This window comes from Staurois parvus, unplaced genomic scaffold (genome assembly GCF_062004578.1).
Source record: "Staurois parvus isolate SC_StPar_1 unplaced genomic scaffold, SC_StPar_1.0 ptg000081l, whole genome shotgun sequence".
NCBI lineage: Eukaryota > Metazoa > Chordata > Amphibia > Anura > Ranidae > Staurois > Staurois parvus.
The window spans coordinates 16,070,614-16,214,792 of NW_028317877.1; the positions used below are offsets into that span (position 1 = coordinate 16,070,614).

The 144,179-nt window shown below is 42.8% G+C and overlaps 3 protein-coding genes, 1 long non-coding RNA gene and 1 other non-coding gene across 6 annotated transcripts in view; 1 reads left to right on the plus strand and 4 right to left on the minus strand.

The window, feature by feature from the left end:
• Nucleotides 1–725: 725 nt before the first annotated feature.
• Nucleotides 726–44,967, minus strand: LOC149468719 (uncharacterized). Its single transcript, XR_016311650.1, has 2 exons — nt 44,773–44,967; nt 726–963 (listed from the first exon to the last, which is right to left on the minus strand). It is a non-coding gene; the product is annotated as an uncharacterized LOC149468719 (long non-coding RNA).
• Nucleotides 10,013–10,118, minus strand: LOC149468720 (U6 spliceosomal RNA). The gene has a single exon (XR_016311660.1). It is a non-coding gene; the product is annotated as a U6 spliceosomal RNA (small nuclear RNA).
• Nucleotides 16,474–18,046, minus strand: LOC149468721 (lamina-associated polypeptide 2-like). Its single transcript, XM_089669819.1, has 3 exons — nt 18,005–18,046; nt 17,505–17,816; nt 16,474–17,406 (listed from the first exon to the last, which is right to left on the minus strand). Exons 1-3 carry the CDS (start codon nt 18,044–18,046, stop codon nt 16,474–16,476), a joined length of 1,287 nt encoding a protein of 428 aa, XP_089525945.1.
• Nucleotides 44,968–45,157: 190 nt separating the features above from the next.
• GINS1 (GINS complex subunit 1) lies at nt 45,158–64,456 on the plus strand. Its single transcript, XM_089669814.1, has 7 exons — nt 45,158–45,322; nt 51,474–51,538; nt 52,748–52,846; nt 56,746–56,836; nt 59,290–59,406; nt 60,778–60,852; nt 64,302–64,456. Exons 1-7 carry the CDS (start codon nt 45,248–45,250, stop codon nt 64,368–64,370), a joined length of 591 nt encoding a protein of 196 aa, XP_089525940.1. The 5' UTR covers nt 45,158–45,247; the 3' UTR covers nt 64,371–64,456.
• A 13,352-nt stretch (nt 64,457–77,808) lies between these two features.
• The window catches only part of NINL (ninein like), a 253,682-nt gene continuing 187,311 nt past the window's right edge, over nt 77,809–144,179 (minus strand). The window contains exons 19-29 of one of the 2 annotated variants that reach the window (XM_089669816.1): nt 141,079–141,183; nt 136,380–136,449; nt 130,653–130,886; nt 109,494–109,778; nt 106,675–106,926; nt 106,090–106,164; nt 91,168–91,281; nt 90,815–90,928; nt 90,299–90,511; nt 87,141–87,254; nt 77,809–79,388 (exon numbers count right to left, since the gene is read on the minus strand). In XM_089669816.1, the coding sequence (XP_089525942.1) occupies nt 79,197–79,388; nt 87,141–87,254; nt 90,299–90,511; nt 90,815–90,928; nt 91,168–91,281; nt 106,090–106,164; nt 106,675–106,926; nt 109,494–109,778; nt 130,653–130,886; nt 136,380–136,449; nt 141,079–141,183 (1,768 nt within the window). In that variant the 3' untranslated portion in view covers nt 77,809–79,196. Of the gene's footprint in view, nt 79,389–87,140; nt 87,255–90,298; nt 90,512–90,814; nt 90,929–91,111; nt 91,282–106,089; nt 106,165–106,674; nt 106,927–109,493; nt 109,779–130,652; nt 130,887–136,379; nt 136,450–141,078; nt 141,184–144,179 lie in introns of those variants that run through there. The other variant, XM_089669815.1, reaches the window with a different exon arrangement.

A 144,179-nucleotide genomic window follows, 5' to 3' on the forward strand; every position in this document is an offset into this window, starting at 1 on the left:
GATAAAATGTGGAAAATTTCAAGGGGTATGAACAGAGGCATCCCTAGGGTTGGTGTCACCTAGTGTGGTAACACTTAGTGACACCCCCACCGACGATCCCCGCAGAATGGATTGGATCTGTGGATTAATTATAATGGATCGGACTCCGATCCATTATGCTCAATCCGCAGATCCGATCCATCCTGTGGGGATCGTCGTCTTTCTTTACAACGTACCTTTTCGTGGAGCTGGTCCGGTGTCACCAGAGGCAGACTGACAACTCATGGGGCCCCTGGGCAATAGGGGATCATGGGACCCCTGTGTCCTTGCCCAAACTCAAAAAAGCCTATGAAAAAGGTACCAGGGGCATCTCATGGGGCCCCCTACTGACCCCGGCCCTCGGGCAGTGCCCGAGTTTCCAAATGGTCAGTCCGCCCCTGGGTGTCACCCTGTGCAGGCCGCACTCCCCACACCTGCCTTGGGACGCCACTGGATATGAATACTTTTTCAAGGCACTGTAATATGCCAGGATAGTGGAGTTCTGGCAAAGATAGAAAGTTATTTTTCTGTACTTGAAGCCTGAAAAAAAAACCCAAAAAATAATGCAGTCAGCAGATGTGCATTTTGTTTCTTAAATTGATTTTCGTACAAAAATGTGACTCAGAGATATGGATGTATATGAATCTCCAAATGGACATAGTAATGAATGTCAACAAATCCAGCAAAAAAAGAAAGGTAAAAAGAAATGACCAAATGCATTGGTTTTATGCGTATGACATCACATGACAGCAATCGTAAGTCGGGCCCATGGGGAAATGAATAAAATTTTCAAATTCGTTCAATAATTCAGAATCAAGCAAAGTTGTGATTTAAATTGAATTTGTAATTGTCACAGTCAGTTCAGTTTCGTTCCACGGTCTAATGCAATTCTTAGATTTGAAAAATCCGGGGTCGCCGCATTTGCCATCATTTATTCCATTGCATCTGAAAATATCAAAATGATATATGAATAACAAATCCACCCAAAATAATGAATATACAGTTAGGTCCATATATATTTGGACACAGGCGCAATTTTAGTTTTTTTTTCCAGGTATTTACAAAAAATATATTCAGGCTATAGTTCTATAATGGATATGGGCAGGAAGTGCACACTCTCAGGTTTAATTTGAGGGAATGTACATCCAAATTGGTAGAAGGGTTTGGGAATTACAGCTCTTAAGAGTAGCCATCTCCCCTTTTTCAAGGGACTAAAAGTAATTGGACAATTGAATCAAAAGCTGTTTTTTGGCCAGGTGTGGGCTACTCCTTCATAATTTCTTCATCAATTAAGCAGGTAAAAGGGCTGGAGTTCTAAGTGTGGTATTTGCGTTTGGAATCTATTGCTGTGAACCTACATCATGCATTCAAAGGAGTTGTCCAAGTGAAACAGGCCATTGTAAGGCTACAAAAATGAAACAAATCCATCAGAAAGAAAGCATCAACATTAGGAGTGGCCAAATCAACAGTCTGGTACATTCTGAGGAAAGAAGAATGCACTGGTGAGCTCAACAACATAAAAAGGCATGGACATCCACAGAAGACAACAGTGGTGGATGAGCGCAGGATCCTCTCTATGGTAAAGAAAAACCCATTCACAACATCCAGACAAGTGAAGGACACTCTCCAGGAGGTGGGTGTATCATTGTCAAAGTCTACAATCAAGAGAAGACTTCACAAGAGCAAATACAGAGGGTTCACCACAAGGTGCAAACCATTCATAAGCCTGAAGAATAGAAAAAACAGATTAGACTTTGCCAAAAAACAACTAAAAAAAGCCAGACCAGTTCTAAAAAAGCATTCTTTGGACGAATGAAATGAAGATTATTCTGTACCAGAATGACGGGGAAAAAAAAAGTGTGTAGAAGGCTTGGAACAGCTCATGATCCAAAGCACACAATATGGACCATGTGAACTCACTCCAAAAGTGCACCACTACCTAAGACTAAGAGGACTCTTAGCCAAACAATTGGATAAAAAGAGTCACAAGCGCATGTAGGTGAATACTGTGGGGGATCTGGTATCACCTCCAAATGTCCGTACAACATCACCATGGTATCCCATCCAGTAACCCAATATGGCCCACCATACCATAACAGAATCGGGGAAACTCACATAGTGTAAAACTGTGTATATCCTTTTGATGTAAAAGAGTATCTAACCATTCACAATTTTAACATATAAAGGCACTTATAGACAAAAATATTCAATCTGTCCATTTCCTAATTCCAGCATGTGTGGTGACGTAACGAGCAAAGGCTCCTCCCTACGCATTTCATCACATCTGACATCATCAGGGGCTGTAGAAGCTATCCATACTCCATTCAAGATGGAAAGCCCTGCATGTAAATGAATCAATACAAGCCTCGTTTTGGTATGTACCATACAGGGCAAAAGTTCTAAATTCATGAATCCAGCAAGTTTTTTAATTGAGAAACCACTCTCTTGGTAGACCCCCTCCCCCTCCAAGGTGCCATGTATTTGTCTATGGTCAAGAAGAGGGTCCCTCTGGGGTCCCTATTATGATGGTGGCCCTTGTGGTAAACAATATGTGGGCATAAGAAGCACAGTGTCCCTAAACATTATGCCCACCATCATAATAACAGGGACCCCGATGGGACCCTTTTCTTGGCCATAGACAAATACGTGGCACCTTGGACAGGGTTGTCTACCAAGAGGGGGGGGGGGGTTCTCAATTAGAAACTCACTGGATTCATTAACTTTTGCCTCATACAGGATTAATATAGAATGGGATATTAATGAGTTAATCAGTAACGCATAATTCCATGCTTGTAGATGATACATCTTTTAGGTTCTTGGTGGGGAGTTAATGATAATTATTTTAAAGTAACAAGATTTGATCTGAATAAGTACTCTAAATATGTATCAATTTTTATTGTATTTTTAGTATTTTTTATTAGGGTATATATTTTTGAAATGACTAATACTTTTCCACATTTTTACATAACAATAATATGGATTTTGACAAGTAGTTATATGTCATATAGTGCATCCAGAAAGTATGCACAGCGCTTAACTTTTGCCACATTTTCTTATGTGACAGCCTTGTTCCAAAATGGATTAAATTCATTTTTTTCCCTCAACATTCTACAAACAATACCCCATAATGACAACATGAAAGTTCGTTTTGAAATTTTTGCAATTTATTAAAAATAATGAAAAAAACCCACATGTAGATAAGTATTCACAGCCTTTGCCATGACACTCAAAATTGAGCTCTGGTGCATCTTGTTCCCACTGATCATCCTTGAGATGTTTCCACAACTTGATTGGAGTCCACCTATGGGAAATTCAGTTGATTGGATTTGGGTGTCCGTTTGTGAACCAGCGGTAATAGATCGCTGCTCAGTTCTCCGGCATTCTCGGAGAACACAGTTCTCCTGTGAATGCAGTTTATGAAGCAGTTCTCCGAACGAAGGGAGAACGGTCTCCAAACGCTGGAGAACGGTCTACAAACTCTGAAAAACGGCTCATTTTACTATAATCTCTCAAGATTATAGTAAAAGATCAGTTTACTAAACAGAGGTAAACTATCTCTGCTTAGTTTTTGGTCCCTCTGATTCTCCAGCTCTGGGCTGGAGAATCTGGAGGGAGAACACAGATCTCCAGAGAAGGGCTGACATGATCTCCTGAGTGTCATAAACTGTGAATGACCAGAGAATAGCTGAGATCCGTTGAATCGCAGCTATTCTCTGTGTCATAAAAGGACACCTAAGTTAGGAAAGGTATAAACCTGTCTATATAAGATCCCACAGTAAACAGTGCATGTCAGAGCACAAACCAAGCCATGAAGCCCAAGAAATTGTTCATAGACCTCCGAGACAGAATTGTATCAAGGCACAGATCTGGGGAAGGGTACAGAAAACTTTCTTCAGCACTGAAGGTCCCCTCTGAGCACAGTGGCCTTCATCATCCATAAATGGAAGAAGTTTGGAACCACCAGGAATCTTCCTAGAGCGGGCCACCCAGCCAAAATGAGCGATTGAGGGAGAAGGGCCTTAGCCAGGGAGGTAACCAAGCACCTGATGATCACTCTGAAAGAGCTCCAGCGTTTCTCTGTGGAGAGAGGAGAACCTTCCAGAAGAACAACCATCTCTGCAGCACTCCACCAATCAGGCCTGTATGGTAGAGTGGCCAGACGGAAGCTACGTCATGTCTTGAGCAAACCAGGCACCGCTCACCTCCTGGCCACCCAGCCAAAATGAGCGATTGAGGGAGAAGGGCCTTAGCCAGGGAGGTAACCAAGCACCTGATGATCACTCTGAAAGAGCTCCAGCGTTTCTCTGTGGAGAGAGGAGAACCTTCCAGAAGAACAACCATCTCTGCAGCACTCCACCAATCAGGCCTGTATGGTAGAGTGGCCAGACGGAAGCTACGTCATGTCTTGAGCAAACCAGGCACCGCTCACCTCCTGGCCAATACCATCCCTACAGTGAAGCATGGTGGTGGCAGCATCATGCTGTAGGGATGTTTTTCAGCGGCAGGAACTGGAAGACTAGTCAGGATCAAAGAAAAGATAAATGCACCAATGTACAGAGACATCCCTGATGAAAACCTGTTCCAGAGCGCTCTGGACCTTAGACTAGGGCAACAGTTCATCTTTCAACAGGACAACGACCCTAAGCACACAGCCCACATAACAAAGGAGTTCAACTCTGTGAATGTCCTGGAGAGTCCGATCCATTATGCTCCCCAATTCACATATCCAATCCATCTTGCGGGGATCGTCGGCTTGCTTTAAAACGTAACTTTTCGTGGAGCTCGTGGAGAGATCAGTTAACCCCGTATAGGTTGCAAGTCCACGATCCCCGCAGGATGGATCAGATCTGCGGATTGGGGAGGATAATGGATCGGATTCCGATCCATTATGCTCAATCTGCAGATCCGATCCATCCTGCGGGGATTGTTGGAGGGGGTGTCACCAAGTGTTCGACCTTCGGGTGACACTAACCCTAGGGACGCCCCTGTGTACGTTTTTTTTTCTTTCCTTTTTTTATGTTTAATAAATTACAAAGACTTCAAAATAAACTTCTTTCACGTTGTCAATTGGGGTATTGTTTGTAGAATGTTGAGGAAAAACATGAATTTAATCCATTTTGGAATAAAGCTGTAACACAACAAAATGTGGCAAAAGTTAGGCGCTGTGAATACTTTCTTGGACGCACTGTATATTTATGTATAAATAATGTTGCAGACTTTGATTATCAGAGATGACGTTTGGAGCAATAATTGTTTTTGAATATTGTAATTTTGTACTTCTTTATGTGATCCATTCAATAGGGGATACCCAAAGCATTTTAATGCATATATTTGTTTTTTCTTTATGCCCAAAGGTCTTTCATTTTTTCCCCAGATATGAGAAGGTATCTACATTTCCACAATGTTTGGGTAAGAGTCCTCTTAATCTTAGGTGGTGGTCAGGGGCGGACTGACCATTTGGAAACTCGGGCACTGCCCGAGGGCCCGGGGTCAGTAGGTGGCCCCATGAGATGCCCCTGGTACCTTTTTCATAGGCTTTTTTGATTTTGGGCAAGGAAACAGGGGCCCCATGATCCCCTATTGCCCGGGGGCCCCATGAGTTGTCAGTCCGCCCCTGGTGGTGGTGAACTTTGGTGTTGCAAGCATCTGGATACACAAGACTTATTACATTAGTGGATTTGGATTCAAGCATATTAGGACTGTTATTTTTCCTTGTCACTTTTCATTCACTATGACACAATATTTGCCAGGACAGTACAAAATACCCCCAATGACCACTTTTTAGAAAGTAGACAGTCTGAGGTATTTAGTAAGAGGCATGGCAAGTTTTTTGAAGTTGTATTTTTGTGTCACAATGTTTTGGAAAATGAAAAACTAAATAAAATTTTTTTTTTCTTTTCACAATTTTTTTTTTTTACATACTGTCACCAATGTAGTACAGTGTCATCATATGACTGGTGTGATGGTAATCAGGGATACTCACTGGCGACAGTATATAAAAAAAAAATAATTTTTTAATTCAATTTTTAAAACGTTTTTCTTTTTTGACAGTTTTTTTTTTAAACAATTTTTTTAAATATACTTTCATCAGAGCAATAGCATGGGGAGGGGGGTCTGATCAGGTTTTTTTTTTTCCACTGTTATTTCTTAAAACAGTGAACTTCACTGTTGTAAGCAATAGTTTTACCTGTCATGAATGGATTTCCATTCATGACAGCTTAGTTATTGTTGAAATTCTGCTACAGCTAATCACATGGTATAGCTAGCCAGGTAACGTGCTGGGCCAGTCACAGCACAACAGTAATAAAGCTGTCATGAATGGAAACCCATTGGTCATAGCAATCACACGATACCCTGGCCACTCAGTTGGCGGGTACCGAGCATCATGATCAGTCACAGGATTGGATTGTGCTATTAAGCATGTGCCTGGCGATGTACCTGTATAACACCCAAACAGGCTGTGCTTCCCATCCGCACTAAATGAACTGTGGGCAAGAGGCAAGTGGCTAAATGTAAGTGAAATCACACACAAAAGCCATGAAACCTGCACCATTACAGTGTGTTTATTAAGGGCCATTCACACATTTGCACTTAAAAATGTATATTTTAGGTGTGTATTGTTATTGTTATTTTTTTTTTAGTATAGTGTTTTTTTCCCCTGATCTCCTTGCTTGTTTTGGTTAGGTCAGAATAACATCCAGGCAACCCACATTTTCAGAATCTTTCATGACAATTTTACTCTAAAATAGAAAAGGAAACACAGGAAAAAATCACTGTATTAAAATGAGATTTTAGTTATATTTATACATCACATAAAATTGTACAGCAGGCACATCATTCATGCAAATGACAAGAATATGAGCATTGTTTCTTATTTGAAGTTTAAAGGAATTGGGAACTTAATTACATCTAAGTGATCCTGTGGAGTGTATCATCCAGACGAAACAAAATATCAAAGCTGTCTGCAGTGTGTGCTCATCCGCTAGTTTTGTGTTACAACTTGTAACAAAATGCAAAGCTACAGCACATCCTTACTTTACACAGAAGAATTTGGTTTGCTGGTAGGTAAAACAGTCATTGGTTATGTACAGTTCCTTGTTAATTGAGAACAGATTATTCTAGGAAAAACAGAACCTGTTCACATGCTCATATTGACATGTCTCTGGAGGAGGTCTTGCAGAGTATGATACAGTACTTTTAAAAATAAATTAGATATCATGTTGTGCTGTTCTAAGACATCCAATACTGAATACCTTTTCGACCTGCAGTGTGGGGCTTTAGATCAATTTCCACCACATTTTACATGATCTAGTTGCCCAAAACCAGGAGACTTAAAGTGTTACTAACCCGGGACCCTGCATTCACTATATCTGATCTCCCACAGTACACAGAGCATGGAAATGCAATTATTTTAGTAAATATAAACTGCCAAATACCTTTTGTTATTAGAAGTTAGCGCAATCTTGTGACTTCTATCAGTATCCAGCAGAGCACAGGTTAAAACTTGTAGGAGTTTTCATTCTGCTCTAGGAAGATGCAGGACCCCTGACCTATCTTTGGACAATGCCGATTGGCCCTGTGCTGATCACATGCACTCTCCCAAAAACAAACAAAAAAAAAACCTCTCTAGCAATACACACTAAACTGAGCATGTGCCTCCAGATGATATGTCTTATCAGAAGAGGGGACACTGGAAGAAGGGGAGGATCAGAAAAGTCAGGATCAAACAACGTTTTAACACAATGCAGAGGATTAACCCCTCGTGAGTCTAACAATCAAGCTCTACTGTATATATGGACTGATTTTACTGCTGTGGGTTTAGTAACACTTTAAAATGCATAGAAGATTGCCAGTTGTGGAGTAGACATAAGCTTTTTTTTTTTTTTTACAGTTGGAAGCTGTTAGAAAGTGTCATAAATGGCAAGTGTATGCCCAGAAACTGTAATCACATATACTAAATGAACTCATAAAATATTTATCTCTGCTTTGGGCTCCTACAAATCCTGGCCACATGACTAGTCCGTCTAAATTTGGATTGTCTCTTTTAGTAGGCGTAAACATGACCAGCCACTGTGAGATCTCAAACCAGGTGGTGCAGACAGGGCCTCTCACAGCTTGAATTGTTGCCGATCCAATGAGAATTGGTCAAAATTCAAGCTTTGTATGACCAGCTTTAGGCTTCATGCACTTTGCCATACAGGAGCTGTACAGCCTGCATAATCCCTACCAGGACCCACACCTGGGGTTGCACAAAGCATCCAGACAGACGTATGCTCTGAACCCAGATAGTGTGCATTCTGATCATACATCCTTGCTTGTGCTTTACACAACTGCATCTTCTCATGTATCTCAATGGGTGAGAAAAAGGAGAGAAGCGCCTCTAAGTGCAATAAGTCTTTTTATTCAAGTCTAAATGTAGAAACACTCACATGTGTGAAGTAATCATAAGCTTAAAAACCGTGGTTAACAATAGTTAACGGTGGGGTGGTAACCCGGGTGAAGAGCCGTCATCTCTCTGCGATGTGGGGAGGTCAGCGCTCGGCTGGAACAGCGTGGTGGCTGGAGGGAAACAAGCAGCTGCTTGAAAAAGGAGTGCACTTCCGCCTTACACGGCCAGTGCATGCTCCGAAACGCGTCGCAGGGCACCCTGGGATCTGACGTCATCACGGCCACGCCACCGCTACGTTCCAGCGTGTGTTCCATCCGGCTCTGAGGGAGGACGTGCATGCTGGCCGGCCTCACCGCTGTTTCCCTCCAGCCACCATGCTGGTCCAGCCGAGAGCTGACCTCACCACATCGCAGAGAGATGACGGTTCTTCACCCGGGTTACCACCCCACCGTTAACTATTGTTAACCACGGTTTTTAAGCTTATGATTACTTCACACATGTGAGTGTTTCTACATTTAGACTTGAATAAAAAGACTTATTGCACTTAGAGGCGCTTCTCTCCTTTTTCTCATCTACAGAAGTTGCTACAGCTTATTTGGAAGCCTTGCCCTCAGTGCCACACGGAATCCTACGCTCTTCATACAGTAGCCACTAATACCACCATCACCCCAAGCTACCATTTCCCAGGACTTTGCAGTGTTTGCGCTGCTACAACCCTTCCTCATTTTTTCTGTATCTCAATGGGTGGCTGGAGATGGCCGCAGAGGGTCTCAAGAGAGTGATTACATAGGCTTTTCATATTGTGCAGCCATGTGTATGAAGCCTTACACTCCTATTTCTCATGCTTAAATGTGTACAAATAGACCAACAAACACAAGTGAGCTACTAACAATGGCAATAAAAGGCTGTTCTAGTATACTAAATCACCATAAATATTAATTCATGGGCAAATCAAGCCTTAATGTGAATAGTGATATTGAAAGCATACATAAATGTGACACATCCTAAAGTGACAAAATCATCTTGGTGCCCTACACACGTGCCAGCAAATAACTCAACAATATTAATTCAAATGTAAAAATGCAAACATATATCTTGTGATAGTGCCACTTCAAATCTCATAAATAAATAAAAAATATAAGTCCAATATTTGAATAATTAGGTGATGCAACATACACATGCAATGTGCAATTAGTGCTCAATCGTGTGAGTGCCAACACACTTTTCCACTCCAGCTTCAGTGCCTCTTCACCTCCTTTCTGCGACCCCTAAGGGCCAGAAAGCCTTCAGGATCACCCTGGATCCTCAACAATCCCGTCTGGTAAGTCTTCCCAAGCTGTTTTCCTATTAAGCCGCCTCCAAACTTTCTCCTCTGTGACCTTTAAGGTCCTCTAAGCAGGTATTCTGTGAAATCTCACTCACGTTAGTGAGCAAAAGAGAGATCCTCCATAGTGTAGTAAATCAAGCTTACAGTTCATTTATTTGTACTAAGAAGTAACTCACATTTTAATACAGCCTCTTTCCTCTCCCCTGTGTGGTACACTTCCTAGGAGTTTTCAAGATGGCGTCCCGTACCGGAACTGCGTCACTTCAAAACCGGAAGCTGCATATCGGCGTACCTTATGTGTTTAGCATGTCAACCTTACGCAGGGGCCAGCTAATCTTCTCTGTATCGTTCCACGTTGTAATCCGCAACCCGATATGCCGATACGCAGCTTCCGGTTTTGAAGTGACACACTTCCGGTACAGGACACAATCTTGAAAACTCCAGGAAGCTGATCACCGCCACGACCATTATAAATAAAAACAAACAAAAAAAATAATTCCAGTATACAGTATATATACAGCATAGTTTGTAGATGCTATAACTTTCACACAAACCAATCAATATACACTTTTTTTTTATTACCAAAGACATGTAGCAGAATATATTTTGGCCCTAAATTTATGAAGAAATTTTTTTTTTGTAAATGTTTATTGGATTGGATGTTTCATGGCAAAATGTACAAAGTTTTTTTTTTTCAAAATGTTCAGTCTTTTTTCTTCTATAGAATGAAAAAACGAGTGGTGATCAAGTATCACCAAAAGAAAGCTCTGTTTGTGTGCAAAAAAATGATATGAATTTCATTCTGGTACAATGTTGCATGACCACGCAATTACCAATTAAAGTAATGTAGTAGTCATGAAGGGGGGGGTAAAACCTTTCTGGAGCTAAAGTGCTTAAAGCGGAGCTCCACCGAAAAGGGGAAGTTCCGCTTTAATGCCTTGTTCCCCGCTCCCCATTAAGGATTGGCACCTTTGGGGAGCGGGGACCCGAATTTGACAGGTACAAGCTCCCACTTCCGCTGCTGATTGCCTAGGTCAGGGGTGGGCAACTGTGGCCCTCCAGTTGTTGTAGAACTACAAGTCCCATGAGGCATTGCAAAACTGACAGTTACAAGTATGACTCCCAAAGGCAGAGGCATGATGGGACTTGTAGTTCACCAACAGCTGGAGGGCCACAGTTGCCCAACCCTGGCCTAGGTGATTGGCAGCGGAAGTTGTCCTCCCTCCCTCCCCCTAGTCTTGTGGGACATGTGAAAGCTCCCAGAAGGCTACGGGGCCATTCACAAAGTGCAGCGCTTCTCGCGCATGCGCAGAGGGAACCCGGTCGTGAAGCCGCAAGCTGTCACAACCGGGTGCCCACACAGAAGATACCAGCGTCAGGGATAGAAGACAGCCGGTGAAACCAGCGGTGGTGATGACATCGTTGGACCGAGGGACAGGTAAGTGGCTGTATTTTAAAAGTCAGCAGCTACAGTTTTTGTAGCTGCTGACATTTTTTTTTTTTTAGATGGAACTCTGCTTTTATTTCACTTGGTGATTTGGCCAATAAGTCTGTTATTTTTCAATTTCCTTTAACAGGCCAAACTATCCAGCAAACTTTGCAGTTAGAGAGTTGAGGCAAACCATTTACCACTGTAAAGAGTGATTACAATGGTCAACTTGTATTCATTTATGTAAATTCTTTATTTTAACAGGAAAAAAAAAAAAACGCCTAAAATGTGTTATCTGGAGTTCAGCTTCAACTGAATAATAAAGAAATCCATATAAATCTGCTAGTGTGTCTAAGATAACCCCCTCCCCAGATGATTGACAATTCTGTTTCAGCCAGATTGTTCTGCTGCTTTACTATTTAATCTTTATTATCTATGCATTTTAGAAAGGAAATTACATCGATTTGGAAAAATATCCGAAATACTAAAAATTGGATAGCATACAACAGTCCAGATTTTCTAAAAGATTGCTGGATGTCAGATGCTTATAACCATAGCAGGAAATGAATGAGTAGAAAATAATGCATTATGGATATAATGTGCAAACCAGAGAGCAGATATCATAACAATGGATTTAAAGATATTGATAATGGTAATCTAAATTTTTATATTTGTAGGTTGTGTTATTCTAAAATTCTGTGGAACAAGGAATGGCTATCCTCAAGATGTATATGCAAGCACAGATAGACTGGATGAGAAGTACCGAATGCTAGCCATACACAGATCAATTTCACTTATTCAGCCCACGGTTAGAAAAAGGAATCTCCGCTTCTGGCTATTGTTTTCAGAAAGCCACAGCTCCAGGACAGTGACTACATCTTGATAGCATGGTACAGACAGGGCCATCCACGGCTTGAAATTTGGCAGATTTGGGAAGAATAAGGCAAAATTTGAACAATGTAAGGCAGGCTAAAGGTGAAGGCATAGCCATACTCAAGTGTTTTTATCGGATTTTCATAGTGAGTTGTTGGAACACGTATAAGGTAGCATCTTTTACCCATAACATGAAGGCAAGTATCTAAGCCCTTCATATAAGTTTTATTTATATAAGCTTTTCACACATGAAAAAAACTATTTAGGTTTTACAAAACCACGTCTTAAGAAACGAAAAACACACACACACAATGTTCAAACGCTTACAAAATAAAAGTTATTCTAAGACTGTCTTTAACAACTGTACATTTTGATATGCAAGGATAATAAATGTTTAAAAGATCTCAGGAAAATAAAAATTCTCCTTAACATCTAATAAAATACAAAAACCCTGAGCTTTTTGGATACGTGTAGTTGATATGTTGCAGTACATATTGTTCTCAATACAGTAGAACATACGGTAATATAAGAATTTCAGATATAAACATGTGCTTGGTGAATTTGTTTAAGGCCCCTTCCACACATGGCAAAATCTGCTTTGCTCAGCAGGGGATCTGGCTGTTGATCCTCTGCTGAGCAGAGAAGGGAGGGCGGATGACAGGTTCATGTCAGCTCAGTTTATGTAGAGCGGACACAGCCCATTCTGCTCTATGGGTGGTCGGGTGTAAACAGACTAGCTGTCCATTTACACCCAACTGCCCTCTGATCTGACCCCCCTAGACAAAGAGGAACAGATCTGTTTTTCTTTAGCGGATTGGAAGTAGGTGGGTGTAAATGGACACAAGTCTGTTTACACCTACCGATCCATAGGAATACATGGACCATTTGACAAGGTCTGTCTGAAAAATTGACAGCACAATCTTTTTTTTCCATTTTGCATCTTCCCTTCTAAAACCATAAACAACATCCCATATGTAGATTTACATTTTCCAGTTTTCTTAGAGATCTGTTCGCACCAGCATGCGGTGTTCAATGCAGAGCAGCTGGTACGTGCTAATCCCAACACACTGCATGATTTTCTTTTTTATTACAGAACTTTAAAGGATAAGTTCACTTTTTGCTAAAAAATAATAACCGCACTTTTTTGCAGTTAAAAAAAAACGCAGTTATTTACCTGTTAACTGTATTTCCAGGAATCGTCTAGGACAGCTCACTTGAGAGATAGGGCTCCTCCCAGGAAACACCCGCTCCACCTTTTTTTCCCTTTATAGGCGTCCTCTCTCCCATTGGCCCCCAGTATAAGAATATGACCGAAGGCCTAGGAGAAAACAAAGAAGAAAACCGGTAATAAAGATATCCCCTCATAGGTTCGCAACATACCTGCACATAATTGTGTGATCAAACAGTAATCGGGGGGGAGTTACGCTGTCCTAGAAGATTCCTGGAAATACAGTTAACAGGTAAATAACTGCGTTTTCCCTAGTCATCTTCTAGGACAGCTCACTTGAGAGGAGTAGAATAGAAATACGTACATTAGGGCGGGCACCCTGCTTGTAGGACCTTCCTGCCAAATGCCTGGTCCTTGCTGCTGATCAGATCCAGCCTGTAATGCTTAGTAAAGGTGGCGAAACTGGACCACGTTGCGGCTCTGCAGATCTGTCCGGGGGAGGCCCCCCCTTTTTCCGCCCAGGAGGCCGCGGTGGCCCTCGTGGAGTGGGCTTTTAGGCCGGGCGGTGGTGACAGGCCTGCCGTCTTGTAACCTTCCGAAACTGCCTCCCTGATCCATCTGGCGATGGTGCCCTTGGAGGCACCGTCCCCCTTCCTTGGCCCCTGGAATAGGACGAAAAGCCGGGACGAGTGTCTCCATGTCTTTGTGCGTTCGATGTATGTAATCAAACATCTTCTAACGTCTAACCTGCTATAGTCCTCCGTGCTGCCCGGATCGGCCTCCAGGGAAGGTATTACTATTTCCTGAGATCTATGGAAGTGTGACGCGACCTTAGGTAGAAAGGCCGCGTCCGTGCGGAGGATGATTCTATCCAATAAGATGGTGCAGTACGGCTCAATCACTGAAAGGGCATGCAACTCGCTGACTCTGCGGGCAGAAACTAGTGCTGTGAGGAGGATGGTTTTAAGAGTCAAAGATCTGAGCGAACACTCATCCAGCGGTTCGAAAGGCCCTTGCAGAAAGCTCTTCAGGACTGTGCCCAGGTCCCATGTGGGGTATTTTGGCACGGACGGGGCACGGCGCCTGGAGATAGCCTTCAGGAATCTGACTACTAATGGGTCTGCCGCCAACCTCAGCTCGAGAAAGTTCGACAGAGCCGCTACCTGTACTTTGAGGGTATTGGCGGCCAGATTCTTATCCGCCCCGGCTTGAAGGAATTCAAGAACTGTATGCAAAATGGGCGCGCCCGGTGCCTCGTTTCTGACCTTCCAGGCGGAAAACTTCTTCCAGACCTTGTCGTACAAGGCGTTCGTCGACCTCTTCCGGCCATCCAAGAGGGTGGCAACCACTCTTGCCGACAGCGCCTTTTCTGCTAGCCTGTCCCGCTCAGAAGCCACGCTGCCAAGGACAGCCTTTCTGGATGAGGATGCAACACTCTCCCTTGGGTGAGTAAATCGCGTGTGGGTGGTATCATCCATGGGTCTGCTAAACTTAGCTCCTTCAACCGGGAGAACCAAGATCTCTTGGGCCAGAATGGCGCGATCAGAATAACTTTGGCTTGAGACAACTGGATCTTCTGTATCACCTTCGGCAGTAGTCTGAATGGAGGGAAAGCATAAAGGAGGTCTCCTTCCCACTGCTGGGCTAGCGCATCTATCCCCGCGCTTTTGGGGTCCTTCTGCAGGCAGAAGTACCTCTCCCGCTTTGTGTTCTGGTCGTTGGCAAAGAGATCCATAGAGGGGGAGCCCCACCTGGCGCATAGCTGATCGAACGCTGACTGGCTGAGGCACCATTCTGTCTGGATGACCTCTCTTCGGCTCAGCTGATCCGCCAACTGGTTCAGGTCCCCTTTCAGATGTACTGCCGTGATGAACTCTAGGTTTTCCTCCGCCCAGCTCAGGAGGGATCCGGCCAACTCCATCAGCCTTGGGGACCTTGTGCCTCCCTGCCTGTTCAAATATGCCACTGCTGTGGTATTGTCGGAGAGAATCTGGACACCTCTCCCCCTTATCTTTTCCTGAAAGGTCGTAAGTGCCTTGAAAACTGCCAACAGCTCCCTGTAATTTGACGACCTGCTGGATTCTACTGCACCCCACGTGCCCTGGGCCAGGCCGTCTTCCATATGGGCGCCCCAACCAGTCATGCTTGCATCCGTGGTGATCCGCACTGGGCTGGCCAGCCTCCAACTTCTTCCTTGTTCCAAGGTGAGGATGCTTCCCCACCACCTTAGCGATTCCCTCACTTCGTGCGTGATGCGGATCCTGGAACTCAGACCTGCTCGGCTGCCGTCCCAGTGGGAAAGGGTGTGATTTTGCAGAACCCTGGAGTGAAGTTGCGCCCATTGCACCCCTGGTATTGCCGCTGTCATCCTCCCGATTATCCTCATCGCGGTCCTGACCGTGCAGGTCGACATCCTCCGGAGGGCCCTTGTGTCCTGCCGCAGGTTGAGGGCTTTTTCTGATGTCAGGTACGAGCGGGCATGTGCGGAGTCCAGGACGTACCCCAAGTACCTAATCCTCCTGGAGGGGGTTAGCTGTGACTTCTCTTTGTTGATAAGCCACCCCAAACTTTCCAGAAAAGATATCGTACGTTCGATGTGAGATCTCAGGCCTCCTTCTGTGTCCGCAAATAAAAGCAGGTCGTCCAAATAGGGGATGATGTTTATCCCTTCCAGTCTCAAGACTCTTAAAGGCTCCGCTAGAATCTTGGTGAATATCCTCGGGGCCGACGACAGGCCGAAGGGGAGTGTGTTGAACTGAAATAGCACCGGACCCTTTTTGCCTTCCAGCGCAAACCTCAGGAATCTCCTGGATTCTTCTCTTATCGGGACATGCAGGTATGCGTCTTGCAGATCTATCGAGGCCATAAACACCCCAGGTGATAGGAGTTCCTTCACCGTGTATATGGATTCCATACGGAACTTGCTGGGCCTCACGAACTCGTTCACCTTCCGCAGATTCAATATCATCCTGTAAGTACCTGACGGTTTTTTCCTTAGAAAGAAATGGGAGAAGAATCCACTTCCCCTTTCCTCTTCTCTCAACTGGCAGATTACGTTCTGACTGAGCATATCTTGTAGGAGGTCCACCAATGCATCCGCCATGGCCCTGTCCTTTGGCAGGGGTGTTGCAAAGAATCTCTGAGGGGGGGCCCTTGTGAACTCTATTCTGTACCCCCTGTGAATGGCCTCCAGAATGTAGGTGTTCTGGGTTATCCTTAGCCATTGTGCGTGGAAGCGCCCCAGCCTCGCTCCCACCTGGCCTCTCCAGTCACTTCGGCTGGGTTTTGGGTCTGTTCTGGCTTGGGTTGAAAAGGAACCCTCCCCTGCCTCTCGGCTCGTTCCCGCCTCTTCTCGCGCCCCAGCCTGGGCGCTGGGTTTGGAACCTAGCTTCCCTCGATGTGTATCGCCTGGATGGGCGAAACCCCTTCCGTCCAACCTGCCTGCTGGGGACCGGGAAGCTCTTTTTCCTGTCGGCCGACCTTTCCAGGACTGAATTCAGCTCCGGGCCAAAAAGGAGTTTTCCTTCAAACGGCAGGCCACAGAGTTTAGACTTGGAGGCCAGGTCCCCCTGCCAAGATTTTAGCCAGATAGCCCTCCTCGCCGTGTTTATGAGCGCTGTAGATCTAGCAGAGAGTCTGATGGTCTCTGCTGATGCGTCCGCGATGAAGGCTACCGCTTTCTCCAGCACCGGAAGCGATTTCAGAATCTCTTCCCCCGGGGTGCCTTGTTCCAGATGCGAACGGAGCTGCCCCAACCACACATCCAGGGTTCTGGACACGCAGGTCGTCGCCACTGCAGGTTTGAAATTCACTGCGGATGCTTCCCATGCCCTCTTCAGGAAGGCATCCGCTTTCCGATCCATCGGGTCCTTTAGGGACCCACCGTCTTCAAAGGACAGGTCCGTTTCCTTCGAGATCCTCGAGAGAGGGGCGTCTGGCTTCGGGCAAGTCTCCCAAACCGAGGCATCTTCCTCCTTAAAGGGGAAACGTCTCTTGAGGTTCTTGGGAAGGAAAGCCTTCTTCTCCGGCTCTTCCCATTCTCTCCTGATCGTGGACCATAGGGCAGGGTGCACTGGGAATGTACGCCTGCTTTTTGCCTGTAGCCCTGCGTACAGTTGGTCGTGGAGAGAGAGGTCCTGCTGTTCCTCCTCCAGATCCAGGGTCTCGTAGATCACCTTTAACAGGTCCTCCGTGTCTTCCACCTGAAAAAAGAACCTGTCTGCCTTTGGCCCTGCGCCTCAATCTCACCCTCCTCCGAGTCTGAGGTGTCCGACTGTTCGGCCTCTTCCCAGTCCCTTACAGTCGCTACCTTGTCCAGCTTCCTCTTTTTCCCCCCTTGGGTGCTGCCTGAAGTGCCCGGTTGGGGCTCATCCTGGGCCGGCCCCGGCTTCTGTTCCCTGAAGCTTTGAAATGTCTTGGACATCTCCTGCGTCATATTCTGTAGGAAGTCTTTAAAAAGAGATCCAGACTCCTTCTTGATGAGCTTGTCTATACACCCCTGGCAGAGCTGCTTTCTCCAGGAGCTCGCCAGTTTCTTCCTACAAGTGGCACACTTCTTTTTCTGCTCACAAGGAGCTTCTTTCTCCCCTCTATCCTCCTCCTGTGGGCCCATCTGGGGACAAGGAGATACACGCGTTCATGCGTTTGTGAAAGTAACGCCTCCCCCCTGTGCCACTGTGAAAGCTCCAGCCGTGGGCCTGGGGGGGGAGAGGGGGGCTGTGTGTGCGTGGGGGGTACCCAATTATCCCGGGAGGGGGGGGGTGGGAAAACAAAGAAGAGTGGCCAAACAAAGGCCCTTACCTTGCTGCAGGCCTCCCCCGCTCCTGACAGATCTGCCTCCATGCTGCCGCAGACTCTGCCTCGGTGCGGCGGTTTTTCAGGGGCTGGTGGGCTCCGCCCCCCCCTGCGATCCCCCCTCGTCGACCCCCCTCTCACGGCCGCCGGTGGAGAAGCGGCCGTGGCACGGGTTCCTTCCACGGTCCGCCGCCCATTTCCAAGATGGCGGCGGCCGTTCCATGCTCCTGTGCCGGAAGTGACGACACCCGGCGCCCGGAAATGACGCGATCGCAGCGTCCAGACCTTCCGCAGCCGCGCCTCCTGGCCATGCTGCCGGGATCCAGGAGCAGGTAAGACTTACCTGAAACCCCCGCAGGGAAAGGCACCAATGCCTCGGTCGGCGGAGCGGGCTCTACCCCCCTGGAGAGCCCCGCTGGGACCATCTGGGGCCGACGCCCCCACCCTACAACGGGCACTCCAGTATGAATCTGGCTGAAAGGTCCCCCCCTCACAAGGCCCCTGCCTCGCTTGGAGGAAGGGGGGGGGGCCTCAGCCAGGGACCCTCTGTACTCCGCCAGAGAGCCCAGACAAAAAATAAAAAATGGGCGTAGCTCCTTCCTGGCCGGAGGAAACACTAAAAACTGGGGGCCAATGGGAGAGAGGACGCCTATAAAGGGAAAAAAAGGTGGAGCGGGTGTTTCCTGGGAGGAGCCCTATCTCTCAAGTGAGCTGTCCTAGAAGATGACTAGGGAAAATGTGCATTTATTATTTTTGGTTGCAGGAGCCTGTAAACCATTGCACCAGTGACCAGCACATTGCTGCTGCCATTTGGGTCTCCTGCAGACCTGTCAGTATATCTGCTTGCCGTACAGGATGTATGGGCAAGCAGGTATACTGATAGGAAGAATCAACTACCACGGTGCTCCACTTGTAGTTTCTCATTCACAGAGGACTGTGAATGAGTGATGTGGCCGGGCGAAACCCCACACGGCCGCGTTTTTTTATTTTATTTTGACAGCCAGCGGGAGGAGAAGATCCATCACTAGCTGCCAAAGGGGGTGAGCAAGGACCAGTCTGTTCATAATGTGTAACATGAAACATGTTATGAAAGGTGAGCTTATCCTTTAAACATTACAAGTGACATTTCAAGATACTTCACCACAGGGATGTTGAGATGCCCTGGTTGACGTCTGAATAAAAGTACTGAATACAACATTTTAGCACACATCAGAGCAACACTTTGTTGTGAATGACACCATTGGAAACAAGGCATTTTGCATTGTTTATATATTGAGGCTCTGCTGGAAATAGCTGACAGCTTAGCCCCAACCATGGTGTGAAGAAGCCCTAATGATGACACCAATGCAAACAATAAGTTCAAGCTGGCTAGGCAATAAGAAGAAATTTCTTGAGCTGTGGCTGATTGACCTCCTATCTGATGATGCCTGCATAGTTCCTGGTCCAACACAACTTGGCAGAGGTAGCGACATGACACCAAAGACCTTTTGACTGCATGTAAAGGGGTCATTCTTACAACTGACAACCAATGTAAAGGGCAGTTTTACCACTGATCTTCCATGGAATTGGTTTTAGCTGGGGTTCCCTAAAACCTGGAAATAAATTTGAAGGGTTCCTCTGCTGTAAATACATGAGAAAAGGTGGTGTATTACAAGGTACTGTACATTGTAAAAAAAAGAAAGTTAAAACATTTTGATCAAAAAGGGTGTTAAAAGAGTAACATACACTGAATAAAAAACAAAATTATATACTAGGGTGATCTCTTGGACCTACATCATTGTAACAACTAACATCTCATTGTTCAAATAAGGCATTCTGATTTTTTTTAATCCTCATTCTAAGGGTATATTATACAATGCTGATTAGTGCCTGTTCATAGTTTAATATATAAAATACTTTAACATTTCTTTTGTTCAAAATATTATTGTCAATAGGTCTGTTTGGATATGCTTGCTTATGCAGGTTTTCCCCCATTGCGCTTTTACAACAGTACGATATTTGGGGATAAAAAAAAAACCCTGAATATGAATTTCTTCTAGTAATCATTCTATTTGCTGTGCTTTTTTGACAAGAAGTATCATTAGAAACAAAATCTGAGGTAATCTGAAATTAAATGCACATAAAATAAATTTATTTTCATACATATAGGGCTGGAGGGGACCTGAAGTCCTTCTAATTGGTTTTAAAATGATCACGCATACACAAAGGAATATTAAATAAGGTAAACTGCATACTCCTTTTCAAATAGTAATCACATCCTAAAATTATTACTGTGTTAATATCATGGTTGAAATGTCACATAGATAAGAAGGAAGCCATAGTTCTAAGACTGTTGAACAAGCTCAGTGTGATGGCCATAAAGATAATTTAAGTCTATGGGTAGGTCAAACCAATTGTCACATTTAAAGTAATCCCATCACAAAAGGCACCTGAAACTGAATGACCAAAAAATGCATGAACTGAGGATATTTTCGATGAAAACTGATAAAGTCAAACTGTAAAAGTGATCATTAGATAAACAGATTTGTGCAGCTGAAGTCATTTGCAAATGTCAGTCTTTCTTGTAAAAGCCAAGTTTGGTCCTACCTAATGCCAAGGCTCTGTATTCATGCTTTAATGTGTTGAGCAGACTTACTTAAGGGATAAGTTCACCTTTTAACAAAAAATAATAAATGCACATTTTTTGCAGGTAAAAAAAATGTGCATTTACTATTTTTTGTTTTGGGAGCCTGTAAATCAGCAGATTGCTGGTGCCCTGCAGGACTCCTGCAGACCTGTGAATATAGCTGTGTGCTCATACCTCGTACGGGCAGGCCGATACACACTTACAGCAAGACTCAATGAGCTACCACGGTGATGAACATCGTTGTGGTAGTTCATTGAGAACTACAAGCTGACAGCTGCAAAGGATGTTGGGACTTCTTGTTTTCCCATTTACAGAATACCGTGAATGAGTAACGTGGCCGGGCTGGCAGAGCCACGCACGGCTATGTTTTTAAAAAAATTATGACAGCTAGCATGGGGGAGAAGATCCCCCGCTAACCGTCAAAACGGGGGGGGGGGGACTGGTTCTTTTGTAACATGTTACACCCCGAATATGGGTGTAACATGTTATGAAAGGTGAACTTATCCTTTACAAAACTGGAAGCTTTGGATGTAAAGACAAACTAAACTCTTAAAATGGAACTACGCTGCACTTAAGCACTACAAACCAAAAACACCATTTAATTTTCAATCTTCAAAGCAAACTTTCCCATCCATCCCTGTTGCCATGCTTTGTTTTCCTTAGAAATCACTTTGCAAAACACCTCCTAACATTTCTGGCAGTGGCCATCTTGAGTAAGGGCAGATGATTCAGGTAGTATTTACTTCCTGGAATCCAACTGCCCTTACAACAGGCATACAGGCAGAAGGGTGTGCATAGTTGAGAAAACCCCTCCCTCCCGAAGACCCTGAGATGTATGACATTTGCCTAGGCCTCGAAACCCGGAAGTAACTGAAGAAATATAAAAAAGGTTGAAAACAAATAAATATGATATACTTTCCTATCTATTTGTCAATGCCAATAGAATAAGGATTAAAAATAGTTAATGTTGATTGAGAGAATGAAGTTCCACTTTAAGTTGACCTACACATTAGGATTTCTCCCATTCAGCCCCAAGAGAAAACACCTGATTCTCCCATCTACACTAAACAGTGTAGATGGATGAATCTGGAGAGGCAGTTATTGTATCCTACAGCTGCCAGAACAGTAACTGCATCTGAGTGGATGCAGGCACTTTTCAGATGAGACTTTTCCATTCTGTTCCTTTAACAGCATTTGATTGCAAAACCAATTATTATTTGGTTGGGTGTCAACAGAGCCACCGACCACCCATGGAACAAATATTGGCCAATTCAGCAGGAATCAATTAAAATTTAAATTAATGTATGGCCAGTTTTACAGAAAACACCAGGATTTTGAAGCATATTTGGCTGCTAATATATCTGGATCTATTGACCAATCTGACATGCAGTTATCACTGGAGGAAACCTCTGCTTATGCATGTTGTCTTCACATGGTAAATTTACTTAGTACAGGGATATGACTGATTTACAGCTACTCTGAAAAGGTACAAACAAACATGAGGTTCATTCAGGTTCTAGCAGACAATATTAGAAACCCTGAGGGTATTAGCATGCGGCTGCATTGGATAATTCCCTCCAGAGTCTACTAAACCCCTTTTCTACAAGATATTCCAACTCTAGAGGTGCCTGTCCATACTTCTCCCTACAAACCTCCAGGTCTTCAGAAAACCTCTCTCATATGCCTGTGGCCAATTAGTAGAGAGCTTGTTCAGGTTCTAATGCAGGCCACAGATGGGTCGTTTATCAGCCGAATTTTTGCCCGAACGAATAATCGGCCGATATTCGCACCGTTAGTGGGGCAATGTTGTTGGCCGATTTTCACGGTTCTTCTCATTTCTTTTTATCGGTCATGCTGGAAAATCTATGAAAAACGACTGTTTTTCGTAAGCATTGGTGGCAGCAGAACGACCGATTTTTCATTTTTTGCCTGACACTTCGGCCGATAAACGATCCGTCTATGGTCAGCATTAGTAACTGTTTAACCACTTGCCCAGCGGGCACTTTTATCCCCTTCGTGCCCAGGCCAATTTTCAGCTTTCAGCGCTGTCACACTTTGAAAGACAATTGCGTGGTTATGCAACATTTTACCCATATGAAATTTTTAGCATTGTTTTCACACACATAGTGCTTTCTTTTGGTGGTATTTAATTGCCACTGGGTGTTTTATTTTATGCGCTATAAACAAAAAAAGAGCAAAAAATGTAAAAAAATCTTTTCTTTGTTTCTACTATAAAATTTTGCAAACAGGTAATTTTTCTCCTTCACTGATGTGCGTTGATGAGGCTGCACTGATAGGCAGCACTGATGGGCATTGATGAGGTGACATGGATAGGCTGCACTGATGAGGTGGCACTGTTGGGCATTGATATGCAGCAATGATGGGCGGCGCTGACTGACAGCAATGCCTGGCGGCACTGCTCATCAGTGCCTTGATGATGGGTGTAGATGTCCTCTGTGTCATTTGCTGGGTATTGGCAGTACTTTCCTCACGCTGTGACAGAGTGATGAAAGTGCTGCCGTTAACCGGCAACTGTATTTACATTGTGATCTGCTTTGCCGCTGTGGTTGGCCTTTTACCTCATCATGTGATCAGCTGTGTCCGTGGGATATAACAATCACGAAGAGCGCGCCACTGGGGGTATCATATGATGCCCTCCCAGAACTGGACAACCGCACTGTAGCCGTCATTCAGCTATAGCATGGTTGGCAAGTGGTTAAAGTGCTCCACCCAGTCCTCAATTCCCACCATTTATCGGGCCCTGAAAGGGGCTTTTAAATTGCAGCTTACCATTTCTTAGGTGTAATGATTGCATTCAGTTTCTTTTTTAGTCTTTCTTTCTTAGCTTCATCTGGTGATCCAGTCAGCAAGTCTATTGTTTTTCAAAAGCTCAAGCTCCCCAGCAGAATGTATCAGCTTATATGGATGAAACAAACCATCTAACATTGACAGGGACCTTTAAAATGATCAGCTTTTATTTATTCATGTAAAACCTTTATCCCAAAAGGAAAAAAATCTGCTGTAACTGATTATAGTCTCAGCTGGAGCTTGGCTTCAACTAGTTAGTATTTTTAAATCTGCTAATACATTTAACACCCCCCTCCCTCCAGACTGATAATGCTGCTGTATGCTGTGCCTCCGGTGCTCATTTGTCCAGAGTGGTGTCTCACTAATACTGGAGGTGTGTTACTGACCAGATCACAGGTGAAAACAGAAGGAACAAAAACCCAAATAAAAGAAAACTGATGCAGCCACCACATCTAATGATTGGCAAGCTGCAATATAATACATTTCTGGTTTGGGGTTTAATACTGCTGTAAAGTCCCAGCTGAATATACTGTATGTCTATATATGAGCAGTCTGCTTCATGTTGGTTCCAGATCTTTGAAACTGAATACATCAATTGTCAAGCAGTCACTTCTCCCACAACACAGGGCAGACTCTCAATGACAACAACGTCACTGTCGTGCATTATAGCCCCCTCACAGGCAAAGAAAGCGTGAAAATTGATAGGGATCTACCTTAATTCTATATAGTACTCTAAGCACTATGTATTCTAGAAGTCAATGAAAACCTGTCAGAGTCTTTCACAGAAAACAATGTTAGAGGTATGCAGCTATGCAGTGGAATGCATAATGTACAAATGCAGAAAAGAGGTTAAGCCGGTCTAGCAAGGACACATTTTCAGCTTTGATGATAAACAAGATAGGATATTAAAGTTTGAAACATTGTTAAATAATTTCCACTAAGTAAGGGTTGAACAGAATATAAATTCTAATGAGAATAAGCTTTCTCTTTAAACTATGATTAAGGATTTAAATTTTAAAACAATGTAAAAGTTTTCTTTGCAACAGACAGGAGGCCGAGAAAATAAAAGTGAATAATATTACAGAATCAGTCTACCTTTAAAGGAAAATAAATACAATTGGCTACCTTTGTGTAATATATATCTGAGGCTGTTGCCCTGGGTTGCTGCATAGTTTACCATCTCTGGTCCTCAGTACCTCACAACAGAATTGGCCAATTGTAGAGGCATGGTCTATACAGACTTTAAGCCTCCATTCACATATATGCAAATTCTGATGCGATTTGAACCACAAAGATTTGCATGACAGGTGAGATAAAATACTTTTCTGCAGAGCCCGTTCACATACATGCAGGCCAGCTGCAGTGCGATTTTGAAAAGTGTCTTGTGTGATTTTCAGTGCGTTGTGGGTACGATTTCCAGCCTGATACACTTTAAAAAGTCGCATCGGAGCTGCATCTGCACCGCACTCAAAAATCACAAAGCATCCTGGGCCACCTATAGGTGAACCCAGGCTCAAGGGTATAATGGCCAGTTTGCCAGACTCTGGTCTCAGGCATCTAGTTTTAATAAAGTGGTCCTGAACTCAATGTTCCTACAGAGCAATGTGAAAAGGCTACCTTTTTTCCATACCTCCTGAAAGATAGCACTTCTGGACATATGACTGTGCCTGGGTACTTATGTCCTTCTATGTACTCTTATATCTATATCTGCTGCCTCTGGCTTCTAGTTTTTTGAGATTTGCAGTGAGATGTGGTAAAGCATTTCTCCCTGTTTTCCTACCCAATTCTAAACCCTGAATCTCTTTACTTCTTGATCATAAACCCCCCAGCCATCAGGATGCTATGCCTGACATCTGGACAGCAAAAATAGGTTAGTATACAGCCGAGTGGGGCAGTAGTATAAATGAGCTTAGAGGAAAGCAAAGAGAGAGGCCAAAATGTGAAAGTGTGAACAACAATTTCTGAAAGTTTTCTTACCCTTTAAAGTGGCAGTAAAAGCTAATTTTTTACCATAATGCATTCTTTTTTTTGTGTAGCACTCCTCCCGCCTCCTAAATACATATCCGAGATTGATGTCGATCCAGTGCTGCTTTCTCATTCTCTCCCTCCTTACTGGACTCAATGAGAACAGCAGAAGCTATTGGCTTCACCTGCTATCAATGAAATCCAATGACGAGAGAGTGGGGGGCAGAGCTAAGCCACATTGAGTGTGTGTCGATGGACGCACACAATGTGGTTCGTAATCGAGCATGCAAAAGTACCCCCGCTAGCAAGTGGCTTGCTGGGGGGGGGGGGGTACTCAGAAGGCAGGAGGAGCTATTCACCCCCTAAAGTGAAGTAAAATCCTTGGCTGGCCAATATGACTATGGGGAAATTTTGTGACTCCCTCTCCTTCCTCCCATGATACTTTGCTGGGTTTCAAAAAGCAGCAAAGCCATAAAAGTCATATGCATGCAGGCAACTATAATTTTGCTTCCTTTACTGATAGTTATTGATGTGAATGGTTCCTTGTACCCTGTAAAGTGATATCGTATCTGCTATATAAAAATATGTGTGTGTGTGTATATATATATATATATATATATATATATATATATATATATATAAAAATTTATATTTAACATTTTATTATTTTATTGCAAATTGCCTCATACACACGTTTGAACACTGTTTATTATCACTGAAAAATCCTCCTAGTTGTTAACGTGATGTAAACAAGGGATATGTAAAAAAAATGGAGCCAAGCTACAGTATCTAAGGAACACCCATTCACACAAGTTACAAGCTGCTCCCAAAGCACACACCTCATATACACATATCTAAGGCCACCTGAGTATTTGAAAGGCCAAAGTTCTCTGCTGCGAACAACAGACATTTAAAAACGAAAACACCTTTCTAAAAATAAGTGGAAATTTCATATAATTAGGTATATATATGTTCAAGTTAAAGGCATTTGTAAAGCAAAAAAAAGGTGCCCGGTAATATTAAGAATTATATTTTAAAGCAGTCTTTCATTTAGAATGTAAACAATGTTTGGTGATGCAACTCTTGAAAAATGGTTTTCCTGCCTGAAAGGTGCACACATGTACAACTACAACCTCCAGGTTTGCCATTTTTGTTACAAAGTGTATCTATTTGCTACCCTACTAATTGAAAACCAGGACAAGATCTGGAAGAATGACTAAGATACACAATCACCTACATTTCATTGTACCCATATCAGATATATTAGAAATGAAATTGTCCAACCATCACCCATGAAGCCAGCTTTTACAGCTAGCATGTTTACATAGAAACAGCTATGGTTCTCAGCAGCATTTAGAAAACAATCTGAAGACCCTCTGCATTGCCACCCACTACCTGCCTCCACCATGAAATCGTACTGAGGAAGCTAGTAGTGCTATTTTTGCAGATCAGCCAAAGTCCTTGCTGAACCCACTAAGCTAGGACTACCCAACCTCAACTCGATATCCATTAGGTCCCGCTCCAGCCGCTCCTCTTGGCTGGCCCCACTCTCTCACCCATATATGCTGCACTGGTGTCAATGGAAACCCCATCCTGGGCACTAATAAATCCCACTCCATCTTTGGTGACAGTAGTAATTCCACTATATTGGTCTGCATCTGTACTGTCTACAGACAAATCCAGCACACGGTCTTGTACAGCCTTGGAGCCTGTCCTACTCACTCCACCACTAACTGGACCCAGCTTTTCCAAACAGTAATATAGCCACTCTTTGGCATCAGCATAATCAGTCCTTGCTAGGAGACAGAGCCGCTGACTCACATTTCAGATCACAGAAGCGCAGGAATCACAAATAAGGTTCAGGTGTGAATGATGAAAACTGGACATCAGAAATTTAATGTTGCAATAAATAAACTCTTGGACACCACTCCTGCTTTACTTATAAAGTGAAATAAGTGCAGCGCTAAAACATGAAATGTGAATAGTCCTCAATAAACACAAAGCACATGTATATGATAAACGTTCATAATGGGTATATAGAGCTCAGCGTGACCTCAGATATCTCAATTCATCACTTCTTCAAGGAATAGGTGAGCGGCAAGGTACGAATAAATTGCACACTCACAGGACGCGCAAAGGTTTTGCGCAATGTATAGTAAAATGAAGGTCTGCCAATGGGTCCCTCTCAGGATAGGAATGGAATTAACCCGGGATAGATGGATGTCATCGGGAATATTCAACCGGAGGTCCCCTTTAAGGACACGGGTGGAGCCTCTTCAATATGGTAAGATGGTCACCAGGGAGAGCTCTGGGGGATTAAGTGCTCAGTACAGAGCAGAAGATGGAAATGCCCATAGTGTAGTATATTCATAAATGTTTAGTGAAAGATATGAACAAATGTACAAAAGGATATCTCCATACATGTGAAATGCCAAGCATGTATCAAAATGCTATATGATCAACAGCAGCAGCAAAATATGACGACAGCTATCCAGCTGCTATGAGCACTAACCAGCTGGTTAAGAATGATGGCCGCCGGACCTCCGTGATCCGGCGGCATGACGCCAAGGCTCGCAGGCTCCTCCAAAACTCCTGCTTTACTGATCTTTCTGATAACTAATTAGGAGGACATTATCTGCATAGATGAGCCCAGCTTAGGTTTCACAATGTTTATAAACCTAAAACTAGCACCTAAAGCTATCACCATGCCCAAACCTTGAGAAAAAGCCAAACCCCTTATATCACAAAAGGTTCCATGCTCCATCCCATACAGTCCTACTTCATTGCGTAAAGAGAAATTCAGCAAGAAATAAAACCATGAACACTTAATTGCCATGACAGGTTTTGAACTTTAGAACAAAAGTCTCTAACTTTGGGGGAATGGAGGCAATTTCAGTTTATGCAGTTACACTTACCCCCATCCCAAGCTAGATACCCTCATCTAGATACCTCTAATGCCTGATAATAATCACAGTTAGATGAATAAAATGATCTGATTACTGAAGTACATTTTTCAGCTCTCAACACCCATATCAGCTGTCATTCAGTCTGTGGAGCATGTGGCTCATGTAGTTTAACGAAGAAAAAAAAAGGTCAGTTTTTAACTAGAAATTATATGCATTTCTGACTTCTGTTCTGTTCACCTCAGATGTAGGCTCCATGTACACGGGACACTTCTGAACGATGGAAACTGACTGCTGGAAAACGTAGGTTAAAAAACGTCTGTTTAGAAATGAGAGTTTGCATTTAGAAGCCTTTTTTAAAGATAACCTCAGGAGACCTTCCAAAATGCCCAGAATGCACTGAAAAACAGTACAAAATTAACTATTTCAGACATTTTGAGAGAAATAGAGAGAGCAGAAGCAGAGAGAGCAGTATTTGTTGAGATTAGCTGTCATTTTATTCATTTTTTTGGGTGTTTGGATGTGTTACAGCTTATTTTTGTGCAGAAATGATTGCAGCAGTGTCTAACATATTTTATTTCATGCGAAACCTCAAAGTATGGTATACCAGGTCCATTTGAGTACCGGGAAAACGCTTTTGCATGCATTTTTCATGATGAAAAAAGGCTCTGGACAGCATCTGGAAATCGAAGAGTTAAAATTTTTTTCCAAACGCAAATGCTTATTAACGCGGTTAGCCGCGTTTAACGTTTGAAACGCTGATAAAATCTACTCCTGAATGCAAGTTTGGTGCATTAAAAAAAATGAATGTAAACGACAATGTGTACATGGACACATAGGAAAACATTAGGGAGAGTTCAGGGGCTGCTGAAAAAATGCAGAAAAGCTCCTAAATGTGAGCTTATCAGCTGCAGTGTACATGGAGCCTTAAAGTAAACCTTTTGTGAGAAAAGTATATAAACTGTTGCTTTCTGAAAATGTTGACTGTAGAGCCAAATCCAATGGCTTTAACGAGGTATGAATCATTTACCAGATTAGATGCTCTGACTTATTGGTTCCTGTTCAGCAAAATAGAAAATACTGATGCCATAGGACGGGCATAACAGAAGGCAAACTTTCAGAGGAACATTTTTAGAGTTTTATTAGCAGAACTGAGATTGTAGGATTGCTTGTAGATGTCACTAAGCTTGAGAGAACCATACCGGCGAGCATGCAAAAGCACTTTAAATCAGAACCCGACAAGTCAGACTGTTGAATATTTAGCAGAGATGGAACACGACAATGCATACAAACATCAGCTCTTAATGCACAGTGTAATGTATTTTAAAGCCAACCATGGCCCCACTCTGCAGCCTGTGCCATAACCAAACTGAAGGCCAAGTAGTTTTGTATATGCACCTATTTTCCTTTGCAAATAGAAACCTTATGGATAGAGTCAGTCATCTTTAGCCTTCCCTGAACATTACAAGGTGATTTACAGCTTAATACATTTTGGCTGATTTAAAGTCTCAATAAATCCTTATCATTAAAAACTATCAATAAGTACTGTGTTACATGCTGTTTATACTCATTCACTATGGGATTACTTTCTGTATTCTGCAAAAAACCTGGCTTATCCTGCTGTTCTCTATCTCCCTCGCCTGTCCATGTTCCCAATGCAGTTGGGGATTTTGCAAAGCAGATTTGGCAGCTACTGCACATGCTCAATTTTCAGTGAGTTTCTATGCTGAGCATTTCCTCCCTATCACATCTGAGTAGCCCATGTGACTATAGAGCCACACATGTGGGATTATATACAGGTAAATAACAGCCCTCCCTCCTCCTCCATGCCCACTAACCAGCTAAACACAATGGGGGTGAGATATTACTTCTTGACTGATGGAGGCTTTACCTCCCTGATATCCTAAGACACAGGCGAGAGGGACGTGAAACGGTCTGTGACTGGCAGAAATCTACCCACACCATGTTTTTAAAAAAATATTTAAAAATATTTAAGATTTGATTTCAAATATATAGTATGTTTGTATGACGATTTAAAACAGTTTATTGGTATTAATTATTTACTTTTACTCTGTATCCCAAAGGCTGTTTCCCAGCCTGCAGACAGGCTGTGAAAGAGCTGGGTCATGTGACAGTTGTAAGTTAATTAGGAAAAATATATATTTTTTTATTAAAATAATTACAGTGCCATCATCCACACACAGCAAGAGAAGGGATAATGTAAATGGAACAGTGTGTGTTTAGTATCACTTTAAGGATTTGGAGAATGTTCACACAACAAAAGTATGAATATTCACTTTAATTATACAATACTTTGTAAAGCAAAATCCTTTTTCCTGATTTTGTCTGCACATAAATGAGAAGATTCTCGGGTCTTCTATAAAATCAGCTCTTCTAGTAAATCAGCCCAAACGTACCAGCCAGAAACAAGACATTATTTATTTCAGGTACTTCTATAGAGCCATCAATGTACAGAATGCTTTTACATATATATTTTACATTCACATCAGTCCCTAACCCTCAAGGGGCGTACAATCTAAGGTCCCTAACCTACATTCATACATACACATACTAGGGACAATTTAGACAGGATCCAATTAATCTACCAGCATGTCTTTGGACTGTGGGAGGATACCAGAGTACCCTGAGGAAACCCACACAGGCACACGGAGAACATGCAAACTCCAGGCAGGTGGTGCTGTGGTTGGGATTCGAAGCAGTGACCCTAGAACTGCCAGGTGGAAGTGCTAACCATTAAAGTGATATTAAAGACAGTTAAAAAAAAAAACCAAAAAACATGTCATACTTATTTGCTCTGTGCAGTGGTTTTGCACAAAACAGCCCTGATCCTCCTTTTCTCAGGTCCCACGCTGGCGCTCTTGGCCCCTTCCTCCTGCTAGTGCCTCCAGAGCAAGCAGAATGCTATGGGGGCTCCCAAGTAGGCTCACTCCCACGCTGCTGCTCTGCGTTTCCAGTCACACACATAGAGCCACAGCTCAGCCCCGCCCCTCTCTATTCTCATTGGCTCACTGGCTCTGATCGACAGCAGTGGGAACCAATAGCTCTCGCTGCTATCTCAGCCAATGAGGGGGGATGGTCCCGAAAGAGCTGAGGCTCTTCTGCATATCGCTGTGTCACAATGGGTCTCTGGTAAGTATTAGGGGAGGCTGAGGGGGCTGCTGCACACAGAAGGTTTTTTTACCTGCATGCATAGTCTACTATGGAACTACCTGAGCCTAAACCAGGCAAGCTTTTACGGCAGGTTCAACAACATTACTGACACAAGCAACAAATTCAGGTAATTCTTACTACCACCACTTTGGCAGCAACAGATTCTTAAAGAACTATCAAAACAAGTGTCCTAGTGTCAAATCCTGTAAATATTGAAAAGATAAAAGGACCATACTGCTAAGTACGGTAAAGCATTGGATTCTTTGGGCACAGTAAGAGACCACACAATAAAATACATATAGCCATTTATTGACATAAAAGAATCATATGTCCATAATAGGACCCATATTACAAAAGATACTCTTCAAAAGAGACCATAAGAACAAAGCACATCAAGTTGAGCACAAAGCCCCCTTCATGTATAATAAAGGATAACCACTCAGCACAGTGTCAACATACATATATTTCAAAATACGGTCAACGCGTTTCGCCTGTGCATTTGGCTTCTTCAGGACCGTAGCTTGAATATGAGGGAGAGTAGCGCTACTGCATAAAGAAAATACTATATAATATACAAACATATAAATGTATATAAAGTAGACACGATATACATACAAGAAATGAGGCTGAGCTTATGTGAAGACCGTAAGTCGGTGGCATAGATGTCTAGAAGGCAGACATAGGGAACCAGGGCTGGAGGCGAGCCATACCTGAGCACAAAGGCCAACCTTAATATAAGGAATTCCTATAATAGGAAATATATAAAAATGTACCACCAGGAACAAATGTAAATAGAACTAAATGGTTTAAATTGGCCAGTACTCACAGAAAATATATAGATTATTGGTTTTCAGTACAGACAGAACAGGCTGATCTCCACAAGGACATAAGAAGGAAAGCGAATGGCTTGGACACTGGTGGGCCTGCAACAAAACCATATGTTAATAAGATAAGATAACCCAGATACTGTAAATGTACTTGCCATATAAGACAGGATACAAGTTACAACCCACCTGCATATCTGACTGGCAAGGGTAAAGTAGTGACCTGGTCACATAGGGAGGTAATCCCCCAACAAACTGCTATAAAGGTAGAACCTGTCAGAAGGAAACAGAACACGCCGCACCGGACACCCCCACCACACAACACATGGAGGGCCGCAGGGAAGCACTAGCTAAATCCAAGATGGCGCAGCATACATCCGCCCTAAATGGGCCCGTGCGGATGATGTCAGACGCACACATGGCCACAAGAAGCGGCGCGCATGCACTGAAGACCACTGCCACAAGCGCATTGACATAGAGCGGACGGAAGGTCTCCAGGAGAGGGGACAAAAAACGATTGCTCCGCAGTCACCATCCCAATAAGGGGGATGGCGGGCGGGCGTATATGCCCACCCCCAGACAAGAGGCCACCAACATCACTCCACAAGAGGACCGAAAGCCAGCAGATCAAGCAAAAAATACCTAAAATTACAATAACAAGGCATAACAAATAGCACTGCAATCTGGTATAGATATATATATATATATATATATATAATATTTTATAATAATATAATATATTATATACATTTATATATTTATTTTGTATTTTCTTTATGCAGTAGCACTACTCTCCCTCATATTCAAGCTACGGTCCTGAAAAAGCCAAAATGCAAGGTGAAACGCGTGGACCGTATTTTGAAATATATGTATGTTGTCACTATGTGCTGAGTGGTTATCCTTTATTATACATGAGGGGGGCTTTGTGCTCAACTTGATGTGCTTTGTTCTTATCGTCTCTTTTGAAGAGTATCTTTTGTAATATGGGTCCTATTATGGACATATGATTCTTTTATGTCAATAAATGGCTATATGTATTTTATTGTGTGGTCTCTTACTGTGCCCAAAGAATCCAATGCTTTACTGTACTTAGCAATTCGGTCCTTTTTCTTTTCAAGAACCTTGAAGTACCACCAGCTTGAAAAGGAACTCTGTACAAAATAAAGCCAACTTGTAGGTTAATCAGAATGCATTTAGCTGTGAAGGTGAAGAAAAGCTTTGGTACATCCAGGTGCCTACTTACAGACTCAGATCATCTTCATCTCACCCCAAAATTGCTAAAACCCAATGTCCAAACACCAAAAAGCAAAAAAGCCACAAAAAAAACCAAACATTTGCTGTATTACACATATTAAAATAGCAGGACTGTCTTGAAAAATATGGGACACCTCACAACTATGCAAAGAAGAGGGACAGTGTGGATACTAGTAAATGCGATGAACAAAAGGAGATTAGTACATCATTCAGGGTGTCAGGGTGAGAGGGGTAAAAAAAACAGGATGACTCCCTGGTTTAAAGAATGCGTTAATATGGTTGCTGCCACTTTTGACCTAAATGGTAGTTACCTGATGGCCTTGCTAATTCATGCTGAAAAAAAAACAAATTATACAGTGGATATTTGTGTACACTCAATCCACAGTCACCATTTTCCAGGTCTTTAATAAAATCAAGATTCCAAAATTCTATTAGTGCCATTTTTTCTTTCTTGCATACACAGAATATAACTGCTTACTAACATATATAGGCAAAGTTGATCCAGAGAATACTGCCTCTCGGGGGATCAGGAAGGAATTTGTTTTCCCCTGCAGGAGCAAATTGGATCATGCTTTGCTGGGTTTGTTTTGCCTTCCTCTGGATCAACTGTGGGTATAGGATCATAACTTTTTTTTTTTTTTTAATAGTTGAACTGGATGGACTTTTGTCTTTTTTCAGCCAGACTAACTATATAATTTTATTTATTAAGCAATATTTTTTTTAAATCATTCGGAGATATAAAATAAATAAAGTACAATATAGTCAGATAAAAATAATGAAAACATCCATATAATTAAGTGACAATCCCTAGACAGATATATTTTTGACAGCATCTGTCTATATAAAATATGAATTAGTCAATCGCATGCTGGTCTATCATATTTGATCATGAATTCATTTGTAACCTCTGTCTAGTGGTGAACAAAACTTTATAGATTGTAAACTCCCAAGAGCAGCACCCTCCAAGCCCTCTTGTCTTGAATTGTATTGCAACTCTACTGTCTTCCTCTATTTAGTAAAGTGCTGTGCAAAATGTTGGTATGAATCCTGTATAATAATAATAGATTTTTACAATCCTAGATTGTAAGCTCCAAGGATCAGGCCCTCCTATCCCTCTTGTATTGAACTGTATTGTTGCTGTATTGTCTCCCTTTATATTGTAAAGCGCTGAGCAAACTGTTGGCGCTATATAAATCCTGTATAATAATAGAATGAACTGTCATTTTGACTGAACAACCATAAATCTCTATTGCCATCTAGTGGTTATATCCAATATCACAAATATCCTGAAGATTAGTAAAATTGAATTGAACACTGGAAATGATCTTATTTGTTTATTTATTTCAGGTACTTATATAGCGCCGTCAATTTACGCAGCGCTTTACATACATATATTGTACATTCACATCAGTCCCTAACTCTCAAGGGGTGTACAATCTAAGGTCCCTAACTTACATTCATACATACGCATATTATGGCCAATTTAGACAGGATCCAATTAACCTACCAGCATGTCTTTGGAGTGTGGGAGGAAACTGGAGTACCCGGAGGAAACCCACACAGGCACACGGGGAACATGCAAACTCCAGGCAGGTGGTGCCATGGCTGGGATTCGAACCAACGACCCTAGTACTGCCATTCTAAGTGCTAACCATTTAGCCACTGTGCTGCTTTTAAATGATGGTTAGAGTGATAAATCATTATTACAAATGCCAGTTAGACGCAAATTAAATATTGGTTACTTCTGTGTATAGTAGAACAACTCCTTTTCTATCATGTGACAATGCTGGTGCATCAGTAGGAGTCCACAGTCCTGTGTACAGTTCTGACACAAATTTGTAGCTCACATAAGGCTTTCTTACCTAATTCTCAGAGGATTGCTGGTCCAGCATATGAGGAGGAAATAGTGAACACATTGTATGCTATTTAGAAGGGGAGGACGAAAGGGAAGGAGTTAGAGAGAGGGAAGGGGGTGTTAAAACTGCGGTCAATGGTTTTTATTTTTCTACAGTCTGTGTCTTTTTCTTCAACATCCTGTGCTGTAGACAAGATATGAGAGAATATTTTTCCAATGTGAGGGAATTCCCCTCCTAGACGGTTGAAATTGTAACAAATGTCCTCATTGAAAGATTTCCCCTCTATCCTGTTCTGATGAAAATGTAAAAGTTTAGGACTTACCCTCACTTTCAGACCATGATTAGACAAGGTCAATCTTCCTAACAGGGGCACATACAGCATTAAAGTGATTAAAAAGGTATTTTTTTTAAAATAACAAACATATCATACTTACCTGCTCTCTGCAATAGGTTTGAACAAAGCAGGTGAGTGATTGACCTGGTCTTCTTAAGTCCCCTGCTAGTGCTCCTCCCCTCTGCCGAGTGCCCCCACAGCAAGCTGCTTGCTATGGGGGCACCCATGTGTGCTCATTCCAGAGCAGCTTCTGTGTGTCCATTGACAAACACACAACGTGGTTTGGCCCCACCCCCACTTTCTCCTAATGGTCTGTGATCGACAGCCGCAGGAGCCAATGATTCCTGCTGCTGCCTCTCTGTCCAATGAGGAGGGAGAGGGCCGGGAGAGCAGCAGTTCTTGTGCACATTGTTGGATCAAAATCGGGCTCAAGTAAGTATTTAGGGGCTGCTTGCAGAACGTTTTTTACCTTAATGCATAGAATGCATTAAGGTAAAAAAAAACCTTGCACCTTTAGACCTACTTTAAAAACTTGACAGTGGTTTTAACAACTCCCTACTAAAAAAAAACAAAAAACATTTTTTCTTTAGTTCTACATAAGCTATCCCCTTACTTTGCCTTGCAATATCCCACATTTTATTATTTTTTTAAAAGTCATGTAAAGCTGCACACACCACCTAAATCCTTATTGTAATCTATCAATTTAAAAAGATGTATTCGACGTACCAGTGCTCCTGAAAGCCAGGGAAAATAAGCTTTACAATCAGCTACCTCAACAGGCAGTAGGAACTGATCACTAATTCTAATATATGAAAGAAAATCCTGTGAGCTGCTACACTGAGTGCAAATACCAAATTGTATATATACTAATGAAATTGTGAAACGCTCACACCATACACATACCCATACAAATGTGTTATATACAATAAAATTACAATCTGGTGCCGTGCTCCACTCACAATGAAATTAATGAAATGGTAGAATGGTTGCGCTGTCCAATGGATTTGGGTCTCCTTCACTGTCCTAGTGATCCTCCTCCATCAGATCAATGCCAAAAAAATGACCAAAACATTTATTTATTTATAAGACATATATTAGCACTTTGTACAAAGTGTCTCCCAAAGAATGCCGCTATTGGTGTGTATATAACATTTGTTCATCCGCAGCCAGCTGAAAACTCTACTATCTTCCGAGTGTCGTGATGTCAAAGCCCCTCCCCTACGCGTTACTCCACAAAGTCACGTGGCTTCATCAGGGGGAAAGATTGGGCGGTACGGCGCTCATCTCTTATATATATATATATATATATATATATATATATATATATATATATATATATGAGATCAACCTTGGTGCCATTTTGTTGTAGCCTATATGGAAGTGGCCATTTCTCCTTAGCCCGGTACTTATTTAATGGACTCCGATATAAATCTTATACAACAAAGACATTTTAACACAAATTGCAATCCTTTATCAGTGGCGCTTTCTAGTGCAATGTATCCTATATTATATGAATCCTATTATTTAGACTATGTATACAATCAATGTGTGATACCTCTGCCTGTACACTAAGCCTAGCATCTACAATACCATAACTTTACTCCATACTATGGAAACATCACACATAAAGTACATGTATTCAATGGGTTATGTGCAATACACCAGAATATCCCATGTAAATGTGCATACAATGTTTGATACAGATGTAATATACAAAAATTGTAAAATCACAATTGCAAAATAAAATAAAATAAAAATATTTTTTAAAAATAAAATAAAAATAACTACACTTATACAGGGGGGAGTTGGTGTTAATACCCCACCTTCAATATCCTTCTTATTTATATGTAAACAAGATGCAAGCATTAGGACTTAAAAGTCACCTGCAATGTAAGAATAGTAGTCTATATTAAATATTCTATATTATTTTATTAAAATCATGTATTATTAATTAAACAGGTCAAGTCAAATTCTTTATTTAAACCTAGAGGTGCTAAACTCTTCATTTTATGAATCCACCTCGATTTGTTTTTGCTGAGTTCCACAATGTTGTTATCTCCCTTCCAGTGGCTAGTATGTTTCTCTATACCCCCAAATTGTAGTTGCCTGGCATCTTTGTTGTGCATTGTCTGAAAATATAGTGATAGATAATCTATCACTACATTTTCGCACAATGCACAACAAAGAAGACCTGTTTCATTAGTAATACATGATTTTATTAAAATAATACTTAATATAGACTACTATTCTTACTAGTCCCCCTCCCCCATAGTGACTTCTATTAGATCAGAAAGAGCCCCCCCTTATATTAATGCCCCTACCCATAGACTGAATTGCTGGTGGGACTCAGGAGCAGCTGCAAGCGGGTAAGTGTCTGAAGCTGGGAGCCGCAGTTGGGGAGCAGAGCTGGGAGGTGGAGCGGCTGTGGCTCTAGGCCTACTTTCCTCCCCTCCAGTGTGTGCAGGGTGCAAAGGAGATCACTGAGGTGGGAAGGGGAGGGTGCCCGGCAGGGGAGAAGGCAGAGACCACAGGAAGGCAGGTACCTGGGGTGTCTCCTCGCACCTGGTGAGCAGAATTCAGCCCACTCCTGGGCTCACTGTCAGCTCCTCCATATACCATCCTCACCATCTTCCTGGCCAGCCAATCAAAGAAACCGCCATTCCAAGGTCCGCTCCTGTTTGAGGAAGGGTCAAAAGGGGGCAGGAAGCTCCGGTAAATGGAGAGGGGGGGAGGCTGACAGGCTGCCCAATCATCGCTTCCCCCATGCAAGGTAGGCATATGATATGCGGCCCATGGAGGAGAGAAGGTGATGGAGCTCAGTGGGCGCATGCCCGAGGAGTTGCATAGTGTCAGCAGTGGACTGGTGGGAGCCCAGGCACCAGGACGTGCTTTCTAGCTCCCAGGATTTGTTGTACCCTGATCTAGGGGGTATGCGATCACTTATAAAACAGGGGAAAAGGGTATTTATAATGTTTTCTATATCTATACACAGATGTTTTACCTTTCATTTCTATTTCTAACTGAATGGGTTGTTTTACAAGGTGAGGGAATACATATACTTTAATAATGGCCGTTGCTGGTCCTCTTAAAGCGGAGCTCCACCCAAAAGGGGAAGTTCCGCTTTAAGCCTTTGTCCCCCGCTCCCCATTAAGGATTGGAATCTTTGGGGACAGGTGCCCAAATTTGACAGGTACCCGCTCCCACTTCCGCTGCAATCGCCTAGGCGATGGAAAGCAGAAGTCGTCCTCCCCCCTGTAGTCTTCTGGGACACGTGACAGGTCCCAGAAGACTACAGGGCCATTCACAAAGTGCAGCACTTTTCATGCATGCGCAGTGGGCACCGGGCTGTGAGGCCACAAGCTGTAGTTGGATAATGTGATCAGGTTTCATGTTGCACTTGAAATATGGATGTAACATGAAACATGGTCACAAGAGTGGGCTTAGGCTTTAATTCATGCGGTTTCTTGGAGACATTTAAAAGTTTATTCTAAAGAAAATTGCTGTGTGAATTGCCATAGCATTCACACAGCCATCACAAGTAATCCCTGTAGTGTGTGTAATATGTTTTGTTTACTGTGATTGTCAGCTCTATCTAGAGGTCATAATGCAGTATTTTCCTGATGGAGGTGTTTCAGGAAAATACTGCGTTATAGCCACCAGAGGGAGCAGATGATCATAGAAAAAACCAGAGACTTATTATGAGGGTTACTTGTGATGCTGTACAAATGCAGAGGTATACATACACCATTTTTATTAATAAACAGATCACTCCGATTTGATATACTTACTGAAAAAAAAGCTAAAAGAATGCTTTTGACTACAGATATATGAAAAGGCCGTCAGCTGTCTTCTTAAGGCTTTTTAACATGAGCTGCATCTCCCTGCATTTTACAACACAAAAAAATGTAGGATAATGCACAGAGCAACACTTTCTTATAGGGCATGCTCTTCATGTTCCTATTTATCTGCTGCACTGAGGAAAAAAAACAACGTGATGCACTGCACGCAGGTCCTATTACAGTCAATTAAATGAAATTATTTTAAAATGTTGCTTTTGAAACCACATGACCACACAATACTGCATGCATCATCACGTGAACACCCTTGATTTACAGCAATAAAGGCTAAAACCTAGGTGCGACCCACAGGAATTATTATCATCATACAGGTGAGACATGACATGGCTGTGATCACTCCTAAGGCAACAGTAAACAATGAGGGAGTTACCAGCATGACAAATATACAGTATATTCTCCTTAGGTGCTCCATGTTTTATGTCAAAGAGTAAATAAGAAAGTTCTCTTGTTGTTCTGCTATACCTTCCCTTTCCAAATCATTGCAAAGCACTTTCATTTTTTATAGCAAGCAGCAGAAACAGTTTAAATAAGAAATCCAGGAAGAATAAAAAGTAAACACCAATTAAAACTGACCACTGGGAAAAACTAAACGTCTTCCCTTGCAGTGAGGCTGTGCCTGCACTGCAAGGGTTAAGAGCCCATTTACCCTTCTGTGACTTGGACATCAAAGTCGCATGACAAGTCATACAACATGTTTTCCACTGATAACCATTCAAATATGTGCAACTTAAAGTTGCAGCAACCTCAAAGTAGTTCATGCACTACTTTGGTCCGACTTTCATGCAACGTGAGGGCCATAGACTTCAATGTTATCCCTCAAAAGTTACATGAAAGTCATACTTGAATGTTTTATATGCAACAGTGGGTCCAACTTTGCAGAGGGACAAGCAACATCCAAGTCGCACCCATCAAGTTGTGTCAAAGTTGCAATTCAAAGTCACATGACTTTGGCATCATACAAGTGTGAATGGAGCCTTAAACAAAAAACAGCCGTTAAGAGAGGGATCAGGTACAGCAGTTTTATTTACCCAAAATTCTGCTCCATCAGGCTCCTCCAAGCTTCAACCTGCTCCTCGCACACTCTTTTCCCCTGCACACTGGCAGCCTTAAGTCCTCTGCCATCAAGACTGATGCAGGGTCCATAGCCCTTGATAGGGCATCAAGGGACAATCCACTACTAGAGCATGGAGGAGCGCCATCTGCCAGGAGAGTGGAGGATCAGGTCATGATGCTTTTCTCCTCCCCTTGAACGGAAACAAGCAACTAACCCTTGTAGTGTAGGCACAGCCCCACTGCAAGGAAAGGCTTTTAGGCTAGGTTCACAAATGTGTGGGTGGTACCGCTGTGGATCCGCACGTAAAACCGTGCAACCGCACCACCCGCACAGAGAAATGCAGACCCGTGCGCGGGTACCATTAGTTCCAATGACACGCCGCCCGCACTGGAAAACGCAAACGTACTGGGAACCGAGGTTCCCGTGCAGACTGTGTTTTGAGAAGAAGTGCAGGGACTTCTTCCCTGCGTGTCACAGGGCAAGGGAGTCCATTCAAATGAATGGGCTCTCGTGCCCACACAAAACGTGGCCCGCACAGCCGCATATTTGAACCGGGGCTGAGTGTTTGAGGAGTTGGGCTTTAATATGCAAGTTATCCTTTTCAGAAAAAATTAAAAGGTGAACTAATACTGCATACCCTCCCCACCCCACAGTCCCTGCTGTACTTACTTCTGTGGGTGATAAGCGGTCAGTGCCTACACAAACGATGTAGAGGTCTGGTGGGGTGTGAAATCCAAGCTCTTCTCCCCCTTCTTCATGTAATGCTTTTGGGACAACATGCAGACAGACGGTACGGGTACAATACAATTCAATACAAGAGGAATCAGAGGGCCCTGCATGGATCAGAGTGATTCTGTTAGATCAGTGCCAGCACATGGGCTACACCGGTTGTGTGGGCACTGACAACTTATCACCATTGCAGGTAAGTAGTACATTGAGGAGCTGGGTGGGGGTGGGCAGGTTGTACAGTATTAGTTCACCTTTTCATTGTTTTATGAACTAACCCTTAAGGCAGTCATTAAAGTGGTAATAAAGTCCCTATCTTAATTTGTACCTACAGGTGAGCTGACAATCAGGCTCGCCTGTAGTACAATGAATATCTCCTAAGGCTTGGTTCCATCTGTGTGGGTGGTGCCGCTGCAAATCCGCGCAAAAATCCATGCAACCACACCACCCGCACAGAGGAATGCGGACCAGCGGGCAGGTGCCATTAGTTCTAATGGCACGCTGCCCACACTGGAAATCGCAACTGAGCTGAACTGAGGTTCCTGTGCGGGCTGCGTTTTTAGAAGCAGTGCAGGGACTTCTTCCCTGCATGTCACGGGGCACAGGAGTCCATTCAAATGAATGGGCTCTCGTGCCCACGCAAAACGCTGCCCGCACGGCAGCATATATGTGAACCGGGGCTAAACGCGTGCCGCTTACGAGATATTCACATCGGGAACAGCTGATGCCATCACCCACGCATGCGAGGTGACGCTCTTCATTCAGGGAACATAGTATGCGTTTGCATGCAGAGCGCCATGCTGCTGCCAGGGCTCCCATGTGCATGCGTGGAGTGGCATTAACGGCCTGTGAACCTGGAAAGAAGGCAGGATGAAGATAAAAGCTCTGAGGGAGCCGCGACAGCGCTGCGCTGGATGGCTCTGTGCGCAGGTAAGTCTGCCATAATGTGCTAGCATGCGGTACATTATGGGGTGAACCGGTGGGGACCCCTTTGTTTTTTTTGGGAGGTTTACGATCGCTTTTAAATGCAACTTGTGTAAAGCACTTGAATCCAGCTTGGTATAGGCCTCTTGCCCTGAAAAGTAGAACTAAGACTTGGAAAGGGAGAGGCAGAGCTAGGAACCAGTCATATCTGATCCCCTGCACATGTGCCTAATGCAGGCCATACAAGGATGGTGCCACCATTGATTTAGAAATTTGACCAACAAATCCTTTAATTTCATCTCATGTTGCTACAGAAAAGAATTTTCGTGGCCAAGAATTTTCTTTTTTTTTCCAGGTTGCACCTCATGCTCATTTCTTTTTCAATTACATTTCTCGCACACCTCTCCCATCATTGATTAGAATATCGTTTGTTTTTCAAAAAACTTCCAACATGCCCGATCACTCAACTTTGATAGTCGCTCGAAAATCATCCGTTGCTGTGGCCCACTAATGGTGCGAAATTCGAATAAATATGCTTAGAAACGATTTTCAAAAGAAAATTCTTTCTGGTATAGCCTGCTTAAGGCCTCATTCACATGGGTGCTGGCACAGCACCCATGTGACTGAGTCCTAAAATGAACATACTGCCAGGAGGAGAGAGCAGAATGATGACCCTATCAGTCTTCTGCTGTCCACAGACTGAGGGTGGGGAGGTGATCTAGATTTAGGGTTGCCACCTCATCCCTTTAAAACCGAAAATATATTAATTACACAGGTTTTGGGGCTGCTTGAGGTCCCCACCTTTCTATAGCAGAACTACTGCTACAGGGCTGCACAAAATCATGTATATACAGTATAACTGATTTTGCATTTCCAGGTGGGGGGCCATGCCGCACCGCCATTGGTGGCTACAGATGTCGATCACCGGGTCCCAGACATAGTTTCCCCACCGGCACCCGGTGATCTCCGAGGAACAGTGACAGGGGAGAGACCTGTGTGTAAACAACACAGGTCTCTCTCCTGCCAGCAGTAACATGCTGCTGTGTACTCCTCTGCAGAGCAGAGAAATACACAGTAGCATGTTTCCCTAGTAAAACACACACAGCACATACAATAAAACACAGCACAGCACACAGTTAACCCTTTGATTGCCCAGAAGTTAACCCCTTCATGCCCAGTCAGTGCTTTTTATTAGCACTGATCACTGTATTAGTGTCATTGGGATGCCAGTGGCAGTTAGTCAGTTCCCCCCCAGTGTCAGAATGTCTGCCACAGTTCCATTATAAGTCGCTGATCGCCGCCATTATTAGTCTAAAAAAAAAAATTCCAACATATTTACCACCTTTTGTAGATGCTATCATTTCACGTACACCAATTAAATTACACATATTGGGATTTTTTTTTTTAGCAAAGACATGTCGCAGAATACATTTTGGCCTACATTTATGAAGACATTTTACTTTTTTACATTTTCTTACTGGATATGTTTGATAGCAAAAAGTCAAAAATATTGTTTTTCTTTTTCAAAGTTGTCGGTCTTCTTTTGTTTACAGCACAAAAAATAAAAAAACGCAGAGGTGATCAAATATCTCCAAAAGAAAGCTCTATTGGTGGTAAAAAAAAAAGGACATAAATTTCATTAGGGTGCAGAGTTGCATGACTGCGCAATTGTCAGTTAAAGTAACGCATCGTATTGCAAAAAATGGCCTGGTCAGGAAGGGGAGGGGAAATCCTCTGAAGGGCAAGAAGATAATATGTGTTCAGGTTTAAAGGGATGAGGTGACAACCCTAGATGCATTGCTCTTGATGTCAGCGTCACATAGATATGCAGTGCCACAGGGGTGGCCTTTAACACTGGGCTGATGCCTAAATGGATCCATTGATCTGTGTTGGGATCACTCAGTGCTTTCAGCGCAGTGACCGAGCTGTCATCATTTACACTGTGATCACTGCGATGGCCAATCACAGGACTAGAAAGCCCACCCATGGCTCTTGAAGGGCTGGCAGCAAGGGGTTAAAGTAGAGAAGACCTGCCTGCTGCAGCCACTGTACAGGGATGACCCCTGCTACAATCCAAGGACTTCCATTACAAAATACACCTCATGATGTATGAATGACCACACAGTTGCAATGCTCTTCCCAGAGTCCAGCTTCAGGCTGGCACATTGTATTACAGCTGACTCCATGTTCTCCTGAACCACCTCCATTGCCTCACAACAAGGGCTGTCCATTGAAGGAAGCACACTTTCCATTGCTCTTGTCTTGAAGGGGTTAATGGGTGACATCACTGTCCATGCATACAGAACTGGGCACTAGCTGCCCCCATTCACTGACTGAGCCTGTACATGACCCCTCCCCCAATCCTGAGCCCACCACCCCCTGATGGATGACCCCTCCCCCAGTCCTCAGCCCACCACCACCACCACCCTCCCATGAATGACCCCTCCCCCCAGTCCTCAGCCCACCACCCACCTCCGACTCCGCGGACAGCAGGCACGCATCAGTTCCTCCAGGGCGATCATAAGGCTTCTGTGAAGCGTGTCCTCCTCGGCTGCCGTAGCAGCTAGTCCGTGGGCGAAAGCCCGCCTCCCATTGGTCACGAGAAAATTGGCGCCAAGTTTTCCATCCCCTCACATAGTTTTTGGCTGTGCTCAGAGGCTTGGTGAACTCTGGTCGGCCATGTTACTTGTGGGTAAGATATACCGGCGTAGAGTACTAAGAAAGCGTTTACAAAGAAAAAAAATAATGATCTCTATTACTAAGTATAGGCGTTGCGTGCTATGTAGTAAAAATATGACTTGTGTTTTCTACACGTTTGAAACTATCAAGAGTAGTGCTCAACTGGTCCAGGAGTAAAGATGGCGGCAAGGGCCTCCTGAGTAGGATCACTTCCTGGAGCGGCTGCGCGCGGGATTCGAAGGACGGCTGGAGCTATACACTGATCGGCATGTTCTGTGAGAAAGCTATTGAGCTGATCCGGGAGCTGCAGAGAGCTTCAGAGGGACAACTGCCGGCCTTCAACGTGAGTGTGCCTCACCACGTGCTAATGATGGGCCCCTGTACTCGGGGTATACCCGTCACTTCTACAAAACTACCATGACAACCACCCGCAGGGAGCTTCCTTCATCACAGAAGTGAGACCCTTCACTGTATAGGAGATCTGTAGCCACATGTTACACTCATGTTTCCCTCTAAAGAATAATCTGCCTTGGGTTGCTCTTCAGAGGGCACTTGATAGACAGTGAGGAGGTTTATATTGCCGCCTCATCATCTGTTTTACAGCACGACGTATCTTAAAGCGGAGCTCCACCCAAAAGGGGAAGTTTCGCTTTAAGGACTTCTACCCGTTCCCCATTAAGGATTGGCACCTTTGGGGATCAGGTACCCGCTCTCACTTCCGGTCCGATCGCCTAGGCGACTGGAAGTGGAGGTCGTCCTCCCCCCTTCCTCCCTGTAGTCTTTTGGGACACGTGACAGGTCCCAGAAGACTACAGGAGCATTCATGAACTGCAGTGCTACTTGCACATGCGCAGTAGGTACCCGGCTGTGAAGCTGCAAGCTCTCCTGGCGCCCGCTGTCACTAGCTGAAAATAATGCAGCTGTGCAAGGCTCCGCCCACACGGCCGCATCATTTATTCACATGACTTGAACTTCGTGTATCATCAGCCTTTGCGGTTGACGGCTTGTAGTACTGAATGGACCGCAGGGGGCGCTGATGAGCGGCCTCGTAGTTCATTCACAAGCCCTGCAGCTTGTATACAGGCAGCCTGAATTGGAGGTTGGGGTTGCAGGGCTTGTCTGCCAGACCCTGGCATTGCACCCCTCATCCACTAATCATGGGTACAAAGCTTTCCAGCCTCCTTAGGGAAAAAAAATAATAAATGCACATTTTTGCAGAAAAAAAATTGCATTTATTTTTTACCAAAAGGTGAACTTATCATTTAACCAGTTGCCCGCCGCCCTATAGCAGAAATACTGCTACAGGGCTGCGCAAACTCACGTGTATATATACGTAATTTGCATTCCCGGGAAGGGCACGCGTGTGTGCCGCCATTGGCATCTATGGATGTCAATCACTGGGCCCTAGCCAGAGATTCTCCACTGGCATCCAGTGATCGCTGAGTAACACGGACAGGGAAGAAACCTGAGTGTAAACAACGCAGGTCTCTCTCCTGCCAGCAGTAACATGCTGCTGTGTATTTCTTTGCACAGCTGAGAAATACACAGCAGCATGTTTCTCAAGTACAGCACACAGAGACAGCACATGGTGTAAAAACAGCACACGGTTAACCCTTTGATTGCCCTAGATGTTAACCCCTTTCTGCTCAGTGTCATTAGTACAGTGTCAGTGCTTTTTATTAGCACTGATCACTGTATTCGTGTCATTGGGATGTCAGTGGCAGTTAGTTCCCCCCCCCCAGTGTCAGAATGCTCTCTGCAGTCCCGCTGTAAGTCACTGATCGCCGCCATTACTAGTATAAAAAAAACAAAAATCCCAGTATATATACAGCCATTTGTAGGTGCTATAACTTTCACATAAACCATTTACACGTATTGGGTTTTTTTTTTTTAGCAGACGTAGCAGAATATATGTTTGGCCTAAATTTACGAAGAAATTAGAATTTTTAAAAAAAAATTTTTAACGGATATGTTTTAAAGCAAAAAGTCAAAAATATTGTTTTGGTTTTTTTTTCGAAAGTGTTAGCCTTTTTTGTTTATAGCTCAAAAAATAAAAAACACACAGGTGATCAAATACCACCGAAAAAAGCTCTATTTGTGGGAGGAAAAAAAGACAAATTTAATTTGGGTGCAGCGTTGCATGATCATACAATTGTCAGTTAAAAAAACGCAGAACCGTATCGCAAAAAATGGCCTGGTCAAGAAGGGGGGGGGGGTAAATCCGCAGGAGGGCAAGTGGTTAAAAAAAGTTCCACTGATCCTCCTCCCCGTCCTCTACCTCTATTTTTTTAGGCAGCAGGTGCCTATTTCTGACAGGTACTAACTAGGTGAAAACAGCAGAGCTTTACACCAGGCGTTCACAACCTCCAGGAGACTGTGGGACTATTCAGAAAGCACAACACATCTAATACATGCACGGTGCGGAGTCAGCTGTGAAAGCTACAGCGGGATTCCCACTATCAAGATGGTGGTGCCAGAAACAGGCAAAGAATCAGCCCGAGTGATGACAGTGCTTTATCCCAGGGCTGGGGAGTATCTGTTTTATTAAAAGTCAAAAGCTACAGTTTGCTGCTGACTTTTATTTTTTTTTTAGAAAGGCTATTTCCTCTTTAATCCTTTAAACCCTGCACCAGCACACTGCAACTTCATGCATTGCGATTGGTTGCAGGACACCCATTCAGTGTAATGAGTCACGTTCAGCAGGCGGTACTACCCACGAAATTCAACAATAGATAATTGTTTCCACGGCATATGTACACCCCCTTTGTAGCTTAAAGTGGTTGTAATATGAACAAATCCTTTCCATCAGTGCCCTGATGATCGGTGCCGATCCCTCCTCTGACAACTGCCAGTTCTCAGCAGTACTTTCCTCACGCTGTCAAAGTGCAGCCGATAACCGGCAATTGCATTTCCCTTTGATCAGCGTGTCATTGGACATGGCTGATCATGTGGTAAAAGGCCGCTGTGTTTGGCTTTTTATCACATCATGTGATCAGCTGTGTCCGTAGGATACAGCGATCACGGAGATCGCCAGGGGCGTGCAGGAGAGCGAGTTCTGGAAGCCGTCATTTGGCTATCTGTGGTTGGCAAGTGGTTAATTACGTTTGTTAGTCCCTATTTTAAAATAGTAATAACAATGTTTTTACTGATACAATTTGGGTAGTCCCTGGTACCAGTAATGTCCGTCAGTTTATTTGTTTTTTATACTGTATAATAACCCCTCACCTACCTTATCCTGCAAATCTGTACATTAAGCCCCTCACTCCAACCTTTTCATTGTATGTGACCTATACATGTATGTAACTATGTCACCATCTCTGTGTGATCTGTACATTTAAGATGTCTAATGCACCATTACCAAAGCATCATGTTTTAACCCCTTCAAAGCCAGCAAAAAATGAGATCACCGTGGGGTGTCTGCCTTCTAAAAATTGGTTATTTGGATATTTTCATGCTGTCCTGACCTTTATTTGCTATACTTTAAAACAAAGTAATGGAAGCTTTTTTTTTTTGCAAATTTTCTGATCTTTTCCCTCAAAAATTATATAAAATTATTTGAGATAAAGTAATTGTCATTCAAACTGTCAGAGCACTGAAAAATGGCCTTGTAATGAAGGTGGGTGAAACATGTCGGCACTGAAGTTGTTCTAGTCACAGTGGTGCTTAACTCTCTCAATCAACATTGACCATTTTTAATCTTTATGCTGCTAGCATTCATAAATAGGAAGGTATATTATATTTACTTGTTTGGATTTCCATGCCTAGGCTAATGATGTCATACACTAGGGGAGGAGGGGCTTTCTCAGCTAAGCTGCCCGCATGCCTGAGCTTACGGTAGATGGATTCCAGGAAGTAAATGCTACATAAATCATGTTCCCTTACTCAAGATGGCCTCAGCCAGAAATGTCAGTGGGTGTTGTTCAAAGTAGTTTCTCAGCAAAATAAAGCATGGAGACATGGATGGATGGGGAAATTTTGCTTTAAACAGTAACAATAAATGAAATCGCGTTTTTGGTTTGTGGTGCCAATGCAGTGTAGTTCTGCTTTAAATTACATGCCAAGGACATTATCTACGGTGTAGAATTTGTTGCTGCTTGTGTCATAAGGGGTTCTGTTTGACAGTGTTATTTAGCGGTGGGAAAATGTAAATGATAAATAGTTACCTTTTGAAATATTAGTGTGTAGCCAGCAAGCTGATATATTCTTACTACACTAATAAGTACCTACACTGCCTTGAAAAAGTATTCTCACCCCTTGCATTTTTCCACATTTTGTCATGTTACAGCCAAAAGCATAAATGTATTTTATTGGGATTTTGTGTGATAGACCAACACCATGGCATGTAATTGTGAAGTGGATGGAAAATGATAAATCGTTTTCAGAATGTTTACAAATATCTGAAAAGTGTGGCATGCATTTGTGTTCAGCTCCCTCTACTCTTATACCCCTAACTAAAATCTAGTGGAACCAATTGCCTTCAGAAGTCGCCTAATTAGTAAATGGAGCCCTTCTGTGTGTGATTTAACCACTTGCCCTCCAGAGGATTTACCCCCCTTCCTGACCAGGTCATTTTTTGCGTTACGGCACTGCGTTACTTTAACTGACAATTGCGCGCTCATGTAACGCTGCACCCATTTGGAATTTACGTCTCCCCCCCCCCCCCCCCCCCTACAAATAGAGCTTCTTTTGGTGGTATTTGATTGCCTGTGTGGTTTTTATTTTTTGCGCTGTAAAAAAAAAAAAGACAATTTTGAGGAAATAAACCCAATATTTTTTTACTTTTTGCTATTAAACATGTCCAGAAAAAAAAAAAAAATTTCGTCATAAATTTAGGCCAAAATGCATTCTGCTGCATGCCTTTGTTGAAAAAAATCCCAATACATAATTGGTTTACGTGAAAGTTATAGCGTTTTACAAATGGTATATGTACTGAGGATATATATATATATATATATATATATATAATTTTTTTTTTTTTTATACTAGATCAGCGACTTATAGCGAGACCTCAGGCATTCTGACACTGGGGGGAACTGACTCGGTGTCACTGACATCCCCATTGACACCAATACAGTGATCACTGCTAAAAAGAAGCACTTGCACACTACTAATGGCACTGGGCAGGAAGGGGTTAACATGAGGAACGATCAAAGGGTTAACTGTGTACTGTTTTACTTGTCTGTGTCCATGTGCTTCACTGTAAGCACACTGCTTTGCATGGCTGTGCTGTGCACAGCCATCCAAGGCGGTGTGCACAAGCTGACAGGGAAGAGACTGTTTTGGAATGGTTTAGATCAAAGCACATTCATGTGTTCGAATGACTCAGCCAAAGTCCAGACCTAAATCCAATTGAGAATCTGTGTCAAGACTTGAAAATTGCTGTTCACAGACGCTCTCCATCCAGTCTGACAGAGCTTGAGCTATTTTGCAAAGACGAATGGGAAAAAAGTTCACTCTCCCAGATGTGCAAAGCTGGTAAAGACATCCCCAAAAAGACTTGCAGCTGTAATTGCAGCAAAAAAAAAAAAAAATGTTGAAAACCATTTATCATTTTCCTTCCACTTCACAATTATGTGCTACTTTGGGGTCAATTCACTAAGAGTTAAAGAACGACTGAAAAAAGGTGGTAAAATAATGCGTGCAGTAAAATGTTTTTGCAACTGCGCAATTCACTCAGAATTTTGCTGTAAATGACTTGCTGATTAAGGAAGCCAGACACGGTGTCCTTAACAGTGGATAACTCTACAGCTGGTGTCCCACTGACAGCTGAATGAAAACATGCCAGCAATTACAAATTATGAAAAAAAAAATTGTGGGGCTCCTCCCCCCCCCCCCCCATTCATACTAGGCCCTTTAGGTCTATGGATTTTAAGGAAAACCCCACACCAGAATTAAAAAAAAAAAAAAAAAAAAAAAAAATCCAGTGCTGGTACCCTCACAATCCTAAGTGATTTAGGGTCTGGGGGGGACCACATGCCATTTAAAAAAAAAATGGCATAGGGTTCCCCTTAATATCCATACCAGACCCCTAGGGGTTGGGGGTGATAAATGTGACACCACCAGCAAAACCCTGGGGATAAATATCGCATTTTTTAAAATTTGTTTTGTTTGTGAATTGGACTGTACAGCTTACCGCATGTTTTTTTTTCTTTTTTGTGGTATTTGCCGACACATATTTAAGTTTGCGTCAAGCACTGCAGAATCTTTTTTTTTTCTGTTTCTGTGAATTGGACATTTTGTTACCGCAGGTGATAATTTATGCAAATGAGTCATGTGACAGTGTTATCACATGCGGTATCCTTTAGTGAATTGACCCATTTGCATTGGTCTATCACATAAAATCCCAACAAAATACATTTAAGTTTTTGGTTGTAACATGACAAAATGTGGAAAATTTTCAAGGGGTATGAATACTTCAAGGCACTGTATGGTGGTAATCAGGTGTGTGTTCAGTATTTGTATGGTTCGCGACATACTGTTTTTGTATCTTGCAGGAAGATGGAATCAGGCAGGTACTTGAAGAGATGAAAGCTTTGTATGAACAGAATCAATCAGATGTGTAAGTACATAAACATAAATGATTGAAAATCCTAGATACATGAAAAGCAGTCATGTAATGCAGGGCTTGACAAATCCCAGGTGCCAGGACACCATAGCGACCAAAAATTGCATCCTGACACCAGGGTTCGCACACTGCCTCCCATTGACTTCAATGGGAACTTGCGCCCCAGTAGACTCCGCCGGGGAACTTGCACCCCAGTAGACTCCCAATGGGGCAGAGCAGTAATACAAAGCAGAGCAACATAGTAAAACACACACAGCACACTGTTAATCTTTTAACCCCTTCCTGCCCAGTGCCATTAGTACAGTGTCGGTGGTTTTTATCACTGTATTAGTGTCATTTGAATGTGAGTGACAGTCCCCCCCCCCAGTGTCAGGCAGTCCCTTCTATAAGTCGCTGATTGCCGCCATTACTAGTAAAAAAATACAAATTCAAGTATATATACCGCGGTTTGTAGACACTATAACTTCCATCTAAACCAATTAATTTGCACATATTGGGATTTTTTTTCTTTTCAGTGAAGACGTAACAGAATACATTTTGGTCTAAATTTATGACAAACTTTTATTTTTATTTTCTACTGGCGATGTTTTATAGCAAAAAGTCAAATATTGTAAATTCACGTACAACGTTGCATGACTGCGCAGTTACATTGCCGTTAAATTAACGCAGCACCGTATCGCAAAAAATGGCCTGGTCAGTAAATCCTCTGGAGGGCAAGTGGTTAAGCAAGGCGGTTAAGACTAGCCTGGCATGTGAAAAGGAGACTTCAAGGGTTAGTTCATCTTTACAATACAATTGCCTGTACATTCAAGCATCCCCCAGTACACTAAAATACACTGTCCAGGTTTTTAATAGGAAGCTGCTTTTCAGTGTCATTCCTGTAGACAGTGTGATTGGTGTTCCCCGACCTGTGTGGTTTTTTTTTTCTTCGTTTTTTTCATTGCCCCTGCACAAGTCTGAAACGGAAAGCCGAAGCTAAATTGCAGACTTGTCTTGGGGCCGTAGTTCATAAGGTAGAAAGCCTAAGAATCTGAGTATGAGAACCAGGGGACTAGTAAGTGATAAGACAGTGTACTGTCTGCAGTTTATTGTGACAAGCTATTTTAACTGTTTAATTTTAAAACTTCTAAAACCGATGCACAGAACATGCGTGGTGTTGATGGATGAAATCTATATTATAAGTTAATGTGTTTTCCAACCTAGTAATGAAGCAAAAACAGAAGGTCGAAGCGAATTAATTCCAACCATTAAGTTCAGACACTGCTGCCTACTACGAAACCGACGCTGCATTGTTGCTTATCTGTAAGTTACATTCAGAATTTTTTTATTATTTTGAAATTGACACTAGAAAGGATGGGAAGGCCATTAAGCTTTGCCATACACATCTTGAATTCTGACCAGTTCATCAGCACCACACAACTCAACAAAATTCAGATGAAAAACCAAAGAAGGTGGGTGGAAAATTATCGGCCTAATCGTGACTATATCCTGATGGATGCAGTTGATGTTTGCATTTTCAGGCAGCTGTGGATATGATAGCTGGCAGCAGAAATTCCTTCATCCACTCTGGTTTGGATGGAGAAACGGGTGTGTATGGCTAGCCTAAGTCAAGATATACATCACCATTACACATACATTGCTCATGTACACTACTTTCTCTTATTGTAAGTTGCAACAGAAGCTACCCTTTAAAATGTACACATCACATATATTTAGTGTATATAACTAACAATATGACTGAAGAGAAGAAAACCGTCTCCTGTGCACATGTGGATCAGTGGGGGTTGATTCTTTTTTTTTTATTTATTTTTTTTTACCCTTTTTCATGGGTCAACCCCACTCCTGACAATCAGAAACACAATACCAAAGCCTCAATGGACAAAAGAGAGGTTGTGGTATCAAACTGGTATTTGCTTGGTTTTAGCACGGGGCACGTGACTGATTTACAGCTGAAATCAAGGTCGCCATTGACGGTATGATCAGGATGGGGGTAGGGTCTACTGCAGGTGTACCAGAAGTAATTTTAAAGGAATCTTCAGACCTTCTCTTTAGAAATGTTTTCTACTGTCTTTTAATATAATAGTACTATCTTTCTATTTTTTCTGTTCAGCCTGGTTTTTTTTGTTTTAGCCTCCTGAAGTTCCTGCAATGCAGGAAGAGGCAACATCATAGGCTAGTCAAGCTCTCTTGCTCTCCTGCGTTGTATAGTACAAAAGGAGAAAGCGTAATGATAACCTCATTAGTGTCCCAGCTCCTCCTATATCCAGTCACAATTTGGGGTGATCCTTTGCCAAGCTGTATTACTTTAACTAACATGGAGAAAGGAAAGCTCAGATCCTGGCAGCTCATGATACAGGAATGTCTTGATCTGAAAGCTTAGCTGATCAACACTGCACTTTTATTTTTTTTGGCCTGTAAGACACTTCAGAGTTGCATATTACAGCTGTATGTTTGCCTTCTCTGCATGTTGTGATAACATGATGCATTGTGGTTCCATTCAGTACAGCAGTGAGCAAAATGCATCAGCACTGCAGTGCACGAGAACATGTGTGCTGAATCGAGCAAAATGAGTCATGTGCATTTTTTGTCTGTATTGTGTTATGGCAGCCCATGCTGCATTAAGTAACCAATCACACCAGAAAGCGGTGTGGGAAACCTGCTTTCCATACATGTTTCTCGCACTGTGTTCAGAATACACTGCAGTTCTTTTTGCAGAGGGTGTCAATTTCAATTGCTTCCCAACTGCCCTATAGCAGAAATACTGCTACAGGTTAGCACGGGTATGCAAAATTGTGTATATATGCATGATTTTGCATTGCCAGGTAGGGGGCCCGCAAGCGCCCTACCCGCACCGCCATTTGCTTCTGTTAATCACCGGGTCCTGGCCGGTGATTACTTGCCAGCGCCCAGTGATTACCGAGGATCTCCGATGGGAAGGAGAACTGTTTTGTTTACTAACCGTTTTCCTCCCTGTCAGCACAGCCATCCAAAGCAGTGTGCTTACAGTGAAGCACACAGACACCGCCCCATAGTAAAAGACACCCAGCTTTTTTTTTTTTTTTTTCTTTTTTTTTTTAGCACTGATCTATGTATAGGTGTCACTGGGGATGTCGGTGACACCAAGTAAGTCCCCTCCCCTCCAGTGTCCGTGTCCGCTGCGGTCCTGCTGGTCACTGATCGCCACCATTATTAGTAAAAAAAAAAAATAATCCCAGTGTATATATATTGCAATTTGTAAACGCTATAACTTTCACGTAAACCAATTAATTTACACATATTGGGATTTTTTTTTCTAGCAGAGACATGTAGCAGAATACATTTTGGCCTAAATTTATGAATCAATTAGATTTTTTTTTTTTTTTTTTTAACCAGACATTTTTAGTAGCAAAAAGTCAAAAATATTGTTTTTTCTCAAATTGTCAGTGCTTTTTTTTTTATAACGCAAAAAATGCACAGGCAATCTAATACCACCAAAAGAAAGCTCAATTCATGGGGGAAAAAAGTACGTACATTTCATTTGGGTGCAGCGTTGCAATTGTCCGTTAAAGTAACGAGCTGTAAAGCAAAAAATGGCCTGGTCAAGAAAGGGAGTAAATCCTCAGGAGGGCAAGTGGTTAATGACACCCAAAACACAGGTTACAAATGCAGTGCGTTTGCCTGCACCAAATAGAATGGTATAGATGTACCATGCAATCCATTTGCAGCCTGTTTATTGGTGCGGTCCAGTGCAATTCAGCCCTTTAAAAATGAATGGGCTCAAATCGCACCGCACTTCACTACATGTGAATCAGCACTTCTGGTGTGAACTGGCTCTAAATGCAATACATTATGCAACGCATTAGCACATTGCAATGCAAAGGTGTGAATGGGTCCTTCTCATCCCCAGGGAACAGTTCAACCCTTTTTATGTACAGACATAGACTGGTATTGATTTTCCCACAGCTTATCAACTGTCAGAGGGAAGCTGAGGTTGTTTGAAGTCTCATCCTTTATACAAGAACAGTCATGCAGACACAGAGCAGTTTTTAATCCTTTTATTGCTTTAGCTGTAAGTATTACAGTGCAGCAGTAACGTGATGTAAACAAGGTCACGGGTGCAGCATTCGCCGTGAGCTTGCTTCTGCTATGGAGAACATTAAGCCTAGTAAATACGATCGAAAGCGGTATTTTTCGTACGATTTTCTGCAGAGATCGTACTATAATCTGATCGTACACAGCTTTCGTCTGAAATTATTCGAAGGGACAAGCATGAATACAATTTTGTTTAATCAGTACAGTTTTCATTAGAAAATACAATACAAATACATTTCCTCACTTCCAAATTGCTATTCTGTTGTACGAGAATTTTCGTAACTGACTAATATGGACTAAAACTGACAAAAAAACTGGATCATTTGTACTTTAGAAGGAGATGAAAGAGCGCACAAACCTTGCGCATTACCTCAATAAATAGTAACAAATTTTATTTAGGAAATATACTCACAAAAGTGACGGTAAAACAGGCATAAGTAAACCATAATCCACACAGGGTTACAGGTAAATCCAAAGGGGGGGAATACAAGCCAACACGTTTCGAAGGGTGCTCCCTTCTTCATCAGAGCTGGGTTTGGCAGATAGAAACTTCAGCATAGCAGAGTTCCCATGGCAAGGAGACATTCAGCAACTGAGTGTCAGTATTACAGCATTTCAGCCTGTTTCCTAAATAAAATAAAATTAGTCACTATTTATTGAGGTAATGCGCAAGGTTTGTGCGCTCTTTCTTTCATCTCCTTCTACAGTTTTGTCAAGCTTCCCCAGCTTCATGATGGAGCTGCACAGCCTCTGATCACCAGCGGATGAACACACTGTTACTAACGCCCGTTTGATCTGAGTCTTTGAGTGCAGGATATAATGGATCTTTGTTGACTGTTCATTTGTACTATGTTCTCATTATGTGTATGGGGCTTTACACACTTGGGCTTGTGAAACAGTTCACATACATGTATTACAGTTTCATTTGAAAGTAGTGTAAATACCGCGGTCTCTCTAACCAAATAGTGTTTGTCTTTCTTTGTGTTAAATTAGGGTATTTAAATATACTAAAACACAGATGCAGCTTATAATGTGGTAACCTAAAAAAGATTTATTTGGGAGGAGTGATGCAGGTTCCCCCCCCCCCCATAACCTATGTATCATTCAGCTGTGTGGTTTCCAATTTTCAGCTATGACCGCCTGCTTCGGATCCGAGCTCTTCGTTGGGAGTATGGCAGCGTGCTACCAAATGCTCTCAGGTTCCAAATGTCAGCAGAAGAGGTTTGTTACATTTTTTAAATATATTAAAATTTTTCAGATCTACTGTTGTTTGAGTGTGCATATCTTGAACACATACTCGATCGATCAACTTGGGTACAACCAGCCTGTTTGATTTTGCACGTGTTTATTGCTAGCAGCTTTATAGCAGCTAAAAGTAATCACTGTGTTTTCCCAGCAGAGATGGCTCCCCCCCCCTGCCTTGGAGAATACAATAGCTCCGTGGGAGGGATTTCCCCATCAGCACTGACTGACAGTGTTGATTTGGGAATCAAGCGATTTTTCTTTCCTGCAATCTGTGGAAAAGCTGTTGTGGAAATGTAATAACCAATGTGTATATTGGGTGAGAATAGGATTTAAGTATGTTGTATGAGTAGCCAGCTTTGCTGTACAAAAGCATTTTAGTGGGTTGTGTTGACCATAGCTATAATGTAGCCTGAGACTACTTTACATTCAGAATTCTGGAAGAATCAGAATCAAGGGTGTAAACAGACTTAAGGTATTACTTTCACTGTGTGCCGACCAACAGCTGCAGGGGAAGCAGAGAGCATAGGTCCAAGGTGGCCGCTCTTCCGGGAACGCATCGGCCACAAGTGACGTCAGGAGGGGGTGGTGAAGTGGAAAGCTCCTTCATCAAGACCTGGATATTCTGCTCTATATAGTAGGAAAGTGCGGGGTGGGAGGAGGTCACTGGGCGGGGGCTCCGCTACCGCTCTGTAACAAGGGAAGGGTGGGAGGAAGTGGACGCCAGGAAGTGGCTCCGCTCGCATTCTATAATTGAAGGGAGGGGGCTATAATTCTGTGACGAGGGGGTGGCTCCGCTTGCATTCTCTTAACGGGCGGGAGATGGCGGAAACCAGGAGGGATGGAGTTGGAGGAGGTGGAACGCAGGAGAAGGCTAATTTATAATTTATTGGGACAAAAGTAAAATGAGCATATGAAAAATATTGTACTATCATCAATCGAGGTGGGGAAGCGGAGGACTGACAATGACAGGAATCCTGTCCGAGTTCGCTATGATACTACATAATAGCGAGCTATAGTAAACAAGATTATATGAATGGCATTGACATGTACTAATGTAGTTCTGATACATAATTGCGACTTGTAGTACACAGTTATGCGAATGACACGAATACTTATTGTAATAAAGCCAATGAAAAGCACAGTGATGCATCCACTTTGTCTAATCCAGCATTCATGGGATGAAGCAGGTGCATAATTGTGTAGAATGTAAACCAAAATGTTGGACGTTTTTTGTTCCAGTTGCTTAATTATAACAGATTCTGATGTTGCCATTGGCATCCAGACTTTTTTTTATTTTATAACCACTTTACACTTTTACCCCCTTCCTGTCCAGGCCAATTTTCAGCTTTCAGTGCTATCACACTTTGAATGGCAATTGCGCTGTCATGCAACACTGTACCCATATGAATTTTTTAGCTTTTTTTTGAGACAGATAAAGCTTTATTTTGGTGGTATTTATTCACAACTGGGATTTTTATTTTTTTTATAAATGAAAGTCCAAAAATTTTGAAAAAAAGTGTTTTTCTTCTAAACTATTGCAAATAATCTTTCTTCATAAATCTTGGCCAAAATTTATTCAGCTATCTTTTTAGTAAAAAAAAATAACCCTAATTAGTTTATAACCAAAAATTATAATTTAAAAAAATTTTTTTTACATTTTTATTTTTTTATATTTGTTTTTTTTTAATTTTTTTACATACTGTCACCCTAGCACTACAGTGTCACCATGGTGACACTGTACTACTTGTGGGGGGTGATAAAGATTTTTTTTTTTTTTTTTTTTACGCTGATTGCTTTTACACCCATAAAGGCTGTAAAAGCAATCATTTCTCCTTCTCTCTGGCTGCATTCTTGCAGCCATTGAGAAATACTGTGTGAGCTGTGATTGGTCAAAGCTTGTCACATTGTACAAGGCTGTTGTGAATAGCCTTGTACCATGTGACCTCTGTGATCATTCACAGATTTCACACGTAGTAAGCAATGATGTCACAAGTGACATCTTGCTTACTACTCTGCATGTGATCACTGATTGACCAATCAGTGATCACATTATCGGGACCTCTCAAAGAGGTCCCGTCCGACGATCGGTGTTCCACTGTGTCCGGAGGACACAGCAGGCACTGGATCGCAGTGCTGCATGCTCCCAGGGAGCGCGCACAAGCAGGAAGTGAGGAGGCCGTTTATAAACGGCCACCCACTCCTGCACTGCCACCATCTGGCCGTTTATATACAATGGCCGGACGGGAGGTGGTTAAATTAAACCTGAAAAAACAGCAACATCAGCAGTCCTGCTTTTGGGCCCTCTGATAAACATTGCACTGTGTAAACTGATCTGAGGGAGCTAAATGAATTGGTGTGTTGTGGTTCCTTACAGGAAACTGTCCTCTGCATATTGAATATAAAACTCTTGTTCTCTCCCTCCTGCATAGACTGACTGGTTTAATCAGTACAAGAAATCTCTGGCAACCTATATGAGGTCTCTGGGAGGTGAAGAAGGTCTGGACATAACGCAGGATATGAAGCCTCCTAAAAGCCTATACATAGAGGTACATAGATAAAATCCATGTAAGAAACAATAGAGAAAACCAATTCCCTTAACTATAGTTTATATGCATGTTTTGGCAAATATTCTTATACAGTGGGGTTGCTCAACCTTTTGAAGAGCGAGGGCCAGTTAGGTGATTTGGTAACTGTTCGCCAGCCATATTGAAATGAAGTGGTTCAGAATTTTACATGTTTTTTATTTGAATAGCATGGAGAAGATCCCTTTCTGTATAAGCCGCCCATCCTGTCAAAGTGTAAAACAGAATGTGACAGGTAGGCTGCTGCTTCGTCCACTGCCTGTGCTGCCTCGATGCATTCTGATGCTCTGGGATGGCGGGTCAGCAAGTCCAGATCGCAATCAACAGGTTGCCGCCCTCAGGCGTGTGCTTTCCTGGTTTAAGGTCGTGGGCCACATCAGACGGCTCCATGGGTTGAGCACCCCTGTTTTACAGGCTTTATATAGCACCAAGTTTGTGCAGGGCTTTACAATATAAAGGGAGACAATACAGTTACCATACAATTTGATTCAATTAGGTTGCTTTTGAGAGTTGAAATCCTAAAGGAGGGGCAAGTGGTGCAAAAGGTAATGACTATTAGTAATGAGTGGCTGGAGAAAGTAGATGTACAGTTTTTAGATGACAGCTGGAGTTGTAAGAAAATGTGTCCTTAGTAATTGGGAGACAATTGAATAAGCCTTTTTTCCCCATCTGACTAATTTAGGCTGTTTAAGTCCTATAAACATAGAGTTGCTAGTACTTTGCCTGATGAAAGCGGTTTCCAATTTGGCAATATGCACAATACCATGCAATATCTAGGTGTTCTAGTAAAATACAAGTCTTGTCTCACGCTATTAGATGGGTGCAGGCTGTCAAGTGAATAATCCAGACAGTACTGGAGCATATAGAGACAGGTGGATGCTGTCAGTGGCCTCAGATGTAAAAGGCCTCAGCCTGTAACTCCTAAACTACGCCACTGAAGTGTTTAGCCCCGCCCATTGGGGGGGCTATGACCTCAACGATTCACCTTCCCTCAGTGGGCATGGCAAAACATCAGGGGCATGGCTTAGGAGTTAAATGCTGATTAAGTTTACATCTCATTACTATTTGAGCTGGTGTCGGCTTCCAGTTTGGCAATGCTGAGGCTAATCACAGGATAAAGGTGGGCCTCTATATCTATATGGACACGCTATGCTTTTCTTGTGTAAGGTTCACTGATTAGCGCATTATTTGAGTCAGAAATACATTTAGACTTGCTAACAATGATTCAGCTCATAGTACAATCTACTGTTTGTTGCGCATTAGAACATTATTTCTATTAATCAGCTTAATTGTTAAGACTGGTTTCTGTGTAATTTGTCTTGTCTCGTCTCCTAGGTGCGCTGCTTAAGAGATTACGGTGAATTTGAAATTGAAGATGGCACAACAATTTTGCTGAAGAAAAATAGCCAGGTAGGATTCGTTTGAAAAGTTTGATAACGTTTAAAATATTGCTTCACGTTTAGGCATTTTTACACATTTCAGAAAGAGTGGTGATGGGTTAGAACCCCTGTTCAGGTTTTCATTGCTGTCTTTGTCCCTCTTAGGGAGATTTACTCTGAAATTGTCCTGATCACCAATGTCACTGGGAGTGAAATCCAAAACTGAGTTACCACCAAAACAGGAATGTAGGGAAAAATCTTTCAACATGACACATGTTCCTGTGACAGCTGTCAGATAACGGATTTCCCATTTATTGATTTATTTCCCATTTAAAAGATCCTCTTGCTTTCCATTAAATCTAAAGGATGGGGAGTGAATAGAAATCTCCCTGAGACACAGATGGGAAGAAAAATAATTTATAATGAAAAAACAAATATTTGCACATTTTGCATTTTAAATTGTGCCTTTTTGTGAAGCAGTGGCAATTAAAAGTGTGAAAAATTGTATATAAGCAACATGAGCTCAAAATCTTGAGGATGGCTTTGCGCCAAGATAGTGTGGTAACACCAGTTTACAATGCTGTGTGTGTGTTATGTTAAAATGATGTCGGCATACATTTTACCATGATGCAGTGCATACCAACATCTCAATATGCTGCCACACATGTAATGTAAAATTGAAAAAAGTAAGCACTTCGGTGTTGTAACAACTGCAAGTGTACAGCACTCATGTTTTGCGTTGCTGCTGGTGTGAATGGATTGCAGTGTACCAATACACGTAACATGCATTACCACAATGTGTATGCATGTAATTGGTGTGGGGGGGTCTGTGTTTTTGGTTTTATTTACTTTTTTAAACAGTATTGTCAGTGGGCTTTGGAAAAATATTTGTTTTTCAAAGAGCTTGAGTCCTCCATCTTTCTCCTCCATAACCCTGCACTGCTGAGTACTCTTGTGTGTTCATTCACAAATAAAAGAGATGATAAACATGTTTTTCAGCTTTTCTGCCACTTCACTACTGATCACTCTGGTGTTCATTCAGGAAACCGAAGGATTGCTAAAGATAGTTTTATGAATGGCTGTGAGCATTCAGTGTGTCAGCTGCTGGTCACAGCTATTCAAGTTTGGGGGACCCTTCTGCCATAAGTTCATAGTTGCTGAAGTGATCATAAACTTTTATAGCAGAAGGGAATGCAGTTGACTTGGCCAGTGAAAGGGTTAAAGAGCAGGCTTATGCATATAGGCATCACCATCAAAGGCATGTTACGTTTGATTAGAGGCTGTGAGAGATTTCTTAGATCTAACACTTGGAGACACCAAGCTTTATATACACTAAAAAAAAAAGTGTTCCTTTAAACTGACTTGATGCTATACTCTAATTGCTCAAAAAAATTAAACTCCTGGGATATTGATCTGGTCAGTTAAGGAACAACCCCCTCTGCTAATCAGTTTCAGCTGCTTTGGTGTTAATGAAATTAACAGGTGCACTAGATGAGCAACAATGAGACAACCCCCAAAACAGGAATGGTTTTACAGGTGGAGGCCACTGACCTTTTTTATCCTACTCATCTTTTCTGACTGTTTTTCACTAGTTTTGCATTTGTCTAGGGTCAGTGTCACTACTGGTAGCATGAGGCAATACCTGGACCCTACAGAGGTTACACAGGCAGTCCAACTCCTTCAGGATGGCACACCAAACGCGCCATTGCCAGAAGGTTTGCTGTGTCTCCCAGCACAGTCTCAAGAGCATGGAGGAGATTCTAGGAGACAGGCAGTTACTCTAGGAGAGCTGGATAGGGCCGTAGAAGGTTCTTAAACCATCAGCAGGACCGGTATCTGCTCCTTTGTGCAAGGAGGAACCAGGATGAGCACTGCCAGAGCCCTACAAAATGACCTCCAGCAGGCCACTGGTGTGAATGTCTCTGACCAAACAATCAGAAACAGACTTCATGAGGGGGGCCTGAGGGCTGAACATCCTCTAGTGGGCCCTGTGCTCACTACATGGCACCATAGAGCTCAACTGGCATTTGCCATTGAACACCAGAATTGGCAGGTCCACCGCTGGCATCCTGTGCTTTTTACAGATGAGAGCAGGTTCACCCTGAGCACATGTGACAGATGTGAAAGGGTCTAGAGAAGCCGTGGAGAACGTTATGCTGCCTGTAACATCATTCAGCATGACCATGTTGTTGGTGGGTCAGTGATGGTCCGGGGAGGCATATCCATGGAGGGACGCAGACCTCTACAGGCTAGACAATGGCACCCTGACTGCCATTAGGTATCGGGATGAAATCCTTGGACCCATTGTCAGACCCTACGCTGGTGCAGTGGGTCCTGGGTTCCTCCTGGTGCACGACAATGCCCGGCCTCATGTAGTGAGAGTATGCAGGGAGTTCATGGAGGATGAAGGAATTGATACCATTGAATGGCCCCCATTCTCCCCTGACCTAAATCCAATAGAACACCTCTGGAATATCATGTTTTGGTCCATCTGATGCCGCCAGGTTGCTGCTCAGACTGGCCGGGAGCTCAGTGATGCCTTGGTCCAGATCTGGGAGGAAATACCCCAGGACACCATCCGTCGTCTCATTAGGAGCATGCCCCGACGTTGTCAGGCATGCATACAAGCACGTGGAGGCCATACAAACCACTGAGTAACGTTTTAAGTTGCTGCAATGAAATTCCAGAAAATGGACTGCCTGCTTTTTAATTGATAATTTAATAATTTCCATCAAACAACGGGATATCCTTGCGTTCCTAACACATTACCCAGTCCATATCAGTATAGGTATCCAGCATGATAATTTTCCCCTTAAGATCTGATGTGTTATCAAAGTGTTCCATTAATGTTTTTTGGAGCAGTGTATGAAAGACCAGAAGGAGCCTGCAGGGGCGGTTTGAGTCCTGTCTCCTGCAAACACAAGTGAGCAAAAGGGGTTCTGAGATCACTTCCAAAAGGAAGTAGATGAATATATTATAGAAATGCCTAAATAACTGCCCAGAGCAAGTAGTCTGTTATTTTATGCCTTCCGTGAGATGATTGCTGTAAATCTGTGTGAGGGGTGAAGTTGGGGTTTTTTTTTTCTTTTTACATAGTGCAGTGTAACCAATAAGGCTGCTGTAGATCCTGATTTCCTCAGAGCTTCCATTTAGTGGTGGCAAAGAGCAGCCTCTTCATCAATAGAGTGAAATATAAAAGGATGATATCGGTTGTGTGGGAGAAAAGTAAGGTACTGAAAATGTTTGCAGGAAATGTGATGGCTAAACAGTGAAAGTATTGTCCTGGTCTGTAGGGTGGTATATTTTTGTTTTAATCACTCTGCAATAATGTGAACATACAATACATATCGCCTGTATCTGGTATGTTTTGTAACCATTCAGTTGAGCACATTTTCCTATACAGTATGTTGCATACCTGTGTTAGTTGCTGGTTCTTGATAATGGCATTCAGTGGTTCTTTTCTCTTTTTTTCCTCCTCAGCATTTTCTACCAAGATGGAAATGTGAGCATCTGATCCGACAAGGCATTCTAGAGCATGTGTTGTCTTAGAAATCTGTGGATTTGTTCTAATAATTAGGCATGTATTATATACTTTGTAAATACGGATTTGTACTTTATTAAAAATCAATTGGGGATTTGTGTTTTCCTTTTTTTTTCTTTAAAAGTTAGCTTTCCTAAAAAACTATTCAAACTTGTTTTATACTGAAAAAAAAAAAAAAATATATATATATATATATATATATAGTTCCCCTTGCCTGAAATTTTGCAGTGTTACATACTGATGACGTTTGCGGATAGCATTTCACTCCAGAATGAACTACGTGCTAGTGTAAATTGGATTGTACTCTTCCACTTTTGTGACTGAAGTCAGCTTGATCAATATTAAAAATGTCAGTTAAAGCTGAATGCCAGCCTGTCCTTCAGGCTCCACTCCTGTACTTAATGTTTTCACTGCAAACTGTGAGCTTCTCCTAGTGTACATTAGGAGCTTCAGCAAGTTCATTTTCCCAGATGATATCAAGCATCACCTTTTTTTTTTTTTTCCCCAAGTGCACTACCTAAGGCAGTCTGCCTAGGAACTCACAGTTCTCCAGACAGATATGTATTTGTCAAGGCATTTTCTTTTGATTATTTATATATATATTTCACACGGAAGCAGAGGATTGGGAGATCTACATAATGTAAAACACTGAAATCTCATGCATCTGCTTTTAAACGATGTTCTCATAGTAATATAGTCTGTTATTTGCGAGAACATGAAATGAAGTATTTGGTGCATGCAGCACACTTCCAAGGAAGGCATCTTTAGCATTTGAAGAAAGTAATCAGGATATTTAATCCCCTTGTGATCCAAAAATGGCCAATAAAGTATAGTCCTTCATCCCCCATGAAAAATGTTGGAGGGTAGTCCTGGCTCGAAGGAGGGGTTATTAAAGACAAGGGCTACCAGTATGTGATTGGACTTAAAGTGGAACTTTAGTCAGAAATTTAAGATGTGCTAGAGGACTTCATTTTTGCCCCTTTTTGCAGGTATAGCTATGTAAAACATTAAAAAAAAAAAAAGTCTAACCACTTGCCTACTGGACACTTTTACCCCCTTTGTACCCAGGTGAATTTTCAGCTTTCAGTGCTGTTGCACTTTGACAATTGCGCAGTTATGCAACACTGTACCCAAATGAAATTTTTTTTCACACAAATAGCTTTCTTTTGGTGGTATTTATTTGCCACTGGGTGTCTTATTTTTTTTGCACTATAAACAAAAAAAGAGTTTCTTTTGTTTCGATAGAAAAAAATTACCGGTTTGCAAAATTTTATATTCACTGATTGTGCATTGATGAGGCGGCACTGATGCTGCAGCAGTGATGGGTGGCACTGATCATCAGTGCCAATCTGCTCTATGACAGCTGCCGGTTATCAGCACTACTTTCCTCATGCTGTGACAACGTGAGGAAAGTGCTACGGCAACTGTATTTACTCAGTGATCTGCTGTGTCAGACACAGCTGATCATGTGGTAAGACTGCTGTGATTGGCCTGTTACCTTATCACGTGATCAGTGGTGTCCGTAGGACACGGCGATTGCCAGTAGGATGTCATATGACCCCCTCCCAGAACTGGGCAACCATGCTGGAGCTGTCATTCAGCTATAGGGCAGTAAATATGTGGTTAAAATCCAGTAATATGCTGTCTCACCCTCCTCTCCATTTTTAGGCATTGCTGAATTTGTAGAGGCCAATCTGCTGCCAGCCTTATGAGGAATTGAATTCTATCCTCTTACAGCCAAGCACGTTGCAACTGTTTGATCTGCAACTGCCATGGGGCTGCACATGTGATGTTATGACACCAGCAATTTGATGGTTTGGTTGAGAACACAAGCAAATGCGACATCTAGCAATTGCAGGAATGAAACTGTTAAATTGATGGGTTTCGTTCCACTTTTATGATTTACTCCTGTTCAGGGGCTCTGGGCTTCAGCAAAATGGGCAGCCTCCAGCAAGAAGAAACAGGAACAATGCTGGAGGCAGTTTGCAGCACACACTAATTTGGGCAGCATAATGATTAAAGTGTTACTAAACCCACAACAGTACAATCAGTCAGTATATGCAGTAAAGCATGCTTGTTATACTCACTGTGGAACCCAAGGAGATAATCCTCTGTATTGTGTAAAAAGGTTGTTTGATCCTTTTTTTTCTCTGTTCCTCCCTTTTGTCAAGCACTTATCTCCATACTGAACTGTAGGCATTTTGCACATGCTCAGTTTGGTGTATATTGCTAGATTTTTCTTTTCTTGGGAGAGTGCATGTGATCAGCACTGGCCAGAGGTCAGGGGATTTCCATCCTCCTAGATCAGAAAAAAAATTCTTACAAGCTTTAGCTTGTGCTGGGCTGGACACTGATAAGTCACCAGACTGCTCTAACTGCTGATGAGAAAAGGTATTTATATTTACTAAAATAATTACACTTCTGTGTACTGTGGAAGATCAGATATAGTGGATGCAGAGTCCTGGGTTTACTAATACTTTAATGTAGAATGTATGTTCTGTGCTAAAGAACATTATTCATTATTTTTTTTTTTTTTTTTTTTTATATATCAAGTTATTATTGGTAAAGTCCCAAAGGGTTCCTTAACACTTTGATGCCGACGTCACACAAATATGCGGCCTCACAGAACTGAGCTTTTTCCGTGGAGCCACATATTTGCGTACCTGTCTTTGTGCTGGGAGTGCGCCGCACTGCACAATCCCAGCACAAAGACTGCGGTGTCACTGAGGACCCTGGGTCCTGTTCTAACGATCGGGACCTGGGACTCCCGATTCTGGGTCATATGATTACTGTGATAGCCAATCATAGGCTATCACAGCAAACAGTCATTGTGCAGCCCGGCCCCCTTGTGGGTTTTTTTTTTTTTTCCTTCTCTCTCTGAATGGAGAAGAGAGATACATTGTATCTCTCTAACTCCTGGCATAAAGAAAAAATGTTTGTAAAATAAATAAAAAATACCTAGATCAAGGTTTGATGTAGTTCAGTGCCAGGGTTATTGTTTGGGTCAAGGTCAGGATTTAAAAAAAAAAAAAAAATATTTGTGCCAATGTCAGTGTGTTCTAGGTAAACAAAATGCGCACTATTGTTTATGGTCTGTACTACGGGTACAAAACATATATGATATTGCTGCGATCGTCAAGAGCTGGAGAATTTATTTTGGGTTGTTCTTTGGTGGTAAGGTATGGTAGTAACAAAAAACACACGTAAAAAAAAAAAAAAAAAATTTCTTTATTTAGCCGATTATGGGCCAGTTTTCCTTGGATAGCTCCTGATATTTTTAAATTTTATTAATTACCATTTACTACCAAATGAAAGCCCAATTTGTCCTGCAAAAAAACAAAATGTGGTTTAATCCACCTGGATGTACAAAAAGAAAAAAGTTTTAACATACTTTAAACTAAAAAAAAAATAATTTTTGCTTTACCCATATCTTTATCTGGGAGTGCAGTACGTACATTCATAGAGCATACATTTTATGCAGGCTACCTTCAGATGATTGGACATATCAAATCTGGGTAAGCAGATGGGTTATGCTTAAAAGCTCACAAAACCTGGTGGAATGAGCTCTAATAGGAGAAGAGTCCTCCCATTCCTTAACTGCTTCCCAACCACCCTATAGCAGAACTATGCAAAATCATGTATATACGTGATTTTGTACTTGCGGGTAGGGGGCGCACATGTGCTGCTATTGGCAACTACAGCTGTCAATCACTAGGTCGCAGTTGGAGATTCCCCGGCGATCGCCGACGAACACTGAGGGGGGGAGAGGTCTGTATGTAAACAATACAGATCTCTCCTGTCAGCTCTAGCCCACTGCTTTGTATTGCTCTGCATAGCAAAGCAATGTGCTTACACAGTAAAACACACAGTTAACCATTTGATCTCCCCAGATGTTAACCCCTTCCTGCCCAGTGATTAGTACAGTGTCTTTTTTTTTTTTTTATTAGCACTGATCTCTGTATTGGTGTCACTGAGGATGTCAGTGACAGTCAGTCCCGTCCCCGTCCCCCCACTGTTAATGCCTGTCGCAGTCCTGCTATAAGTCTCTGATCGCCGCCATTACTAGAATTAAAAAAACAAATTGCAGTATATATACTGCCATTTGTAGACCGTGCAATTGTCAGTTAAAAGTAACATAGCGCTGTATAGCAAAAAAAATGGCCTGGTCAGGAACGGGGGGTAAATCTTCTGGAGGGGAAGTGGTTAATAGCATAATCCATACAATTAAGCTGTTTGAGGCACCTGGCAATGGTGAAATGAGGAAGAGTATGTCGCTTTAGGGCAAAAGGGAGGACAAGAAGGCACCTATTTGGTGATTAGAGGCCATGTTTGCCAAGTAGACTGACAACATCCAGGAAGTATAAGTAAATTTCTTTGGTATGTGTAGAGAAAGGACAATACCTCCATTGAAGTAGAAGGAAGAAACCACCTTGGGCAGAAAAGAAGGTCTTGGTCTCAAGACCACCATGTCACTGTGTAATACAAGAGGCTCCTTATGCCTAGTACACACAATGAGAAAATCAGATGGGGGAAAAAAAGCCTTTGGAGTGATCATTTGATAATCTGATCATTAGTACTCAGCTTTCAAGAGCTGATCATGACTATTCATGCAAAAATATCTGAAGGGAAAAGCATGAAAATGTTCATATAACAGAAGAAATGATTTTCATGTAATTTGTATGAAAAAAGTTATATTCTGTATTATAAGAATTTTAGTAACTTTAATAACCTATTCATTTTTGATATGAGACTAGCATGCAAAAAAAAAAGTGGACGATAATTTGTCTGATATTCTCATGGGTACGAGGCTTAACAAGCAAGAGCTACTAGCTGAGAAACATGCCAAACAGATGTAATGGCCACAAGGAAGGCAACCTTACATGTGAGGGAAATCTCTATTCACCTCAAAAAGGGAGGGTCTTCTAGGGAAAACAAAAGCATTATGTTTCAGATCCAAAGTTGACACATGAATTGGGGGAATGAGCAACTACTTGTATAAAGAAAAAAGGTCCCGATTAGTGCTTCTGAGGCTCCGTTCACACTTTGGCAATTACAAATTGCTGGCAGAATTAGCGCAGTTCTGCCTGCTATTCCAAATTGCTGCAAGATGTGTGTGTGGCTGCTATTCATCCTGAATGGCACTCCAAACTTGGTGAGATTTTCATGTGTAAAAACGTGCATTGGCTCAGGGCCAAAATTTGGTCCCTTAGTGTCTTTGGGGGGCAACAAATGTGCAACCAGTGTGGCGCTATGAAAATAAGCCCAAATTAAAAACTACTACATCAATAATATGGATAACATCTCTACAGTGCAATAACACATCTGTGAAACAATGTGTATCCTAAAAGTAATAAATCATAAATATCACAGTCCTGTGTAACAACTCAACAGAAATATATGAAAATATTGAAAAATTAAAAAAAATGAAAGGGTCAGGACTTGTATTTTTGCCTTTAGCACAAATGCATTGTTTAATGGAATAAAAGTCCTACCTCTTAACAGGTCCTTGATATTAACATCCTGTTATACATTTGGGTTGCCTACTTCTGCAAGTAAAACAATACCTTTGGGAGTCATTGCCCCCTATGCAGAGCTGAAGCAGCTACAGCTGTCTCTGTTGCAGCCAACTACAATGCCTATCTAGATAGCAAGTTGCTGATTTGACATGCTCACCAATAGCTACATTAGTTAACAAAACGTAGATACTGAGGATGATCATTCTGTAGGTAACGGCAAAGCAAGAAGTCAGTCACTGCATCAGTCTTTCATTCACTAAAATATATTTCTGCATGCTATGGAAAGCAAAGTATTACATCCCTAGAACCTGATTTATTTTATGTATACCACTAACTCCATGTACTTTATTATTCCTATCTTTTGTATTTCAATATATACAGTATATATATACTATATACATATATATATATATACACACACACACACACACACACAATCTCACAAAAATGTGAGGGGTGTACTCACTTCTGAAATACCTTTTCATATAACGACACTGAAGAAATGACACTTTGCTACAATGTAAAGTAGTGAGTGTGCAGCTTGTATAACAGTGTAAATTTGCTGTCCCCTCAAAATAACTCAACACACAGCCATTAATGTCTAAACCGCTGGCAACAAAAGTGATTACACCCCTAAATGAAAATGTCCAAATTGGGCCCAATTAGCCATTTTCCCTCCCCAGTGTCATGTGACTCAGTGTTACAAGGTCAGGTGTGAATGGGGAGCAGGTGTGTTAAATTTGGTATTATCGCTCTCACTCTCTCATACTGGTCACTGGAAGTTCAACATGGCACCTCATGGCAAAGAACTCTCTGAGGATCTGAAAAAAAGAATTGTTGCTCTATATAAAGATGGCCTAGGCTATAAGAAGATTGCCAAGACCCTGAAACTGAGCTGCAGCACAGTGGCCAAGACCATACAGCGGTTTAACAGGACAGGTTCCACTCAGAACAGGCCTCTTCATGGTTGACCACAGAAGTTGAGTGCATGTGCTCAGCGTCATATCCAGAGGTTGTCTTTGGGAAATAGACGACCGAGTGCTGCCAGCATTGCTGCAGAGGTTGCAGGGGTGGGGGGTCAGCCTGTCAGTGCTCAGACCATAAGGCGCACACTGCATCAAATTGGTCTGCATGGCTGTCATCCCAGAAGGAAGCCTCTTCTAAAGATGATGCACAAGAAAGTCCGCAGTTTGCTGAAGACAAGCAGACTAAGGACATGGATTACTGGAGCCGTGTCCTGTGGTCTGATGAGACCAAGATAAACGGATTTGGTTCAGATGGTGTGAAGCGTGTGTGGTGGCAACCAGGTGAGGAGTACAAAGACAAGTGTGTCTTGCCTACAGTCAAGCATGGTGGTGGGAGTGTCATGGTCTGGGGCTACATGAGTGCTGCCAGCACTGGGGAGCTACAGTTCACTGAGGGAACCATGAATGCCAACATGTACTGTGACATACTGAAGCAGAGCATGATCTCCTCCCTTCAGAGACTGGGCCGCAGAGCAGTATTCCAACATGATAACGTCCCCAAACACACCTCCAAGATGACCACTGCCTTGCTAAAGAAGCTGAGGGTAAAAGGTGATGGACTGGCCAAGCATGTCTCCAGACCTAAACCCTATTGAGCTTCTGTGGGGCATCCTCAAACGGAAGGTGGAGGAGCGCAAGGTCTCTAACATCCACCAGCTCTGTGATGTTGTCATGGAGGAGTGGAAGAGGACTCCAGTGGCAACCTGTGAAGCTCTGGTGAACGCCATGCCCAAGATGGTTAAGGCAGTGCTGGAAAATAATGGTGGCCACACAAAATATTGACACTTTGGGCCCAATTTGGACATTTTCACTTAGGGGTGTACTCACTTTTGTTGCCAGCGGTTTAGACATTAATGGTTGTGTGTTGAGTTATTTTGAGGGGACAGCAAATTTACACTGTTATACAAGCTGTACACTCACTACTTTACATTGTAGCAAAGTGTCATTTCTTCAGTGTTGTCACATGAAAAGATAGAATCAAATATTTACAAAAATGTGGGGGGTGTACTCACTTCTAAGAGATACTGTGTGTATGTGTATATATATATACATTTTTTTTTTTTACATGTTTTACCTTCTGCTTTGTTTGACTGCTGACATACCTATATTAAAGTGTTACTAAACCCAGGACCCTGCGTTCACTATATTTGGTTTCCCACAGTACACAAAAGTGCGATTATTTTAGTAAATATAAACTGCTGAATAGCTTTTCTCATCAGCAGTATATAATTAGTCTTGTGACTTCAGCAGAGCACTGCTTAAAGCTTGTAGGAGGAGTTTTCTTTATGTTCTAGGAGGATGTAGAACCCCTGACCCTCTCTGTGGACGGTGCTGACTGGCCTTGTGCTGATCACATGCACTCTCCCAAGAAAAAAACAAAACTCTCTAGCAATACACATTAAACTGAGCATGTGTAGAATGACTACGGGCTCAGTCTGTGTTATCAGGAGATAAGACATGGACATTTGGACAAGAGGAGGGGCAGAGAAGTCAGTTTCTTAGGTTTCACAGGGAGTATAACAAGCATGCTTTACTGCATATACAGACTGATTTTGGTGTCCGTTTATGACACAGAGAATAGCTGCGATTCAACAGATCTCAGCTATTCTCTGGTCATTCACAGTTTATGACACTAAGGAGATCATGTCAGCCCTTCACTGGCGATCTGTGTTCTCCCTCCAGATTCTCCAGCCCAGAGCTGGAGAATCAGAGGGACCGAAAACTAAGCAGAGATAATTTACCTCTGCTTAGTAAACTGATCTTTTACTGTAATCTGGCAAGATTATAGTAAAATGAGCAGTTTTCCAGAGTTTGTAGACCGTTCTCCAGCGTTTGGAGACCGTTCTCCCTTCGTTCGGAGAACTGCTTCATAAACTGCATTCACAGGAGAACTGTGTTCTCCGAGAATGCCGGAGAACTGAGCAGCGATCTATTACCGCTGGTTCATGAACACCTTTACTGTTGTGGGCAGGGGTGTATTTACAAGGCAAACAAGGCATTTTTTTTTTTTTTTTTTTAGGGAGGCAGCACTGTGGAAGGCTCTCTCGGGTGGGGATGGGGCAGGGGTATTGGTCACTGTCAGGCTTTCTTCATTGGGGAGGTGGTCTGGTGTTGGTCGGTGTCAGGCTCTCTCTGCCGGGGAGGGGGGGCATTTGATTTTTGTGTTGCCTATGATACCACAAAACCTAGATACAACATCTGGTTGTGGGTTTAGTAACACTTTAATACTAAACATCTTTTTCTATTCTAGATGTTTCTTGGCATTGTTTATGCTAATAATAGAACATAGGAGTAACTTTTGATTTTGGGGGGTGTGGGGTTTGGCTTGCCTTCTGCCTCTGTGCTGTTATGTGTAATCAGTTTTACTATGCGGGAAAAAAAACCAAAAACCTTTAAGGCTTCATGCACACTAGCGTTTTTTTAAGCTCAAAAAATGCTGGATAAAAACTCTGGTAGTAGCATTTATGAGTGGCAGCTTAGTGTTTTTACAGTACATGTGAAGGGAAAAAAAAAGCTGTTAGTAGCGTTTAACGTTTTTTCTTGCTGGAAAAAACGCTCCAAGGAACTCTACAAAAAATTTTTTTTTCTTTTCCTACACACTGAAGCTCAAAAAATGCTAATAGCCTGCGTAGCGTGCATGGACATACACAATAATGCAGGCCATAGATGGGTCGTTAATCGTACGATTTTTCGGCCGATTTTCGTACCGTTAGTGGATTAGTTCGTCGGCCGTTTTTCGTGTATTTTGCACTTTCAGATTATCGATTATGTTGGGAAATTTGAGGCCGATTTGGACGATCGGCTGATTTTCCCGGCAATGATGGCCAAATCGGACGATCGTTTTAACAATAAAAAATCTGCACATGAGCTTTGACCTGAAAGGGACAGAAGTTATGGGGTGAACTTTATGATTAAGTCGGAAGATTTTTTTATTCGTTGGGGATAACGTCGGCCGAACGAATGACCAATTTTTCGTTTATCGTTTGAAAAATCAGCCGATGTTCAACCCGTCTATGGCCTGCATAACTCTACTTCGCTTCTAGGAGCAGAAAAAAAATGCTAATAGCTTTAAAAAAACCAAAAAAAAAACACTAGTGTGCATGGAGCCTAAAGATCTTTTGATTGCAAAAAAAAACAAACAAAAAACAATCAAATGGGCAAAGCAACCTATCACCAGTGCTACCAGTAACAGGCTGGTTCTTTATGTGTAAAATAAAAATATACAATCACACACATAATTCTGTTTCTACCCATCTAAAGAATCCTACAGGCCATCCAAGGCAGATATAGAACCACATACACAAAGCTAATAAACACAAGAGTTGCACAGAAGCTATTCAAAAAGTGATCTTTATAGTGATGTTAACAAAACTTCCATTAAACTGTACATTTCTTTCATACATTGTCCACAGTCATGGCAATGCCACAGTTCTCACTTTGGTATCTGTGCTGTATAAATATAAAAGACATTTCATTTACAAAACTATACATAATATAGATAAAATACACAAAGCACTGCTCAAGGATAGACACATGCTAATTTACAGAGGACGACCTTTTTCATAACATACAAACAGCAAGAGATTATAGTGTGTGTAGTATATATATTTTTTCTTTTGACATACTTCTAGGTGTGTCCACTCGATGGGCATGTCCATTTTCTGTTACCCCATCAATGTATGGATAACCGGCATTCTCTATGCAAGTCTTGTAATATTATATACAGAACCTTTAAATGGCCAAGTACACTGATGGAACACATGTCCACCACCATTCATGTATTTCTGCAGTGAACTGAGCACAAACAAAACCACCATACCCATGTATTCGTATCCTTAATACCTTCCAAACTGTTGCAAGGATACCGGAATGTCTTTCTGGCAAAAGTGCAATGGTATTCTTGCATCTATTCCAGCCAATTACTACTAGTACCAGGTTTTGGTATATTTTAGGCAGTTTCACCCATGGTACTGGGTTATTTCTTCATGCTGTACTATGGACAGTACAGCAGAAGCAGTAACATATCCCACATGTGACCACTAAGGTTGGAGGTAAGAATACCTAAACCCAGATGTAGCCATTGGAGTTCCAGATAGTTATTAGAAGCCAGTAAGCGATTCCACCCAGCACAGTCCACTCAAACCTCAAGTTTCAGTTTTGGGGTAAATTTACAATTCATATAAATGTAATATATTCAAGTAATCTGAGCTAAATACTGTTACCCTCATCCTGTCCCTGCTGATGTACCTAAAAAAAATGCTACAAGGAGTCAAGACATTCACTCTTGGCTACAATCATGTTACAGGACAAGTTTTAAATTAAAAAACGCACAGTATGCATTAATGCTTGCCATTTTAAAAGGAAATCAACCTGAAGGGTAAAATTTAAAAAGGAAGAAAGTGTTAAAAAACAAGACCCATCTTCTTTTGGATGCGGTTTAGTGACTAGAGTGGCTGCTTGTATTATAGTTTTTACTATATACATTTTTCACCATGGCCTATTCATTAGATGTTTTACGTTTGATTTAATTTATTTGGAGGTTCAATATTATCAGTGACCGTTTGCTTATAGTGTATCTCCCTAGCTGTGCCTCTCAGCACAATAAAATTTGGTTTAGTACATCCACCCTACCAGTACTATAAACCAAATCAACACTATCATATAGCACATGTGGTAAATAAGTGTCTTTATCACAAACCTGTTTGCCAACTCTGAGCAGGAACTGTCAAGAGATGTGTTCAAAATTTTCATTCATTTTTTGCATCATCTATGGCCTGCCTAGATGTGTAAATGACTTGAATTGTTAGTTTTTCGCAAAATGAATGTGCCAGCTGTGACACTCGATTTTCATGCTGTAATCACAAGTGCCTAATCCAACATGATGGAATTTTATTGGAAAAATGAAACAATTGATGGCACCATTGTATGAGCTGTTTTAGTTTTTCGCTCAGCAGAACTTTCGGATTTCGAACCGTCTATGGCCTGCTATACAGAAACTTGATGGTTATTTGTGCCAAACAAACAGCACAATTTAGCATCTAAACACCCACAAGGTAATTCAATAAAGCATCTGCTCCACTTTACTGGCAGTATGGCTCATGAAAAGGTCCTGCGCCAGATTCAAAATTCTGTCTGTTTAGCAAAACATGGAAAATTCAGGTTGTCCTTGATGGTGCTAATTTTTAAGAAGTGGAGATATTACTGCACACAATTAAAAAATTATTTCCTCCAGTTCACAGAAAACAAAATTGGACGTAATTAAGACCAACTGTAAGTTGGCATACAGAGACAGGCAGAGTGCCTGTCTGTACGCTGTGTCGAAAGCAGCATTTTTGCTGATGCTACTGTTTCCCCACCTGTTACTGGTTGTCAGTGATGCTGTAGGTTGTACAGCCAACAGGCTCCTAGCAACCAATGATGCTGACATTGGGCGAAGCCTGATGGGAAAGTTGAGACATTAGTTTCCCATCAGGTCTGCTCTCCTTGTGATTGACAGCAGGCAGAGTTTAAAGCCAATAGCATGCTGCCTATTGGGTATGGATCCGCACACTGCCTGCTATCAATCACAAGGAGAGATGACCTGATGGGGAACAAGTGTCTCCCATCAGGCTCTGCCTACCCAGCTTAAAAAATTCTTGCCCAAGGGAGGGAGCTTAGCTGCACTGAGGACAGTGTCCATATGTACAATATACTCTGGTCTCATTGGGGTTTATTTACTAAAGCTGGAGAGTCCAAAATCAGACTCCCTTCTGCATAGAAACCAATCAGCTTCTAACCTCAGCTTGTTCAATGAAGCTTTGGCAATGAAACCTGGAAGCTGATTGGTTTCTATGCAGAAGGGAGTCTGATTTTGCACTCTCCAGCTTTAGTAAATAAACCCCATTGTGTCTCTGCACTTGGTGCCTGCCCTAACTTCATGTACCCGTTTGCAACGTACATAAATTTGTCACCTGACGGTTTTTAAATGCAATTGCCGGCTCTTTTTTTTCCTTTACTATAGCTCACAGAATTAGCTTTCACTTTCCCCAGAGTTAAAGGAAACTTTGTTTCTTTTATCTCAAGAAAGAAACTAAAAGGAAACTTTGTTTCTTTTAACTCTGAGAAAGGAACTAAAAGGAATTTTTTTTTTGGCTGGGGGGAAAGTGACAGCTAATTCTGTGAGCAATCCTGTTGCAGACAAAATATTGTCATTCTGCCCTAATTCTGAAAATGCCAGTTATTGAAGCAGCTGCAGCCACCTACTTCTGCTTTCAAGAGCAATAATGCTACAAATTTAACCCCTTTAAGAGTTTCAGAAGCTGGGAGGTGGGCGGGGTTTTAGGGTAATGTGACCGCCGTGATTCGCTGTCATGGTGGTCACATGATCAGAAAAGGTCCCAATCGCAAGGGGAGATCGGGACCTTTCCGTGAGTCACGGACATATGTGCTGGGAGCGTGCAGAGTGCGCGATCTCAGCGCATATGTATTTTCTAATGGCATGCAAATATGTGGCCGCTTGGCACCAAGGCTCAGATGCCGAGAGGCTGCATATTTGCGTGCGCTTGGCGTCTAGGGGTTAAATAGGACAAATGTCACAAAAAGTAATATTTTACTAACTAGGCGGAGAGGTGACTCCAGAGTACTAAAGGTGAAGTATCAGCATGACAGCTGGGCAAGTAGCATTTTCAGCAGTAAAGGCTGGCAATGACAGTGTACACACTGTTTAAACAATATCGGGCACATTTTTATATATAAAATCTTCTACATGTGAGCCAATGGAGCCATGTATTATCAATGCCCACAAAAAATACTGAAAAAGTCCTTGTACTGTACCGGAATGATATGCAAAAGTGGACTATGCTATAGCAACCAACCAGAATACAGTTTAGTGATGTTAAAGAAGAAATAATGCCGGTTAGTCGCTATGACATAGGGCATGTTGTACTTTTATTATTATTTACAAAGTCTTTCAGAAATTTCAGGTTTTGTAGTGCAACCGTCACAGACAAAACTGCTATATACAGAATATATTCCAACAGACTGCACAGCAGTCACTAACAGGTAATATACTGTAACAGTAAATTGTTCTCCAGATCTCAACAGCATCAGGTAACTGTCACACCATTTAAGTAATGTTTGATCCTTTTGTTGGTGGTAAGCCAGTCACATGCATAATGTGTTGCAGCACATACAGTACATACAATTAACAGCAGACTAGCATGTGTATATTACTGTGGTGGTCAAAAGAGAAACTCGCAACAGTGAGAACCTTGTACTGCAGGATGGATCAGTTGATTAACTTCTGTCCTTCTAAAATCCTTGCAGTTATGAGCCAATTGCAAAAGAAAAGTGAAGTTTGGATATCAGTGAGATCATGGAGAAACATAAGAGAAAGAGGTATGTGACTGAGGCTGGCCATTCATTATACAATTTTCCATTAGATTTACCAAAGCCATATAATATGAGGTCAAACCTAAACAATTTCAATTTGTATGCAATGAGGCAGGCCCTTGCACTACATTACCATAGATAGGTAAATCTAAAGGAAATGAAAAAAGAAAATTGTACAATGTACAGCTAGCCTTAATCTTTTTTTATCAACCACTATGAAACAGGTTCTCCCCCTTAAACTAAAAGATAATCGGAATAATGCCTTGTTCTTGCTGCCCCTTGTGTCTAGGAAAGACCACTTTTATAGAGTCTGTGCTCCCAAGACCAAAAGGGAATGGTTTGTTTTGCAACAAATTGGTGCTGGCAGCATGTGGCGCTTCTTGCATTGGATAAAGTACCCCTTCAAGTGGTCCAACCTTTCCTATGGGATTGTCTAGTTATTAGTAAATTTGTTCAGCTCATCATAAAATACTCCTTTTTATTTTGCACTTTATAGATTGCGCTGTACAACTGGAAGTAAAGCATCCCTCAGACATGAGATGATAAATAAAAGCATGTGCCAATTACATACGGTGAGGAAATATTTATACTGCAATGGGTGCCCTGTAGCCTATACCGGTAATTCCTGGCAGCCAATTTCAGAGGAAGCATTATTTACCATTGTTCTATCCACATCAGGCACGCACCGGGCACACCTGCTGAATTTAAAGAAAAATGGAAAATTGGCTGAAACAATCATGTTTATGCAGCGAAGATTCCTTTGGCTTGCTCTACCTACCATCATCTCATGTCTTTGGGCACTAAAGTGCTGCTGTAAAACTCATCCTGAGATGCCAAACACTAAGGCTGGGGGGTGAGGTGACACTGATTCCCTGACTACTAAGTGATCAGTTGCTGTCAGTCTCTCAGTGCAGACCCAGCATTAAACTGCCAGAGAGGCAGGTGCAATTTTCCTAACGACTTTGTTCAGTGCTGCAATCTTCTCTTCCAGGAGATAGTTCTTCTTCTCTGCACTCTTCTGTCTGTGCTCAGTCACCTGCAGAGCCTTCATCAGCTGGGCATTTTCCACATACAGGTCTTTCAGCAAGATATCGGATTTTGCATTCTTCTCCAGCTGTTACAAAAATAGGTGAATAAAGTTTTTGCTGGATTACTAGAGGTACCTACATCAATATGTAACATAACTGTATGTTAATATGTACAATGTAAAAGGAATCCATCACATACATGATATATATACTGTGTATATATATATATATATATATATATATATATATATATATACACACACACACAAATATATATATATAATATAATAACACACACACACACACACACACAGTGAGGGAAATAAGTATTTGATCCCCTGCTGATTTTGAATGTTTGCCCACTCACAAAGAAATGATCAGTCTAAAAATCGATTGGTAGGTGTATTGTAACACAGAGACAGAATAGCAACACAAAATTCAGAAGAAATGCATGTCTAACAAATTATGAACTGATTTTCATGTTGATGAGGGAAATATGTATATGATCCCCTTCACAAAACATGACTTAGTACTTGGTGGCAAATCCCTTGTTGGCAATCACAGAGGTCAGACGTTTCCTGTAGTTGGGCAGCAGGTTTGCACACATCTCAGGAGGGATTTTGGCCCACTCCTCTTGGCAGATCCTCTCCAAGTCCTTAAGGTTTGGTGGCTGATGTTTGGTAACTTGAACTTTCAGCTCCCTCCACAGATTTTCAATCGGATTAAGGTCTGGAGACTGGCTAGGCCACTCCAGGACCTTAATGTGCTTCTTCTTGAGCCACTCCTTTGTTGCCTTGGCCGTGTGTTTTGGGTCATTGTCATGCTGGAACACCCATCCACGACCCATTTTCAATGCCGTGGCTGAGGGAAGAAGGTTCTCACCCAAGATTTGACAGTACATTGCCCTGTCCATCGTCCCTTTGATGCGGTGCAGTTGTCCTGTCCCCTTAGCAGAAAAACACCCCCAAAGCAGAATGTTTCCAGTACCATGTTTGACAGTTGGGATGGTGTTCTTGGGGTCATAGGCAACATTCCTCCTCCACCAAACACAGCGAGTTAAGTTGATGCCAAAGAGCTCGATTTTGGTCTCATCTGACCACAACACTTTCAACCAGTGCTCCTCTCCATCATTCAGATGTTCAGTGGCAAACTTCAGATGGGCCTGGACATGTGCTTTCTTGAGCAGAGGGACCTTGCGGGCACTGCAGGATTTCAATCCTTGTCGGCGTAGTGTGTTACCACTTGTTTTCTTGGTGACTGTGGTCCCAGCTGCCTGGAGATCATTGACAAGATCCTCACGTGTAGTTCTGGGATGATTCCTCACTGTTCTCATGATCAATGACACTCCACGAGGTGAGATCTTGCATGGTGCACCAGACCTAGGGAGACTGACAGTTGTTTTGTGTATCTTCCATTTGCAAATGATTGCACAAACTGTTGTCACCTTCTCACCAAGCTGCTTGGCAATAGTTTGGTAGCCCAGTCCAGCATTTTGTAGGTCTACAATTTTGTCCCTGACATCCTTGGACAGCTCTTTGGTCTTTGCCATGGTGGAGAGTTTGGAATCTGATTGTTTGATTGCTCCTGTGGACACGTCTCTTTTATACAGGTAACAAAATTAGATTAGCAGCACTCCCTTTAAGAGAATGCTTCTAATCTCAGCTTGCTACCTGTATGAAAGACACCTGGTAGCCAGAAATCCTGCTGAATGATAGCGGATCAAATATTTATTTCCCTCATGAACATGCAAATCAGTACATAATTTGTTAGACATGCATTTCTTTTGATTTTTTGGTGCTATTCTGTCTCAGTGTTACAATACACCTACCATTCAATTTTTAGACTGATCATTGCTTTGTGAGTGGGCAACATTCAAAAATCAGAAGGGGATCAAATACTTATTTCCTTCACTAATTATATACATATATATATATATATATATATATATATATATATACACATACATACATACATACATACACACACACACACACACACACATATACATTAAGGCTAGGTTCACATATGTGCGGGTAGTGCCGTTGTGGATCCACACAAAAATCCGTGCAGCCACACCACCCACACAGAATGCGGGTCCGCGGGCGGGTGCCATTGATTCTAATGGCACGCCGCCTGCACTGGAAACCGAGGTTCCTGTGCGGGCTGCGGTTTCAGAAGAAGTGCAGGGACTTCTTCCCTACGTGTCCTGGGGCACAGGAGTCCATTCAAATGAATGGGCTCTCATGTCCGCCTAAAAACGCGCTCTGCAGATTTCTGAACCAGGGGATACACACACACAATATTGCCAAACATATTAGGCACGCATCCAAATCATTGGATTCAGGTGTTTCAGTCACCTCCATGCCCACAGGTGTATAAAATCAAGCACCTAGGCATGCAGACTGCTTCTACAAACATTTGTGAAAGAATGGATTGCACTCAGGAGCTCAGTGAATTCAAGCGTGGTACTGTGATAGGTTGCCACCTGTGCAATAAGTCCATTTGTGAAATTTCCTTGCTACTAAATATTCGGTCAAACTGTTAGTGGTATTATAACACTTTTTACCCTCAAATTCAACCTTTCATTCTCTTGTACCACACTACAAACTTGGGTTGGTGGCACAGAGTGAGAAATTACGACAGGGGAATTGTCACAAAATTATATTGAAATGACCATAGTTTATAAGTAATTGTGCACAACCTGCTGCTTGGTGCGCTGATGCACTTATTCTTTGCACCCAAAATATATGCAACCTTTTAAACTATATTTTGTACAAATTGGATTTTCCCATTTCTGATGCACATGTAGCATCCAACAGGAATATGCATTGCAAAGCATTATTTGTTGCACTAGTAAAAATGTCTTAAAGAGTAAATTCACCTTTAACAAAAAATAATAAATCCATATATTTTTGGAGCTAAAAAAATTTGCATTTATTATTTATTTTCTACAAGAGCCTGGAATGTGTTGAACATGTTACAACCTAAATACATGTTCAAGCGATCAACTTCTCCTTTAATCCACACTATTGTAATGCCACACCACTAAGAGTTTATCATGTAAAATGTGTTACTTCTGCAGGCACTTACAGTGGATATAAAAAGTCTACACACCCCTGTCGGGTTTATGTGATGTAAAAAAATGAGACAAAGATAAATCATTTCAGAACTTTTCCCACCTTTAACCACTTCAGTACCAGGCACTTTTACCCCATTCATGCCAAGGCCAATTTTCAGCTTTCAGTGTTTTCACACTTTGAATGACAATTATGTGGTCATGCAACACTGTATCCATAAAATTTTTTTATCATTTGTTTAACACAAATAGAGCCTTCTTTTGGTGGTATTTAATCACCACTGAGTTTTTTATGTTTTGCTAAATGAAAAAAAAAAACCTGAAACTTTTGAAAAAAAACAACATGGGCTGGGCCAATCACAGCACAGCTGTGTCATGTGATTAGCTGTGGCCAAATCACAGTTAAAAAAAAAAAACAATAAAAAAAACCCCCTGAATGAATCGATTTAATTCAGGTAAATGCTTGCTTATAGCAAAGTAATTCTTTGCTATAAGCAAATTGTGGAAAAAAAAATATATATAGATCACTTCCCCCAAATAGTACAATGTTACTATGGTAACATTATACTACTTTGGTCATAGTGAAATATGAAAAAAAAATCTTAAAAAAAGAGAAAAAATTGTAATAAAAAAAAAAAAAAAAAAAAAAAAATGTATCAATTTTTTTTTTTTCGTACTGTCACCAGTCAGTATCCTTGATCACTGACATGCCAGTTATATGATGACACTGTACTGCACTGGTGACCGTATGTAAAAAAAAAAAAAAGTTAAAATTTTTTTATTTCTTCATTTCTGAAAAATGATGACAAAAAATTACAACTTCAAAATACTCACTATGCCCGTTATGAAATATGTCAGACTGTCTACTTTGCAAAAAGGGGTCATTTGGGGGATATCTGTACTGTTCTGACATTCTTGGACCTCAAGAAATTAGATTGGCTGTCAGTACTTCAGGATTGATCAATATTCAGGTCTATCCCATAGTTTGTGAACTCTATAACTTTCCTACAGACTAAATAGTAAATACTAATTTGGGTTATTTTCACCAAAGACATGTAGCAGAATACATCTCGGCCTAAATTTACGAAGAACAATTATTTATGTGCAAACTTTTATAACAGAAACACAGAAAAACATGTTTTTTTTCAAACTTTTTGGTCTTTTTTTGTTAATTTAGCAATAAATAAAAACCCCATTGGTGATTAAATACCACCAAAAGAAAGCTCTAGTTGTGTGAAGAAAATGATAAAATTTTAGTTTGGGTACAATGTTGTCATTCAAAGTGTGAGAGCGCTGAAACCTGAAAATTGGCCTGGGCAGGAAGGGTGCCCTGTATGAAAGCGGTTAAACACACTATGACTAAAGCAATACAATGTTACCTTAGTAACACTGGTCTACTCTGGGCAAGTGACCATGATTTTTTTTTTCTTTACACATTTTGATTGCTAATACCAATGTATTTCATTGATATTTGCAATCATTGTTACTGAATGAAACTGATTCATTCAGTCTTTTGTTGTGATTAGCTGTGATTGGGCAAAGCTCATCACATGACACAGACGGGCTGTGAATGGCCCTGTCTGTATCATGTGACTGCTTTGATCAATCACAGCTAACAACACAGTTGTATACCATGAATGGCATGACAGGAAGCCATCCATTGTATACAATCGACATGTGATCTGCTGTGATTGGTCACAGTGGTCATATAACACTGGCAACGGGCCCATGTAGTGATAGGTCATTGGCTGTGTCCCATGGATACAGCTGGTGACAGATCGTGCGGCCGCGTGCATGGCTGCTTTTTTCAGGACGTCATATGATGCCCTGTTACAACGACAAGTGTCCCACCTGGCCGACAATCTGCTATAGGCTGGGCGGGAAGGTGTTAATGGAACCTATAAACTGTACAACTCAGCTGAACAACAAACTGGAATCTTTTAGGTGGAGGGAAGTCAAAATAACAAACTAAAATAATATGGTTGCATAAGCGTGTGCACACCCTTAAACTAATACTTTGTTGAAGCTTTTTTTGATTTTATTGCAGCACTCAGTCTTTTTGGGTATGAGTCTATCAGCATGGCACATCTTGACTTGGCAATATTTGCCCCCCTCTTCCTTGCAAAAACACTCCAAATGAGATCCCTCTGATGCTTTGGAAGATCTCAGCAGACCATGGCTTTTGCTGTAGGATGCGACTAAGAAAATGTCAGGAAATACGTACAAGAACAGCTGAACTTTATTTGGGGTTAATCAGAGGCACTTTAATTGATGGCAGGTGTGTACTGACTCCTATTTAACATGATTTTAAATGTGATTGATTAATTCTGAACACAGCTACATCCCCAGTTATATGAGGGTGTGCACACTTATGCAACCACATTATTTTAGTTTTTTATGTTCTTTCCCTCCCTAAAAGATTTTGGTTTGTTTTTCAATTGAGTTGTCTCATTAAAAGGTGGAAAAAGTTCTGAAATGATTTATCTTTGTCTCATTTTTTTACATCACAGAAACCTGACATTTTAATAGCGGTGTGTAGACTTTTTATGTTCACTGTACACACTTATCCCTTTAATATGCTTACATGAATGGAGTAGAGATGACTGGTTACCTTGGAAGACTAGCTCTGCACTTTAAATGAGAAGCATTCACCTTTAGTAACATGTGACATCCATATTTCGGGGTGTAACATGTTACTAAAGCACCTGCCGGCACCCTGACCCGATCCTCCATTGTGACAGTGGGCGGAGGATCTTCTCCCTGGACTCGCTGTCCACACGTCATTCAGTTTCCTGTGAATTAATTGACTACAAGTACTGCCTGCCATTGTGGGAGACAGCTTGTAGTTCTCAAACTGCAAGGGCGCTAGTGAGCGTTCTTGTATTTCCACTGATCTTCCTGAACTTCAGTAACTGCCTGTCTGTACAGGAGGTACGGGCAGACAGCACTACTCTACTACAGTCTGCAGGAGATTGACATTGCACCTGCGGTCTGTTGATCGCAGGTGCAATACTTTACAGGCTCCTTAAAAAAAAATAATAAATGCACATAGTTTTAACTGCAAAATATTGTGCATTTATTGGAAATCCTGCATACCCTGTAGTTCCTTCCTGCATATGACAACCTCGCCGGCCTTTCACTGGTGGCAGATGAAAGGGGTCAAGTATGTTTACAAGCTCTTGGCTACCAATCGCGTCAAATCTTTTGATTACCTGCATGAACATTGGCAGTTAACATCCTCAGAAGCCTTCCACCGCCTCCAAATTGCACATTATATTTGCAGCCTTCTCTGCTACTGTACAGGCCCTCCTAAATGTTTGACTTCATTTGAGAATCAATGTGCAAAAGAATCGCACTCTAAAGGTCTTGTCTCTGACCTTTATGCCTCTCTCTTGAATTATATGACCTCGAGTAAACTCCCCTATGTATAGCTAAAGTAGAGGGTGACCTAGGTAAGACCTTGGACCAGGCGGCATGGAATAACATTTGGCTTGCCACCTCCATATGCTGCCTGAACATCTTAGCTCAAAAAAACACTTTCAAGTTGCTTTCACATTGGTATAAGACTACTGATAATCTATTCTTGTTCGATCTGACTTGTTTCAGTGTCTGTTGAGAACAGGGTACCCTACTTCACATTTGGTGGATTCGCCCCAAGGAGATCCGTTTTTGATCGCAGGTATACGCTATGATTAGATCGGTCCTCAATATCCCCCTGGCCTGTAATCTGTGGGAAGCCCTATTGCTTAAACCCATCTCAACTCCTTCCAGGAACCAAAGGAAATTGGTGGGCTTTGTTTTCCTGGCTGCTTATAGCTAGAGCCTCGCACGAACAATTCCTCCCCTTTGGGAAGGTTAAGAAATGACTTATGGGGACTATGGTACATGAGAAACTCATCCCAATACTTAAGGACAACCATGCTATGTTTTTAAAGGTTTGGGACACGTGGATATCTTACAACGCCAGTCTGAATCTGGACTGCACCTTACTCTCAGCCTGACTTGACAACCGGCGCCCTAACCTCATGTCTCGGCCTGGACCCTGCGGGACCTCTTTATCCCCCCCCTCCCCCTTTTGACCTTTATTCCCCTCTTTTTACTTCTACTTTTATTTGCTCTTGATTCGCCCTGCACAATATGCGGGCTACCTTGCCTTTTTCCCACACCAATATGTAATTTGCTGGCGAGAAGAAAGCACAGCTAGGCTGGCACCTACTATGTAATATATTCTTTATTGCTCATTGGTCAGAGAATCTTTGCTCTTTTGTATTGTTGCTTTTCGCTCACAATGGATGTGGCATTTTACACCTTGCTTTTGTTACACTTTATTGTAATATGACATTGCGTTTTGTACTGAAAACACTTCAAAAAACTAAATAAACCCTTTGTAAAACAAAATTGGGCATTTCTTTTTTATAGGTGAACTTATCCTTTAACTAGATTCAGTATCTGTAAAGTTTCAGAACATGTCCTAATGTTGCATACCAACTGAACAGCAATATCACAATGTCAAGGGGGGAAAAAACTCACAGATGTCAAAATTGATTTCCCATGGGTCTGACGTTTAGGAAAAGAAGAAAACCTTTACAGCAGAAACTGAATTTATAGCCTGTTAGGAGTGACTTCCAAAAACAGAGCTCAGTGACAGAACTGATATTTTGCTATGTTCAAAACATAAAAAAAAGCAATTGTAACACCAGTGCTTGAAAAGTTCAACATATCCTGCGCATATATGCACCTCCCACTGCACTGCTACACCTACCTGTTCCTTTAGCTGGTCCACTTTTTCCCGCAACATGACCCGCACATTCTTTAGATTCATTTCTACTTCCTGCATGCGTTCTTCTATCCTCCGCAGCAGCCTCTCATGTTCCTCCTGCAGGGACATTATAAATTAATGCATGTGTATATACTTGGTTCCCTATTGCTAGCTTCAATGCAGTGGAAGGAGCAAGCTATGAAAAGCTGGCATTCAATTGTTCAGGTGCTATTATCAGGCAATCTGGGTACTGTTGTGTGGAGCTTGCATGCATTTAGTTGCCTTTTAGTATTTACCTTTACTTATTCTGACAGCTGATGATTTGTAAATAAAAGATTGCAAATTTTTGATAATCTCCATGTTAGTCTTTACAGTGGTTGAAAAGGCTACATTTTTTTTCACCTTAATGCATTCTTTGCACTTAATACTTACTTGTATTGATCCAGCATTGTACCCATCTTCTCTCCCCTCTCTGTGCTCTCAGAAGCTTGGCTGAAAGCAGCAGGGACCATTAACTCCTGCTGCTGTCAGTCAAATCATGTGAGGAGGAAGCAGGGCCGAGCTGTGCATGTCTATGGACACAGGGGGGTTACCCGGAGAAGAGGAGGAGCCAAGAGCGCCAGGGGGGACCCTTGAAGAAGAGGTTCAGGGTTGCTCTGTATAAAACCATTGTACAGAGCAGGTATGTACAATGTTGTGGACCTTTTGAAATTATGTCTCAAAAACATGATTTATCAAGACATAATCCTATATAACATCAAGTCAGCATAGCAGGATGTTAAGGGTTAATTTGTCTTGGTTGGAAAGTCGAATGACCATCTAGCTAGAGAAATGTAAACGATGGGTGAAGGGATTTTTTTTCCTCCTAGAGACAAATATACTATTTGAAGTTCTACAGGTGGTCAAACACCATTATTCAGACTTCTATAGCAGGTAAACATATACAAGGTCTGGACAGGACAATAGAGGAACCAAACTGATTGTCTGAGAGCTTACCCAAACCTTGCAGAGTGTGATAAACCAACAGACCTCTCAAACTATCACAATATGCTATTGTCCACCAAGGGTGAAAGTATTAATAGTTGTTTACTGTGACTCCAATACAAGAGCCAGGCAAACAGAGAGTTTTTCCCTACCCATAGAAAATGTGGTTCTGAAACATAAGTTAAATTCAGGACATTTTAAAGCTAAAAATTGAATGTATCTAACCACAAAGATATTACTACAAAAGCATAGTATCTAGAGATGTTATAAAGAATAAGTTTCACACACCACCAAATATTCAGCAATGGGAATTATATATCACTAACTTGAGTATTGAGATGATGAAAAGTAAGATATATTGTAAGTTAGCCTCAGCTGTATGTCTCATCAGGAAATAGATGCTTTCACACAAGCTTGTATTTCAGGGAGGAATAACTGAATATACACATATATTCCATGGTTCTTATTTAGAACACTATAGGTATGATCACTTATATATCTGGAAAAAGACGTATATTTAATCCCTGAAATTACCTTAAAATTCCTCCCGAGGTATGAGTCATCTCAAATACTCAAATTGTTCTATGATACATGACTGCCATCTGGCGGGCAGGTGAGAAATAGCTTATGTACACACATTTCTCAACTAGCCAATCAAGAAGCCTGGTGGGAAGGTATCCTAGAACAATGGATTAGTTGGTATAAAAGCCCTTGTACCTTCAAAAGAAAAAAACTCATCAAAAGAAAAAACCTGACTGAAGAAAGACCTGATTAGAAGAATCTGAAGACATCTGAAGAGACCTATCTATAACCCCTCTTCCACCCTTTTAAACTTCCAAACTTTACTAAATTGCTAAACCTCTGTCCTTCTAACTTCCTACATTCTCCCACACTATTGAACTCTATCTCACTTTCCTCTGTGGTCATCATTCTGAAGGCGTTCCATTGCCAGCTAAATCCACGGGAGAGTTTCCTAGTCTGAATTCCGGGTGTGGTGAGACTGTTTATTTAATTTTGCATTACCTATTTTCTCTGTTGTGTGGAATCATAGAATTACCTTATAGTGTATCACAACAATATTGGGTAGTTATATATATGTAGAGAGATCCTGTTTTACTGTTAAAAATTGTTTGGTGTCATATTATAAAAATTTTTCATATTTCATAATTTATTAAATATTAATAATCAGAGTATAATTTATCAAGGAATAGCTTCTTGCAATCCTATGGCCACGGCTTGTGAGAATATAACCTTTGAGATACTCGAAATTATTAGTTATTAATAAATTTAATTTTTAATCAGATCATTTAGAAATTGCGATATTGATTTAATTATTTGGAAACATTAGTATTGTGTATTACATTGGTAGGGTATGTCTTTGATTGTGTGTATCAATATTCATTTATCACCAGTCTTTTGCGTTTTGTGTTAATATATATATAATTTTTGTACATAAATACATTTTTATATTTATCTATTATAAGGCAAATTTTGTGTGTATGGTACGAAATCATATTGGCTAAAAGAATTCAAGGTATAATAATAAGTGGTGATCAAATTATCAAGGTGTCCAAATTATTGGTTTACTAAATATTTGCCGTATTTTAACGGCTGGAGGCACTGTAATATTTCATCTAAGGGAAAGGGACACGCCCTTTATAAGTAGAATATATCCTTACATAAACCACCACAACAACACAGTTGATAAAAAAAGAAAACAAACAGCCCTTTCAATCACTTCAAAGTAAACCTGTGCCTTACCTCCAAAACATGACATATAAAATAGAGGACTATGGAACCCAAAATGGTTTAAGGGAGAAGATGTGCTTTCTACAACTGTAATTTGTTCCAGTATAGTGCCCTGGCTCCTATGGAAGTGGCCTATTACCAGCCCTATGTTACATAGGTTAAAAAAAAAAAAAGACATTGTCATAGACAAGTTCCACCAATAAGGAACTTTAAAACACACCTTAGATCTCTCAGTAGCAGGGCAGCATGACCATTCACTGTTTTGTAAACGTTTGTGTATAATAACTGTGTATTTATGTGTACAGTAAAAAAATTAAAATGTGGTTTTATTATGTAGATTCCTGAAAAAGCACTATATTCTGCATTTCATAAATACACTAAGGGTATTTTGTGATCTATATATACACTGTATACCATCTCTGATGTACCTGTTTCATTGCCAGTTGCCGGTTGGTCTGCTCTGCATGAAACCTCAACCGCTCTTGGAGCTGCTGGGCCTTCTGCTGTTCTTCTGACAGTCTGCTCTGCAATTGTGACAGCTGCTCCTTAGGAACATAGCTGCTCACCTTTTCCTTCCAATGCTGGACTTCCCGTACTTGCTGCGACTGTGCAAGGGTCAGCTTGCTGTTGGTTTCTAATACCTTTAGAATGACAAATCGTGAATGCATATACACAACAAATATATACATAGTACATAAAAAAACAACAGCAATGCAGGAGTCAAACTCGTTTAGCTCTTCGACAATTGGAAGCACCGCTGACACTACTCATGATCAATTATGTTGCACCCATATTTGGCTAGTTTAAGGGCTTGTTAACAGCCAAATAGATTTCATTTCAGGGTATTGTGATGGACCACTATGCATCATCATTGTTCTTGTCTTAATAAACATTACCAAATATCTCAGGTGTAACTGAATATTTAAGTGAAACCATAATTTTACCTGATCCTGAGATGCCTCCAGTTTTGCTCTTAGTTCACCCTGTGTTTTCTTTAGAGTATGACATTCCTCCTGAGCTTCTTTTAGTTCAACCTCAAGTTCTTCTGCTTGACTAACCTGTTCAGGCATTACAAAAAATATCGTCTGAAGATCATCTTTGCCATAGACAACAGGCAGTTGTTTTACTAGTTCAGAACGCCTTGTAATAGTGTGCAAAAACCAGTCTAGCCATACCATTTTTCAACCTTCTAATGACCTTCTTTACGTGTGTGTGTGTGTGTGTGTGTGTGTGTGTGTGTGTGTGTGTGTGTATATATATAACATCCAACAGGACTTTATTCAATGTGTCATCTTGCCTTGTGAGTGGCTTCTTTCAGTAGTCTGGTAACAGAATTACGCTGTTCCTCCAGAAATCGCTTTTCCTGCTTTAATGATGATACTTCTTCTTGAAGTGTTACCACAACCAAGAGCTGCAAAAGATCAGAATAGCCTGTTTAAAAAACCTGGGGAAAATGTATCTCCACATAAAAAGGAAGGTGAAGCCCAGAATCTGATGGGCAAATTCTTCACTTTTCTGAAAAACCTCTTTCTTTCATATAAGTAGGCCACACAATCTCACATGATGAATCAACTCAGATGATCACACCTCAAAATGGTTTACCATAAAACGTTGACATCTGAACAAACACTATAAATTATAACAAGAGTTAGGAAAATCCAATTGTTTTATCTGAATGGATTGAAGACATAGGATAGTCCAGAGAATGCATGTTTTACATTTGTTCTATGCCGTGGGAATGTCGAGGTGAAGAGTCTTGGAGTGAAACTGAGCAAAAGCTACTGCCTTAAAGGAGGCCATCATTAACCCACATGCACAAGCAAACTGAGGGGTGCCGCTGGGATATGAGGGTCCATGTGTGGGACCTTAGGAAGGTAATTTTATCTAGAGGAAGAAAGATTTTGGCTTGGGCTTTGTATTCCAAATGGTGTGATGGCTGGAGAGAAAAAGTTGATTAGCCAGCCGAAGGTCTGAAGGAACTGAATGATCCTTTGAACATTGATACACAATGTTGTAGCAGAGGAGTCATTCAGCAAAAGGTCATTCATGTACATGAATGCCCTGGATCTGCACAAGCGCAAGTAGTGGAGCAAGCACTTTTATGAATACTGGAGGTGCAGGGAATGGTAGTGCCAAAACAAAGCCCTCCAGATGCGTGCTGTCGCCACTCACAATGCTTCCATCTTCAGCCTGACTCCCTTCCAGGCATGCATGCTGGAGTCAAGGCCACAGCACAGAGCTCTGAACAGACTGCAAGTGTATACTGTCCTTTCACAGCCCATGCGTTGGTGATGTCACCAGCTGCATTCCTTGTGAAAATCTAAATATCGCAAGTTTAGGAGATCTTCACTGTATCTACAGGTAAGCTTTAGTATAGGCTAACCTATGGGCACAAGTTCAAAAGCAGAGTTTACTACAGCTTTAATGTTGAGTAAAGATGGGGATATGTAGAAAGGCATCTTTTATCTACTGATGCAAGAAATTCCCCTCATCTTATAGAAGAGATTACAGATCTTGCCGATTTCTTCTGGAATTGTGGCACATGCACACATCTGTTTTAGAGAGTTTAAGTCCAGAATGGGGCAATGGTTTGGGGGCTGTGAATAGGTTTGAAATAAAACTTTGAACCTTTCCTCTAAAAGTACAACCACACCTTGTGACTAAAGTTGATATAAGGTTGTCAGTAGATCTGCTGGTTTTTGAGCTGATGCTGGCAGATTAGAGGGTAGAAAGCATGGAGGGGCCAGAGACAGAAATTCATTCTGTACTGTACTCCTTTGCAATGACAGATTGGACCAAGAGGTCTAGGATGTCTCAGATTCATACTATTCCACTAGCCTGTATGGATAGAGGAATCTGTTAGTATTTTTGTAATTTAGCCCACTGGCCCAGAAACCAAACAAGTTCTGAACCATAAATTTCTGTGCATGTGCAAAGAAAGTAACAACATTCTGTACATCTGACAAACGGCATGCTCCATGGCGTCTACGCAGACTAGTAGGGCAGAAGGAATGAGTTGTAGTCTTGCAGAAAGAATAGGCTTATTTATACCAGGAGAAAGTTTCCTGTTGAGTTTTGCAGTCCAGTTTCCATTGATTGACTGATAGAGTGGCAATATCTGGCTGCGGGGTTGGACGTGCCAGAGCAAAGGAAGATTTCAAGAAAGTCTACAAATGCCTATCAACTGAATCATTAAAATAAGTATATGCCATCAATTAGAAGAGTAGATTAATTATTTAGTGCAATGGCTGGGCCCACAGTGGGAACAGTATATCTCTTTTTGAATTCCTCTTCTATAGGATACAAAGCAGAAAATACCCCAGGAGGAGTGAATAACGTCTTGGCCAATCATCATATAGAGATCAATGGAGTATATGGATGTTGTGCAGAACAAGTCGTATCAGGCCAGAGACTAGTATGCACTGGCTCTATAAAGGAATTTGTCATAGCCAGCATATAGCAAGAAGCTGAAGAATTAACTTCACTACATTTCAGTGTTGAAAAATCTTCATACAAAAAAGAGGGGTTGTGAAAAGAAATTCACAAAGAAAGCGGCTACATTATGAACAGAATGTGATACTCAGAAAAATTTCCAAAAATTATGCTTTATTACACATACAAATTTGACATATGGGCAATCGCCCTGGTTTACCATCACCTCAGTATGAGACAATACACACAGACCTAAAACCATATAAAAAGACACCAGTACCGGTCTAAATGTATGTGCAGCAGGGACAATGACTACAAGAGTCTAAAGTCCCTGTAGCACTGGCGCATAGGTGAACACTTCCCAAAGGAGGTGTATACAAAAATTATACCATAGGTATACCATAACACGTGTTATAAATGTGTAGACTAAGCTACTACCAGAATGGTTATATCCCAAACAGGGAGTTTCAAAAAATTATACCATAGATATAAATATCACATGTATGCAATGCAGCAAGCACAGTATGCGTCAAAAAGAAGGCATGCCTCTAGGCCTATATGAGACAAAACATAAATGTCATGTAAATGATGCAACACATTCCTATGCCAGCACAAGTGGTTGGGGCCCATTCATCTGTGATTATTACCAGCTGTTTCCTAGGGCTCTTGAATAAAAATATGCCCCATTTTTTACCAGGATGGAAGGATAGATGCAATAAGCAGCGCACTGCTTGAAATGGTTTCTTCACCACTGCATGTGGACTACATACCACTTTCTGTGAGAAAAACAAGACACATCCCAATAGATCTTCTGCCTGTTGGAATACATGTGGTATATCTTGTTTCTTATATAAAGCACCATGATGTCCCCATCCTGTAGTGAAACAAACAATATGTGGGAAGTCACTGAAAGAGCTTTCACTCTGTATAGGATATATAGGTCATATATGTCACATAGGACCATATATCTAGTGTCCTGCAACAGTCCACTCACCACCTGTGCAATGGATAATAGGAGAGGAAAGAATATCCTTCATAGGTGCTGCCATACAAGGCCGAGGAGGCCAAGGAACCACCGCTGACATCCGCCGATATACCGCGGGTTCCAGCCTCTTCTCGGCGCCTGTGCTGCCTAGGCTTGCCTCATGGCATGTGAAAATGGCTTCCTCCTTGTAGGTCAGCGTGCGTTCCACCTAATGCGCATGACCGGAAGTGACGTATCTGACGTATGGGCGTATCTCACTCAGCTTCGTCAGGACCAATGAGACAACTGCATTTCAATTTCCTATTTATAGTGGGTTAAGACCCACCCATTTATGCAAAAACTAGCTTGCAGCTATTCCCAATGGAGAAAAAAAAGGGGGCTAAATACTTAGCACAGCTGCTGGTCATTATTGAATACAATAAAAAAGCAGGCGACTGGAAGTATCAGAGAAAGGAAAGGCTTAGCAATTTTAACAATACATATATAAATCGAAAGACCATAGATTAAATATAATGATCAGTTGAGACATTACCACATTCTCACCAGAAGATGGCAATATTAGTGAAAGAATTACCAGGCCTATTCATTAAATCAAATTCCTAAAAGTACAATATAAGTTACCACAAAGCCACCACAAGATGGCAATATTGACTAAGGGATCTCATTATGAATTATTTTATCAAAGATACCCAGATTTCAAATACCCATTTATGGTATAGTTATTCTTGGAGAAAATATACTCAAACTTATGTCAAGAGATCATCAATATTGTTCCCAAATGCGAAAAAAGATTAACCTTAATTATTTAGCATATACTCCAACTATTAATGAAAACAGGGAAATGCCATAGGTTAGTCAACATATGGAAATTTAAGGATACATAACTATGTAGATCTATTTATCCAAAAATACTTGGAGATCACATTCCACATTTAACCCCTTAGGGTATAATGTATCAAGCTTATATATCCAATATTTCTCCTTTTTAAGCAATTCTCTGTCAAAATCACCTCTCCTTTGTGGAAAATGCAATGCATAGAAACCTTTCACTTTTGTACCATCCAGTTTACCTCCATGATATTTAGCATAATGTTGTGCAAGATTGCTTTCAGGGTCATTTGATCTAATATCTCTAAGATGTTCACCTATTCGTACTTTAAGTTGTCTTTTGGTCTTACCTATATACATTTTTTTACAGGGACAGGTTAAAATATATAACACTCTCACTGTAGAGCAATTTATGAGACTTTGAATTTTATAGTGAGTGTTGTTTCCTGAATCAGAAAAAGAATCCGTACGATCCACATATTTACAGATTTGACATTTTCCACATTTAAACATCCCCTTAGTACGTGATTTTAACCATGTTGTTTGTTTTAACGGTTGATAATCAGAATGGATAAGGAGATCACCAAGATTTGGTGCTCTTCTTGCTACCATCTGGGGGCGTTCACCTACAATCTTATTCAATTTGGGACATTGAGTTAAAATTTTCCAATGTTTTTCTAATATTAATTTTACATCTTGCCATTGGGCTCCAAATTGGGTTATCATTCTGACAGGTTGATCACTTAATTTGGCCTTCTCATCCTTTTTAGGAGATAATAGATCCTTACGGTCAGTTTGATATGCCCGTCTCCGAGCCTTTCTAATTTGAGAGTGAGAGTATCCCCTTTCCCTAAATCTTCTATAGAGGTCCTGAGCCTCCATCCTAAAGTCATTGATGTTTGAACAATTTCTCCGACATCTCAAAAACTGTCCCACTGGAATCCCTGAAATCAGTGAACGTGGGTGGTAGCTCCTAGCCTCTAATAGGGTATTGGCAGCAGTTGGTTTCCTATATGTCTTTGTGAGGAGTCTTCCATTCTCAAGTCTAATTTCCAGGTCCAGAAAAGAAATACATCTTTCATCAGATATATATGTAAGTCCAATATTGAAGGAGTTTTGATTTAACTCCTCCATGAAAAGTTTTAATTCCTCAGATGTTCCTCGCCATACAAGGAACACATCATCTATATATCTTAACCAAATCTGGACATTAACAAGAAATCTTGATGATCTGAAAACAACCTGCTCCTCCCAGAAACCTAAATGAAGACATGCGTAGGCCGGAGCCCACGGTGCTCCCATGCTAGTACCTCTAGTCTGTTGATAAAAGGTATTGTTAAATTGAAAAAAGTTATGTTGTAATGCAAAATCCAACAACTCACTAATAAATTCATTCTGTCCTCCCAAAGTAGGATATGTTTTATCAAGGAAGTAAGAGGCCGATCTCACACCACATTCATGTGGGATAGAAGTGTAAAGTGATTCCACATCTATTCCCACTAGATGTCGGGGATCGTCGCGCCGCTGGTCCCGGCGCAGGCGCAGTACACCTCCCTGTACGCGAGCGCCGGGACTTGGCCGACCGCGGCAATCAGGTTCGCGCATGCGCAGTAGTGACCGCGGGCGCGCGCCTGGCACCAATGACAGCGCAGGGCGGGATATTTAAACGGCCCTGAGCTGTCATTCAGTGCCTTTTGGTCTTTTGTATCCTGTGAACCTGTGAACCTGTCTGAAGTAAGTTGCTGACCCGGATTGTGCCCTGACCTTGCTGTTTTCTCCTGTTTTGACCCTTGCTTGCCTGACCTCTCTCCTGTATGTCCCCTATTGGATCTGACCTGCTGTTGCTGACCTGGCGTGTGACCCGACTATTCTCTGCCCGCTGCTCTGTACCGCACCGTCCTCATAGTTACCGACCCGGCTTGTATGACCCTGCTCCTGCTCAGCCATCCATCCATCCATCCGTCCCTCTCTACGGGGTCTCCAGACCTCCTCATACCTGGCTCTCTCCCGTGGGAGCCCCTGGCGTATACCCCTACCACTGACGGGTGTCCTCAGTAGTCACGACCTGGTCCTGGGGTACTCCAAGTCCATCCCCACCATCAGGGGCCCTGGTGAACAAGTACCCTGGGGCTTAGATTCCGTGCGCTGGGAACATCCGACCAGTGGAGTGCTAGTGGTACCGCCGGGCGGTCCCTTACACTAGAATGGAATTTTCATTAATAGTCATATTCTCAATCTTAGCCAACACATCTTTAGTATCCCTTACATAAGAGGGGAGATTAGGGACCATATCTTTAAGAAACAGATCTATATATTTCCCTGTTTTATCTAGGGGACCATTGATGGCAGAAACAATAGGTCTACCCGGAGGATTTTCTTGATTTTTGTGTATTTTGGGGATAATATAAAAAGTAGGGTGATTAAATTCTTCAGTTCTCAGATACTCATACTTTTTTTTAGTTAACAAACCCACTTCTTTTCCCAGTGTTAAGATGGAATTTAATTTTTTTGCCACCATATGAAAAGGATTAGTGGCTAGTTTCTATCTTTAACAAATGTGTCTTTTGGGTTCTTATGGACCTGTTCTCATAGAGGTTATCTGACTTTTGGAAATTTGGTTTGCCACTACCTCAGTTGATGAGTTTTTTATTTTTTAAGGCGGCTGGAATATATTGATTAGAAGGGTTTGTATTCATGGCATTTATACCAGGAGAAGAGGTAGAGTTGGAAATGCATCAAGCCTTTGCAGCAGAAGGCCCAAGTTTATCTACTGAAGATGAGGACATTAAAATTAAGTTTCGGGAACATAAAAAGCTTGTTATTAAACGTCTTAACCGGAAATGGGATGTATGCTTTTTGGAAGCCTACATTAGACAGAGTATTATCCCACGTGGTCTGAGAAGTAAGGTAGTTCCAGCTGAACATTTACACAATGAAAGGTTTTTGAAGAAATGGAAAATGCTATGCATAGAACATGGGATTAATGGTATGAAACTTATAGTTGAGGAGGAAAAACTACAACTTGAAGAATTGGATCAGGCTATCAGTAAAAGTGCATTTGGATTAGATCCTTTTAAAAATCAGGAGAATTTTGAAAAGTATAATGAGCAACTGAAAAAGGAAGTTGAAAAAGTACAAAAAAACCTGAGAACTACTAAACAAACTAAATTTAGACGTGACCTTAAGGACTGGGAAACAGGTGAGATATTTGATCTCACTACTAAAAGAAGTAGAAGTCGATCTAAACGAAGAGGATTTTGTTCACACTCTAGATCAATGGGGGAAACCATGTCTAGTGAAAGTGATTCTGAAAATCTTGGGAAATCTGTTTCTTTTTTAGACCAACAAAATGGAGAACCTCCTCGCACCAATCAATTACAGATGGGAAGAGGATCCAAAAAGAAAGTAGAGGAATCCTCAAAAAACAAACATCAGGAAGACAAGGGCAGAACAAGAAGTCAGAGGAGGTAGTAGATGAAAATATTCATGATAAAAAGGTAATCAATTTGGCTAATTTTCCACTCAGAAGGGAACATATTTCTTTATTAAATAAAGGTATGTCCTTTTCACCAGTGACCCCCATGGATGAGTTCGAGGTATTTAAAGATGTTAATTTATTTTTAAGAAAAGTTTTCTTGAGAATGATACATGGCAATCCCACTATGTTGGAGGATATGGCCTCCGACTCGTCCATGGAGGATCGCAAGATGCTCGATATGTTGATATCTCTCATGGAGGAAAATGAGGATGGTGATGAGAGCGAAATAGATTTGGATAATCACAGTAATGTGATTAGAAAATTTGATCTGAATATTAGATCGACGAAAATGCCGAAAATTCGTTCCAACATGAGGATCTCGGCATTTCTAGATTTTGTTGCTGATGATCTTAAAAATCTTGAGTGGAAAATGCCAATTGGTGACAATCTTACTAAAAAAGAAAGAAAAGCCCTTAAAGAATTAAAAGAGACTAAGAATATTGTAATTAAGAGAAGTGACAAAGGGGGTAATGTAGTGATTTTAAATGAACAAAACTATGTTAGGGAGGTGAAGCGCTTATTAAGTGATTCATCTACCTATAGGAAAGTAGCCACTAATCCTTTTCATATGGTGGCAAAAAAATTAAATTCCATCTTAACACTGGGAAAAGAAGTGGGTTTGTTAACTAAAAAAAGAGTATGAGTATCTGAGAACTGAAGAATTTAATCACCCTACTTTTTATATTATCCCCAAAATACACAAAAATCAAGAAAATCCTCCGGGTAGACCTATTGTTTCTGCCATCAATGGTCCCCTAGATAAAACAGGGAAATATATAGATCTGTTTCTTAAAGATATGGTCCCTAATCTCCCCTCTTATGTAAGGGATACTAAAGATGTGTTGGCTAAGATTGAGAATATGACTATTAATGAAAATTCCATTCTAGTGGGAATAGATGTGGAATCACTTTACACTTCTATCCCACATGAATGTGGTGTGAGATCGGCCTCTTACTTCCTTGATAAAACATATCCTACTTTGGGAGGACAGAATGAATTTATTAGCGAGTTGTTGGATTTTGCATTACGACATAACTTCTTTCAATTTAACAATACCTTTTATCAACAGACTAGAGGTACTAGCATGGGAGCACCGTGGGCTCCGGCCTACGCATGTCTTCATTTAGGTTTCTGGGAGGAGCAGGTTGTTTTCAGATCATCAAGATTTCTTGTTAATGTCCAGATTTGGTTAAGATATATAGATGATGTGTTCCTTGTATGGCGAGGAACATCTGAGGAATTAAAACTTTTCATGGAGGAGTTAAATCAAAACTCCTTCAATATTGGACTTACATATATATCTGATGAAAGATGTATTTCTTTTCTGGACCTGGAAATTAGACTTGAGAATGGAAGACTCCTCACAAAGACATATAGGAAACCAACTGCTGCCAATACCCTATTAGAGGCTAGGAGCTACCACCCACGTTCACTGATTTCAGGGATTCCAGTGGGACAGTTTTTGAGATGTCGGAGAAATTGTTCAAACATCAATGACTTTAGGATGGAGGCTCAGGACCTCTATAGAAGATTTAGGGAAAGGGGATACTCTCACTCTCAAATTAGAAAGGCTCGGAGACGGGCATATCAAACTGACCGTAAGGATCTATTATCTCCTAAAAAGGATGAGAAGGCCAAATTAAGTGATCAACCTGTCAGAATGATAACCCAATTTGGAGCCCAATGGCAAGATGTAAAATTAATATTAGAAAAACATTGGAAAATTTTAACTCAATGTCCCAAATTGAATAAGATTGTAGGTGAACGCCCCCAGATGGTAGCAAGAAGAGCACCAAATCTTGGTGATCTCCTTATCCATTCTGATTATCAACCGTTAAAACAAACAACATGGTTAAAATCACGTACTAAGGGGATGTTTAAATGTGGAAAATGTCAAATCTGTAAATATGTGGATCGTACGGATTCTTTTTCTGATTCAGGAAACAACACTCACTATAAAATTCAAAGTCTCATAAATTGCTCTACAGTGAGAGTGTTATATATTTTAACCTGTCCCTGTAAAAAAATGTATATAGGTAAGACCAAAAGACAACTTAAAGTACGAATAGGTGAACATCTTAGAGATATTAGATCAAATGACCCTGAAAGCAATCTTGCACAACATTATGCTAAATATCATGGAGGTAAACTGGATGGTACAAAAGTGAAAGGTTTCTATGCATTGCATTTTCCACAAAGGAGAGGTGATTTTGACAGAGAATTGCTTAAAAAGGAGAAATATTGGATATATAAGCTTGATACATTATACCCTAAGGGGTTAAATGTGGAATGTGATCTCCAAGTATTTTTGGATAAATAGATCTACATAGTTATGTATCCTTAAATTTCCATATGTTGACTAACCTATGGCATTTCCCTGTTTCCATTAATAGTTGGAGTATATGCTAAATAATTAAGGTTAATCTTTTTTCGCATTTGAGAACAATATTGATGATCTCTTGACATAAGTTTGAGTATATTTTCTCCAAGAATAACTATACCATAAAGGGTATTTGAAATCTGGGTATCTTTGATAAAATAATTCATAATGAGATCCCTTAGTCAATATTGCCATCTTGTGGTGGCTTTGTGGTAACTTATATTGTACTTTTAGGAATTTGATTTAATGAATAGGCCTGGTAATTCTTTCACTAATATTGCCATCTTCTGGTGAGAATGTGGTAATGTCTCAACTGATCATTATATTTAATCTATGGTCTTTCAATTTATATATGTATTGTTAAAATTGCTAAGCCTTTCCTTTCTCTGATACTTCCAGTCGCCTGCTGTTTAATTGTATTCAATAATGACCAGCAGCTGTGCTAAGTATTTAGCCCCCTTTTTTTTCTCCATTGGGAATAGCTGCAAGCTAGTTTTTGCATAAATGGGTGGGTCTTAACCCACTATAAATAGGAAATTGAAATGCAGTTGTCTCATTGGTCCTGACGAAGCTGAGTGAGATACGCCCATCGGCGAAACGCGTTGACGTCATACGTCAGATACGTCACTTCCGGTCATGCGCATTAGGTGGAACGCACGCTGACCTACAAGGAGGAAGCCATTTTCACATGCCATGAGGCAAGCCTAGGCAGCACAGGCGCCGAGAAGAGGCTGGAACCCGCGGTATATCGGCGGATGTCAGCGGTGGTTCCTTGGCCTCCCCGGCCTTGTATGGCAATACCTATGAAGGATATTCTTTCCTCTCCTATTATCCATTGCACAGGTGGTGAGTGGACTGTTGCAGGACACTAGATATATGGTCCTATGTGACATATATGACCTATATATCCTATACAGAGTGAAAGCTCTTTCAGTGACTTTCCACATATTGTTTGTTTCACTACAGGATGGGGACATCATGGTGCTTTATATAAAAAACAAGATATACCACATGTATTCCAACAGGCAGAAGATCTATTGGGATGTGTCTTGTTTTTCTCACAGAAAGTGGTATGTAGTCCACATGCAGTGGTGAAGAAACCATTTCCAGCAGTGCGCTGCTTATTGCATCTATCCTTCCATCCTGGTAAAAAATGGGGCATATTTTTATTCAAGAGCCCTAGGAAACAGCTGGTAATAATCACAGATGAATGGGCCCCAACCACTTGTGCTGGCATAGGAATGTGTTGCATCATTTACATGACATTTATGTTTTGTCTCATATAGGCCTAGAGGCATGCCTTCTTTTTGACGCATACTGTGCTTGCTGCATTGCATACATGTGATATTTATATCTATGGTATAATTTTTTGAAACTCCCTGTTTGGGATATAACCATTCTGGTAGTAGCTTAGTCTACACATTTATAACACGTGTTATGGTATACCTATGGTATAATTTTTGTATACACCTCCTTTGGGAAGTGTTCACCTATGCGCCAGTGCTACAGGGACTTTAGACTCTTGTAGTCATTGTCCCTGCTGCACATGCATTTAGACCGGTACTGGTGTCATTTTATATGGTTTTAGGTCTGTGTGTATTGTCTCATACTGAGGTGATGGTAAACCAGGGCGATTGCCCATATGTCAAATTTGTATGTGTAATAAAGCATAATTTTTGGAAATTTTTCTGAGTATCACATTCTGTTCATAATGTAGCCGCTTTCTTTGTGAATTTCTTTTCACAACCCATCTTTTTTTGTATGCCTTTTTTGGCTACTGAATGGAGACCATTTACTGGGTGATACGGTAATTTATTGTACGACCTCTTAATAACTATCTTTGAAAAATCTTCAGCCTTCTCCTCTAGAATGTCAGCACCCCTCTTGCCCTCTGCAAATGTGAGTCAGGTTCTAATGCATGAATGTAGTCAGGGAGACAGGCAGAAGAGCATTTTTGGCTGTTGGCACACACCATTTTCAAAAGTGGCAATGTCCTTTTAAATAGATCATTTATTGTTGCAGAGAATTCTGCTTTAGTCAGAAATGCCACATGTTGCGTGTCTACAAAGGAGCCTGAATCAGGGAGCTGTAATGGTGTTCATGTAAGACCTTGCTCCAGAACAAGGCAACAGCTATCAGTCTGAGAATAACTTCAGAGTTTCTTCAGGGCATACAGGGGAACTCTTTTCCCCATCGCTCCTGCTCTGAAGAGTCTGCAAACCTACTTTGCTACTGTAAGTAAGGATCTTCCCCTGTGAGCTCTTCAGGAATGGATGAGGACCGAGAGGGTTTAGCTTGTCTGGTATGAAGGAACCGCAAAAACCTAGGCGCGAACAGGATTCCTGTGGCTTTATTAGGCAACAGGTGAGCTTGCAATGTTGGCAGAATATAGTGGCTGTAAGTGTGCAGCTAGGAGACTTAACAGTACTACATCACTAGCCAGAGAGGAACTTCTGGTGAAAGGTGGGAAAAAAGGCTGCCAAGTATATTTGGGAAAATGTTAATGTTATCTATGAGGCCAAATAAAGTTATACAATAATTTTTATTGTATAACTTTATTTGGCCTCATAGATAACATTAATTGAATAATGTGTAGGGGAAAAAAAGTGGAGTTTACCCTATAACCTGCGCCTTCAGAGGAGCTTGTGTGCTTAGCACTGCGGTAGGTCTTTTATGATAAAGTGATATCATGTATTATGCACTACCGATCCAAGTAACAATCATACAAGAATTGTATAGCCAGTAACTGGTATGTAAAGGTACAGGAAAGTCCTGTCTTACCTTGTTCACTTCACTGGTCCCATCCAGGGTCCAGGATTCACCCATTACGGTAGGCATATCCCCAAAAGGGTTCTAAGGGTCTAGGTGCCCTAGCAATAGACTACAGCCCTGGACCTGTATAGCACGCTGCGGATAACTACATGTGTTGCACCACGTGCCACGGCGACTGCTTAATGCAGGATCCAGTGTCCAAAGTAAGGGTTCGAGAGAGAAGTGTTCATCATAGAAAGAAAAGAAATATTGTAAACAATACAAAAAAATCTTCCTAACCAGTAGAAGGTATCCATCACCTAAGGACACTATCAAAAATTGGAGACTCAGAGTGAGCGGAGTCATACGAATACACTGGGAGGCAGGCCCAGCTTTTGTGTCATGAAGGTATAGGCATATAACCCATGATATAAAAATTAATTTCTGTGTTTAAGATTGTGATTAAGTCTTATTTTGACTTAGCTAGCCTCTTAGTACCCATAGGTGCTTATTTTGACAGAATAATCAGGTGCTGTTAGGCAAAGACTATTGTGCATGATATCAATGTGTTGATAGTAGAGAGCATTTGTCAAAAAGCCATAATTTGGGGCTCATACAATGCAAGGGTTGTAAAATTGTTTGCAGCTTCCACTACAGTGCAAGTGTCTTCATTGCTTTCTTCCACTTGACCATCAAACAGATTTGACTTTTTCATCTCTGATTTAGTAACACTGTCAGGGAGGAGGGGAAGGTGTAATAATTTTGACCCTTAGGAAGCCAAAGATTCTAGAAGGTCCGAAGATCTCAATTATAGTGGCAGAAAAGTCTGCTTTTGTTGGATAGGCATACCTGAAATGGAGCTAGAGTCAGAAGAGGGTGTAAAGAACAAGGATGTTAGACTCCTGCCCTTCTCACCAAGTCATGGCAAAGGAATGGCCAGTTTTAGACCATGCTGTCACTTAAGTAACAATGTCACTCTCAGCTGCACCCTGCAAACCCTGCTAGCGAACCAAGCTTTGTTTGTCATGGGGGCATACACCCAAAGGGCTCTTCAGGGTCTGAGAAACATAGTGATGGTAGGGATGGTGAGCACCTAACGCAGGATTCAGTGCCCGATGCAAACATTACAGGATGTCCCTACACCACGTGATATACACTGAGGATAACCAACAGGGCTGCTGATGAGAGGGTACTGCCCACCCTCCTGAACAGGGCCTGTGCTCCATCAGCTCAGCAGAGGGGCCAAGGCAGGGGGAATCAGATCGTGGACAGGGAGGGTGATCAATGCTGCAGGGCAATTACTGAAACCAATACCCCTGTGTGGCTCTCCCTGCAGCAGCTGAAATTCAGCTTCTCCTACTTTCCCTCCTGCCAGCTTTCAGCTGCTGCAGGGAGAGCCACACAGGGGGACCAGTTCCAGTAACTGCCCCTTTGCTGCAGCAATTACCCTTCCTGTCCACCTTCCCCTACCTGGGCCCCCCTATGTGCCTCCCACCTGCAACGCTGTTGGTCTCCCCTCCTCTCCATCTCGATGGAGGGGGAGGAGGTGGTGTAAATACAGTATATTTACTGGCCCCTTACTTTTCTGAATGAACACATTGTGTTCATTCATAAATGAATAGTAAAACAGTGCTTGTACAGAGGCTTCCTGTTAATTCATCTGCAGTTCAGCTGAGGCTGCAAAAAAAGGGACTGAGAAATCAGGGGCCCTGTAATTTTTATCAGCAGCCCTGGTTACCGATCCCTGTCTCTAAACAACAAAGCAGAGTCTTGTCTTATCAGAATGCACACTGATAAATCCCTTTAGAAATCCAAATGCTCTAAATTTATTACAGGCAATTCTAGAAATGTGTTGGTAGCGCATGAGGCTAAACCTGGCCATAAATGGATTGAAATTCGTTTGGTTCAGCAGGAAGCAGCCAAATTTCGATCCATGTATGACTGTTCCCATTCACGAGAAGTCGATCTTTTGATTGACTTTTTATGAACGGGCTTGTTGCTATATTTTTTACATTCAGCACATGCAGATAAAGGTTTGCAATGCAGATCGCTGTATTCTGGCAGTTGCGGAGTCCTGCTGTCAGAATACAATGACACAGCAAGAAGGATTTCCCCATCCACATCAAATGTATGGATGGGAAAATCAGTTCCATTTTTTTTATTGAGCCGGCTGGCTAAAGTAAAAAAACTGTGTAATGTATGGAGTAATAAAATAAATTAAAAGTGATTAAAGTCCAGTTTTATCTGGTACAAATGTAGACCGTGATTCAATAACACAGTTTGGAAGTAGTTATACAAACTGACCTGTTTGTTGCTTTCATCTAATCCATTCAGAAGATCTTGTTTTTCCTGCCTGTGTTGGAGAAGCAGTGTTTCAATCTATTTTAAATAGAGAAGGAAAACAGACAGTTTAATTCATGTAAATGCATTTAAGTATGAGCATTTTTCCTTTACCCCTTTCAGGTTTACTCAGAAAATCACATTAAAGCCCAACTCTAGTGAAAAGTATTTTTTAATAGATATAGGAAGAGTAACTACTTTAAAGTTTTTATTGCTGTCCTTAACCCCAGTGAGAAGATTACAACTCACTTCCTGTCCATGGACAGCAGGACAAATAAAGAAAGGGGAGTTTTCACTGGGACAGAAAGACACAGATAGTTACAATTTGATAGGTCTTAACTAAGTATTTTTTTGCTGAATAGATTTCCCATCACTTCCCCTCCTGTCAGCAAATTAGGATCAATCTTGTTCAATAGGAACAAAGGCTGAAAATACAAACCTGAATAAAGATTGTATTCCTTTCCCACTCAATATAAAATGAAAAGAGTTTTGGCCAGAGTGGAGCTTTAAAGGTTAATTTTACTCGGTTGCCATTGACAAAAAGAATACCTTTGCGCTAGATGTTTGCAGATCTTGTTCCAGTCGTTCTCTAGCCTGGCACCAATCAGTCTTCTCTCTCTCTACTAAATGAAGCTGGTTTTGAATTTTCTCTGTAGTTGCTGTAGCCTCTTGCTTCTGCTTGGTCACCTCTTTCAGACTACTTTCCAAGTGCTGGATGTTCTCTTGGCCATCCTTATTCTGCATCTTTAGTTGAAACATTGCGTTGGTCAAGTGACATAGTTCATTACGTGTTTCAAAACTCTGCAAATGAGGAACACCCAATTATGTAATTTTATTAGTGCCCTGCACTAACTAGATGCTTTCCAATATAAATACAGTAGATAGTATTTGATAGCAATTAAAAAAAGGAATTTTGACATACCTGTAAATTGCATATCTTAGAATACAGTACAGGACACATGCCTGGAAAGCAGACTTTTGGAATCTGATTACCCAACCAAAAGCCTACAGTATCTGAAAAGTCCTGTGGTCATTTGCTAATAGCTGGTAGGGAGAGGTGTTCTTGAAAAGAAGGCCATTTAGATACTCTGTGACCTGAATGCGTTTGGTTTATAAGACATCAGGAAGGGTGTAAGCACCTTTGTGAATACTCTGGGAACAGAGGATATGCCAGATGGCAGTGCAAAGAAGGCAAATAGCAGTGGAAATGTTTGTCTCCTACTCACAAGTGCAGAAGGGGCTGATGAGATGGGTAAATGGGAATATGCAGATAGGCATCTTGGGTGTCTACAACTGTCAGCTATTCTCATCACAGGGAGGCAATAACTGAACTTGTGGATTCTACACACAAAAAAGGGGATTTTGGAACTTTCTGCTGTGGAAGAAGGACCTTTCCTACTGTGACATCTTTTATGATTTTGTCAAGTGTTTCACCAAAGACGCGTACTCCTTTAAAGAGCATATGTGTGCATTGTCTTTTACAGGTACCTTCATCTGACCAGGCTTTGAGCCACAAATTTCTGCTCATGTGAACATAAATCAGAGCCATTCTGGAGATTTGTGTCATGCCTTATTCTAGGCTCTGTGTTTTGTGTGCTTGAGATAGAGCTAGAATCGAGTGAAGACACTGGTGTTAAAACAGGGCCCTCCTCTGATGCAAGGGAAAAATCAACACCCTGAGTGGTATTTTTATTTTTTTTTCGCCTGCTTTCAGCAGAGCAAATATTCACCTGTGCTTTTTCTGTGGTTCTTGCACCTAGTTTCCACCATAGCTATCAGTGAGGGTATTCCCATGTGGGAGCTAACTAGGAGGGTGCTTCAATATATATATAGTACGCATGTGTATTTGAGCTTTGGGGGTGCACACCCTAATGCAATAGGCTGTACACGCCTATGGGGACTATGAATATCAAGCCTTTGTCCTGTACGGTACAATCAAAATAAAATGTTGTGCACTTATGTGATCTATGAATAGAGGATGGGCAGGTGATTGAAAGCTCCTCTATTCAGAGATTGTGTTTTATAGCTTCTATGAAAGCAGCAGCTCTGTGGAAAGGGCAGGCATATTCATGCCTCTTGATGAATGGATGGCACAGTTTCCTCAGTTTTAATAACCTCTGTCGCACCAGAAGATTATGGTTGTGGGGGGCATTGGAGGATGAAGATTTTACCTAAACAAGACAGCAGTACAAGGGACGTATCACATTTTTGGTATGTAATGTCCCTTGTGCTCATTTTTATATATTTCTTTAACTAGACGTAGGCTTTAAATTGATACACAAGTGCATTAATTGGGGTTTTATTCATATCTGCCTGGAGTTTATCTTTACCTCAAAGACACGTCCAACTTGTTATGGCAATCAGTGAGTGGAAACAAACTCACTGCTGCTCTCCTAGGTGTTCTGGACATCAAACACTGCATTAAGTGATCTCTTCTTAGTACAATGAACCCAAAATGCTTAGCTCTGAGCACTTGCTAGTTCACAGCTTTCAATTTTTATCCATCTGTGGTTGGGCGGGAACGAATCATGGACTCTTTGACCTGGATCTGCATGGCCTCAGTGCCAGGGAGACTCACCTAATTATAACTATCACATAGGGAGATTCTAGCCCTCAATGTGACAGTTATACAGTTAAGTGAAAAAAAGTGCTTAAAATATAACATTTTGAAAAATGCACTTGAAAAAATTGTAAAGGACCCCTTGAATCCAGCATGGGGGATTGAGGATAATCTAATATGTGTTATGCCTTCCCTACAGCATGCTGGCAAAGCTTTTCCATACTTGCTGTGGTTGCTTTTTATGCTTTCTAGTGAATTATCTGTAAGACCTTGAACATCTTTTTTATCCACCTAGACCATATTTAGCAAACAATCTGAAAGTAATTGGGATTTTTCATGAAACGCTTTGCAGCTTAAAGTGGCTCTAAAAGCATAATATTTTTACATTAATGCATTCCCCCAAATACTTACCCCTTCAATGGATCTAGCACTGTGCCTGTCTGTAGCGGCTCTCTCCTCTCTCCCTGCATTCACAGCAGCTCCTGCTATTGTAAATCAAATCCTGCAAGCAGGGGGTGGGGCGGGGCAGGGTTGAGCAGCACTGTGTGTCTATGGACACACACAGCCCAGGTTAGGAATGAGCCTACACATGCGCTCCCATAGTAAGTGGTTTGTTGTGGTGGCACATGCAGAAGAGGAAGAGTCTAGAGCACCAGTGGGGGACCCCAGAAAAGGAGGTTCAGGGCCGCTATGTGCAATACCATTGCACAGAGCAGGTAAGTATACCATGTTAATTTTTATTAAAAAAACATTTTGCCTTTACAACCACTTTAATATAACTTAATATATAATATATTGAAAAAAATACCTCCTGTTTGCACATCTGCAGTTCACTTTGAATCTGTTCTTTTTCCTTCTGCCATCCAGCCTCATTCTGAAGGTTCTCTCTCTTAAGCTCATTCATCTTTCCTTGTAGCTGCTCCAAAAGTGCAGATGCCTGATGCTTTTCTTCATTCACCTCACTGAGTCTACAATTCATATGCTGGATGGTCTCATAGCTCCCCTCTCTCTGTGCAGTGAGATCGGATAAGGTGCTTGTCAACTGAAGGCTCTGTGTGTTCAGCTGGCACAGTTCATCCCAGTATTTCTCATTCTGATCAAGCAAACATATACAAATAGTTAAAAAAGTGGCCTACTCTTGAATTTCTTTTTTTTTTTTTTTGCTCCAAACCCTTATCCTCCTCATAACCCTATAAAGATAACCTCTAACTTAAAGTGGATCTGCCCTGTTGGACTATTGCAGATGATAGTCTCATAATGAAACCCCTCTACACTAGTGGCTATTATTTTATAGTACAATTAGATGCTACAATGGAGTGGGGTGATGCATTTGTCACTGGCTACCTAGATGTTATAAAGTGGATACCTTCTTTTAATGTATATTACATATTTTTATTGTGATAATGGTTCCTTTGCTATGCAACGATTACAGAAAGTATAAATCTGTGCCTTATATGTTAGCTGTTTGAAGTTCTACCAGCACATTTCTATAGAGACACATTGTCACTTTGGCCTACATAGGCAAATTGACAGTGTCTGCAGACATTCACCCCCTCGCCTCAAAGCAAGTTGCATTGACCAATCCCCTCTTTTTCACTGCCTTCATTTTGTTACTCTAATGGGGTTGGGCTTCGAGGTATGAGGGGCCATGTGACCCCCCTCATGTGATAGTGCTCAGACCTAATGTTTGCAGAGCTAATAACCAGCTGCAGACACTGTCACATGTAGGGTGGCAGTTATGTCGACCACCTGGATAAGCTCTGAGACCATCTGACATCAGATGGGCAAAGTGAGTTTGTAGTTGGCAGCCATAAAGACTCTTGGTAAGCAGAAGGAACACAACGTCTATGCAGTCATAACTAGAGATGAGCGAATCGAAGTATCCGAAGTGGAATTCGAGTCGAATATCGGAAAAATTTCGATTCGTGCCGAATCCGAAAAACAGCCTAATTCGGACGCGCGAATCGAAATTTTTCCGAAAATGGCGGCTGACATGTGCGGCGACGGAGCGGGGATGTCGGGGAAGGCGCGCAGACAAGGCGCGCTGCCCCATAATGCATTCCTCAACGACATGTGATCGCATCAGCCAATCAGCAGCCAGCCAGCCAGCACTGTGTAATGGTCGAGGTATATATAGCGGCCATTTTGGAAATCTTCATTTGCCTGCAGTCATTGAACAGAGGCAGACCGCTCTGTACTAGGGACAGGGACAGAGTTAGGGCCACAGAAACGAGAATTGGGGACAGAGAGAAGTTACTTAGGGACAGAGAACCATTACTCAGGGACACAGACTTGTTAATGAGGGCCACAGAATCGTTATTTAGGGACAAAGAAACGCTAGTTAGGGCCACAGAATTCATACTCAGGGACAGACAGAATTGTTACTCAGTGCCAGAGAATTGTTACTTAGGGCCACAGAAACGTTATTAGGGCCACAGAATTTTTACTCAGGGACAGACAGAATTGTTACTGAGTGCCAGAGAATTGTTACTCAGGGACAGACAGAATTGTTACTGAGTGCCAGAGAATTCTTACTCAGGGCCACAGAATTCATTCTCAGGGACAGACAGAATTGTTACTCAGGGACAGACAGAATTGTTACTGAGTGCCAGAGAATTGTTACTCAGGGACAGACAGAATTGTTACTGAGTGCCAGAGAATTGTTACTCAGGGACAGACAGAATTGTTACTGAGTGCCAGAGAATTGTTACTCAGGGACAGACAGAATTGTTACTGAGTGCCAGAGAATTGTTACTCAGGGACAGACAGAATTGTTACTGAGTGCCAGAGAATTGTTACTCGCACAGACACAAAATTGTTACTTGCACAGACACAGAATTGTTACTCAGGGCCACAGAATTCATACTCAGGGACAGACAGAATTGTTACTGAGTGCCAGAGAATTGTTACTCAGGGACAGACAGAATTGTTACTGAGTGCCAGAGAATTGTTACTCAGGGACAGACAGAATTGTTACTGAGTGCCAGAGAATTGTTACTCGCACAGACACAAAATTGTTACTTGCACAGACACAGAATTGTTACTCGCACAGACACAGAATTGTTACTCAGGGCCACAGAATTCATACTCAGGGACAGACAGAATTGTTACTGAGTGCCAGAGAATTGTTACTCAGGGACAGACAGAATTGTTACTGAGTGCCAGAGAATTGTTACTCAGGGACAGACAGAATTGTTACTGAGTGCCAGAGAATTGTTACTCAGGGACAGACAGAATTGTTACTGAGTGCCAGAGAATTGTTACTCAGGGACAGACAGAATTGTTACTGAGTGCCAGAGAATTGTTACTCGCACAGACACAAAATTGTTACTTGCACAGACACAGAATTGTTACTCGCACAGACACAGAATTGTTACTCAGGGCCACAGAATTCATACTCAGGGACAGACAGAATTGTTACTGAGTGCCAGAGAATTGTTACTCAGGGACAGACAGAATTGTTACTGAGTGCCAGAGAATTGTTACTCAGGGACAGACAGAATTGTTACTGAGTGCCAGAGAATTGTTACTCAGGGACAGACAGAATTGTTACTGAGTGCCAGAGAATTGTTACTCAGGGACAGACAGAATTGTTACTGAGTGCCAGAGAATTGTTACTCGCACAGACACAAAATTGTTACTTGCACAGACACAGAATTGTTACTCGCACAGACACAGAATTGTTACTCAGGGCCACAGAATTCATACTCAGGGACAGACAGAATTGTTACTGAGTGCCAGAGAATTGTTACTCAGGGACAGACAGAATTGTTACTGAGTGCCAGAGAATTGTTACTCAGGGACAGACAGAATTGTTACTGAGTGCCAGAGAATTGTTACTCAGGGACAGACAGAATTGTTACTGAGTGCCAGAGAATTGTTACTCAGGGACAGACAGAATTGTTACTGAGTGCCAGAGAATTGTTACTCGCACAGACACAAAATTGTTACTTGCACAGACACAGAATTGTTACTCGCACAGACACAGAATTGTTACTCAGGGCCACAGAATTCATACTCAGGGACAGACAGAATTGTTACTGAGTGCCAGAGAATTGTTACTCAGGGACAGACAGAATTGTTACTGAGTGCCAGAGAATTGTTACTCAGGGACAGACAGAATTGTTACTGAGTGCCAGAGAATTGTTACTCAGGGACAGACAGAATTGTTACTGAGTGCCAGAGAATTGTTACTCAGGGACAGACAGAATTGTTACTGAGTGCCAGAGAATTGTTACTCGCACAGACACAAAATTGTTACTTGCACAGACACAGAATTGTTACTCGCACAGACACAGAATTGTTACTCAGGGCCACAGAATTCATACTCAGGGATAGACAGAATTGTTACTGAGTGCCAGAGAATTGTTACTCAGGGACAGACAGAATTGTTACTGAGTGCCAGAGAATTGTTACTCAGGGACAGACAGAATTGTTACTGAGTGCCAGAGAATTGTTACTCGCACAGACACAAAATTGTTACTTGCACAGACACAGAATTGTTACTCGCACAGACACAGAATTGTTACTCAGGGCCACAGAATTCATACTCAGGGACAGACAGAATTGTTACTGAGTGCCAGAGAATTGTTACTCAGGGACAGACAGAATTGTTACTGAGTGCCAGAGAATTGTTACTCAGGGACAGACAGAATTGTTACTGAGTGCCAGAGAATTGTTACTCGCACAGACACAAAATTGTTACTTGCACAGACACAGAATTGTTACTCGCACAGACACAGAATTGTTACTCAGGGCCACAGAATTCATACTCAGGGACAGACAGAATTGTTACTGAGTGCCAGAGAATTGTTACTCAGGGACAGACAGAATTGTTACTGAGTGCCAGAGAATTGTTACTCAGGGACAGACAGAATTGTTACTGAGTGCCAGAGAATTGTTACTCAGGGACAGACAGAATTGTTACTGAGTGCCAGAGAATTGTTACTCGCACAGACACAAAATTGTTACTTGCACAGACACAGAATTGTTACTCGCACAGACACAGAATTGTTACTCAGGGCCACAGAATTCATACTCAGGGACAGACAGAATTGTTACTGAGTGCCAGAGAATTGTTACTCAGGGACAGACAGAATTGTTACTGAGTGCCAGAGAATTGTTACTCAGGGACAGACAGAATTGTTACTGAGTGCCAGAGAATTGTTACTCAGGGACAGACAGAATTGTTACTGAGTGCCAGAGAATTGTTACTCAGGGACAGACAGAATTGTTACTGAGTGCCAGAGAATTGTTACTCGCACAGACACAAAATTGTTACTTGCACAGACACAGAATTGTTACTCGCACAGACACAGAATTGTTACTCAGGGCCACAGAATTCATACTCAGGGATAGACAGAATTGTTACTGAGTGCCAGAGAATTGTTACTCAGGGACAGACAGAATTGTTACTGAGTGCCAGAGAATTGTTACTCAGGGACAGACAGAATTGTTACTGAGTGCCAGAGAATTGTTACTCGCACAGACACAAAATTGTTACTTGCACAGACACAGAATTGTTACTCGCACAGACACAGAATTGTTACTCAGGGCCACAGAATTCATACTCAGGGACAGACAGAATTGTTACTGAGTGCCAGAGAATTGTTACTCAGGGACAGACAGAATTGTTACTGAGTGCCAGAGAATTGTTACTCAGGGACAGACAGAATTGTTACTGAGTGCCAGAGAATTGTTACTCAGGGACAGACAGAATTGTTACTGAGTGCCAGAGAATTGTTACTCAGGGACAGACAGAATTGTTACTGAGTGCCAGAGAATTGTTACTCGCACAGACACAAAATTGTTACTTGCACAGACACAGAATTGTTACTCGCACAGACACAGAATTGTTACTCAGGGCCACAGAATTCATACTCAGGGATAGACAGAATTGTTACTGAGTGCCAGAGAATTGTTACTCAGGGACAGACAGAATTGTTACTGAGTGCCAGAGAATTGTTACTCAGGGACAGACAGAATTGTTACTGAGTGCCAGAGAATTGTTACTCGCACAGACACAAAATTGTTACTTGCACAGACACAGAATTGTTACTCGCACAGACACAGAATTGTTACTCAGGGCCACAGAATTCATACTCAGGGACAGACAGAATTGTTACTGAGTGCCAGAGAATTGTTACTCAGGGACAGACAGAATTGTTACTGAGTGCCAGAGAATTGTTACTCGCACAGACACAAAATTGTTACTTGCACAGACACAGAATTGTTACTCGCACAGACACAGAATTGTTACTCAGGGCCACAGAATTCATACTCAGGGACAGACAGAATTGTTACTGAGTGCCAGAGAATTGTTACTCAGGGACAGACAGAATTGTTACTGAGTGCCAGAGAATTGTTACTCGCACAGACACAAAATTGTTACTTGCACAGACACAGAATTGTTACTCGCACAGACACAGAATTGTTACTCGCACAGACACATAATTGTTACTCAGGGCCACAGAATTCATACTCAGGGACAGACAGAATTGTTACTGAGTGCCAGAGAATTGTTACTCAGGGACACCTAATCGTTGAATTAAATAGTATGTCAGACAACATGCAGAGGAGTGGCAGAGGAGGCAATGTTTTAGGAGCGAGCAGACGTGGCAGCAGAGGAAGGGGTCGAGGCAGCAGTATTCGCAGCCAGAGGCCAGTGCTCCCGGTGTCATCCAGCGGTCGTGTCTCCACCGACAACCCTGCCGTCATTGATTGGTTGGCTCGGTCGTCTTCCTCTTCCCAGGTCACCTCTGACACCTACAGCCAACGGTCGGTGGGTACGTCAGACACAACCGTTAGTTGGCATGGCCCGGGACCAAGCCCACTGAAATCACGTGTCCTCTACCTGCCCCTGTCCTTTGCTGTTCCCTCACCAAGCGAAGTATCGCATGCTGTGGGCTCAGCCCCACTGTACAGTGAGGAAGAGCTAACAGAGGGCGGTCAGGAACGGGGGGAGACATCGGCCTTTTCAGCAGCCAAGCGAACAAGTACTGGCGAGGAGAGTGGCTCGGTAGCCGGTCTAGAGACAGGTCTGTCTCCTGACCCAGACGCAGCCGAGGGGGCTAGTAGTGAGGCGGAGACCCTACTTGATGATGAGGAGGTTGATCGCACTTGGCAGCCTCGTCGTCATCAGGCAATTTCTTCCGCATCATCAGGAGAAGAGGGTGGCAGCTTGGCAGCGAGCAAAACAGTCGGTGGGTTGCCCAGGAGACAGCAGCAGGGTCGCATCAGTGTCAGTGGAGCCAAACGTCCACGGAGTAGAGCACCAGCTCCACTGCAGCCTACCACCACGGCCAGTAGTGGTGCCGGTGCGCACGGAGGAAGTAGCAGTCAGCCAGTGAAGAGTAGCGGGGGCAAAGTTTCCTACTCGGTGGTGTGGCAATTTTTCCTCAAGCCGCCCGAGGAAGTAAACGTAGCCGTATGTCGACTATGTGGCCAGAAATGCAAGCGTGGCCAGGGGGCCCATGTTGGGACTACAGCGTTGCGTCAGCATATGCAGCGTCACCATTCGGTGGCCTGGGAAAACCGTGATAAACATACGGCGGTTCTGCCTGCCCCAGCCCCCGCTCCATCACCCGCTCCGTTACTTGCTCCGTCACCCGACGTCGTCAATCGCCCTCTATCAGCCAGTCAAGGCTCCAACACCTCTGCTGAGGGGAGTTGTCGCTCGTTGGCATCTTCCGCTCGTTCAGATGCTCCTTCTCCTGCTACTCCTCTTCTCGGATTCCGTCAACAGTCTTTCTTGGAATCCGTATCCAAGAGACAACAGTTTGCGAGCACGCACCCGACGGTGCAAAAGCTGAACGTCCTCCTGTCCAAGTTGCTGGTGCTGCAGTCCCTCCCTTTCCAACTGGTGGACTCAGCACCTTTCCGAGAAATGATGGCTTGTGCCGCGCCGCGGTGGAGAGTGCCAAGCCGTCATTTCTTTGCCCAAAAGGCAGTGCCAGCCCTGCATTCACATGTAGAAGAGATGGTGGGCCAGTCTTTGAGCATGTCGGTCTCTGCCAAAGTGCACGGCAGCGCCGACGTGTGGAGCTGTAACTACGGTCAGGGACAGTACATGTCATTTACGGCCCACTGGGTGAACGTGGTGCCGGCACAGCCGCACCAGCAACTTGGACAGGTCACGACGCTTTTGCCTCCACGTTTGCACGTCCTTGGTCCAGCAAGCATGTCCGCCTCTACCACCTCTTTTTCCGCCGTGTCCTCAGCCGCCACCCCCGTGCCAAGTCCCATTACCCGACCGGCATATCACATGTGCAGGGCGCAACGGTGTCACGCTGTGCTGCACCTGGTATGCCTTGGCGAACGTAGTCACACAGGGGAGGAACTGCTGAGTGTAATGAACAGAGAAATCGACAGATGGCTGTCTCCGCGCAAACTAAAAATCGGAACCATGTTGACTGACAACGGAAAGAACATGGTGTCTGCTCTGCGTCAAGGAAGGTTGTGCCATGCGCCATGCATGGCTCACGTGTTCAATCTGGTTGTCAAGCGGTTCCTAAAATCCACCATCCCACTGCAAGACATCCTTAAAATGTCACGTAAACTGTGCATGCATTTCAGCCATTCCTACACCGCAAAGAACACCCTCATTGAGCTGCAGCGGCAGAACGGAATTCCACAGCATCGCCTGATCTGCGACGTTGCAACAAGGTGGAATTCAACCCTACACATGTTAGACCGCCTTTACGAGCAGCGAAAGGCCATCACCGATTTCCTGATGTTACAAGCGGATAAAGGTACTCCCCTGTGTAACTTAGATGTCAGCCATTGGCAGCTCATGCGTGACACCTGCCGCTTGCTCAGGCCCTTTGAGGAGGCCACGCTATTCGTGAGTCGGCAGGACTATGGGATGAACGACGTCATTCCTCTGTTGCACGTCCTGGAACAAATGCTGTTAACAATGGCTGGTCAGGGTGCGGTAGACGTGGCGCACAGATCTCAACGCCACATGACCCCTGTGGGGGCAGGACAGGAAGAAGAGGAGGAGGTAGAGGAGGACATTTGTGCTCAGGAATTATTGAGTGAAATGGGTGGTTTTTCCACTCAGCGGACAGGAGTGGAGGAGCAGGAGCATCTGGTAGAGGAGGAGGAGGAGGAGACAGAGGACCCAGACGCACCGTGGCAGTATGCTGTGGAGATGGAGGCAGGGAGTCCCTCGCATTCCTTGGCACAAATGGCCCATAGCATGCTCGGTTGCTTGCGTAGCGACAGCCGAATAATAACCATCAGACAGAGGGATGACTTTTGGCTGTCCACCTTGTTGGACCCTCGCTACCGGTCCAAAATGGTGGCCTTTTTCACACCTGCTGAGAGGGAGGCCAAAATTACGTACTATAAAAACCACCTATGTAGTCAGTTGGTCTCTGCCTTTGTGCGCCAACGTCCATCCTCAGACACTGTGGGCCCTGTGCGCTCGCGTTCCGCTGGCATGGCAGCAGGGGAGGGGTGGGGTGGTAGGAGCAGTGGCAGCTCCACCAGCAGTGGCTGCCTCAGTCTGCAGTCGATGATGAGTAGCTTTCTTCACCAGCGCAGTGAGGAAACTACTAACCAGCCGCAGCAGCAGCAGCAGCATCAGGTGGACCTGGAGCAGGAGCTCAAACAACAGGCTTGGGCCTACTTGGACAGCACCCTGCCAACCGAGGTAGACAATCCCCTTGACTACTGGGCAACGAAACTTGACCTTTGGCCCCAACTAGCTGAATTTGCCCTTGAAAGGCTGTCATGCCCGGCCAGTAGCGTGGCATCGGAGCGCGTGTTTAGTGCGGCAGGAGGTATTGTAACTCCGCGGAGGACACGACTGTCCACCCAAAGTGTGGAGAGACTCACGTTTGTGAAAATGAATCAGGCGTGGATTAGTCTGGATTTCAAACCACCAGTTCCTGACACAACTGACTAAATCCGCCATGAATCATGCCTCAAACATGTGCCACTTTCAGGTCTCCTCACACTGCTGGTGTGTTTAATTTTTTGACATAGGGTGCTGGCAGATTACGGGCCTCCTATAGCTGCTGCCAGGCCCCTAATCTGCCATGGGCCCCTATATACCGCCTCCTCATGCTGCTGCCAAGTCTAGAGTCTCTCATGGGTCCCTGTACGGCCTCCCATTGCTGCTGTCTCCATCGCCACACTCTGCTGCCATGTGCCACTTTCAGGTCTCTTCACACTGCTGGTGTGTTTAATTTTTTGACATAGGGTGCAGGCAGATTACGGGCCTCACATAGCTGCTGCCAGGCCCCTAATCTGCCATGGGCCCCTATATACCGCCTCCTCATGCTGCTGCCAAGTCCAGAGTCTGTCATGGGTCCCTGTACGGCCTCCCATTGCTGCTGTCTCCATCGCCACACTCTGCTGCCATGTGCCACTTTCAGGTCTCTTCACACTGCTGGTGTGTTTAATTTTTTGACATAGGGTGCAGGCAGATTACGGGCCTCACATAGCTGCTGCCAGGCCCCTAATCTGCCATGGGCCCCTATATACCGCCTCCTCATGCTGCTGCCAAGTCTAGAGTCTCTCATGGGTCCCTGTACGGCCTCCCATTGCTGCTGTCTCCATCGCCACACTCTGCTGCCATGTGCCACTTTCAGGTCTCTTCACACTGCTGGTGTGTTAAATTTTTTGACATAGGGTGCAGGCAGATTACGGGCCTCACATAGCTGCTGCCAGGCCCCTAATCTGCCATGGGCCCCTATATACCGCCTCCTCATGCTGCTGCCAAGTCTAGAGTCTCTCATGGGTCCCTGTACGGCCTCCCATTGCTGCTGTCTCCATCGCCACACTCTGCTGCCATGTGCCACTTTCAGGTCTCTTCACACTGCTGGTGTGTTAAATTTTTTGACATAGGGTGCAGGCAGATTACGGGCCTCACATAGCTGCTGCCAGGCCCCTAATCTGCCATGGGCCCCTATATACCGCCTCCTCATGCTGCTGCCAAGTCTAGAGTCTCTCATGGGTCCCTGTACGGCCTCCCATTGCTGCTGTCTCCATCGCCACACTCTGCTGCCATGTGCCACTTTCAGGTCTCTTCACACTGCTGGTGTGTTAAATTTTTTGACATAGGGTGCAGGCAGATTACGGGCCTCACATAGCTGCTGCCAGGCCCCTAATCTGCCATGGGCCCCTATATACCGCCTCCTCATGCTGCTGCCAAGTCTAGAGTCTCTCATGGGTCCCTGTACGGCCTCCCATTGCTGCTGTCTCCATCGCCACACTCTGCTGCCATGTGCCACTTTCAGGTCTCTTCACACTGCTGGTGTGTTAAATTTTTTGACATAGGGTGCAGGCAGATTACGGGCCTCACATAGCTGCTGCCAGGCCCCTAATCTGCCATGGGCCCCTATATACCGCCTCCTCATGCTGCTGCCAAGTCTAGAGTCTCTCATGGGTCCCTGTACGGCCTCCCATTGCTGCTGTCTCCATCGCCACACTCTGCTGCCATGTGCCACTTTCAGGTCTCTTCACACTGCTGGTGTGTTAAATTTTTTGACATAGGGTGCAGGCAGATTACGGGCCTCACATAGCTGCTGCCAGGCCCCTAATCTGCCATGGGCCCCTATATACCGCCTCCTCATGCTGCTGCCAAGTCTAGAGTCTCTCATGGGTCCCTGTACGGCCTCCCATTGCTGCTGTCTCCATCGCCACACTCTGCTGCCATGTGCCACTTTCAGGTCTCTTCACACTGCTGGTGTGTTAAATTTTTTGACATAGGGTGCAGGCAGATTACGGGCCTCACATAGCTGCTGCCAGGCCCCTAATCTGCCATGGGCCCCTATATACCGCCTCCTCATGCTGCTGCCAAGTCTAGAGTCTCTCATGGGTCCCTGTACGGCCTCCCATTGCTGCTGTCTCCATCGCCACACTCTGCTGCCATGTGCCACTTTCAGGTCTCTTCACACTGCTGGTGTGTTAAATTTTTTGACATAGGGTGCAGGCAGATTACGGGCCTCACATAGCTGCTGCCAGGCCCCTAATCTGCCATGGGCCCCTATATACCGCCTCCTCATGCTGCTGCCAAGTCTAGAGTCTCTCATGGGTCCCTGTACGGCCTCCCATTGCTGCTGTCTCCATCGCCACACTCTGCTGCCATGTGCCACTTTCAGGTCTCTTCACACTGCTGGTGTGTTAAATTTTTTGACATAGGGTGCAGGCAGATTACGGGCCTCACATAGCTGCTGCCAGGCCCCTAATCTGCCATGGGCCCCTATATACCGCCTCCTCATGCTGCTGCCAAGTCTAGAGTCTCTCATGGGTCCCTGTACGGCCTCCCATTGCTGCTGTCTCCATCGCCACACTCTGCCATGTGCCACTTTCAGGTCTCTTCACACTGCTGGTGTGTTTAATTTTTTGACATAGGGTGCAGGCAGATTACGGGCCTCACATAGCTGCTGCCAGGCCCCTAATCTGCCATGGGCCCCTATATACCGCCTCCTCATGCTGCTGCCAAGTCTAGAGTCTCTCATGGGTCCCTGTACGGCCTCCCATTGCTGCTGTCTCCATCGCCACACTCTGCTGCCATGTGCCACTTTCAGGTCTCTTCACACTGCTGGTGTGTTTAATTTTTTGACATAGGGTGCAGGCAGATTACGGGCCTCACATAGCTGCTGCCAGGCCCCTAATCTGCCATGGGCCCCTATATACCGCCTCCTCATGCTGCTGCCAAGTCCAGAGTCTGTCATGGGTCCCTGTACGGCCTCCCATTGCTGCTGTCTCCATCGCCACACTCTGCTGCCATGTGCCACTTTCAGGTCTCTTCACACTGCTGGTGTGTTAAATTTTTTGACATAGGGTGCAGGCAGATTACGGGCCTCACATAGCTGCTGCCAGGCCCCTAATCTGCCATGGGCCCCTATATACCGCCTCCTCATGCTGCTGCCAAGTCCAGAGTCTGTCATGGGTCCCTGTACGGCCTCCCATTGCTGCTGTCTCCATCGCCACACTCTGCTGCCATGTGCCACTTTCAGGTCTCTTCACACTGCTGGTGTGTTAAATTTTTTGACATAGGGTGCAGGCAGATTACGGGCCTCACATAGCTGCTGCCAGGCCCCTAATCTGCCATGGGCCCCTATATACCGCCTCCTCATGCTGCTGCCAAGTCCAGAGTCTGTCATGGGTCCCTGTACGGCCTCCCATTGCTGCTGTCTCCATCGCCACACTCTGCTGCCATGTGCCACTTTCAGGTCTCTTCACACTGCTGGTGTGTTAAATTTTTTGACATAGGGTGCAGGCAGATTACGGGCCTCACATAGCTGCTGCCAGGCCCCTAATCTGCCATGGGCCCCTATATACCGCCTCCTCATGCTGCTGCCAAGTCTAGAGTCTCTCATGGGTCCCTGTACGGCCTCCCATTGCTGCTGTCTCCATCGCCACACTCTGCCATGTGCCACTTTCAGGTCTCTTCACACTGCTGGTGTGTTTAATTTTTTGACATAGGGTGCAGGCAGATTACGGGCCTCACATAGCTGCTGCCAGGCCCCTAATCTGCCATGGGCCCCTATATACCGCCTCCTCATGCTGCTGCCAAGTCTAGAGTCTCTCATGGGTCCCTGTACGGCCTCCCATTGCTGCTGTCTCCATCGCCACACTCTGCTGCCATGTGCCACTTTCAGGTCTCTTCACACTGCTGGTGTGTTAAATTTTTTGACATAGGGTGCAGGCAGATTACGGGCCTCACATAGCTGCTGCCAGGCCCCTAATCTGCCATGGGCCCCTATATACCGCCTCCTCATGCTGCTGCCAAGTCCAGAGTCTGTCATGGGTCCCTGTATGGCCTCCCATTGCTGCTGTCTCCATCGCCACACTCTGCTGCCATGTGCCACTTTCAGGTCTCTTCACACTGCTGGTGTGTTTAATTTTTTGACATAGGGTGCAGGCAGATTACGGGCCTCACATAGCTGCTGCCAGGCCCCTAATCTGCCATGGGCCCCTATATACCGCCTCCTCATGCTGCTGCCAAGTCTAGAGTCTCTCATGGGTCCCTGTACGGCCTCCCATTGCTGCTGTCTCCATCGCCACACTCTGCTGCCATGTGCCACTTTCAGGTCTCTTCACACTGCTGGTGTGTTAAATTTTTTGACATAGGGTGCAGGCAGATTACGGGCCTCACATAGCTGCTGCCAGGCCCCTAATCTGCCATGGGCCCCTATATACCGCCTCCTCATGCTGCTGCCAAGTCTAGAGTCTCTCATGGGTCCCTGTACGGCCTCCCATTGCTGCTGTCTCCATCGCCACACTCTGCTGCCATGTGCCACTTTCAGGTCTCTTCACACTGCTGGTGTGTTAAATTTTTTGACATAGGGTGCAGGCAGATTACGGGCCTCACATAGCTGCTGCCAGGCCCCTAATCTGCCATGGGCCCCTATATACCGCCTCCTCATGCTGCTGCCAAGTCTAGAGTCTCTCATGGGTCCCTGTACGGCCTCCCATTGCTGCTGTCTCCATCGCCACACTCTGCTGCCATGTGCCACTTTCAGGTCTCTTCACACTGCTGGTGTGTTAAATTTTTTGACATAGGGTGCAGGCAGATTACGGGCCTCACATAGCTGCTGCCAGGCCCCTAATCTGCCATGGGCCCCTATATACCGCCTCCTCATGCTGCTGCCAAGTCTAGAGTCTCTCATGGGTCCCTGTACGGCCTCCCATTGCTGCTGTCTCCATCGCCACACTCTGCCATGTGCCACTTTCAGGTCTCTTCACACTGCTGGTGTGTTTAATTTTTTGACATAGGGTGCAGGCAGATTACGGGCCTCACATAGCTGCTGCCAGGCCCCTAATCTGCCATGGGCCCCTATATACCGCCTCCTCATGCTGCTGCCAAGTCTAGAGTCTCTCATGGGTCCCTGTACAGCCTCCCATTGCTGCTGTCTCCATCGCCACACTCTGCTGCCATGTGCCACTTTCAGGTCTCTTCACACTGCTGGTGTGTTAAATTTTTTGACATAGGGTGCAGGCAGATTACGGGCCTCACATAGCTGCTGCCAGGCCCCTAATCTGCCATGGGCCCCTATATACCGCCTCCTCATGCTGCTGCCAAGTCTAGAGTCTCTCATGGGTCCCTGTACGGCCTCCCATTGCTGCTGTCTCCATCGCCACACTCTGCCATGTGCCACTTTCAGGTCTCTTCACACTGCTGGTGTGTTTAATTTTTTGACATAGGGTGCAGGCAGATTACGGGCCTCACATAGCTGCTGCCAGGCCCCTAATCTGCCATGGGCCCCTATATACCGCCTCCTCATGCTGCTGCCAAGTCTAGAGTCTCTCATGGGTCCCTGTACGGCCTCCCATTGCTGCTGTCTCCATCGCCACACTCTGCTGCCATGTGCCACTTTCAGGTCTCTTCACACTGCTGGTGTGTTAAATTTTTTGACATAGGGTGCAGGCAGATTACGGGCCTCACATAGCTGCTGCCAGGCCCCTAATCTGCCATGGGCCCCTATATACCGCCTCCTCATGCTGCTGCCAAGTCTAGAGTCTCTCATGGGTCCCTGTACGGCCTCCCATTGCTGCTGTCTCCATCGCCACACTCTGCTGCCATGTGCCACTTTCAGGTCTCTTCACACTGCTGGTGTGTTAAATTTTTTGACATAGGGTGCAGGCAGATTACGGGCCTCACATAGCTGCTGCCAGGCCCCTAATCTGCCATGGGCCCCTATATACCGCCTCCTCATGCTGCTGCCAAGTCTAGAGTCTCTCATGGGTCCCTGTACGGCCTCCCATTGCTGCTGTCTCCATCGCCACACTCTGCCATGTGCCACTTTCAGGTCTCTTCACACTGCTGGTGTGTTTAATTTTTTGACATAGGGTGCAGGCAGATTACGGGCCTCACATAGCTGCTGCCAGGCCCCTAATCTGCCATGGGCCCCTATATACCGCCTCCTCATGCTGCTGCCAAGTCTAGAGTCTCTCATGGGTCCCTGTACGGCCTCCCATTGCTGCTGTCTCCATCGCCACACTCTGCTGCCATGTGCCACTTTCAGGTCTCTTCACACTGCTGGTGTGTTTAATTTTTTGACATAGGGTGCAGGCAGATTACGGGCCTCACATAGCTGCTGCCAGGCCCCTAATCTGCCATGGGCCCCTATATACCGCCTCCTCATGCTGCTGCCAAGTCCAGAGTCTGTCATGGGTCCCTGTACGGCCTCCCATTGCTGCTGTCTCCATCGCCACACTCTGCTGCCATGTGCCACTTTCAGGTCTCTTCACACTGCTGGTGTGTTAAATTTTTTGACATAGGGTGCAGGCAGATTACGGGCCTCACATAGCTGCTGCCAGGCCCCTAATCTGCCATGGGCCCCTATATACCGCCTCCTCATGCTGCTGCCAAGTCCAGAGTCTGTCATGGGTCCCTGTACGGCCTCCCATTGCTGCTGTCTCCATCGCCACACTCTGCTGCCATGTGCCACTTTCAGGTCTCTTCACACTGCTGGTGTGTTAAATTTTTTGACATAGGGTGCAGGCAGATTACGGGCCTCACATAGCTGCTGCCAGGCCCCTAATCTGCCAGGGGCCCCTATATACCGCCTCCTCATGCTGCTGCCAAGTCTAGAGTCTCTCATGGGTCCCTGTACGGCCTCCCATTGCTGCTGTCTCCATCGCCACACTCTGCCATGTGCCACTTTCAGGTCTCTTCACACTGCTGGTGTGTTTAATTTTTTGACATAGGGTGCAGGCAGATTACGGGCCTCACATAGCTGCTGCCAGGCCCCTAATCTGCCATGGGCCCCTATATACCGCCTCCTCATGCTGCTGCCAAGTCTAGAGTCTCTCATGGGTCCCTGTACGGCCTCCCATTGCTGCTGTCTCCATCGCCACACTCTGCTGCCATGTGCCACTTTCAGGTCTCTTCACACTGCTGGTGTGTTAAATTTTTTGACATAGGGTGCAGGCAGATTACGGGCCTCACATAGCTGCTGCCAGGCCCCTAATCTGCCATGGGCCCCTATATACCGCCTCCTCATGCTGCTGCCAAGTCCAGAGTCTGTCATGGGTCCCTGTATGGCCTCCCATTGCTGCTGTCTCCATCGCCACACTCTGCTGCCATGTGCCACTTTCAGGTCTCTTCACACTGCTGGTGTGTTTAATTTTTTGACATAGGGTGCAGGCAGATTACGGGCCTCACATAGCTGCTGCCAGGCCCCTAATCTGCCATGGGCCCCTATATACCGCCTCCTCATGCTGCTGCCAAGTCTAGAGTCTCTCATGGGTCCCTGTACGGCCTCCCATTGCTGCTGTCTCCATCGCCACACTCTGCTGCCATGTGCCACTTTCAGGTCTCTTCACACTGCTGGTGTGTTAAATTTTTTGACATAGGGTGCAGGCAGATTACGGGCCTCACATAGCTGCTGCCAGGCCCCTAATCTGCCATGGGCCCCTATATACCGCCTCCTCATGCTGCTGCCAAGTCTAGAGTCTCTCATGGGTCCCTGTACGGCCTCCCATTGCTGCTGTCTCCATCGCCACACTCTGCCATGTGCCACTTTCAGGTCTCTTCACACTGCTGGTGTGTTTAATTTTTTGACATAGGGTGCAGGCAGATTACGGGCCTCACATAGCTGCTGCCAGGCCCCTAATCTGCCATGGGCCCCTATATACCGCCTCCTCATGCTGCTGCCAAGTCTAGAGTCTCTCATGGGTCCCTGTACGGCCTCCCATTGCTGCTGTCTCCATCGCCACACTCTGCTGCCATGTGCCACTTTCAGGTCTCTTCACACTGCTGGTGTGTTAAATTTTTTGACATAGGGTGCAGGCAGATTACGGGCCTCACATAGCTGCTGCCAGGCCCCTAATCTGCCATGGGCCCCTATATACCGCCTCCTCATGCTGCTGCCAAGTCTAGAGTCTCTCATGGGTCCCTGTACGGCCTCCCATTGCTGCTGTCTCCATCGCCACACTCTGCTGCCATGTGCCACTTTCAGGTCTCTTCACACTGCTGGTGTGTTTAATTTTTTGACATAGGGTGCAGGCAGATTACGGGCCTCACATAGCTGCTGCCAGGCCCCTAATCTGCCATGGGCCCCTATATACCGCCTCCTCATGCTGCTGCCAAGTCTAGAGTCTCTCATGGGTCCCTGTACGGCCTCCCATTGCTGCTGTCTCCATCGCCACACTCTGCTGCCATGTGCCACTTTCAGGTCTCTTCACACTGCTGGTGTGTTAAATTTTTTGACATAGGGTGCAGGCAGATTACGGGCCTCACATAGCTGCTGCCAGGCCCCTAATCTGCCATGGGCCCCTATATACCGCCTCCTCATGCTGCTGCCAAGTCCAGAGTCTGTCATGGGTCCCTGTATGGCCTCCCATTGCTGCTGTCTCCATCGCCACACTCTGCTGCCATGTGCCACTTTCAGGTCTCTTCACACTGCTGGTGTGTTTAATTTTTTGACATAGGGTGCAGGCAGATTACGGGCCTCACATAGCTGCTGCCAGGCCCCTAATCTGCCATGGGCCCCTATATACCGCCTCCTCATGCTGCTGCCAAGTCTAGAGTCTCTCATGGGTCCCTGTACGGCCTCCCATTGCTGCTGTCTCCATCGCCACACTCTGCTGCCATGTGCCACTTTCAGGTCTCTTCACACTGCTGGTGTGTTAAATTTTTTGACATAGGGTGCAGGCAGATTACGGGCCTCACATAGCTGCTGCCAGGCCCCTAATCTGCCATGGGCCCCTATATACCGCCTCCTCATGCTGCTGCCAAGTCCAGAGTCTGTCATGGGTCCCTGTATGGCCTCCCATTGCTGCTGTCTCCATCGCCACACTCTGCTGCCATGTGCCACTTTCAGGTCTCTTCACACTGCTGGTGTGTTAAATTTTTTGACATAGGGTGCAGGCAGATTACGGGCCTCACATAGCTGCTGCCAGGCCCCTAATCTGCCATGGGCCCCTATATACCGCCTCCTCATGCTGCTGCCAAGTCTAGAGTCTCTCATGGGTCCCTGTACGGCCTCCCATTGCTGCTGTCTCCATCGCCACACTCTGCTGCCATGTGCCACTTTCAGGTCTCTTCACACTGCTGGTGTGTTTAATTTTTTGACATAGGGTGCAGGCAGATTACGGGCCTCACATAGCTGCTGCCAGGCCCCTAATCTGCCATGGGCCCCTATATACCGCCTCCTCATGCTGCTGCCAAGTCTAGAGTCTCTCATGGGTCCCTGTACGGCCTCCCATTGCTGCTGTCTCCATCGCCACACTCTGCTGCCATGTGCCACTTTCAGGTCTCTTCACACTGCTGGTGTGTTAAATTTTTTGACATAGGGTGCAGGCAGATTACGGGCCTCACATAGCTGCTGCCAGGCCCCTAATCTGCCATGGGCCCCTATATACCGCCTCCTCATGCTGCTGCCAAGTCCAGAGTCTGTCATGGGTCCCTGTACGGCCTCCCATTGCTGCTGTCTCCATCGCCACACTCTGCTGCCATGTGCCACTTTCAGGTCTCTTCACACTGCTGGTGTGTTAAATTTTTTGACATAGGGTGCTGGCAGATTACGGGCCTCCCATTGCTGCTGCCAGACATGTAATCTGCCATGGGCCCCCGTACCGACTCCTCATGCTGTGACGTTGCAACAAGGTGTAATTCAACCCTACATATGTTAGACCGCCTTTACGAACAGCTAAAGGCCATCACAGATTTCCTGATGTTAAAAGCGGATAAAGGTACTCCCTGTGTAACTTAGATGTCAGCCATTGTCAGCTCATGTGTGACACCTGCGCTTGCTCAGGCCCTTTGAGGAGGCCACGCTATTCGTGAGTCGGCAGGACTATGGGATGAATGAGGTCAAATCGGCCATGGGCCCCCGTACCGCCTGTTCACGCTGATGCTGGTCCCACAGTGTGACCTGGGTTCCTGTACGGCCTCCCATTGCTTCCACTCTGCCATGTGCCACTTTGAAATCTCCTCACACTCCTGCGGTTGTCCATTTTGTCATAGGTTGCTGGCAGATTACAGGCCTTCCATAGGTGCCACCAAGCCCCATATCGGCCATGGGCCCCCGTACCGCCTGGTCACGCTGCTGCTGGGCCCATAGTGTGACCTGGGTCCCTGTACCGCCTCCCATTGCTCCCACTCTGCCATGTGCCACTTTCAGGTCTCCTCACGCTCCTGCTGGTTTCCATTTTGTCATAGGTTGCTGTATGGCCTCCCATTGCTGCTGCCTCCACCGCCACACTGTGGCTCCAAACACTGGTTTTGGCCCCGTGACTGGCCAAAGGAGTGAAGTGTGCAGTGATTCTAAGATCGACGGCACTCATCTGCATGTCATACTGACAGACAGTATTATTTCTCTTCCCCAGCAGACTCCAAGGGCATTTAAATTAAAGGTACAGTGTTCTGCACTAATATTAAGTCTCTCTGAAGCCTAGAAACACCCTTTTTTAAGTTAAATTCACAGCGAATTTATTCGACTCGAATCGAATATTGTCCACGAATTCGCCGAATCAGTCGAATCGAATTTTTCATTTCTTCGCTCATCTCTAGTCATAACATATTATATGTCAGGCTCACTGTGTTTGTCAAACACTGGCCAAAAGGAATCAAAGGAGGGAATTGAACAGCAAATAATCAAAAACCTGAAATTAGGGGGAGGGCGCTGACAGAAGCAGATTGTGGAAATACCACGTGCCACGTTCCTAACACGTATCACAGTGATAATCAGCAACCTACCTTCGTGCTCCACGCTGCCCTTACCTGCACTGCAGTCCACCTGCAATCATAACTTGAAATAAACAGAAAAAAAAAGTTCCCTCAAAAGAGATAACAGGTGATTTAACTTACTTGTCTTGGTTCTACTTTGTAACTATCTCGAAACCTTATTGTTAATAATTATACAGACATTTTCCTTTTCTAAATCCCCTGCCAAGTGCAGGTACCCTAAGCTTTGGCTAACTTTATTAATAGCAATATTCAATGTAATGCTTATATTGTCAAATCTAGATACAGTACCTTACTGCATATGTACTGATAGTTATACTCCTTTAGGAAAGAGACTGGACCATATGGGCAGCAGAAAGCATCATCGTAAATGATAATGGTAATAAAATTACTTGAATCAGTGCAAAGACCATAACAGCCCCTTTGAAAGGTGGTCTTACATTCTACCTCCAAGAAAATAATTTTCATGTACACAAAACCCCAGAATACTATCACCCTAAATTTACGTACATTAGACCAACTCAAACACTGGTGGCAAGTTCAAACAGGAAAATTACGGGCACAAACAGAAAGCCATTTCTACCATAGAAACATACCGGCTGCACTAGCAGTTACCCCAAGTATTTTTCAATAGGGTACTTTTTTACAATAATAACTGTCTAAGAGGGAATTTCTCTTACTTTGGAGAGATTTCCTTTAGCTTTGCGTAAAATACCTGGAAATCATAAGTTATAAAGCCTCAAATGCACAAACAATATTTAATTGGTATTACACAAGGTCACACGAACACACCTTTTACTGCACAGGTAGTTACTTGTTCTCCTTTGCCCTTAAAGTGTAAGTTCACCTTTTCAGAAAAACATTACAAGGTGAACGCCATACAACCGCCCTACCCCCTCAGTCCCCACTGTACTTACATCTGTGGGTGATGAGCTGTCAGTGCTCTTTTATATTTCATTTATAAAACAAGACAAAAGGTGGTAAAACAAGTGAATTATTAAGGAGCTGGCAATTTCTTCTTTTAGCTATAAAATAATGAATGCCGTACGCAGGGCTTATAACTGAAAAGCAACGGACAGGTGTGAAAAGTTCCATAGGATTTAAAGGGATGCATTATTCATCTGCTTTTTTTTTACCTGAAAAACTGATCAGTGTGAAAGGGCCCTTATAGTGCATACTAGCTTATTGTATCTGTGGGCACCTAATCTAGGTCTCTTAGGTTTCATGGCTGATTCCAGAGCAATGTTTTCTTTATTCTGCTCCTCTGTTATTTGAACATCTGCCATGTTTCAAATATGCCAAATAATTCCACTTTACCTCTTGTTTGGTTTTCTGCAGTTCTTGTTCTAATTCTTCTTTTTCTCTTTGCCAGACCATCTGTTGCTCGTGTCTCTCAGTTTCCAGAGCAGTAATCATTCCCTGCAGTTGCTCTAGAACAACATTGGCTTTATCCTTCTGTTCAGAGACCTCTTGTAGTTTGGTGTTTAGATGAAGAATTGTCTCCTCAAGCTGTACATTTGATTGTGAAAACTCATTCTGCTGGTCGTGGTACTGCAAGAGAAATGTAATAAATGTATAAATACTTATAAACTCCAAGCCATTAATGGGGTTTCTCAATTCCAGACAGAAAGTTGACACTTCCTGCAGTTTTTACATTCCAAACCTGGCAAGTTAAAGAGCATGTATATTGGTTTAGTATAGAATTATTAGGGTTCAGGCTAAATAAATAAAATGGCTTAAAAATATGAAATATTGCATATAGTTGTTTTAGACAGCAGGATGAGCCATTCTCTCATTTTCACGTCTTACATTTTCTTCTAAACCTCCTAAAAAGCATGCCATTCTGCTTGCTATCCCATAAAACAGTGCATGTGCATAGAGGCTGGTGTAAGTCTTTTACAGCTCATCTCACAATTCTCCAGCAGTCCCTGCAGAGCAGTTGTGAAAACTGAGCCAGGAATTCAAACTTTTGAAGGTAAAGTGGCATTAAACACAGTCAGTCTGGTTAGGATTCTATTAGCAGAGGTCAGCTAGCAGAAAAAAAATTAAATTACAGCCAATGCAGAAAAGAAGGATAAAGACGAAAATTAAATGCATATAAAGTGGATGTTTGCACTGAGCTTTCATAGCTGTCATCTAGGGTTTGCTATATAGCTGTGACATGAAAGAAGAGGCAACAAAGAGCTTACAACAGCCTCTATGTTAAATGAAAGAGCATGAAGAATAAAAAAATAGGATTCATTTTTATATGTGAGTGAGTCTAGCAATGACTCCTCCCTCAGTTAATCATTTGTGGCAGCCCTTGCTGCCCCTTTGAAATGCAATTTGCAGTGTATTACTTTTTAGAGGGCAATTGACAAAGTTGGGAGGGGAGATTTTTGAGTGCCCATTTTAATGCTTAAAAGCTCGCAACTCCGTACATTGCATTCACTTGACAGTCCCATTCAATTGACAAAAGGGTTTCATTTTTGTGCCAGACACAAAAGCACAGTATCTGCCAACGGAACGTGTACGATCCTGTCTAGCTGACTTTGCAGCTTAGCATGGAGCTCATCTGTAACTGAGAAGCACAAATTAAAAATGTTATTTCATTTTTTTCATTCAAACCAACCTCAAGCATCCATCTATGTCTCTATGTTTTATTTTGTTAATAAACTGGCTTCCAGGAAGTAAATACTATATGTGTCAACTGCCCTTACTAAAGATGGTTGTGGCTAGAAATGCTAGGGGATGCTTTTCATTTCTAGCCACAGCCATCTTGAGTAAGGGCAGTTGATTCACGTAGTATTTACTTCCTGGAATCCATCTTCCCCTAGATCAGGCATGCAGGCAGGAGGGTGTGATTAGCTGATAAAGACCTTCCTCTAGATGGAAGTAAAAAATGTCCATGAACACTCATGGTATGCGTGCCATCATTTTGGCCCAAGACAGAAACCAGGAAGCAACTAAAGAGATTTTTATTTTTTACAAGTAGATATAACATACCTTCCTATCTATTTACTAATGCTAGCAGCATATGGATTCAAAATAGTTAAAGTTGATCGAGAGAGTTTAGTTCCACTTTAAGGAGGGGGCAGTTAAACCATGGTTCAATCACCTATGTTTACCCTCGGACCCAAGTGTAAACAAGCCCTTAATTCAGATCAGCATGAGTTTTCTTTCCAACAAGCTGTCATAAAGGAAACAGCATTCACTGAGGCGTCTCTTAAAAAGCTATAAGAGTATCATTTGCCTTTTTATAGTAGAAAAGAGTATATACAGTGTGTGTGTGTGTGTGTATACTGTATATATCTCAAAAAGGCAGGCTGTGCCCCACAGAATGCTAGACACTTAGTAAGGCTGTTCTGAATGGTACATTGTAACTCTTGCTCAAAGACCTGTGAGTGCGTTTTTTTTTAAAAGACTATTAGTTTCTGTGCTGCCTTCATGCACTTGTCACCTTATTGTGTGCAGAAATCACTCTTCTGTGTGTGTAATATATGTACAATAAATATAGAATGTGTTAAATATATTTAAAAAAAACCCATGACCTTAAACTATTATAGTTTCCCTTTAACAGGGTCTTACCCTCTTCATTATAATGCAGACAATACTCTTATCTAGATTCATCTACTCAGTTGGTAATCCCACCAATCAGGGGCGGACTGACCATTTGGAAACTCGGGCACTGCACGAGGGCCCGGGGTCAGTAGGGGGCCCCATGAGATGCCCCTGGTACCTTTTTCATAGGCTTTTTTGAGTTTGGGCAAGGACACAGGGGTCCCATGATCCCCTATTGCCTGGGGGCCCCATGAGTTGTCAGTCCGCCCCTGCCACCAATACATTTTTTAAATTTTTTTTAATGAAATTCAGTGTTCATAGCACTTAATGAACATGGGTTATTTACATTTGCAGAAAGATTTGGAGCACACAGTCTACAGAGCCAGTTTAATCAATTTCACAGTTGATGGGGCCCATTCAATTCATCTGACTGTCTTTTGTTGCCTGGGCTTTTTTTTTCTCAAAGGATAGGTGCAGGAACTCCCCCCTTCTGAGTCACTTCTTGTCTCTGCCCCCCCATACCTATACTTTCAAGCACAGTCCCTTGGTTACACCCCTTTCCCGCCTCCAGGTACCACTCCTTAAAGAGAATACATAGCCAAGTATCATTTTGTGGTGCTAAGTAACTTGTATGGAATTTGTTAATGATAACAATAAAAGCAATACCCCCCAGCAATGGTAGATTCCCCCAGCAACAATGGACCCCCACAACAAAATACCACCCTAGCAACAACAGACCCCAGCAGCAACAACAGATCTCCCATTAGCCATCATCAATAGACTCTCTATCAGCCAGCAACAACAGACCTCTGCCCCAACAGTAGATCCTTTCCAGCAACCATAGGCCCCCCAGCAACAATAGAATGCCACACAAAAATAGATCCCCTCCAGTGACAATAAATCCCCCAGCAGCCAGGAGAACAGACCTTCCAGCACACTCCAGCACCCCTTGCCATTACATACATTCAGTGCTGGAGGTACAGTCACTGTTGTAGGAAGATAGTAAAGCTTATGCATTTGCAGAAACCGGACAAATTTTGATCCATCTAAAAGCAGGCATCTATCGATCGACTTCAGTACAATCATCAGTATAATCATCAACAATAACAAAATGTTTTGTGCAAAAAAAAAACTATTTTTTCCAAATGTTCACTGATGAACACAGAAGATGACTGGGGGTGTCCAAAAACCAATTCCAGATGGAAAAGCAGCGAATAAGAACCCCCCCCCCCCCCAAAAAAAAAATTTTTAAATTTTATTTCAGGTACTTATATAGCGCTGTCAATTTACGCAGCGCTTTACACATATATAGTGAACATTCACATCAGTCCCTAACCCTCAAGGTGTTACAATCTAAGGTCCCTAACTTACATTCATACATACACATATTAGGGCCAATTTAGACAGGATACAATTAACCTACCAGCATGTCTTTGGAGTGTGGGAGGAACCAGGAGCACCCAGAGGAAACCTATGCAAGCATAGGGAGAACATGCAAACTCCATGCAGGAGGTGCCATGGTTGGGAATCGAACCCATGACCCATTTACTGCAAGGCTGACGTGCTAACCACTAAGCCACTGTGCGCCCATATATACAGTTGTGTTCAAAATAATATGTGTGTTGAAAAAAGTGAATAAAGCTCAAAATCCTTCTAATTGCTTTTATTTCCATACACACAAATGCATTGGGAACACTACACATTCTATTCCAATCAAAACATGAAGAAAAATATATAAAATTTGTGTTTTTCCTCTAAACAAATTGAAGAAAAGTGAATATTAGACTGTTCAAAAACATAGCAGTGTTTGTATTCTTCTTTACAAACTCAAACATTCACTATATAAACTGAAAAATGTTTGAAGATTTTGCTTTCCTTTGAATCACTTAATGAATATTTAGTTGTATAAGCACTGTTTCTGAGAACTGCTGTACATCTGTGTTGCATGGAGTCACCAACTTCTGGCACCTGTGAACAGGTATTCCAGCCCAGGATGTTTGGACTACATTCCACAGTTCTTCTCTATTTCTTGGTTTTGCCTCAGAAACTGCATTTTTGATGTCACCCCACAAGTTTTCTATTGGATTAAGATCCGGGGATTGGGCTGGCCACTCCATAACCTCAATCTTAGTGGTCTGGAACCAAGATGTTGCACGTTTACTGGTGTGTTTGGGGTCGTTGTCTTGTTGGAACACCCATTTCAAGGGCATTTCCTCTTCAGCATAAGGCAGCATGACCTCTTCATGTATTCGGATGTATTCAAACTGATCCCTGATCCCTGGTATGTGATAAATAGGCCCAACACCGTAGTATGAGAAACATCCCCATATCATGATGCTTGCGCAACCATGCTTCACTGTCTTCACAGTGTACTGTGGCTTGAATTCAGTGTTTGGGGGTCGTCTGACAAACTGTCTCCGGCCATTAGACCCAAAAAGAACAATCTTACTTTCATCAGTCCACAAAATGTTGCACCATTTCTCTTTAGGCCAGTCAATGTGCTCTTTGGCAAATTGTAACCTCTTCAGCACGTCTTTTTTTCAACAGTGGGACTTTGCGGGGGCTTCTTGCAGATAGCTTGGCTTCACATAGGCGTCTTCTAATTGTAACAGTACTCACAGGTAACTTTACACCTTCTTTGATCTTCCTGGAGCTGATTGTTGGCCGAGTCCTTGCCATTTTGGCTATTCTTCTATCCATTCGAATGGTAGTTTTTCGCTTTCTTCCATGTCTTTCAGGTTTTGGTTGCCATTTTAAAGCATTAGCGATCATTTTAGCTGAGCAGCCTATCATTTTCAGCACTTCTTTATATGTTTTCCCCTCTCCAATCAACTTTTTAATTAAGGTACGCTGTTCTTCTGAACAATGTCTGGAACGACCCATTTTCCTCAGAATTTCAGAGAGAATTGCACTGTAACCAGCATGTACAACATTTGCTGCCTTCCTTCCTTAAATAAGGGCAATTATTGCCACCTGTTTTTCAAAGAATGAATGACCTCACTAATAGAACTCCACACTGCTATTATTTTGAACATGCCCCTTTCAATTAGTGATTCAATTACACAGAATCAGCAGCATGCATGTCATGACTGTTGGGTCTGTTGGAATTCTATTACTCTACTACACCTGCTAGTAAATTATTTGCCATGTAGAAATATAATTTCTACCAAAAACAGTAATTGATCAGGTTAGTGATGTCTGACTGCTATTATTTTGAACACAACTGTATATATATCAGCAAGACTGGCCACCTGCAACAGATATAGTGTTGTAAGTACAAATACTCCATTTGGAAAACTAAAACTAAATTGATCCATGACTTTCTGCGCAGAGCAGGCAGGCACATACTGTGCTGATTTTTACTCCAGAGTATTCATACTTGTTGCAGGGTATATACTGTATACCCTAGTGGTCTGTTGTGTCCACCAAAAAATATACAGATAAAATCAATTATAGGTGAAAGTATTACAATTTTGAAACCGATGATTAGCTTGTGTTCTTTACCTGTTTGCTTAATTGTTCCAGTTTGGAATGCAGGCACTCTGTTTCTTTCTTCAACTCCTCAACCTGAGTTCTGAGTGAAGGAAATAAAACACAATCAATATCAGCAGCACTAAAGTCTTAAGCAATAGACAATAAATAAAATATGAATTAAATATCAGTAACGTTGTGCAGGGAACGGTATGTCAAGTGTAAGGGACCTCTCTCATTGGAGCACTTAAATACATGGTATGGTTTTTAACAAAATGTGTATTGCATTTTTAACATGCTTTTAATGCATTTTTGGTGCGCTTTCTGATTTCCTGACTCTGAGAATGCAACAGTGAAATATGGTCATGTGATTCAAAATCAAAGATGGAAAGGTGAAAGGTGTATATTTTATGTGTACCCAGTAATCTTAGAACGGAAGATGTGTTTTTGGCGTGCTTTTGAAAAGTGCACCAAAGATGCAGCAAGCACGACTGTCATCAAAAAAGTGCAGCACGGTGAACAGTTACATAGTGTTTAAAGGGGAATTATTTCATGAGCTTTTGTCACACTGGAAAGGTGTGCTTTAGCACAGCAAACACCCACCAGTGTAAAAGGGGTCTAGCCTTTTAAGTACCACTAAAAGGGGAAATTAAAAGGCCTCCCTCTGTCTGCACGGCTTTCTTCTCACCTGAGCGGGGCTTTGCTGCTGATGCATAATGCACATTTACAGCAATAATAAACTCAAAACAAACATTTATTATATTGCAGGTTACCAATTCTTAGATGTGATGGCTGCATTAATTTTCTTTTTTAGACTCTCTTTCCTTTACTTTTCAACTAGTGATCTAGCCAGTAAGCTTGTTTTTATTCACCAGAATTAGCTGTTCTGCTGATGTAGCAGTTGCAAGGTTGAGACAAATCATTTTACTGCTGACAGGGGTGCTTACAATGATCAATTTCTATTTATGTAAAACATTTGTCCCAAAAGAAAAAACTGCTGCTGTAACTGCTTGTCAAATCTTAGCTGAAGTTTAGCTTCAATTTGTTAGTGTATCTAAATCTGATAGTACATCTAGCATGCCCCTACCCTCAGATTAACAATGCTGCTATCCAAAGGTGCCCCCTGAGCTCCTTCATCCAGAATGGTAGCACGCTATTACAGGATGTGTGTTACTGGCAAGATCACCAGGTGAAAACATAGGGAAAAAAGACTAAAAAAAAAAAAAGAAAAATATTGCAACCACCACATCTAAGGATTGGTAAGCTGAAATATCCACTTCCCATCCGACGTACGTTTATAAACGTCCTCGGAAGGGAAGGGTGATATCTCGGTCATCGCTGCAGCAACCCCCCCCCCCCCCTGCCACCTTTACTAGGCTCTCCCATGCAATTGGAGAGACCGGCGGCAACCATCTCTAGGCACACGGTAAAAGGAATGGATGTCATTCTTCCCACTGTGTAACATCAGAAACAGGAAGTGACGAGGATTTAGTTACTTTCTGTTTTAGTACTTTGTTTACCTGGCCATTACCATCCAGGGAAGCAGCCGATTAGACCAGTCTGTGTCTGATCAGCTGCATTAATAGACCCCAGATCTCTCTACAAAGAGGACCTGTCACGGCTCATGCTGTTACAAAGGACATTGTTCATCCCTTGTGATAGCAATAAAGTTGATTAAAAAAAAAAAGTTAAAGTTATAGTGGTTAAAAAAAAAAAGGGATTTTTTGTTACTCACCATAAAATCCCTTTCTCGGAGTTCATTGACGGACACAGCCTTTCTTAATGATCCATAACCAAACAGGGTTTTATAGCCCCACCTACAGGAGTAGACACTAGGCAGAAAAAAAAAACTCGGCACCTCCTATGAGCAATCCTATCTGGGTATAAAAGCCCCTTTCTGCTATAGGTCTCCAGTCAGTCACAAGCAGTGTCAAAGGAGAAACTCCCAAGAGGGGTGGGTGCTGTGTTCATCAAGGAACTCAAAGAAAGGGATTTTATGGTGAACAAAAAAGCCTGTTTTCTTTTACATTCATTGATGGACACAGCCTTTCTTCATGATCCATAACCAAACATAGATGTCTCAAAGCAGTGCTTCAACGAGGGGTGTGCAAACAAAAAGGCAAAAGAAGCAACCAGGCAAACATGCCAACTACCCAAACAACCACAAAGGACGCAAACAAGGAAGTCAAAACAGCTGGCAAAACCGTGCAGCCAAAACAAGCATCCGAAGATGCAAACACGGCAACTATGGAAAAAAATACATCAAAAAGCCACAGACGACCCGGAAACCCCTTGCAATCCAAAGCACAGATGTCAGAAAGTACAGAAGCAACTAATAACTCCAGTGGAACGTGCCACAGCGGGGAAAAGAGGAGCCAGCCCCCCCATAGAGCACACTTGAACTAGCATCTGCCGGATTAATGGAAAACCTTGACATAGGAGGCTGCCGGGTCTGTTTTGTGGGTCGTCCAGAGGTAAAAAAAAAATATTGCTGCAAGATGTAAACTAGGATAGTCTTATTCCAGAAGAACTCTAGTCTGCTTACCATAGACATGTTTCATTAGACAATGTCCTGTTCATAGTATGCAATAATGAACTGTGGTCTTGCATATCTATATATAAGCCTATGAATAAAAAGTGTACTTTTTCATTTCCAGTCATTTCATTTATGGAACTGGCTAACACACATGTTGGGCATCTTATGCTATATATTGTGGGATAATGCATAGACCTGTCCAACCTCATTTTAGTTACTCTCCTCTTTTTTTAATTCCACCCATCTTTTCTTTTCTCTTTATCTTCTATACTAGATAGTGCAAGCACCACTACTTCTAGCAGCTGGAGTCCTCCCATGACAGGGTCCAAACTTTTAGCATGTGTTTAGCCTTCAAAACCAATAAATATTGCAATGCCAGGACACCGCAAAATAATAATGTGTCAAGAACAGCGTTAAAGAATACAAAAGATGACAAATATAACTAAGAAAATGAAGAATACACAAATACATATACACTGCTCAAATAAATTAAAGGAACACTTTTTAATCAGAGTATAGAATCAAGTCACCTAAAATCCTGGGATATTGATCTGGTCAGTTAAGTAGCAGAGGGGGTTGTTAATCAGTTTCAGCTGCTTTGGTGTTATTGAAATTAACAAGAGGTGCACTAGATGGGCAACAATGAGACAACCCCCAAAACAGGAATAGTTTTAAAAGTGGAGACCATTGACCTTTTTTTCCCTACTCATCTTTTCTGACTTTTTTTTCATTAGTTTTGCATTTGGCTAGGGTCAGAGTCACTACTGATAGCATGAGGCGATACCTGGACCCTACAGGAGGTTGCACAGGCAGTCCAACTTCTTCAAGATGGCACATCAATACGTGCCATAGCCAGAAGGTTTGCTGTGTCTCCCAGCAAAGTTTCAAGAGCATGAAGGAGATCCCAGGAGACAGGCAGTTACTCTAGGAGAGCTAGACAGGGCCATAGAAGGTCCTTAATCCATCAGCAGGACTGGTATCTGCTCCTTTGTGCAAGGAGGAACAGGACGAGCACTGCCAGAGCCCTACAAAATGACCTCCAGCAGGCCACTGGTGTGAATGTCTTTGACCAAACAATCAGAAACAGACTTCATGAGGGTGGCCTGAGGGCTGAACATCCTCTAGTGGGCCCTGTGCTCACTGCCCGGCACCAGAGAGCTCAATTGGCATTTGCCATTGAACACCAGAATTGGCAGGTCCTCCACTGGCGCCCTGTGTTTTTCACAGATAAGTGCAGGTTCACCCTGAACACGTGACAGACATGAAAGGGTCTGGAGAAGCCATGGAGAACGTTATGCTGCCTGTAACTCCGTTCAGCATTACCATCTTGGTGGTGGGTTAGTGATGGTCTGGGGAGAAATATCCATGGAGAGACGCACAGACCTCTAGAGGCTATACATTGGCACCTTGACTGCCATTAGGTATTGGAATGAAATCCTTGGACCCATTATCAGACCCTACAGTGGTGCAGTGGGTCCTGGGTTCCTCCTGGTGCACGACAATGCCCCGCCTCATGTGGCGAGAGTATGCAGGCAGTTCCTAGAGGATGAAGGAATTGATACCATTGAATGGCCCCCATGCTTGCCTGACCTAACTCCAATAGAACATCTCTGGCATACCATGTTTCGGTCCATCCAACGCCGCCGGAGGAAATACCAAAGGACACCATCTGTCGTCACATTAGGAGCATGCCCTGACATTGTCAGGCATGCATACAAGCACGTACACATTACTGAGTACCATTTTGAGTTGCTGCAATGAAATTTCAGCAAAATGGACTAGCCTGCTGCACCATTTTTGCACTTTGATTTTCAGGGTCTTTGAATTCAGTCCTCTGTAGGTTAATAATTTTCATTTCCATCAAACGATGGGGCATTCTTAAGTTCCTAACACATTACTCAGTCCATATCAGTATAGATATCCAGCATGATATTTTTTCCCCATTGAGATACGATGTGTTTTCAAAGTGTTCCTTTAATTTTTTTGAGCAGCGTATTACAAGAAATGTGTTTCCTAAATTCCTTATGAAAATCAACAACTAAGTAATAGTCTTGAAAAACAAACCCAGCATAGCAACAAAGATTTTAGTTTGCTAAATGTAGTTACAGCAATGAAATGGTTGTTTGTTAGGGGGATGCTGCCCATTTCTATTACCCTTCTGATATGTGTGTCATAGCAATATAGAGTTATTATAACCTGTATTTCTTGCTGGAGTCATCCGAATGAATAATCTCTTGTTGGAGCCGCTCTGCTTTGTTCCTGAGAAATGTGTTATCTTCAGAAAGTCTAGTCAGCTCCATCCTATGCAAAGACAAAGCAGAACATAAACATCATCATCACTAGATATGCACAGAAAGTGTAATAATGGTTGAAAAGAATTAAAGAGGACTTGAACTCAAAAAGTAAAGGTCTGCTATTGTATAGAGAACATTAAAAATATAAAATGTGCCTAAACAGTGCCCTGTAAAAAACATCTTCTGTTTTGAATTCCTCCTGAAAAACAGCAGTGCACATCCTGGTAGGCGAGGGTGTCTAGACACTCTCATAGTTATCTGCAGCTGGAGACCCCTAAAGCCTTATACATATGGGCTGAAAATCGTCCGATTCAGCAGGATCCAGACGACATTCGGCCCACGTGCACAGCTGTATGCTCTAAAAAAGCCTGTCTCACGACTGGCTTCTGTCGAAAGGGGATGCTGGAAAACCAGCATCCGACCCGCATATGAACAGAACTTACAGCCATTGACTCTGAGCAGTGTCTTCTGGTGGGAAGGGGAGAGGGAGTTGAGGCCCTCTGTCAGAATAGAATAGCACTGTGGAGAAAAAAAATTGCTGCACTAGCATCACTTTTGTTAGTACAGCGAACTCTCCTTTTTTGTTCAGCCATCTGGTTTGAACGAAAAAAAACTTCTAGTGTGTACCAGGCATTACACTATATGCTAGTCTCAGGGGATATGGAGAGAGATTTGGTGGTGTTACTACTGTGCTGCCCAATGATCTCCTTGCTGGAGGCTCTGACATGAGGATGTAAAGTCCTGCCTCTACTAAGATAACCAGGTCTATAAAAAGACAAAGTATAAAATAAGGCATGGTAAGTTAATAATGGGTAGAGATAGCTGCAGGGAGCCCACAGGCTACAATATTGGCTATTTCTCTGCATATCTTTCATTGGGCACAGCTTCCAGGGTTTTCTGTAAGAGGAAGGTAATACATAGCATTAGCTACAAGCCATCATATATGACCTAAAACTCTAAAACTAAAACAGATCAGGTCTAATTTAAACGGTCACCTGTTCCGAGAAAAGAAAAAATCATGGCTGTCATTACAGACCTTCTGAAAATGATAGTTCCCTGGCTTTGTCTAGTTTTAAAATGTAAACACTGGGAAAAAGTATGCAGATCAGTAAAGCCAGAGTGAAGTCAGACCCCCTCTTCCCTACACAATTGTTTCAGATCAGTAATTTAAGAAAAACTGAAGCTGCTGGACCATTATGACATCCAGGGAATTAGGATTTCAGAAGAGGTCATCCTCTATACTTGAAAGACACCTTTAAAATGGAACTTTAGTCAGAAAATTAAGTCCTGCTAGATCTTCACAGGCTGGCCCCTTTTGAAGGTATAGCTATGTAAAACATCTTTAAAAATAAGCGTCTATACTGTTTAATATACAGAAATACACTGTCTCACCCTGCTCTGCACATGCTCAGTTGCTCTCTATTTTTTGGCACTGCCAAAAATCTAGAGGCCAATCTGCTGACAACCTAAAGATTTACTGCTGCTCAGGGGCTCTGGACTACAGTAAAATGGCAGCCTCCAGCAAGAAGAAAAAGGAGCAATTGTGGAGACAATTTACACCACACACTAATTTTTGTAGCATAATTATTAATGTGGAATGTATATTCCCTGCTAAAGAACATTATTCTTCATTGTGTTGTTATGGGTAAAGTTCCACTTTAACAAAATCTGGACTTTCAATTTTACATGGATGTCATACTGAACCACTGGTTTATATATTGGCTGTATATTCTCAACAATCACCTTTAGGTAGGTTCTCACACAACATACAGTAGTAGTTAATCTAAACAGCCAATTCCATTCAATTCTGCCCATAACCAGTAAATTTGATAAAATTTCTCTAATATTGTACAAACACATTATAATTTATAAAGTGAGCCAGCTTTATATCCCACATGGACTCCAGTGTAAAGACATTCTCAACATAAATTCCCATACTGCACCATTAGTTATAAAGCCAAATGATGGCTATGGCCTTCTTCAATGGATTCTCCATAATTCTCCATAATAAAAATTTTAAAAAGTAAATATGGTGTCCTACTTGCAAAAAGTGACACATCTGATTCCTTGTATGACAGAAAAACCGCTGCAGGCAACCTTACAACCAGTTTCCAACAGAATATTACTATTATACAGGATTTATTATACAGGATTATAGGAGATTGTTTACTTTTTGGTACCCAGTTTGCTCTGTTCATAGCTGTTCATCAGATTACAAAATTCAGATTTTAGTGGAATCAAACAGCCGAACTGTGAAAGTGGGCAGCACACTGTTCTTATTTAAGAGTGAAAACACATGACAAAAACAGGCCCAATGTGAGCTATGACAGTAATAATACCGGCAAATCATGGATGTCAGCTATTGTAAAAAATTCAGCACCTGTACAAAAAAACACATACATAAGTACACAAATTCACTCTTCCCCCAACACATTACAAATCCACTGTTGCATAAATGGCAGTGTTAAACATTAATTCCAAATTCATAATTCGGCACGTATAGGAATTATATTATATTTATGGCAAGCTTGAAAAATACTTGGTTTTTATGATTAATCATAATTAATATTAAAATGTTTGGTTGGAGTATTTGGAGTTAAGTTAACTAGCTGGAAACTGAGTATTTAGGACATTTCAATAGATGGGCATAGCTGGTTAGAAGATCTCTGGTGTAGGATGTCATGGGAGTCAGAAGTGAACCAAAATAGAATTAGTATGAAATAATATATATTCTAATACTATTTGTGTGTATTTAATTTATGTTTTATAAGTTGGTAATATGTGTTACATAAGTAGATTTTAGGTTATACAACATTATTGAGATATTATGTTATAAAGATAGATTCTTAGTTATACTATCCTTTAAACAGAGAAACTGGTCACATGAGTAGGCTGATGCAACATTGTCAACTTATGAAGCCACTACATATGGGCTTGTCAATCAAAAGACCACACACACATACATACATACACACACATATATATATATATATATATAAAATC

Excerpts from the sequence above, each read along its gene's own strand:
- LOC149468721 (XM_089669819.1), bottom strand. The coding sequence starts at position 18,046 with ATGGAGGCAGATCTGTCAGGAGCGGGGGAGGCCTGCAGCAAG. Across the intron at positions 17,817-18,004 it reads CGGGGGAGGCCTGCAGCAAG|ATGGGCCCACAGGAGGAGGA; the intron begins GTAAGGGCCTTT and ends CCTTGTCCCCAG. Across the intron at positions 17,407-17,504 it reads AGCTGGACAAGGTAGCGACT|GTGGAAGACACGGAGGACCT; the intron begins GTAAGGGACTGG and ends TTCTTTTTTCAG.
- GINS1 (XM_089669814.1), top strand. The coding sequence starts at position 45,248 with ATGTTCTGTGAGAAAGCTATTGAGCTGATCCGGGAGCTGCAGAGAGCT. Across the intron at positions 45,323-51,473 it reads GACAACTGCCGGCCTTCAAC|GAAGATGGAATCAGGCAGGT; the intron begins GTGAGTGTGCCT and ends TGTATCTTGCAG. Across the intron at positions 51,539-52,747 it reads GAACAGAATCAATCAGATGT|TAATGAAGCAAAAACAGAAG; the intron begins GTAAGTACATAA and ends TTTCCAACCTAG.